Raw genomic sequence first — 144,179 nt, 5'->3', positions numbered from 1 at the left:
GAAAACCAAAGGCATATGAGGTGTGGGGCTAAAATAGATTTAAAACTAAAATACATAAAAATAGGACACAAATTATTTATACCAAAGAAATACCACAAAAGGAAAACAAAATAGAAATTTAGTTGAAATATGACGTCTTAGAAGTTTGGAGATTTATGAATGTGAGGAATGAAGGTCATAAGTAGGCAACAACATTGGAAGAAGAGTTTATCTATTGAATACCTGCTTTTGCCAGGAGGGAACCCAGTGGATCACAAGAGAGGCTCAAAAATTCCATCATGAGTTAGCTTGAATACATCTATATTTGACCTGATTGGCTAATTGCCTTGCCTTCATTTTAAGTGTATTGCTTAAGTATGTGCTGATTTAGTCTAAGAGATCATCAACCCCTTTTCATTATCAGCTTCTGTATATTAATGTCAGATAATGGCTGGTAATAGCCTTAGTACTCTTAGAAGTGTGTTTAATTTTGCAAAAATAATGGGGGCTTTCTTGTCCTTTCAGCCCCCGTTCTATGCTTCATTCCCTTTTGCCTAACATCACCAGCTCAGCTGGAGGCAGCCTCTCTGAGAGGATACTTCTTGCTAACACAGGACTACCAGGCCCTGGGTAGACACCTCACGTGTCCTTTTTTACCTGAGCTATCCATGAAGCAGCTGCCTGGCCTCCTAAGTGCCTGACTTCACCAGTTTAATTGGTTCCACTCAACGCACACACAGTCACCAAGACATTTTCCAAATTACTTATAATTAATGCTCTAGTCATTACAAATGAGCTGTCTCAGGCCAACTCCAATTCCCTATTCAATGGCCTGCATAGGCAGTACAGTCAGAGTGGGGTCACAGGTACCACAGTCACCTGAGAGGAAGGAGCTCTTTTTCTCAGTTTCCCAGAGTCGTGACTGTTGCTGCTAATAAAGTCATGCTGGTAAATGGTTTGGCATAAATGACAATTAATTAAGGTGCCTTTTGCAGTTTGGTATAGTTGAGGACTTAACAATATATCATGCACCTAGGGCCTTTAACACTGTTCCAAGAATATACAGTTTCACGGCAGCAGCTCATATACCATGTCTTGGAGTACTTGTGGCCTCTGGAAAGTTAACATAATCGCCCACTCACCCAAGTACGTAAAGGGTATCTGTTGCCAAGTATGTAAAGGGTATCTGTTGCCAAGCCTGGACCAGGTCCATGCAATGACTTTGTAGAATTTTCTTATCCCTGTGAAAGTTGAGGCTGCAGGGCCATCTCTGGTCTTGATTTAACTAACTTTGTAGAAGCTTTCAGTGCTACCTTTCCAGAGCTTCCTGCCTGGAGCTGCACTGGATGAGAAACAGAGTGCTTTCTTTCTTTAAGAGGCTTTGTGTCAATGTTAGAGGAGTTGGTTATTCCTTCCTCATGGCCACCCTGGTCTCATCTGGCCTATACGTTCATAGGTTGGTAGGCTTTAAGCCCTGTGAGTATTCATATACTTAGAACCTCAGAAAAATGGACTCACCAGGCAAGGAGGAATACGAAGTTTTCAGGGTTGCAACCTACTGCTCACAACCCAGTGTGAAAAACTGAGTCTGGCCCAGGGCACACTCAATGCTTAATACTGACAGCTGAGATGAGATGATGTTGTACCACCACTGATTGGATGAACTTACAAATAGTATAGAAACCATTATAGTCACCAAGTGATGTCTAAGCTGGGCTGTGAAAGATAGGAAGGAGCAGGGCATGTAGAAGTGAGGAGGACATTCCAGGCCCAGAGGACAACTTGGGCAAAAGCAAGGGAAGTAGGAAAGCAATAGAGATGTCCAAGGAATAGGTAGTGTTTAAGGTGGCTATAGTGCTGGTACATAAAAAGGAGAAATAGAAACTAGTTCTAGAAAAAAAAATCTATTGTGTGCTAGGCCCTATCTTGGTACTGTGAATGACATAAAGAGAAATTAGACAATATAATAATAAAAAGGATATGGCCCCTTCCTTCAAGGAGCTTAATGTCAAAATGAGCTTCCATATAGCATCGTGGCAGCAGCAACAGTTTGCTGAAGCAGTAGATTTGCATTCTGGGTGATGTTCTAGAAGAGATGCTAGGTGCATTTTAGCTGGGAGATCCTCATGGGATTCCTACTCATGGTAGTTGGTGCTGCCACAGTAGGAGAGCTGGTGGAAAGGAGTTCTAAGTTAGGATGATTAATTTTATGTGTAAACTTGACTGGGCCATGGGGTACCCAGACATTTGGCTAAACATAATTCTGGATATGTTACTGAAGGCATTTCTGAATGACATTCACATTTGAATTGGTAGACTGAGTAACACAGATTACCCTCCCTAATGTGGGTGGGTCTCATCCAATCAACTGAAGACTTGAATAGAATAAAAAGGCTGAGTAAGAGGAAACTCCTCCTGCCTGACTTCTTGACCTGGGACATTGATGTTTTCTGACCTTTGGACTTGGACATTGGCTTTTCTTAGGTCTTGAGCTTGCTTTCTTTTATACTGGAACTTACACTTTTGGCTCTTGTGGGTCTCAGGCCTCCAGACTCAGACTGGACCTAAACATGAGCTTTCCTGGGTCTTTAGATTTGCTGACTACAGATTTTGGGACTTCCCAGCCTTCATAGTTGCATAAGCCAATTTCTTATAATAAACGTGTATATTGTATTTTACTTATGTTGTTTATATCCTGTTCTCTTTATCTGAATGTATTAGTTCATTCTCACATTGCTATAAAGAAGTACCCAAAACTGGGTAATTTATAAATAAATGGGTTTTAATTGGCTCACAGTTCTACAGGCTATACAGAAAGCATGGGTGGGGAGGCATCAGGAAACTTACATTCATGGCAGAAAGTGAAGGGGAAGCATGCACCTTCTTCACTTGGTGGAATGGGAGAGCGAGTGAGCTAAGGGGGAAGTGCCACACACTTTTAAACCATCAGAACTCTTGAGAACTCACTATCACAAGAAGAGCAAGGTGGGAAATTCACCCCCATAATCTGGTCGCCTCCCACCAGGTTCCTCCCCAAAGATTGGGAATTAAGATTAAGCAGGATATTTGGGAGGGGAAACAGAGCCAAACCATATCACTGGAGAATCCTGACTTATCCATAAGACCAGTTGACATTCAGGAAGAATCCATTAGTCTCTACTTTTCAAATTCCATGATGCAGTGTATTCTCACCTTTGAAAAGCTCAGGTCATGCTTCTTTTTATCTTCTGCCTAGCCTGGCAGGCTGAGAGCTCCTGCTGTAGAAAGATGGATTGAAGCTTAAGAGGACATAAAGTTCCCCATTCCTGGCTTTCAACCACTTCAGATCACCCCTAAGCTTTTGGTGCATCCCTATCTCAGACTCCTTCTACGAGAACTCTGTGGCTTCAGTTTCAGGGCGCAGTGGGTCATCTGGAAAATGAGGTCTTATTTTGCGGTGTTGCAGGGAATTGCTATCAGATACACACAGTATAGACCAGTGCCATTAAAGAGAAGGAATTATTACCCTTCACCTATTCTCTTCTTGTGTCTTATCAAAAGGATTTGCCATTAGAAATTTTTCCTTAAAGATTTTCACTTTGCACCAACTGCGGTGAATGAAGCTAAAGGAAAAGGCAACTCTCCAGGCACAGGGGTATCGTGAGCTACCCACAGAGCTCTGGCTCTTTCTGGTGAGTCAAGCTGGATTTGTTTGTTCTAGTCTCATCTATGCATATACATAGAAATGCACAGGGAGGTGTGGAATCACACTGAAGGATATTTTTATACAGTGTCAAAAAGATGTGGTCTCTATGCAGTGCAATACAAAGATAAAAACTCTTTGTATTACAAATTATTTCATCTTAGCCCAAAGTGCTATCCTGTATCTATTCTAGCTCCTTCATCTACCTCCCAGTTCATGAAGTCAAAAGTAGAAGGGATGATCTTCCTCTTGGAACATGAAGAAATTTAGGGTAAGGTGGATTAAGTGATTTGCTGTCAGTTGTGGTGCAGAGTCTGGATTGGAAACTTGGTTCCTCTCTCCTTCTCTCCATCCCTTCTTCCCATCTTTCTGTCTTCCTTTCTTTCTTCCTTCATTAGATATTTGTAAGGAACCTAGAGGTAATCTCCTAGGTGCTGGTGATATAGAAAGGAGGAAGACAGAGCTTCTGCCTCTGAGACAGTCTCAGTGAAACAGGAAATACAGACATATAATCACATAAGTAGAACATAATACTGAGAAATAACAGTAGAGCTTTGAACGAGCCAATGCACGACATCCCATGTTAGGGGAGGCTAAATTCTCCTAGACTATTTGTAGAAGATTTTGCCCTGGAAGTAACACTTGAGTTAGGGATGGAAGGAAGTGTAGGAATTTTATAGGTGAAAGAAAAGGGACATTTCAGACAGAGGGAACAGAGTGTGCGAAAACACAGCCATGTGCAAGGACATCCTATGGTCAGGGAACTGCAAGACTGACAGTTTTACTGCAGCACAGTGGGCTGTCTTCTGACCAGCTGATGCTGACTTCCAATAGGAAACACTAACCCTCTAATCATGGCCCCGCCACAAGAAGAGAGTCCAGGAGACGTTATCGTAAACACTGCCTGACATAGATTAATCCTGCCTGCCTGTTGCCAGCTTTTGATGACTGTTCCTCTTTCTTCAACAATGAAGAAAGCCATGTCAGTCTAATGACTGTCATATTATCTCCCATTAACTTCATTATTGGACACTAACTGTTTCTAGTAATAATTCATTCACTGGTAATGACTTGGTGTCCAATGCCTGGATAATTACTGTCACAAATACGATCAGACAGGTGCTCTGGGTTGCTTTCTCCATCTGGGACTAGGGTGCAAATCAACTGAGGGCTCAGAGCTTGTGGGGTTTTCCTGGATGTGACAAAGGAAAATCACCTCCCGAGTGACAGGGATGGAGATTTCTCCTGAGGACTGAAAACTCAGAAAACGTTTTTCCCTGCCCTTGGGCTTGGGAAGAGCCACGTGGGTCTGAGTGCTACGTGCGTGTGTGTGCATGTGATGCATGTGTGGGCCACATGTGACGTGTGTGCTCAGTGGAAACATGAAACCCTTCTCACACTCTAAGGCCAGTAATTCATATCTGGCTAGAAGCTTCTGGTGAATTAAGTTTTATAATCCATGACATACAGAAACCTCCACTCCCACTCTAATTATCCACATTTATTGTGAGCAGAGATATGCTGCTTGTTTGGAAGGCCAAGAATGGGGTTTCTCAAATTGCCAGTGGTTGAGGGTAACGTTAGAAAGAGGAATTAAATCTGCCATAGAATTTAGGGGTGGGCTGAAGTGGAGTATTGCAGTGTAGAGGGAAGGGACCAGCTGGGGAAGGAGAGAAGATGGACAGGGGCCAATGAGGAGAACTCTCAGTGGGCCAGAGACCTCAGATCACCCTGCTGAGCTACCCCACTACCACTGTAGGGAAAGACAACTTCTATCAAAGCAAACTCTCCAAATCTATAGGCTAAGGAAGTTGGGATTGTTCAGAAACGAGTTCAACTTTATTTTTCCATGAAAAATTGCACCTTGCTTAGACCAGAGAGTGTTCTTGAAAATTGCAAAAAGTTACCAAGTTTTTTTTTTACCTGCATAGTAATTTTTTAAACTTTTGTATTTTTAATTTTTGTGAGGACATTGTAGATGTATATATTTACGGGGTACATGAGCTGCTTTAATATAGGCAAGCAATGCATGATAATCACATTATGGAGAATGGGTTATTCATTCCCTCAAGCATTTATCCTTTATGTTACAAACAATCCAGTTATACTCTTTTAGTTTTAATTTTAATTTAATTTAATTTTAGACAGGGCCTGGCTCTGTCACCCAGGCTGGGGTGCAGTGGCGTGATCTTGGCTCACTCCAACCTCTGCCTCCCAAGTTCAAGCTAACCTCCCACCTCAGCCTCTGGAGTAGCTGGGACTGCAGGTGCGCCAACACGGCTGTTTAATTTTTGTATTTTTTTGTAGAGATGGGGTTTCCCCATGTTGTCCAGGTTGGTCTCCAGCTACTGGGCTCAAGTGATCTGCCTGCCTTGGTCTCCCAAAGTGCTGGGATTACAGGCATGAACCACCATGCCTGGCCTCTTTTAATTATTTTAAAACATACAATTAAGTTATTGACTATAGTCACCCTGTTGTGCTATCAATTAGTAGGTCTTATTCATTCTTTCTATTTTTTTTTTATCCATAGTCATTTTTTTATTTTTTGAGATGGAGTTTCGCTCTTGTTGCGCAGGCTGGAGTGCAATGGCACGATCTTGGCTCACTGCAACCTCCGCCTCCCGTGTTCAAGTGATTCTCCTGCCTCAGCCTCCCGAGTAACTGGGATTACAGGTGCCCGCCACCACGCCTAGCTAATTTTTGTATTTTTAGTAGAGACGGGGTTTCACCTTGTTGGCCAGGCTGGTCTTGAACTCCTGAACTCAGGTGATCCACCTGCCTCAGCCTCCCAGAATGCTGGGATTTTACAGGTGTGAGCCACTCCCCCCAGCCTCTATAGTAATTTGTGACCTCAGATTCACAGAATTGAATTGATCACAGTCCTCAATGTATGATACAATATTAACATCAATCCATGCAATAATTCTCTTTTATTCTGTTATTTTTGCTGCTGTGTCCTCTCTTCATTCTCTATCCCTCCATCTATCTGCACCACCACTTGACTGTTTCATGTATATCCTGGATGACTGGATTGGTTTTCTATGGCTGCCTTAACGAGTTACCACAAGCATAGCAGCTTTAAACAATGAACATCTATTATCTCACAGTCTGTAGGACAGAAGCCCAGCGGACTTGACTGGGTTCTCTGCTAAGGGCCTCCCAAGGTTGAAATCAAGGTGTTGGCTAGCCTTGGCTGTTTTCTGGAGGTTGTGGGGAGAGTCTATTTTCCAGCTTATTCGAGTTGTTGGTTGCATACGATGCCTTGCTGGCTGTTTGTGAGAGTCATTCTCAGCATCTAGAAGCTAATGTATCTCTTGGCTTGTACCCCCTCTACCTTCAGAGCTTGCGGTGGTGTGCTAGATCCTTCTTGTGCTTAATCTCCCCAGCTTCTGCTTCTGCCTTCCTCTCTGCTTTTAAGGGGCCATTTACCAATCCCAACAATACAGGATAACCTTCTTATTTTAAGGTCAAATGGTTAGTGACCTTGATTACATCTACTATTAAGTCATATAAATTAACATAGTTACAGTTCTGGGGATTAGGGTGTGGAATCTTCATGGAGGCTATAATTTGGTGTAGCATAATGAATCAACTTTCATTTGACTATTTTATTTGCTTATTTACAAAAGTAGCCTTAAACTTTGTGTTGTTTGTACTAAAAAATTACAGAAACAGTTTTGTGCTCTCATTATTTTTTGCTTTCCCTTACTTATATATTTTAAAATTTATCCTGTTCATTATTTTTGACAAGTATGTAGCATCCTGTCATATATGTATATTTAATGGATCAAATACATATATTAAATATATTTCATTTAATTTATCCATTTTCCTATCTGTGAATACCTGCAAACAGAGCTGCAGTAAATATATGTGTCTATATATCCTTATGCACTTGTGTGTTGTTTCTCTGGGATATACATCTTAGAGGAGTGGGATTGCTATAGGTAGTAGGGTGAAGCATATCTAATTCCACTAAGCATTTCCAGATTTCCACCTTGAATGGTTGTACCGGTTTGATCTCCTAATAGCAGTGCACATATGTTTCATTTCCCCACATCCTCGTGAGTGCTTGGTATTAAAACTTGGCTCTGCCACTTTCCTGCTATGTGACCTTGGGTTAAGATCCTTAACATCACTTCCCCTCAGTTTTCTCAACTGTAAAATGGCACGATACTAGCATCTTCTTCATAACGTCCTGTTGAGGAGTAAATGAGTCAATGTATGTTTTACTCAGAACATAGTCTGGCCCATAGTAGGTGTTATTATTGCTATTCTGTTATTTTATTTTCAAATGTTTACCATGTACCATGGACAGAAGGTAGCATTTTTTTGTTTTAACGTATCCATTTTAATTGTTAGAGAGGTAGAGCATAACTTCATATACCTCTTAGCTATCCAGATTTTCCTTTATCTTCTTGTGACATGTTTGTTCCATCTTTAATGAACAATATTTTCTAGTGTTTCATGTCCTGTGCCCATCCCCACAAATATTAAAGCCAAATCCCCAAATATAACAGATGTTTAAATTTGTTTATGTGCTGTGAACTGTGCAGGATGATTTTGCCCATGAAAGAGAGTTACTGACAAATATTAGCTCTTGTTTCATGCTGGTGTGTCTAACAAGCACCCTCACTATGAAATCGTACCCAATCTAGCTCTCTTTTTGTTCACTCCTTATGGGTGATTAAACCCAATGCTTGGACAATATCACTATCATTAAGATTATAGATTTGGTTCTGGTCTGGTATGTCCCAATTTCCCTCAATCTGTGCTTCAGGGCTGCAAGTCTACACCCTCACCATCTATTGGTCCCAAAGGGGAAAGTATTACAGAGGTGAAAGTCTGACACCCCTGTAACTCCATCTGGGCCAAGATAAAAACAACTGAAGGCAGAGGTGAGCAATAGAAGTCATTTTTGTGTGGGGCAAGGATCATTATAGATGGGCTAGTCCATCTGCAGAATGACAAATGGAACTTTATTATGGGTAGAGGAAGCATAATTCATGACTTAAAGTAAATTTAATTTAGTAATGCATTTTATGGAGTTGGAAATCAGTGACTTCAAACACCAAAATAATAAAATAGTCTCTATTTAAACTCAACTGAATTGTTATTCTTCATTTCTTATTTTTTCACTTTGTTAATTATAAAGGCAGTTGAAATATTATTTTTGAAATGTTGCAAACGGGCTATCATCTCTGTGTGGTATTTGACATACCCAAGGGACAATGTAGTTTTACTGTCGTTCGGCATTCTTTTTTTGTACGGTTTTTAAAGTTAATGTTTCCTGCTTTGGAAATCTTTAATTAAAAATGACCACATGGCATTAGAGGCAAACTGCCTAGAGACGAAGCCCTGCAGGTGAGATTGGATGATGTTGGAGCAGATGGCAAGATGTTGTCTGCTGGGATGGGAAATCAGGTTTGTGGTTTGAAAAGGCCAGAGGAAAGAAAGAAAGCAAGAAAGAAAGATCTGCTGTGTTCAAGAGTAAAGAGAGCACTGCTAGACCAATTGGTGTTTAGAGCAGGAGTTTTAGCTGATTCTGAGTAATTGATAAAGAGGCTTTCTCCTCATTAGGTATGGGCAGTGCAACACTCTGCTTGGGGTTTGAATGGTTTCCATGGAACAGCTTCTGACTTGAAGGTGAAAAGCAGAATTGTTTTGAATCATGTTATTTTCTAAGCCTTTAAGAGGAGTTTTCCTCCCAGGCTTTAGTGTCTGGCAAAAAAAATCTGCATCTATAGATTATGTACACATTATCTATAAAAATAGATATAGATAATAACCAAACACCATGGAGTGATGAATTTTTCTTCCCCTCTCTCCCCAAATGTTACAATGAATTATGAAAAGGTTAATCTGCTTCACCTAAACAGAGGAGAAAGGCATCTGTAGCAGGCCCTGCTTCAGGCTTCCCCTGAAGATATCTAACTGTGAGCAGCTGGGTGGGTTGGTGAATTGTCTCAATGCTTAACACAGTTCCAATATCAGTGACAGTGGGTCTTATAATCCATGTGATGGCTTTCTAGTCACTGGGGCAACAACTTGAATTCAGGAGCCCTGTCCTGAACAGAAACACTGGATAATTTCTACTCTGGTCAGGCATGTGCCTGACTGCTGTGTCTTGGAGGGTTTCCATATATCATAATTTTGCTCAAATTTTCCAGAGACATTCTTCTGGCCAACCGTATCACAATATGGTAACAGGAAACTTCTACTTTTATTTTCCATAAATCCAGCCCTAGGTACAATAATTTCCTGAATAGAGTCACTCATGTGCCCCAGAAAGCTCCATCAAGGTAAAAGGAGCGTGGGTGGCAGGCTGCAAAGCAACAAAGGGAGTGTCCATAAATTACCATCAAGCATGATAATAACAACACTTACTGAGTGTTACACATATTTTTGAACATTGTGCTAAACCCTTCATATGCATTATCTCAGTGACTTCTCAGTGACCCTATGAAGTACATATTATGATCATTATTTCCACTTTGCAATGAGAAAATTGAAATATGGGGAGGAACACCGATGTGCTCAAGCTAGTAATTAAAAGGGTTGGGGTTGAACTGGATTTTGTGTGATTTCTGAGCCCAAGCTATTAACCACTGCTACAGTAACTGCTGCCCTAGCTGAGAGAGTTTAGGTTTTGATCACTTACTATGTGTAAAGTGCTGTAAGAGGTACAAGAAGCATAGCACATGTTTACAATGAGGGTTAAGAGAGTAGTGGTTCAGATCATGAGTACTTAGTGTTTGGAAAAAGGGAAGTATCTGTGGGCTGGAGTTGCCAGGGGAAGTCATTATGGAGTAGGTGGACCTAGAAAACTGGGAGAGGGTTTGGGCCTGACTCTAGGATAGAGAATGCTTTCCAGATAGTAAGGAAAGCTAAATAAAGTCCCTGGACCTTCCTGAAAACATAAAAAAGACGAGTCATGTAGTAGAAAATCTTCTGACCTATGGCTAGAGTGATGTAATGAAGTCCTATGACAATCCTTGCTTTCTCCAGAAGGACTGTTATTACTATCTGTTATTCCAGGAAACAGGGAAAGACCTGTCTCTGAAAGACTTCCCCAAAGACCTCATTCTAAAGCCTAGTGTAATGAAGCTAGTTGTATTCTAAGGTTCTTTTTGCTTTCTAACCCTTGAGAGGATTCCAAAATGGCAGCTACTTTGACAACTCATGAGGCATTGATGAAATTGTGTCTAGAAGGGAATAATCTGGCATAGGCATAACTGCTTAGCAAGGATCGAGGAGAATTTGGGGCACTGATAGGAACACAGGTCCCTTTCTAAATGAATAGGCAATATCATGGAAAGATGAGTTTTCCCTTTGATGGTAGGTTGTATCCTCTGGTCCATGACATGATCTCCTCCATCTTGAATTATTGGGTGACATAACTTGCACTCCAGCAGAACACATGATTATTATTCGGGAGTGAGTGACTTGAAATTGAAATGCTTGCGTGGTCGTGAACTCCAACAGTGTTAAAAATAAATCTTTTTATCTGCTCTACGTTCCTGGGCTGGTACTCTTTTCCACTGGAGCCCCCTTTAAAAGATGTGTGGACTGCACGTTGAAAAAGATCGAATGCGACTTTGCAAAAATAGAATGCCTGGTCTCTCCTCTTTTCCTCTCCACTCGACAATGCAAGATAAATTCACTCTACGGGAACCTTTTGTGGGTTGTACTGCTCAGGCAATTTGCAGTTTTCTGGGGGAAAGTCAGCTCACGCTACATTTATCACCCCCTGCTGCCGGCTACAATTCAACCCACTTCGAACCACTGAGCAGAGGTGCTGATGGGGGCTCTGGCATTCGAATTTCACATCATAATGGAAGTGCAGGGAAGCAAAAGACAAATGTATCAGGGCCACTCCAGGTGTCCACTAAAAAAGAGGTCAAAAGGTATGGCACTTGGTGATGGGGGCTAAATATGAGTATGTTTGCAATAATAAAAATATACAGTTGCCCCCCCCCCCCAACTTTTATATTTTTTGCCTCTGGTAAGCCTGGCTAAAGTAGTGAGTTTCCCATTGTGATATGAGGATCATCAACTCTTATCAAGACTGGTAGCCTCGACTTCACTTCGTAATCCATGCACAACTCAACATAGTCAAAACAAATTAATAATAAAAGGACACAACATGCCTTTCCTTTCTTCCTCTACCCAAGGGCATATTCTCTAAAGATACCAACAACACAACCACAAAATAAATGTAGTGGATAATTGAGTGAAATTAACATATTAGTCAATATAAGTTAGGTTATGCTGCTCAGATGAACAGCCCCTAAATCTCCCAAATCAAAAGCATATTCCCCATAGCAGTCAGTGGAGGACTCTGCTTCACAGGCCACTCAGGGACCCATGCTGATGGAGTGCTACTGCATCACTGCACCATCTGGAACACGTGGACTTCTGGATAGTTCTGGCAGGAGAGAATGCTGCAGGGTCTCCCACTGCACAATGCAATTCTTTGACTCAGAAGTGAAGCACATCCTTTCCATTCTCAGTGTGTTGGCCAGAACCAGTCACATGGTCCTAACTGCAAGGAGCCAAGGGAGCACAATCCATGTGTGCCTGGAGGCAGAGGAGGCTGGGTTAGAGGCGAGCCCTGGATGTTTCTACTTCTGTTGTATGAATTCTCTACTACAGGTTGGCTTCTCGAAGTAGATCTGAATGGAATAGTAGTGGCTTTTTGAATTTAAATAAGCCCAATATATTTATCATTTCTTTTTATTTCCAGGTTCAGTGATATTCACAAATGGTCACAGAGTCACAGGTTTTCAGTACTGAAATAACTAAAGCAATCTTTAATTGAAAGGATGAAAAAACTGAGACCTGGAGAGTTTGTGAGTTGTCCACAATCTCACCATTATCAGCAGAGACAGTTGATTCCCACGCCAGTGCTCTTTTCCCTAAATTGAGTTGTCTTTGTTATTTCCCTTGGATGGCATCAGAAGGTAATGTCTGACCAACAACAAAAGTGAAAGGCTATGAGAATCAATGACAAAGTAGACAGCATATGAATTATTTTCAGTGTTAACACCCAAGGTATTTATGCTGTGTTTAGAGCTGATATGGTTTTACATTATTCATCCATTTCTCTACCTGATATTATTCTTTTTGACTTGTTAATCATAACATTAATGACAGTTTTTTTTCCTTCTAATTCAACTCAAGGTTCGTATTTGGTTCCAGGGCCATATGTTTGTGTTGATCCATGGCACTGTTTCCTAATGTTTTTATGCCATGGCAAACACAGAATATGTTGATATTGGACAGTATATTAGAGTAAGACCACCGAGACTGCTCAGTCCCAGAGACAATAACTCACAAGTTCTGGCTGCCTTAGGTCCCAAGCCTGGCCAACTAAGGAATTGGAGATCAGTGCCTTGGCACACCAGCAACCTTATGATGCATAGGTGGGAAGCCCTGGCTTTCAGAGAAGAGCACTGAGCTGAGCTGGGCATACATTTCTCTTTCAAGCTGGTAGAATTTGGGGGAAGAATTATGTCTGTATTTACCTCTGCTGATTTGAATACTTGGAGAGATGTTGGTTGAAAAGATTATTAAAAGGAAAAAGTCACCTCACTTGGACCCCACTTGATCAGGGAAGCCTTCTTGGAAGAGTCAGATTTTTAGCAGTGTTTAGGGAGTAGGAATGAATACCCATACCAAGTTAGATAAGCTTGTAACCCTGGAGTGCTATTTAAAGACATTCTAGAGGCATAATGAAGCCATTTTAAATAAGGGATATTTTCAGCATAAAATGCTTAACAGATCAAATACCTCTAGGCTTCTGCAGGTTTCAGAGGAGGCAGAATGGAAAGCCACACTGATGAAACACCGCTAACAGGCAAATGTTCTCTTTTGCCACGAGGTGAGAAACTCACAGGGTTTAACTTAAGGGAAAACTCTTTGGTGGCTGGCTTGGGTAATGAGCATCTGCTGGGAAGACCTTGTGAGCATTATTTGTGCCCATGTCTGTGCAAAAAATGTCTGTTCCCTTTATGGTATGAGGTTTGAAAGGAAAATGGATTGCATCCCATTGGAAGAAAATAGTTTGATCACTGTCTGGCCCTAGCTTTTTGGTCCTTTATAATTCTTTTCTGTGTCACTGTTTGACATCTATCATTACAATCCTGCCAGACCATTTCCTCCCCTACTTTATACCACGTGGAGATCTCTTTGTGGAAAACAAGGATGCCAATGTTTTTTCCATTGTGTTCATGTACATGTGCATGTGTGTGTGTGTGTGTGCGTGTGTGTGTGCGCACATGCGCATGCTGACCATGGACATATTTGTCTATGGAACATGGACAGGAGGCAGAAATTTCATTCTAACATATTTACTGACTCTGCCCAGCAATCCAAATGCTGTGGAATAGACAGAAGTAGGTCAGGATGGGAATTGTCCTATCTCGGCATATTATAAGGTGGGTATGACAAGTAAGTGAGCTGTCAGTTCCGAGACAGAAGGATGAAAACCCAGAGATGGGTGGGGTGATCATATAGTTTATCATCCACATTGGAACACTTATAAGAATAAAAGGGGGTGCTATTAATAATTACTCTGGGACAACATGTGTAAATTGGGACTGTCCTAGGCAATCTGGGATGAATAGTGAGTCTGGGGATGGGCTAGGTGTCAAAATGCCAGGAGAGGAATAGCCACATACTAAAAATGGGTCTTTCCATTGGAATGAAGTCAGGAACATGGCCAAGGTTACATGCTGGAATAATATAATGAAAAATGCAAGAACAGAATGGAGCAGGTGTGAGAACTAAGGTCTTGTATGGTTGATAGAGACTGGTAAGCAAATAAGAGCTAACAAGAATCCTGCTTGGGGAGATGGGGCATGCGGACCTGGAGTAATCTAGGGCAGTAAGTTGTTTACTCCATTTGAAGGCCAGCAATGTCTCCCTTCCCCTTGGAAATCTCTTTATCTATCTAAAAGGCAAAGTTCTACCAGGCGTGGTGGCTCACACCTGTAATCACAGCACTTTGGAAGCCTAAGGTGGGAGGATCACTGAGCCCAGGAGTTCGAGACTAGCCTGGGCAACACGAAGAGACCATGTCTCTACAAAAAAATATAAAAATTACCTGGGTGTGGTGGTGCTCACCTGTTGTTCTAGCTACGTGGGAGGCTGAGGTGGGAGGATCGCTTGAGCCCAAAAGGTCGAGGCTGTAAGGAGCTGTGATCACACAACTGCACTCCAACCTGGGCAACAGAGCAAGACCCTGTCTCAAATAAAGTAAAATAAAATGAAATAAAATAAAAGGTGATCTTCCCCACACTTGACACCTTTCAGAAATAGGCAATTCATGTTAAACAGAAGTAGTCCAGTACTGCCATGTTTAAAGTTGAAGGGTTAAGGGTATAAAAACATTTCTGGTGCACAACTGTCAGTAATGGATAGGGGGATTCCATCTGAGGGATACCCCTATATATTTACTTCTGATTTGTATTCTACACACAAGACTGTAATAAAGGGAAAAGATAAAAGCCCAAGGATGTCTATATGTAAGATGTTTTTCTTTAAGATGATACATTAGGTGAGGGAAGGGCATTGCTAAGAATCCTAGGAGTGCTGAGCTTTTAGAGGAAAGCATCTGATACTCAGCAGACCTTCATCCATTCATTCATTCATTTACTTATTCACTCACTTTTATATTAAATGAGTACCTACTAATATGTAGGTGCTATATTTGGAACAAGAGCTATAGAAATAAATGAAGCATGGTCCCTAACTTGAAGAAGCATTCAGTCTAGCAGAAAAATCCTAAGAAATTACACTATAATACTAAAGTGCTGAATCAGGAAGAGATAATGTGTGAAGGAGTCAGGAAAGCGACCTTTTGAGCTCAGCTTAAAAGGTATGTGGAGTTTGACAGGTATATAAGGTTAAGAAAGAATTTTCAGGCAGAGGAAGCAGGATGAAGAAAGGAACTAAGACATTAAAAAGAGCATGGAGTGCTTGGAAAAGGAATAAATGTTTAGCTAGACTGAGGGGCCCAGTGCAGGGAGGAAAGGAGTGAGTGGCAAAAAATTCAACCTAGCCGGGCGCGGTGGCTCACGCCTGTAATCCCAGCACTTTGGGAGGCCGAGGCGGGCGGATCACGAGGTCAGGAGATCAAGACCATCCTCGCTAACACGGTGAAACCCTGTCTCTACTAAAAATAGAAAAAAATTAGCCGGGTGTGGTGGCGGGTGCCTGTAGTCCCAGCTACTCGGGAGGTTGAGGCCGGAGAATGGCGTGAACCCGGGAGGCGAGCTTGCAGTGAGCCGAGATCACGCCACTGTACTCCAGCCTGGGCGACAGAGCAAGACTCGTCTAAAAAACAAACAAACAAAAAAATTCAACCTGGGCCTCTGTTGGGCTGGTGGGTCCAGATGCTGAAGTGCAGTGATGGCAAAGGAGGAGAGACTCTAAAGAGCTGAAAAGAGAAAGGAAGGGTTTGGGGAATTACAATCCAACAAGAAAAGAGAAAACATATATGGGAAATGCACAGATACAGACACCAGCAGGAAGAGGAGCAAAATTCTCAAAAGAACCATTACAAGGGCTAATAGATACGTGCAGCCTGACTTCCCTTAACTGCTTTTCTGGGCCTTGGAGCAGTGGGATAAGCCTCATGGTTACTGGGCTGCCGGGACTCAGCACAGATGCCAGGGTAATGACACCACAAAGCCTTCCATAGAGGGACAAACCCAGCCCATGTCTTGCCTCTAGTAGGCGTCTATGGGTAGACAAAGCAGTGGGTTTTTTGGTTATTTCTTTAAACTGTACTCTTCAAAGCAAAGACAGGGACTCAGTGCATGGGGTGGGCAAATTCGGCTCTGCCGTCAGAGGCTTTGCTGGGAGCTCAGATTCTACCCCCCTGGCAAAGTCTGTGGCCAGGACTTGAGGAGGCAACGTAGGAAAACACTTTACTAAAATGCCAAGCTACCTGCTGGCACAGATAAGCCTGAAATAAGTCTGTTTTTATGTCAGAAAAATGTGAGCCCCTAGATCCTGAGCTGTGTATTCAATAAGAGGCACTCATTCCCACTGCGGTTCTGCTCACTAATTGTCCCTCCAGACTGGCTCCCAGGCCATCCAGTTGAAGAGGGGAACTTGGCTCCAAAGCCTAGCTCACCCCTGTCATTATGGCAATGAAATATACAAACCCAAATCATCAAACAAACACACAGACACAGGGGTGTATTTCTTATTTATTCATTTCGCAATCCTGCTTGTTTTGGGAAAGTGAGTGCTGCTGTCTTCGGCTCAGGAGCACATGACTCTGCCGAATCCCACAGGGAACACACCAATCAGCTCTTTCAAGCCCTACCCACGCCAGCAGCGGTTGAGTGCAAGCAAGGAGGTGAGGTGGGTTAGCACCAGAACCCTGCAGCCTTGTTTTTATCCTTACTTCTCCATTGAGACGTAAGAATGAGGTGGTCACAGGTATATGCCTCCTACCAGGAGCTTTGTGTCCAGTCTTTATTAGAGGGGTCAGAACAAATGTCCCATTCGTTTGTTCAATAAATATTTAAATCTTTGTAAATCTTAAATATTTAATTTAAATGTAAATCTTTAAGTTTGAAATATTTAAATTTTTGTAAATATTTATTGAACAATGACTGTGTTCCAGGGACTGTACCAGGTGCCCTGCATAGAGTGACAAAGAAGATGGCCAAGGTCCATCTAGGGGCTTCCATTCCACTGTGGGGTATAAACAATGAATGAATAAACAAAATAAGTAGGCTGGACATGGTGGCTCATGCCTGTAATCCCAGCACTTTGGGAGGCCAAGGCAAGCAGATCACTTGAGGCTAGGAATTTGAGGATGCAGTCAGTTAGTTGTACCACTGTGTTTTAGCCTAGGCAACAGAGTGAGACCCCCATCTCTAAAAAATTTTAAAAAATAATAATTACAGATGGATTTATAATACCTAACATCTCTATGTACTGCTTACTAGCCCAGTTCTAAGGCCTCACATATATTTCAGGCTTATCCATATGAAATTGTTGATAAATGACCATTTTGACTCCCCAAAATGGCAATTTCATAGGTACAACCTAATGTTTAGCTAGTAAGTCTCCACAACAATCCTAGAGATAGGTCCTATAATGAACACTTAATCAATGGAAAGTGGACAGATAAATATTAATAAATTGCCAAAATTCTCAGAGCATGTTTGTGACCGAATCTGGACTTAAATCCAGACAATTTGACCTCAGGATTCATGGTCTCATCTGTTAAGCTCTAGACATGAGATGAGTCAGAGAGAAACTAGAAAACCCATTTGAGAAGAGATAGTGAGGAAGGGCCTCTCAGAGGAAGATATTAGAGCTGAGACCTGAAGGATGAGAATGATTCAGCTGTGAAGTAACCTTGAAGAAATGTTGCTATCATTTGTGACACACCGTCAAACCTATAAGGACATTTGAATTTCTTTTGTCTTCTTTTCTTTTCTTTTCATTTCTTTTCTTTTTATCAAGATGGAGTCTCGGTCTGTCACCCAGGCTGGAGTGCAGTGGCAGGCACGATCTTGGCTCATTGCAACCTCCGCCTCCCGGGTTCAAGCAATTCTCCTGCCTCAGCCTCCCCAGGAGCTGGGATTATAGGTATGCGCCACCATTCCTGGCTAATTTTTGTATTTTTAGTGGAGATGGGGTTTCACCATGCTGGCCAGGCTGGTCTTGAACTCCTGACCTGATCTGCCAGCCTTGGCCTCCCAAAGTGCTGGGATTCCAGGCATGAGCCACCATGCCTGCCACCTGAATGTCTTATTTGAGGAGTGTAGAGCACATCTCCCATGGTGTATGCTTCCTACTGACCACCCTTAGGGTGGGCCTCTCCTGCAGGCCTCCATACCATTTCCTGGAAGGAGTGTGGCCTGGGAGCTGACCTGACTTATGATCTATCACTGCTGGTCTCTGTGGATGCAGCAGCTCTGAAGGTCCTTTCTCATCCACAACCTTCATGTCCTAGGCCCGAGTCAGAAAAACCCAGTAGCAACATAGACTTTTCAGTCCTTCTTCAGTTGGACGTATCTTCCATACAAAACAATTGTCTCCTCAAATGCTCACAGCCTTGTGAGCTTAAGTTTGAACTTATGATCACCACCCTATGGACTGAGCCATTCTCAATGCCTGATTATCTGTAACTAATGCAAGTGTCTCCACTGAGGTTTGTAAAGTGACTTTGACAGGGTATCTGGGGCAAAGAAGTCCTTAAGATCTTCATTTCTACTTTTCCACAGCTGGTCTACTATCTCTGTTGCTGTTATTCCAGGCCTGCCCAGGCTCTGAGATCCTGATCTTAAGCCACCCCAGACTGTCATATTGTGGGCTTAGCATTGAGTCATTGTCCCTGTTATTCTGGCTGGGGGTATGCTGCCCAGTACCCACACTTGGACTTCATTTTTCTCTTTCATCCACCATCTCCTTACCAATGGCACACCTGTTTTAGAAGCAGGCTCTTACCTTCATCTTATCCCCAAATTACAACTTATATTAGAAAAACTATACTTGTATTAGAAACTTATATTAGAAAACTGTTGCGGGAAGTCAGGGACCCTGAATGGAGGGACCGGCTGAAGCCATGGCAGAAGAACATAAATTGTGAATATTTCATGGACATTGATTAGTTCCCTAAATTAATACTTTTATAATTTCTTATGCCTGTCTTTACTGCAGTCTCTGAACATAAATTGTGAAGATTTCATGGACACTTATCACTTCCCCAATCAATACCCTTGTGATTACCTATGCCTGTCTTTACTTTAATCTCTTAATCCTGTCATCTCATAAGCTGAGGAGGATATATGTCACCTGAGGACCCTGTGTGATGATTGTGTTAACTGCACAAATTGTTTGTAGGGCATGTGCGTTTGAACAATATGAAATCTGGGCACCTTGAAAAAAGAACAGGATAATAGCAATGTTCAGGAAACAAGAGAGAGAACCTTAAACTCTGACTGCCAGTGAGCCAGGCAGAAGAGAGCCATATTTCTCTTCTTTCAAAAGCAAACGGGAGAAATATTGCTGAATTCTTTTTCTCAGCAAGGAATATCCCTGAGAGAGAATGCGCCCCTGAGGGTAGGCCTCTAAAATGCCCCCCTTTGGTGTGGCCATCTTCTATGGTCGAAACTGTAGGGATGAAATAAGCCCCAGTCTCCCATAGTGCTCCCAGGCTTATTAGGATGAGGAAATTCCCACCTAATAAATTTTGGTCAGACCGGTTGTCTGCTCTCAAACCCTGTCTCCTGATAAGATGTTATCAATGACAATGGTGCCCGAAACTTCATTAGCAATTTTAATTTCGCCCTGGTCCTGTGGTCCTGTGGTCCTGTGATCTCGCCCTGCCTCCATTTGCCTTGTGATATTCTGTTACCTTGTGAAGCATGTGATCTCTATGACCCACACCCTATTCGTACACTCCCTTCCCTTTTGAAAATCACTAATAAAAACTTGCTGGTTTCACAGCTTGGGGGGCATCACAGAACCTACCGACATGTGATATCTCCCCTGGACGCCCAGCTTTAAAATATCTCTCTTTTGTACTCTGTCCCTTTATTTCTCAACCCGGCCGACGCTTAGGGAAAATAGAAAAGAAACTATGTGACTATCGGGGGCAGGTTCCCTGATAGAAAACTATAATTCTATTTTGATCCCTGTCCAAGTTTTTATTCTGCCTTTAAATCTTACCAAGTTTTTCCCATTGATGGAAAATCTGCCCTTGGATGGCTGTCCTGTGGCTTGCAGCCTGGCTTTCTATTGAAGAACACTACATGGGACCACCAGGTATCACTTGCTAGATCCTCATTTCCAACTTTAACTTCCTCACTGGGATCTGGAGCTGCTTATTCACATCCTGTTTTCTCACCACCCATGCTCACTACTGAAAGGACCAGGATTGAAGAAGTAACTGAGTGCCTAAGTGTGGTCGGAAGTGGACCTCAAGCGAAGATGACTTGGGGTTGGTCATGGGCTAGGTAAGCCTACCTGTAAGTGTTAGGAGGGTGTCACAAACCTTGAGAGGCAAGTCTGATGATAACTCTGAGCACGGACTCTGGACTCACACAGACCTAGGTGTGAATCCTGGACAGCTCACTTAATCTCTCTGTCCTTCAAATTATCTTTCCAGAAAGTAAGCATAATTCTAATATGAATTTAGTGCTTACAGAGTGGTTGTGAAATTTGAAAGATGATGTAGTTAGAGGCTTTTACCTCTGGACAAGAAGGAGTAAGAGGGTCTGGATTTACCATCCTGTTTGATGCAAGAAAGGATAAACAGACAAAATATATAAAACAATAGTTTCAAGAGATTGGGCATCAAGCAACAAAGGGCTGTGATCCCTGAGAGAGAGGAAAAAAAATGAGGGGAGCCCACCTTACTCCACTGAGGGGTTTTTAGTCTGTGATGTAAGCAGAGGAAACTCAGGCAGAGCTTGGCAAATTTCATGACTTGAGGAGACAGAGGGGAGGGTGCGAGGAGTCCAATGTGGCTGGAGTTTGTGAGACCAGAGATCAAATACTATGAAGGAGAGCTACACAGAGAGAACCTCAGGATCTGCAAAGGGTCTGTCTCAAGTATTTGGCAGAGTACTCATCAACCACCTGAATGTTAGAAAAATAATCGAGGCCTGAGAAATAGTCATCTAGAAGGATTATAGAGAAGAGTTTTATTGGCTATGACAGTGCTACAAATACCACCTGTTCCACCACCAAGACTGGAGAAACCAATAATAAGTGAGGCACAGGGTGGCATACTCAGGAAGATCTGGCCCCAGTAGTGGAGAACACTTGGCCCTAGTCTGAACACTGCTCTAGTCCCACCTAACACATCTAAAAGCAAGACTCAAAAGGATCACACTGTTTCCAAGTAACTTAACTATGTCCAAGAACAAAGCTTAAGAATATTTCTGGGACTACAAAAATATCCAGCGCCCAATAAGGTAAAATTCATAATGTCTGGAATGCAATAATGATTATGAGAACACAAAGAAACAGAAAAATATGACGAAAATAATCGAAAATGATCAAGAAATGATGCAGATGTTGGAATTAGACAAAGACACTAAACAGTTATTATAACTGTATTTGCATGTTCAAAAAATTAAATAGAGCCATGGAAGATATACAAAACACCCAAACTGACTTCTAGAGAGAAAAAACAATCGAATAATGTCTGATATAAAAAATGCACTGGATAGGACTAATGGCAGAGTAGACAGACATTGCACAGGAAAAGATTAGTAAATTGTAAGATATAGCAATAGAAACTCCCCAAAATGAAATACACAGAGGAAGAAACAAGAATTAAAAAACAATGGGAACAGCCATGTGACAGCTTCAAGCAGCCTGGTATACATATGTGATTGAAGTTTCTGAAAAAAGGGTGGAGAGGAATCAGAAAAAAATATTTGAAGGTACAATGGACAAAATTTTTTTCTAAAGTTGAAAAAAACTATAAAGCCATAGTCTCCAGACAGAAAATCCTCAAGGATACAGTAGACTTGAATAACACTATCAACTAACTTGGCCTGATGACATTTATAGAACAACCTCACCCAATAACAGCAAAATGTGTACCTTTTTAAGTGCACATGGAACATTAAGTTTTTGTCAGGGATAGAAGCCTGCCTTTGAATGGCTGTCCTGTGGCTGGGAACCTTTTTATTGCGCATTGCCAGAGGGTTCCACGAGCAAGATAGACCAGATCCTGGGCCATAAAACAAGTCAATAAATTTAAAAGCATTCTAATACTAGAAAATGTGTTCTCTGGCTACAATGAAATTAAATTAGAAATCAATAACATACAGATATCTAGAAAATAACCAAGCATTTACAAACTAAAATACACTTCTGAATAATCCATCAGGTCAAGGAAAAAAAATCAAAAGTATTTTGAATTGAAAAAAAAAGTATAACATATTAGACTTTATGGGATTCTGCTATGGCAGTATTTAGGGGAAAAATTATAGCACTAAACGTATTTATTAATAAAAAATAATCTCAAATCAGTGATGTCACCTTTTATGTTAATAAACTAGGAAAGTAAGAGCCCCTAAACCTAAAGTAAAAAGAAAATAGTAACTATTAAAGCAAAAATCTACAAAATAGAAAACAGTCTGGCTAGAGGTTTGTCAATTTTATTTATCTCCAAGAACAAACAACACTGATCAGGAATCGAAGAGAGAAGAAACAAGCTACCAATATCAGGAATGAGAAGTGACATCACTACTGATCCACTGATATTAAAAAGACAAAGAGGAAATACTGTGAGCAATAATTTTCACATCTCAGAAGAAACTGACAAGTTTCTTGAAAGGCATACACTAGTGACGCTTACTCAAGAAGATATAAATAACCTGAATAGTCCTACAGCACATAAAGACCTTGAATTTGTAGTTAAAACATCTGCAAAGAAAACTTTAGGCTCAGATACCCTCCCTGGTGAATTCTCCCAAATATTTAAAAAAGAGTTGGCCGGGCACGGTGGTTCACTCCTGCAATCCCAGCACCCTGGGAGGCCAAGGGGGGCAGATCACGAGGTCAGGAGTCTGAGACCAGCCTGGCCAATATCGCGAAACCCCGTCTCTACTAAAAATACAAAAATTAGCTGGGCGTGGTAGCACATGCCTGTAGTCCCAGCTACTAAGGAGGCTGAGGCTGAAGAATCGCTTGAACCTGGGAGGCAGAGGTTGCAGTGAGCCGAGATTGCACCACCGCACTCCAGCCTGGGCAACAGAATGAGATTCCATCTAAAAGAAAAAAAAAGTTAATTCTATATAAACTGATCCAGAAAATTGAAGATGAAGAAATAATTTTCATCTCATCCTTTGAGGCTGGCATTATCAAAATCAGAAAAACCAGATGACATTAGAAATAAAACCTTAGACCATCTTGTGAACATAGATGCAAAAAATTTCAAAAAAATTTATCAAATCCAATCCAATCTTACATAAAAATCAAAATACATCTTGAGCCAGGGAGATTTATCATAAAAAAGCACATGTTTAATATTTAAAATGAATCTATTGAATTTATCATATTAGTAAAATAAAAAAGAAAAACTATATGATCATCTCAATAGAGACAGAAAAAGCATGTGACAAAATGTAACATCCATTCCTGAAAAAACTCTTAGCAAACTAGGACTAGAAAGGACATTTTTCAACCTGATAAAGGGTATCTACAAAAGTATCTACAACTAATATCATGCTTCATAGTGAAAGACTGAATTCTTTTCCCCTAATATCAAGAATAAGGGAAATATGTCTGCTTTCCCCTCTTCTATTCAACATTAGAAATTCTGATTAGTGCAACCAGGCAAGAAAAAGAAGTAAAAAAAAAAAAATTGGAAAGGAGGAAGTAAAATTATCTTTATTTGTAGAGTACATGACTGTCTATGTAGAATGGTCTTTTTCAACCTCTGCTGGACATTTTGGTCCTGATAATTCTTTGTTGTGGGGGGCTGTCCTGTGTATTGTAAGATGTTTAGCAGAATCTCTGGCCTCTGCCCACTAGATGCCCATAGCACTGCCCCTCCTCCCTCCAAGAAGTGACAACCAAAAATGTATCCAAACATTGTTTTATGTTTCCCCAGAGGGGTAAAAAACCACTCCCAGTTGATAACTTCTGATAACAGAAAATCTGATGGAATCTACAAAAAAGCTATAATACTAAAACTAATAAGTGAGTTTACCAAGATATGACACAACATCAATATACAGAAATCAATTGTATTTTTATATACTAGCAATGAACAAATGGCTATGGAAATTAAATAGCAGTACCATTTACAATAGCTTCAAAAGTATGACAAATGTAACAAAAGATGTTAAAAACTATACACTGAAAACTATAAGATATTGTTGAGAAACATTAAACAAGACTGAAATAGATATACCGTATCATGGGCTGGGAGAGTGAATATTTGTAAGATGTCAGCTGTCCCTAAATTAATTTATAAAATTAATGTAATCACAATCAAAATTGCAGCAGGCTTTCTTGTAGAAATTGACAAGCTAATTCTAAAATTCACTGGAAATGCAAAAAAAAAAAAAAAAATCTAGAATAGCCGAAACAACTTAAAAAAAGGAACAAAGCTGAGAGTAAACACTACCTGATTTCAAGACTAATAAAAGGTACAGGAGTCAAGACAGTGTGGTATTGATACAAAGACAGACAAAAGTATCAGTGGAAAATAGTAGAGCCCAGAGACCTGCAGATACACGGAAAACAGGTTTTTGACAAAGATGTAAAAGCAATTCAATGGAGAAAGGATGGTGTTTTCAACAAATGGTGCTAAACAATTGGATATTCTTATGCCAACAAAACAAAGCGAAAGAAAGTTCAATTTGCATAATTTTGCAAAATTAACTCACATTGATTATAGTTCCAAATGTAAAACACTTTTAGAAGAAAATATAGGATAAAATATTTGTGATCTTGGATTAGGTAAAAGTTTCTGAGATAATTTTATGCCAAAAGCATAATCTAAGGAAAGTATTGTTAAATTAAACTTCATGAAAATTAAAAACTTCTGCTTTTCAAAAGCTACTGTTGAGAGAATGAAAGGACAAATCAGACTTGGAGAAAATATTTTCAGAGCACATATTTAATAAAAGACTTGCATCTAGAATATGCATAGAACTCTTAAAACTCACCAATAAAAAGACATCAACAAAATTAAAACTTTGAGCTTTAAAGGATATCAACAAGAAAATGAAAAGATAACCCACAAAATGAAATAGAATTTTTTCAAATCACATATTTGATAAGAGACTTGTACCTAGAATATATAAAAAACATTTAACAACTCAATAATAAGACAAGTAAACCAATTTTAAAATGGGCAAAGAATCTGAATAGGCGTTTCTCCAAAGAAGGTATAAAAATGGCCAATAAACCCATGAAAAGGTGCTCAACATCATTAGCCATCAGAGAAATCCAAATCAAAACTACAATGTATTACCACATCACACTCACTAGGATGGCTATAATAAAAAGACAGACCATGACAAATATCTGAAGGAATATGGAGACATCAGAGCCCTTATACAGTGCCGGTGGGAATATGAAATGGTACAACTCTGGAAAATAACACATCCATGTCTTGAAAGATTAAGTCTAGAAGTACCATACGACCTAGCAATTCTACTCCTAGGTATACACTCAAAATAAATGAAAGCATATATCTATACAAACACTTATACACAAATGTTCGTAGCAGCATTATTCATAAAAGCCAAAAAATGGAAACAACACAAATGTCCATCAACTGATGAATGGATAAATAAAATGTGTGTGCTCTAGTCATACAATGAAATATTATTTGTCAATACAAATAAATGAAGCACTAATATACACTATAACACGAATGAACCTTGAAATCATTATGCTACATGAAGGAAGACAGCCACAAAAGATTACTTATTGTATGATTACATTTATATGAAATGTCCAGGATAGGCAGATCTCTAGAGACAGAAAGCAGATTAGTGGTTGTGTAGTGCTTGTTAGGTGATGGATGGGAAATGGGGAGTGACTGCTAATGTGTATAAGGAGATGAAATGTTCTAAAATTGATTATGGTGATGATTTAAAATCTTAATGTGCTAAAAGTACTGACTTGTATACTTTAAATGGGTAAATTTTGTGATATCTAAATTATCTCAATAAAACTCTTATTAAATACACACACACACATGCACATACATACACATACACATAAAAGAATTGGCCCTCTAAAAGAAGGCAGGACTTTTTGAAGTGATGGAAATCTTCTGTATCTTGACTGTGCTGGTAGTTACCGAAGTGAATACATTTGTCAAAACTCATTGAGATGTATGTAAATTAATTCTCAATAAAGTTGATTTTTAAAAGCCTCAGTAATAAGGCAAAAATAAATTAAAAATGGGTGAAAGATTTGAAACTCACCACAGATGGCAAATAAGCACATGAAATGATACGCAACATCATTAGTCATTAGAAAAGTGCAAATTAAAACCACAATGGTATACCACTACCTGTTAGAATAGCTAAAATTAAAATGACTAAGTGTGGGCAAAGATAGATCGGATTTGGAATGCTCATGCTCTGGTGGTGGTAATGCAACGTGGTATAACCACTCTGCAGAACGGTTGACAGTTTCTTAAACATTCAGCAGGCATCTAACACATGATCTAGACATTCCACTCTTAGGTATTGACCCAACAGAATTAAAAACACATGTTCGTATAAAGACTTGTATACAAATGTTCATAGCAGTTTTATTTGTGATAGTGCAAAGCTGAAAATAATCCAAATGCCTATCAACAGGTGAATAAATAAACAAATTGTGGTATATACTACTCAGCACTATAATGGAGTGACCTGCTGAGTACAAACTGTATGAATCCATTTATTTTAAGACATTCGAAAATGCAAATAAATCCACAGCAACAGAAAGCAGATCAATAGTTGTCTGGGGAGGAGTGTGAGGAGGTGCAGGAGGGAGAGTACAAGGAAATTTTGGAGGCTGATAAATATGTTCACTATATTGATCGTGGTGAAAATGCTATTGGTGTATAGATGTCAAACTTCATCAAATTGTGTATTTTTTTTTTTTTATTTTTTATTTTTTTTGAGACGGAGTCTCGCTCTGTCGCCCAGGCTGGAGTGCAGTGGCGCAATCTCGGCTCACTGCAAGCTCCGCCTCCCGGGTTCACGCCATTCTCCTGCCTCAGCCTCTCCTAGTAGCTGGGACTACAGGCGCCCGCCACCACACCCAGCTAATTTTTTTTTTTTGCATTTTTAGTAGAGACGGGGTTTCACCGTGGTCTCGATCTCCTGACCTCGTGATCCACCCGCCTCGGCCTCCCAAAGTGCTGGGATTACAAGCGTGAGCCACCGTGCCCGGCCCAAATTGTGTATTTTAAATATGTGTGGTTTATTGTATGTCAATTATACCTCCATAAAGCTGTAAAAGATAATCCATTTAAAGTGCCTGGCTTGCAGTAAGAGCCTGTTTTCTCTAATTGCTCCCTGGCTTCACACACTGAAATTATAGGAAGAAGTCTCCCACCCTGGCTTGGACAGGCCCCTGGGACACAGGACTGACTTGCCCTCAGTTCTGCCCAGTCCCTTCCCAAAAAACTTTTGTTAGGGAAAGGAAGACATCAATGGCTTCTTTATCCTCTCCAAGAAGAGCTGGCTTACTTAGTCTGTCATATTTCTTTACTCACACTAGGCCTTCTTGGGGTCTTGGCTTTCATAATTATTTCAGTATTATTTTGTTGTAAATTTCCATATAGCCAACCAACACAGATCAAACCATCTCAATCAAATCAACTGTACCAATATTTTTTTCAATATAAGTTTATGTAACAAACATGGTAAGTCTACAGGAAGATAAACAAAGATGAGTGAGAAAGTGGTGATGTCTACAAGGACACCACAGTGGAGCAGGATTTAGGGGCTAAAGTGGGAACACTAGTGACTGCATCCAGGGGGCAGAATGAGATTGGAATATGGGGAGTTGCAGATGCACCAACACGGGGGTTTACCAACACCAGAGCACCGTCTGCGTCTTCCTCTGTGAGCTTTGTGGGTTCATCCTAACATCCCAGATGCCCTCTTTTTCTTGCACTGCCTGCGAGACCACATATCACCTAGTGGAAGGCAGGAACGTCTCTCCCTGCTGATTGCCTGCTCTCTGCCTGCACCCAGAGGAATGGAAAGATTCTGAGCTATCAGATAATTGGGGGAGTCTGGCATTTTCTGTCTTTGCCTGTGCTGCTATCTGCCACCTCCCAGAGATCTGCTAGCTGAGCTTGTAGATCTGATTTATGGAGGGCTTCTAAAGACAACTTTCAGCTGTGTGTTTGTATGCAGCTCTCTGTATGGGCTACTCGACAGGCATTCAGATTTAGGGGGAGAAGCATATGCATGTCAGAAGAAAGCAGATGCTGTATAATCAAAAGTAATTTAGAAGGAAAGGAGATAGTGATAAAAGGACAGACCCCACACCCGGTGTCAGGAGGTTTTGTGCCACTGCTGTACTCTTTCCGAGGCTCCTCAGGGCTCTTTGTGTTCCAAGCAACTGCATCAAAAGTGATGGGAACCCTTCTGATGGCTTGGTGTACAGTTATAAAAGAAGCAGCCATAAGAAATGGGAGTTATGGGCCCCCAGATGCCTCAGAACCCAGCCAGTGCCATCAGAGTGTTCAGATTGTTAGAGAGTGAGGCAGACTAGGCCTTCAAAGAGAGGTTACCAAACCCATAGCCAATAAATGAATGCAGTGGGGTGAAATGTGAAGATCTCGGTCTTCGAAGTCTCTGAACTCTAAATGTCACTCGGGCTGAGATTCTACTCCATCCTTTTCTGATCTTGGGTGATCTTGGAAATGTTGTTTACTCACAGCCTCATTTTATCAGCTGTAAAATAGGGCAATGATAATAATTCGTGCCTTTTCAGGGTTGTTTTAAGGACTAAGTGGAATGCTATTTAAGTGCTAAACAGGGGAGTACACTAACACACACAAAGATAAATTTTTAGGTGATTTTATATATTTTAAATATTTTTTATTTTAAATAGGAGGTCTTGCTATGTTGCCCAGGCTGGTCTCAAACTCCTAGGCTTAAGCCATCCTGCCACTTCAGCATTTCAAAGTGCTGGGATTACCAGCATGAACCACTATGCCCAGCCTTGGAGGTTTTAAATATAAGAGGCATTGTATTTGGCTGAGAAAAGGAATCTTTAGCTGCCAAAGATGTTTCCTTGGACTACAGAAGCCTGAGGGTCAAGTCTGGGTGCTAAATGATTGAAACGAAGACCATGCCCACACTGAACGGGACATCCTTTCAGATTTAAACTGCAGCCCACTGTCAGCCCTGGGCTCCCATGGCCTACAGCCAGGACAACAGTGAGTGCTGCCTCTCTTTCCTTCTTGTTTTAGCGAACATGAAATGTTTGCTGGCTCAGAAAGAAGGGCTTGACTTTAAGCAAAATAAAAAAGCACAACTTCCAGGTATCGAAATGACTTGTGTTCACAAACTATCCTCAAAGGTGGTTATCTCACACAAAAAAAGAAAAGTGGAGATCTCTGGGTACAATGGTTTCTTTAGTCAGGGGTAGGGGAAATAAAAAATTGAATATCACTGCGATACCGTGTTGCCCTTGTTGGGAAGTAGAACATTTTCCTTCAGTGCCAAAGAAAATGTCTCTTTACAGGACCCTGATGGTCCTATCAGTAGGTCACGTATCTTTGTACATAAGGAAACAACAGTTATTTAATCGTTCTCTTACCATTTGAAGAATAATGGGAAGATTCAGTCCCCTAAAATCTCTACCTGAGTACAAAAGGGAAATTCCCTATGGTGTCTTGTAACTGGTATCTTCTCCAACTTCCTCTAGTGCTTCTAACTCCACATTTGCAGATAAGTTTCCCCTTGTTTCATAGTTACCGACTGGCTCTGTTCTTAGAGGCCATAGAATCTGCAGTGTGAGCCTCCCAGCCTCAGCCACTATCCCTTGTCCTCTTGTTTACTTAATTAATACGATGTGTTCATTTTCGCTGCTGCTGGTAGTGCTCTTATTAGGTACTGTCTGGACTCTTGCCCACTTTAGACATATTTTTTTTCCCCTTTCATTGAAAATCCAAAAACATAGAACCATGGAAATAGTAAGAAAAAGAAAAAAAAGGAGGAGGGGCTTGGTAGGCCCCTCTATGCAATACTACTCATATTTATCTTCACTTTCAGTTTCTGTTAATTGATGAATGAATGTTAAAGTATTTAGAGTAGTCTTGGCACATACTAAGCATTATATATACATGCCCACTACCATCATCATCATTTTTATAATATAAAAAATAGAACCACGACACATGCTTCACAATTTACAAAAGTGATTTCACAGACTCCGTGTTTCATGCTCTAGCACATTTCCAAAGGTTACCCACGTTTTCCTTATGGAATATAGAGATCTTACACTGGGACACTGTGAGGCAGAGACAGGTCCCGTAGCATAGATGAGACAGCCTGGGCTGGGAGGGGAGCGTAGAATTTCCCATCCTTTCTGGATGCATTGCTGATGAAAGCATCCTCAGGAATCACCCCAAGCACAGTGGCTGGCACATTGTAAGTATCTAAGGTACATTAACAGACTATCTCCTTGAGGTTCCCTCTGCACCAAAAAGCTACGCTTTTTGCAGTTGTCCTTGAAAGCAGCCCCCAGGCCTCATCAAGCAAACCTGCATAGGGGCCCAATAAAGTCCCTTCTCACAGTCACGCTGGGGTGTCTTATCTTTAGCTCCCACTCCTGGAGGAAGGGAGTGTACTTGCCCTCAAAACAGCAAAGGGACTGTGCTTTTCTTCTCCAATTTCTTATCCTGTGCCCAATCTGAGTGATTATTGTTTTGCTCCTTCATCTGCCTTTCTCTCCGCTGGATAAGCAGTTTGTGCTAATACTCTTCCTTTCCAAATCTTTTGTTCTACAGATAATGGTCATGATAATAACAATCTCTTTTGTACAGTGTTTCATAGTTTTCAAAGCACTTCCTCTGCCATTTTCTTATTTTTCCTTCAAAACAACCAGGATGGGTAGGCAGGGATGTGCCACTGTCATTCTCATTTTACAGGTAAGATTATGACACTCAGAGAGGCACACACATTTTTAAGGTCACACAGCTAGTAAGGGACAGAACCAAAACTGGAATTCAAGGCCTTCCCTTTAGGCCCTCAGAGTTTTCACTGGTGCATATGATTTCCTGTGGGTGAGTGGCAGGTGTGGAAGCTCAGAGACGGGAATGAGTGAGCTTTAGGATCATGAGCAACAGTAATGGCTGTCGTGGTGGTGGTGGTGTGAGAAACAGCTAAGGAGACGTAGGAAAAAGCCAGCGTTGTCAGGCTTAAAAATGGATAGAGTTAAGGATTCCGAAATGAGAATTTAAATAACCAAGAAATGTAGCCAACATCCAGTAAGAACTCCATTAGTTGAATTAACAAAGGAATGAATAGTATCAAAGAGAAATATATTCTTTAGCTCCTCTCTGAGGATAGGCATGTGTGCTTACAATCAATTTACTCACCTTAGGTAGAGGGAATTGGAACCTCCTAAGACAGTGGTTCTCAATTTTGATCCCCAGGGCACACTGGGAAATGCATGGGGAGATGCCATTGGTTGTCATAAATGGGGAGGGGTTCTGTGGCATCAGGGAATAAAGGCCAGAGACGCTTCTGTGCATCCTACAAGGCACAGGACAGCCACCACAACAATTATCCAGCCCAAAATATCAGTAATGCCAGCATTGAGAGACTAGCCCTCAAGGAATAAACATTCTACACTGCCCTATTTTCAGCATGGAGACACCCTTGGCATTACCCTTTTTTATGGGTCTATAAATATGACTATTGGATTATGGAGTTCTTAAGAGAAAAAGAAGGACTTCAAGAATTACATGAATGACATTTGATTCCAAAATCAAATAATGGTTCAGCTCAATATTTGTTGCCTCTTTAAAAAATTGACCATACCCTCCTGTGTGGAGCAAAAGAAAGTGCTGAAATGAGTGCCAAGTGATGCTTTACAGGACTGTGTTCCCAAGTGTTGGCAAAGTTAGATCTGAAATATTGATAACGAATCTATACAGATCTTGAGACTAGGGTTCTCCGTTCAGAGTTCAGCAGGAAAGGACTGATTGGGGAAAAAAAATTGTGAAAGGACAAGAAGTCCATGGAATGTCAGAGCTGGAAGAACACTTAGAGATTATGTAATACTGTCCTTTTACGCTTGGTAAACTGAGGCCCCAAAAAGTTTGCACTGATAATGGCATGATGAGACCCAAACCCAAGATTCCGTGTTGTTGAGGTAAAACAATGCCCCAAAATATACTTTAGTGTCATTCCACTTTGCACTGGGCCAACTCCGGTGGGGGTATTTCCTTGGGTTTACTATGGCATTGTTAATTCCAACATGGAGAAATCTGAGGAATGTTCTCTTGGAAGATATGGGTTCTTTGGTACAATATTGACCAAATGATAATTACACTCCTACTGAACATTTACACAACATCTGATCCTTTCTGAAATTTTTTTCCATGTGCTCTTTCTCACCTTCCAGCCCCTGTACTTGCTGTTTTATGGATGTGTGTGGGGTGTTCTTCTTTTCTTCTTTCCATTTTCCTAATCATTCTTTTTGTGGCAACTCATCCTCCACTTCTGTAAATCTTCCTCCAACTCTGCACACACACACACACACACGCACATCCCATATAGAATAAATCCGTCCATGCTGCATACAATTTCTATGCCTTGCACATACTTCTGCTGTACAATAAACTGTATCATGTTGGATTTTGTGGAAACCAATAAATAACACCCCCTTTCTTTCTCTATTGAATTCAGAATCAATTGAGAAATAAGACACAGTTGTCAAACAGATGGAAATAAAAATACTAAGTTTATTGGTAAAATTTATTACAGAACATGGCTTAGTTCTGCAGCCAAGTGTGGCTCCCTAATAATTTCCTCCAGAGTGAAACTCACCCATCCAGCCACCGGCAGAATTAGAAACGTGCTGTGGGGAGTGAGTGAGATGATGGAAAGAAAGAGGCCCCACAGTTTTTCCTTCCTGGAGATTGCTAACATTTTCCTTTCTCTAGGACTAAATATTTCGGAGTTGACATCAAAATACACAGTCTGTCTCCTCTCTTAGATTGTGGGCGACTTGGGGGCAGGGATAGCATATGGTCTATCTTTGTTTTCTCAACTCCTAGTTTAGTGTCTGGTACATAGCAGGTCTGTTAAATGGATGATGTTAAACATACTTCATACCTCGTTCTTCTGCCTCATTTCATTCCTTTCAAACAAAAATTTGATGCCTCCCCAGCCAAGCCCCACCCCACCCCACACATGTACCAACTAATTTCCCAAAGCCCCTGTGAGGTAGTTTGCTTCCCCTTTTGCTAAAGAGAAAAATGAAACTTGGAGCTGCTTAGTTACCTGCTCAGTTGTCAAAGTCAGCCAGCAAGCAATGGGTAAAGCCATGTTCAATATGCCACCTCCAGAGCCTTCACATAGGGTGCTGTGGGGCTTCTTGCTCACTAGCTTACAGCTCTCCTCTTTCTGCAACCTCGCCCAAATTCTTTTTTTTTAATTTTTTATTATTATACTTTAGGTTTTAGGGTACATGTGCACAATGTGCAGGTTTGTTACATATGTATCCATGTGCCATGTTGATTTGCTGCACCCATTAACTCATCATTTAGCATTGGGTATATCTCCTAATGCTGTCCCTCCCTGCTCCCCCCACCGCACAACAGTCCCTAGAGTGTGATGTTCCCCTTCCTGTGTTCATGAGTTCTCATTGTTCAATTCCCACCTATGAGTGAGAACATGCGGTGTTTGGTTTTTTGTCCTTGTGATAGTTTACTGAGAATGATGTTTTCCAGTTTCATCCATGTCCCTACAAAGGACATGAACTCTTCATTTTTTATGGCACGTAGTACTCCATGGTGTGTATGTGCCACATTTTCTTAATCCAGTCTATCGTTGTTGGGCATTTCGGCTGGTTCCAAGTCTTTGCTATTGTGAATAGTGCTGCAATAAACATACGTGTGCATGTGTCTTTATAGCAGCATGATTTATAGTCCTTTGGGTATATACCCAGTAATGGGATGGCTGGGTCAAATGGTATTTCTAGTTCTAGATCCCTGAGGAATCGCCACACTGACTTCCACAATGGTTGAACTAGTTTACAGTCCCACCAACAGTGTAAAAGTGTTCCTATTTCTCCACATCCTCTCCAGCACCTGTTGTTTCCTGACTTTTTAATGATGGCCATTCTAACTGGTGTGAGATGGTATCTCACTGTGGTTTTGATTTGCGTTTCTCTGATGGCCAGTGATGATGAGCATTTTTTCATGTGTGTTTTGGCTGCATAGATGTCTTCTTTTGTGAAGTGTCTGTTCATGTCCTTCGCCCACTTTTTGATGGGGTTGTTTGTTTTTTTTCTTGTAAATTTGTTTGAGTTCATTGTAGATTCTGGATATTAGCCCTTTGTCAGATGAGTAGGTTGCAAAAATTTTCTCCCATTCTGTAGGTTGCCTGTTCACTCTGATGGTAGTTTCTTTTGCTGTGCAGAAGCTCTTTAGTTTAATTAGATCCCATTTGTCAATTTTGGCTTTTGTTGCCATTGCTTTTGGTGTTTTAGACATGAAGTCCTTGCCCATGCCTATGTCCTGAATGGTATTGCCTAGGTTTTCTTGTAGGATTTTAATGGTTTTAGGTCTAACATTTAAGTCTTTAATCCATCTTGAATTAATTTTTGTATAAGGTGTAAGGAAGGGATCCAGTTTCAGCTTTCTACATATGGCTAGCCAGTTTTCCCAGCACCATTTATTAAATAGGGAATCCTTTCCCCATTGCTTGTTTTTGTCAGGTTTGTCAAAGATCAGATAGTTGCAGATACGTGGCATCATTTCTGAGGGCTCTGTTCTGTTCCATTGATCTATATCTCTGTTGTGGTACCAGTACCATGCTGTTTTGGTTACTGTAGCCTTGTAGTATAGTTTGAAGTCAGGTAGCATGATGCCTCCAGCTTTGTTCATTTGGCTTAGGATTGACTTGGCGATGCGGGTTCTTTTTTGGTTCCATATGAACTTTAAAGTAGTTTTTTCCAATTCTGTGAAGAAAGTCATTGGTAGCTTGATGGGGATGGCATTGAATCTATAAATTACCTTGGGCAGTATGGCCATTTTCACGATATTGATTCTTCCAACCCATGAGCATGGAATGTTCTTCCATTTGTTTGTATCCTCTTTTATTTCATTGAGTGGTGGTTTGTAGTTCTCCTTGAAGAGGTCCTTCACATCACTTGTAAGTTGGGTTCCTAGGTATTTTATTCTCTTTGAAGCAATTGTGAATGGGAGTTCACTGATTATTTGGCTCTCTGTTTGTCTGTGATTGGTGTACAAGAATGCTTGTGATTTTTGTACATTGATTTTGTATCCTGAGACTTTGCTGAAGTTGCTAATCAGCTTAAGGAGATTTTGGGCTGAGACAATGGGGTTTTCTAGATATGCAATCATGTCATCTGCAAACAGGGACAATTTGACTTCCTCTTTTCCTAATTGAATACCCTTTATTTTCTTCTCCTGCCTGATTGCTCTGGCCAGAACTTCCAGCACTGTGTTGAATAGGAGTGGTGAGAGAGGGCATCCCTGTCTTGTGCCAGTTTTCAAAGGGAATGCTTCCAGTTTTTGCCCATTCAGTATGATATTGGCTGTGGGCTTGTCATAGATAGCTCTTATTATTTTGAGATACGTCCCATCAATACCTAATTTATTGAGAGTTTTTAGCATGAAGGGTTGTTGAATTTTGTCAAAGGCCTTTTCTGCATCTATTGAGATAATCATGTGGTTTTTGTCTTTGGTTCTGTCTATATGCTGGATTACATTTATTGATTTGCATATGTTGAACCAGCCTTGCATCCCAGGGATGAAGCCCACTTGATCATGGTGGATAAGCTTTTTGATGTGCTGCTGGATTCGGTTTGCCAGTATTTTATTGAGGATTTTTGCATCAATGTTCATCAAGGATATTGGCCTGAAATTCTCTTTTTTGGTTATGTCTCTGCCAGGCTTTGGTATCAGGACGATGCTGGCTTCATAAAATGTGTTAGGGAGGATTCCCTCTTTTTCTATCGATTGGAATAGTTTCAGAAGGAATGGTACCAGTTCCTCCTTGTACCTCTGGTAGAATTCGGTTGTGAATCCATCAGGTCCTGGACTCTTTTTGGTGGGTAAACTATTGATTATTGCCACAATTTCAGAACCTGTTATTGGTCTATTCAGAGATTCAACTTCTTCCTGGTTGAGTCTTGGGAGGGTGTATTTGTCGAGGAATTTATCCATTTCTTCTAGATTTTCTAGTTTATTTGCATAGAGGTGTTTGTAGTATTCTCTGATGGTCGATTTTATTTCTGTGGGATCGGTGGTGATATCCCCTTTTTCATTTTTTATTGTATCTATTTGATTCTTCTCTCTTCTTTATTAGTCTTGCTAGCGGTCTATCAGTTTTGTTGATCTTTTCAAAAAACCAGCTCCTGGATTCATTAATTTTTTGAAGGGTTTTTTGTGTCTCTATTTCCTTCAGTTCTGCTCTGATTTTAGTTATTTCTAGACTTCTGCTAGCTTTTGAATGTGCTTGCTCTTGCTTTTCTAGTTCTTTTAATTGTGACGTTAGGGTGTCAATTGTGGATCTTTCCTGCTTTCTCTTGTGGGCATTTAGTGCTATAAATTTCCCTCTACACACTGCTTTGAACGTGTCCCAGAGATTCTGGTATGTTGTGTCTTTGTTCTCGTTGGTTTCAAAGAACATCTTTATTTCTGCCTTCATTTCATTATGTACCCAATAGTCATTCAGGAGCAGGTTGTTCAGTTTCCATGTAGTTGAGCAGTTTTGAGTGAGTTTCTTAATCCTGAGTTCTAGTTTGATTGCACTGTGGTCTGAGAGACAGTTTCTTATAATTTCTGTTCTTTTACATTTGCTGAGGAGAGCTTTACTTCCAACTATGTGGTCAATTTTGGAATAGGTGTGGTGTGGTGCTGAAAAAAATGTATATTCTGTTGATTTGGGGTGGAGAGTTCTGTAGATGTCTATTAGGTCCACTTTGTGTAGAGCTGAGTTCAATTCCTGGATATCCTTGTTAACTTTCTGTCTCGTTGATCTGTCTAATATTGACAGTGGGGTGTTAAAACCTCCCATTAGTATTGTGTGGGAGTTTAAGTCCCTTTGTAGGTCACTCAGGACTTGCTTTATGAATCTGGGTGCTCTTGTGTTGGGTGCATATATATTTAGGATAGTTAGCTCTTCTTGTTGAATTGATCCCTTTACCATTATGTAATGGCCTTCTTTGTCTCTTTTGATCTTTGTTGGTTTAAAGTCTATTTTATCAGAGACTACGATTGCAACCCCTGCCTTTTTTTGTTTTCCATTTGCTTGATAGATCTTCCTCCATCCCTTTATTTTGAGTCTATGTGTGTCTCTGCACGTGAGATGGGTTTCCTGAATACAGCACACTGATGGGTCCTGACTCCTTATCCAGTTTGCCAGTCTGTGTCTTTTAATTGGAGCATTTAGCCCATTTACATTTAACGTTAATATTGTTATGTGTGAATCTGATCCTGTCATTATGATGTTTGTTGGTTATTTTGCTCGTTAGTTGATGTAGTTTCTTCCTAGCCTCGATGGTCTTTACAATTTGGCATGTTTTTGCAGTGGCTGGTACTGGTTGTTCCTTTCCATGTTTAGTGCTTCCTTCAGGAGCTCTTTTAGGGCAGGCCTGGTGGTGACAAAATCACTCAGCGTTTGCTTGTCTGTAAAGTATTTTATTTCTCCTTCACTTATGAAGCTTAGTTTGGCTGGATATGAAATTCTGGGTTGAAAATTCTTTTCTTTAAGAATGTTGAATATCGGCCCCCACTCTCCTCTGGCTTGTAGAGTTTCTGCCGAGAGATCAGCTATTAGTCTGATGGGCTTCCCTTTGTGGGTAACCCGACCTTTCTCTCTGGCTGCCCTTAACATTTTTTCCTTCATTTCAACTTTGGTGAATCTGACAATTATGTGTCTTGGAGTTGCTCTTCTCGAGGAGTATCTTTGTGGCGTTCTCTGTATTTCCTGAATCTGAATGTTGGCCTGCCTTGCTAGATTGGGGAAGTTGTCCTGGATAATATCTTGCAGAGTGTTTTCCAACTTGGTTCCATTCTCCCCGTCATTTTCAGGTACACCAATCAGACGTAGGTTTGGTCTTTTCACATAGTCCCAAATTTCTTGGAGGCTTTGTTCATTTCTTTTTATTCTTTTTTCTCTAAACTTCCCTTCTTGCTTCATTTCATTCATTTCATCTTCCATCTGCGATACCCTTTCTTCCAGTTGATCGCATCTGCTACTGAGGCTTCTGCAATCTTCGCGTAGTTCTCGATACTTGGCTTTCAGCTCCATCAGCTCCTTTAAGCCCTTCTCTCCATTGGTTATTCTAGTTATGCATTCTTCTAATTTTTTTTCAAAGTTTTTAACTTCTTTGCTATTGTTTTGAATTTCCTCCCGTAGCTCAGAGTAGTTTGATTGTCTGAAGCCTTCTTCTATCAACTCGTCAAAGTCATCCTCTGTCCAGCTTTGTTCCGTTGCTGGTGAGGAGCTGCGTTCCTTTGGAGGAAGAGAGGTGCTCTGCTTTTTAGAGTTTCCAGTTTTTCTGCTCTGTTTTTTCCCCATCTTTGTGGTTTTATCTACTTTTGGTCTTTGATGATGGTGACGTAGAGATGGGTTTTTGGTGTGGATGTCCTTTCTGTTTGTTAGTTTTCCTTCTACCAGACAGGACCCTCAGCTGCAGGTCTGTTGGAGTTTACTAGAGGTCCACTCCAGACCCTGTTTGGCTGGGTGTCAGCAGCGGTGGCTGCAGAACAGCGGATTTTCGTGAGACCACAAATTCAGCTGTCTGATAGTTCCTCTGGAAGTTTTGTCTCAGAGGAGTACCCGGCCGAGTGAGGTGTCAGTCTTTCCCTACTGGGGGGTGCCTCCCAGTTAGGCTGCTTGGGGGTGAGGGACCCACTTTAGGAGGCAGTCTGCCTGTTCTCAGATCTCCAGCTGCGTGCTGGGAGAACCACTACTCTCTTCAAAGCTGTCAGTCAGACAGGGACATTTAAGTCTGCAGAGCTTCCTGCTGACTTTTTGTTTGTCTGTGCCCTGCCCCCAGAGGTGGAGCCTACAGAGGCAGGCAGGCAGGCCTCCTTGAGCTGTGGTGGGCTCCACCCAGTTGGAGCTTCCTGGCTGCTTTGTTTACCTAAGCAAGCCTGGGCAATGGTGGGCGCCCCTCCCCCAGCCTGGCTGCTGCCTTGCAGCTTGATCTCAGACTGCTGTGCTAGAAATCAGCGAGACTCCATGGGCATAGGACCCTCTGAGCCACAATCTCCTAGTGTGCCATTTTCCAGGCCCGTTGGAAAAGCACAGTATTAGGGTGGGACTGACCCGGTTTTCCAGGTGCCGTCTGTTACCCCTTTCTTTCACTAGGAAAGGGAACTCCCTGACTCCTGCGCTTCCCAAGTGAGGCAATGCCTCGCCCTGCTTCAGCTCGTGCACAGTGCTGCGCTTCACCGACTGTCCTGCACCCACTGTTTGGCACTCCCTAGTGAGATGAAACTGGTACCTCAAACAGAAATGCAGAAATCACCCGTCTTCTGTGTCGCTCAGGCTGGGAGCTGTAGACCGCAGCTGTTCCTATTCGGCCATCTTGGCTCCACCTCCTTCGCCCAAATTCTTAGCTAGTCCTGACCAAGGCAGGACTTTGGATAGACTTAATTCTTAATCTAGTGAGTTTGTACGCTTAAGACTTAACTATGTTCAGTCACCCAACTACCATTAGAATCGCTCCTGCCAAAACATCATGAGATATCTCTACTCAGGGAAACCACTGGACTCTGTGTAGTCCCCAAGCCATAGCTCGTCCTCCTGTCTGCTGAGGTCTCCCTTTCAAGGTTTTCAACCATCCAATGCTCACCTTCAAGTCAGGAGGCCTGTCCTGAGTTCAGCCCTGCTGGACAACTATGTCCCGAGTACATATTTCAGAGTAATGACTGCCTGTTTGGTGTCACCATTATTCTCTACAAATGTGTTCTGCCTAGCTGGTCAGGCTCGCAATACCCTCTCCTGGAAGACCCATGGGCTTGTCAAGACCTTAGACATTGTAGCGATCCAAGCTGTCACCCAGAGTTGGCCCCTGGTATAGTGCCCCCAACTTTTATCTACCTGTCCTGGTGGGCAGGGCCCAGGTGAGATTCCAGCCCATTCTTTTCTCTCTCTTCTGTCATCTCCTTGCAGCCAGGGACAGAGCATCATGCCTTAAAGCTAAGACTCATCATTTGTGAAGTAGGTGGGACAAGTAGATTTCATTAACTATCTCCATTTTTAAAAATGAAAGCACAGAGATCTAAGGAAGCTAAGAAGCCTGTCCAAGGTCATGCAGGTCTGATGCAGGATGAAAATCAGAGCTTAGAAAATGTAGATCATTGTGTCTCTGTATGCCAAATCTATCTCTTCACTATATAGCCAGACTGTCCCTCCTGGCATCTACAAGCCCAAGCCTCCCTATTCAATCAGAAGGACATACAATGAGGGGAAGGAAAGAATTTTTAAAAAGACAAAATTTTTTCAGAATTCAGCATAGCTCTAATCTGACATGACAAGGCCAAGTCCATCCTTTCACACTGACAATTACTTAAAGGGCATCGATGCCATGGCACCATTAAAGTAATAGCAAAGATGGATTGTACGACATTGTGGATCAATGTGCTAAGTGTTGTTCAACTTGTTCAATGAAATAAAGCATTGAGTCATTAACCTTACCAATGTCAATGTATTGTCACTATCAAATTCCACTAAATGAACATCCACGACCCTCGTTAAAAAGTGCACTTTGAAGCAACTAATATATTAATACCTTATTGGCCAATAATAAAAGGAGAGGCTTTCCAGGGCAGGGTAAAGAATCTGGACAGAAGCTAAGAATATTTGATGGAGAGCAGAAGAGTGACAAATGCAAATGTGGAGATGTGGACTGGATCTGTGATTGAGAAGGAGGTAGAGGGATGAAGAAAGGATCGCAGAGAGCTTTGTGAGCACTTGGTTCCTTGATAGGCAGGTCTGGTTAGAGTAGGCAGAAATTGATGGTGGACTGAAGAAGAAAACTGTAACTTTCCATTTTGTCTTCTTTCAGGATATCTTTCTGGTTTAGAAAGGGTTAAATCACTGGGTTTGATGTTAATCCAACTCAGAACCTCAACAAAACGAGAACGTACGTACAAAGAAAGCAGTGGGTAGGTGCAGGGTGCATTAGATGGCCTGCCTAAGAAACAGCTGCTGCCTCCTCTTGCCACCTTCCCTAGTGTCCTGGGGTGGTGAGAACCCACGAAGTGGAGAGCTTCTGGCCCATTGGTGTGGAGACAAAGGCAATGAATGGAATTTCAGGGACTTGAGTTCTGCTTCCAGTTCTGCTGCCATTGCAAGAAGTCAGGCAGGCAATTCCATTCTCTGAGTCTCAGTTTCATTGCTTGTAAAACAAGGGGCTTGGAGGGAAAGGTGGTTTTTAATCAGGTTTTTTTTTTTTTTTTTTTTTTTTCTGGGTCTTCAGCATCTGTGGAGGTGATAGGAGTCACTGAAGAAAAAGAAGGGCAAGGAGAAACAGGAATCTGATCTCTTCCCTACTCTTTCCAGAGCAGCTCTACTTGCATATATTGTGTATTAGGCTTCTGCATAACAGCTCATTGGAAAAATAAACCCCACTGCTACACAAGACAAAACAAACAAGCAAACAAACAAATTTGAAACAAAAACTCTGAAACTTGTAATCCCCCAAATTCAATAATATTTAACATCAAAATGTACTAGCTGAAAAGTGATAAATGCAGTCCATCATTTAGTCTTTGTATCTACCGACTGTCAATCAGACTGATTTTTCCCTTCTAACAAGGCTTCTGATTATCTTGGCACCATGTAGAAAGAACTTCATTGTGTCTCTACCATCAGAACATGCATTAATGCCTCATGGTCTGATGATAAGCTCCCCAGAGTAGGGTGAGAACATTTGAAAGGGAGCCAAGCCCAGTGGGTGAGGAAGGGAAGGGTTCTCCAGGGGAGGGGTAATGGTGGCTAAAGAGGCAGAGGTACCGATGCAGAATGGTGAGGGAGATTGGGCAGCTGGTACGGTGGCAATGCACAATTTACAGCCAAATAGGATTTTGATTGTCCAGTAATTTCTGAGAACTATTTGCCCAGCTACTCCAAGTTCTGTATTACTTATTGGCTGAATTGGGGGATTTGTTTTTTGTTTCCATATGCCTCATTTATCATAAACTTCTGCTGGGGGTGGCTGATTTTTACTCTTATTCATTTTCCAAACTGCGTGCAAATATTCCTCAAAACCCAAAGAAACTCTTTTAAAAGTTTACATTTTTCTTTCCTGAGCCCAGCTCTGCAGAGGGTCCCCTGAAAGGGCCCATGCTCTCAGTAGCACTCTGGAGCTCTCTCTTTGGTTACCTGTCTCCATTTGGGGATTTCCAAGTCAAATCTCACAAGAAATGCTTGCACAGAAATCACACAAGTGAATATCATAAAGCTAAAAATGAAACTGTAGTTATTTATATGCGTTATTTTAGAAAGCAAGTTGAGTATCTTTGAGTCGGGAATGATTATTTTAAAGAATGCTCTTTTACCTGATTGTGTGCTCTTTGAAGGCAGGAACCATTATCTTTATTTAATTAATTTATTTATATGATAAATATTATTGCTATTATGTATTTCTGCCAGTGTTTCCTAGACTTGTCTGAGGGTATGAATTGCTTGGGGTGCTTGGACAAAATACATATTCTTAAGCCTGTTTTCTAGAGTTTAAATTAGTAGATGTAGAATGGTTGCCCAATAATCTGTAATTTTACAAAATGTGTACTTCCATGATTCTTATGATCATACTGATCTATATAACTGATTGACCAGCTCCAGTTCCATGATAGTCCTCAGCAAACGTTTGCAAAGAGTAAGGATGTCCAAGGTGCAGGATTAATGACCCAGATGTAGCCTAATGAGGGAGAGAGGTACACATGGAAAACACCCAAGAAGTTCATCTGCGTTTTCTGAGAGCCCAATACTGGGTTAGGGGCTGAGCATATTTCATAGACTCGCATCACCCCACCCCCATCTGCTTCCCCAAACTAGACACATAAAGCCTGGGTCTGCTATAAGCAGATGGTCAATGGATTCAACAGACAGAAACTGAGAACCCCCAAAATACTGCTCCTCTGAGAAACAGGCTGTAGATCCCAAGTAGGTAACGAGACTGCTATCCATTGTAGGATGTTGCCAGCTTCTGCTTCCCCGCTGCATCCTGCTTCCTTTCTGCTTCTCTATACAAGTGGAGTCACTTTCTTGTCCTCCTTTCACATATAGCAGACTTCACCCTCATAAGAATCTCTGCTTCATGAAAGAGTAAGATGGTCTGAAGTTGTGCTGTGCTTGCCTTTTAGGAACACGTTTTAGTAATGGCTTACCTCCCTTCACTCTCCTGTTTGTGTGCCTGTCTCAGCTTGTTGATAAATTACCTGGCTCGGGGTCTGCTGCACACATGCCCCCTTGACCTTGTGCTGGCTTCCTGGATCCATGAGATTTTGCATAGTTTAATGAGATCTGTCTGAGCACTGTGCAGTGGGCTAGGGGTTCGGGATATAACCGTGAACAATATACATCCTTCTTGGCTTAGCATCTGGGGAGGAATAAAAGACCAAAGAGCCAGCATAGGATAAATGACAAAAAGCACTAGTTTAGGATTCAGCACAGAATGCTATGGGAGCTCACAGAATGGGCCTTAACTTAACTCTGGGTGCATCAGAGAAGGCCTCCTGGAGGAGGTGCTACTTGATCTGCTTCTTAAGGGGTCCGCCAGTCAAAGAAGGGAGCTGGATTGCTGTCTAGGAGGAGGAAACAACATCTAAAGAAGCAAATATTTAAGAAACTGTACTCCCTAAACTGATACCTGGCACCTTTGGTCTTGGGCTTTATTGCATTTTGGGGAAAGAGTTCTGGGGTTCAGGAGTCAGCAAACTGTATTTTAATTATTTTTCTCTTTTTAATTCATTGTGTGGTCCTGGAAAAGTCATTTCTTTTCTCAGCGCCCCAGGGTTATCTTCTGTAGGGAGCTTGGAGAAAATATCTTTAAAGCATTTTCTAGTTATTCTACTCTGAATCTTCCTGAAATACATGCATTGTCATTTAGCATGATGAATTTTTCCACTCTCTGAGTTATGTGTGTGTGTGTGTGTGTATATGTATGGGTGCACATGTGCCTTCATGCATGTATGTGTTGGTAAGGCCTATCTATGTGTGGCTGCCTTTGTTGTGGAATTAAGACTATATGTCTAGGGGAAGATACATCTGTTTTTTTAACAAGACAATACAGTGCATCACACACACGCGCGCACACACACACACACACACAATCCTCTGCAGAATCCACGGCCCACAAGGAGTAGGGGGAGTGAAGAGTGGGTGAAGGAGAGCAGAGCATGGGGCTGTCACAGCCCATGGCTTAAAAATGGCTTGAGTTGCAATTAAAAAAGACAGAGGCCAAAGGTTACTCCCTGGCATTTCACTCAGGGTAGATAATTTTAGAGGGTGATGTGTCTCATCTTGTAGAGATATTCTGAGAGACTTGCAACAGCTTACGTCTAGCTAGCCTGAAATGAAAATCAAAAAGGCCGACACATACAAAGACACTAGAGAGAAGTAGTGTGTTGACAGACATTGAGTGGAAGCAAACTCAACTTGATTGGCATTGCTCTTGCATCCTTACTTCTTGATTAATAGTAGAGATTAGATAATTTTTAAGTTATTAATTATTTTCAGAGAGTATATATTATATTAGGTAGTCTTAGGCAGTTTAGTCACTGGGAAGGTTAAATGCTCTCTTTACTTGATAATTACCTAATCGCCATTACTCTTTTACATTAATTCTGCCCCAGAATTCATTATGATTGGGCTGGGTTATTAAAGCTTGCATGGAAAGAAATAAAGCATCTTGTTGTTTGCATTGATTTAGTAACAAATGAAATACCTTGCTAATACCAAGCTTATCCAGAAAAATCTGGAATAGTTTCTCCTGCCAGTTTGTTAAATTTGCTCCTGGATTCACCTTTGCGTGTCCACTAGCAAGAAGTGCAAATGGAAATGCAGATGAGTCCCTACCTAGGGAAGTCTGAGGCCAAGAGGAAATAACCTGCAAGAGAGGAAGGTGAAACCAATTAAAGAAGGGCTTGCCTCTCTCCAGAATGTCAGAGGCTTTTCTGGAGAAGCTGCTGTTTTCCCTCAAACCGTCTTCATGGTCCACTGCTAACAGGTCTCCCAAGTGAATACATCTGTTATCTTTGTCCTTTTGGCAAAACTGCTGAATCAATGTCAGTGCAGCCAAGTGAGGGCAGAAACCCCTCAGATGGCCTTGGTCAAGACAAGAATTCATGGGAGCTGCAAACGGGGACAAATAAAAATCACAGTCACAAAGGTAAGCTTGGCTTTTGCAAAAGCTCCCCTTGCCTGAAATGACGATGAATGCTAACCCCTTATGTGGGCAATGGAGTAGGAAAATAGGGAATCTCACAGGCAGCTTTGGGCTATATAAATTGGAATAAGCATTCTGGAGGGCAATTTGGCAAAATATGTTCATGACCTTAAGAAGGTGCACATCGTTTGACTTAATATTTTTATGTTTGGAAATGCACAAATATGTGTGTCTAAAATATTAAAATATTAGTAACAAACTTGCACACTGAATTATAGAGAGTTAATTACATTAATTGTGGTTTATCTACATGATATGATACTTCCACTCTTTAAAAATCGAATTATGCTTTATTTTTATTTATTGATATTGAAAAGTGTTTCTCATCTATTTGCAAATTTTCTTTTAAAAACGGGCTTCAGAAAAGTAACTTTCATTTTAAAAGTCTCATAATATGCACTACAAAAGTATGCAAAGAAAGACATAAGCTATGATATTAACATTGATTATCACTGGATGGTAGATACTGAATAATTGTAATTTCTTTGTTGTTTTTGTGATGTGAAGATTCTGGGCCACATGATTTTTCAGGTTTCCCCACATCTAAAGTTTTAGGATGCTATGGTTTAAATCTACATGGAGAGCTGCTGCTCAGAGGGTTGAAATTCAGCTTCTCTAAGCATGAAGAAGATGTGGCAAAATTGAATTCTCCCAAGAAAGAAATAGCTACAGTGAGTCTTTGAACTCAGACAAGAATTCCTTTTGCTCGTAGAAGAATCAAGATCTTAAATGGAACCGCTTTGATTCCCTGAACCAACCCTTACTTTGGTTTCAACTAAGAGATTATATTTAAATAGAAATCAAACTTGAATATTTTTAGTTCTATTGAATATTAAATCTACATAGTCTCTGAATTGAATCATAATTTTCTTTGTCATTATAGCAGACACTATCAGGTGACTACTCCCAAATCCGTATCTTCTGGTCATGGCTGTGTGAGGAGATGATGCTGAAAGTGCTTTAGTCATCTTGGACCATGGACCAAAAAACCTTAGGGCAAATGCCAATATTCTGGAAATTAAAAAAGAAATGAATGTGAAAGCTTAAGTCTCTGAGCAGCCATATTAACAAATTCTAGAAATGCCTGGCTATAGCCTTGTTATTTGGGATAACAAACACCTTTTATTAGCTGACTTTTCTATAACTTAAAGCTTGAAGGATCTGAACTAGCCTCTACCTTTCTTAATTACTTCTTATTTAGATAGGAAATAGTTAGTGGTCAAAATATTTTAAAATGTCACGTGATAAAGTGCTAAAAATGTACTAGGTATCAAAACATACTTTAGAGCTATAGTATTTAAACAGTGTGGTACTGATGGATAGGTAAATACAAAATCCAGGTATGGATCCATGTATATATAGGAATTTAGTGACAGAGTGACCTCATGGCAAGATGATTAAAAATGCATCCTCTAAAATTATACTGTCTAGTTTTAAATCCTGGCCCTAGCTGATTATTAGCTGTACAATCATAAAATAGTCATTTAAATTTTCTAAGTTTTAGTTTCCTCATCTCTAAAACATGAATAATAATATCTATCATAGAGGCTGGTTGTGGGGATAAAGTAAATTATGTGAGGATTTTAGCAAATCAAAAACGTGCTGAATTTTTTGGTACTTAGTACATCATAGAAGGTATATTGGCACCATGTAGGAGTCACTTCAAAATTCTCTTTAACTATCTCTTATTATGGACTCAGGCTCTCTCATAGGTAGCCACTAGTCACATGTGGCTATGTGTGTTTAAATTTAAATTAATTAAAATTAACCAAAAATAAAAAATTCAGTTTCTTAGTTTTGCTAGCTGCATTTTGATAGCTTAACAGGTATATGTGGCTAGCAACTACCACACAGGACAGCTCAGATCTAGACCATTTCTGTTTTCATAGAAAGTGTTCACAGTGTTGTTCGAGAGCTTTCTGCAGCAGCCATTTCAATGAGTTGTAAATTTTGGCTGGCTTCATGCAGATACAATCAGACAGCACTTGCCTCTGGCCCCCATTACTCACCCTTTCTGCAGGACATTGTGTGGAATGCAGGTGAGAATATATTCTGCACTCATACATGCCCAACCTGGAATTGTAGGGAGTTAGTGTCTGTATGGCCACTCTTGAGCAATGAGGGATGGGAGTCAAGGGGTAAATGCTTTGCCCCTATTATTCCAGTGTATTTAGTAATATTCCCAGAATATTTAGTAAGGCTTCTCAGAAGATCCAGAGTAATTCTGCAAAAGTTGCCCATAGGAGTGGTTGACTTGAAAGCATATTTATGTATTGACTTTCTCCCCTCCCAGGTGTCACTTACCACTTAAGAATGCCTGTTTCTTGGGCTCACATTTCCAAATACGTTCAAGCTTTTATCCCAGGTTCTGCTTTCAGAGAATGCAGGCTATAACAGAAAGTATATAATAAAATGTTAGCTCATATCTTTACTGCCAATTAGTAGGAAAAATGACAGAACAATTGGTAAGTGGTATTTAAGTATCAGCAGACCATTCTGCTTTTCATTTTCATAGATGAAAAAACTACATTTATATCAAGCTCACAGATATTCTCTGTGGATTAAAGAAAAAAATGACAATGTTACAAAAGTACTAGAAGAAAATATCAGAATACTCTTTATAATCTTGGACTATGAAAAGCCTTCTAAACAGAGATTCAGAATAAATAAAACATATATAGGACTAATTAAATTAAATTTTAATAATTTGTATAGGGCAAAATATAACACAAACAAATGGAAACCTAAGAAAAGAATTTAGGTATTGCTTCAATGTAAAGATAGCTTCTAAAAATTTACCAATCAATTTTTAAAATACCATATAAGCAACCTAGCACTCTGACTGGCACATCGTGGATGTTTTAGAAATGCTTGTTGGATGAATAAACAACCCCACAGAATAATGGGCAAAGCATTTAAAAATTCACTGAAGCAAATGGGGTATAAAGATATTATCTTCAATTTCACTAGGGATCAGAGGAATAGCTATTAAACAAGATACAATTTTCTCTCTACCCCCCGAGATTGGTAGAAATATAAAGGATTGATGATTTCTGGTTAACAAAGGTGTAGGGGGAAACAGCGCTGCTATACACTGTTGGTGGGTGTAAAAACTGATAGGACTTAATGCTGGATAATTTTACAATATTCATCAAAATTTAAGATGTACACATCCTTTGACCCATACACTCTACTTCAAGGAACCCATCTGTCTTAGTCTGTTTGGGCTGCCATAATAAAATACTTTAAACTGGGTCATTTATAAACAATAGAAATGTATTGCTTACAATTCTGGATGCTGAGAAATCCAAGATCCAGGTACCAACAGATATGGCGTCTGGTGAGGGTTTGCTCTCTGCTTCGTAAATGGTGCCTTGTTGCTGTGTCCTCACATGCAGGAAGGGATGAACACTCTTGTTGCTGTGTCCTCACATGGTAGAAGGGACAAACTCTGTGTCCTCCAATGGCGAAAGGGGGGGAAGGGACTAGGGGACTCCCTTCAGCCTCTCTTATAAGGACACTAATCCCATTCATGAGGGCAGACTCCTCATGACTTAATCACTTTCCATAAGACCCCACTTCTCAATACCCTAACATTGGACATTTGTTCCAAAATATCAATTTGGGGGAACACTATCTTCCAGACTATAGCAGTATCCTTAAAAAAATTGCAAAGGTAAGTGTACAATAATATGTATAAGAATTCTTATTACAGTACTGGTTAGCATATCAGAAAATTGAAGAAGACTGAATGTTCAAGTTTTAGGGAATGATAAATTATAGCATAATAAAACTATAGAATATTATGTAGCTATTAAGTAGGTTCAGTAGGATGCCCATTGTTATGGGTTGAATTGGATCCCTCTAAAAATATAATGTTAAAGTCTTAATCCCCAGTACTGCAGAATGTGGTCTTATTTGGAAATAGGATCTTCACAGAGGCAATTAAATGAAAATGAGGTCATTAGTGTGGGCCCTAATCCAATGCAAGGACTGTTTCTACAAAAAGGGGAAATTGGCTGGGCATGGTGGCTCACGCCTGTAATCCTAGCACTTTGGGAGGCTGAGGTGGGTGGATCACAATGTCAGGAGTTCACAACCAACCTGGCCAAGATGGTGAAACCCCGTCTCTACTAAAAATACAAAAATTAGCCCAGTGTGGTGGCAGGTACCTGTAATCCCAGCTACTCGGGAGGCTGAGGCAGAGGATTGCTTGAACCCAGGAGGCAGAGTTTGCAGTGAGCCAAGATCAGGCCTCTATACTCCAGCTTGGGTGACAGGGCAAGATTCCATCTCAAAAAAAAAAAAAAAAGGAAAATTTAAACAAAGAGATGGGCATAGAAGGAAGATTATGGGAAGATGCACAGAGAGAAGCTGGTCATGTAACTGGAGTGATGTGTCTACAAGCCAGGGAACAAAAGAAGTTAGAAGAGGCAAGGAAGCAGTCATCCCTAGAGCTGTCAGAGAGAGCATGGCCCTGCTGCCATCTTGATTTCTGACTCCTAGCCTTCATTACTGTGAGAGAATAAATTCGTGTTGTTTAAGCCACCCAGATTTTGGCACTTCGTTATGGTGATCCTAGCACACTAATACACCCATGATCTATTATGAAGCAAAATATCAAGTTGTAGACCAATAACTATAATGCAAATTTATTTTGTTAAAATGCTGCCATTTTAACAATATGTGTAGCTAGAAAACTACGCTGTGCTTATTTGTAGCTAGAAAAGCTCCTGGAAGGATATCTAAAGACTGTTTATCAAGACTGCCCCTGAGGAGGGGACTTGTTGGGTCATTATGGGAATGGCTTTGCTTTTTGCTTCACAAATTATCTATTTATTTTTTTTCCCCGGTGAGCACATACTACTTTATAAATATATTCTCCTTCTGGAAATCCAAGTTCTTATACAACCAGTGGCCTTTTTCTTAAGAGGGAGAAGAGAAACAAGAGGTAGAGGAAGAGGAGAAGGAATTCTACCCAGAGGATCCACTATGAGGGTTCCAGTGTCTGCCAAGCTGGGCCTCTGAATCTTTTCAGAGAAAGTGTCAGTTCCTAGTCAGCAAAATAAGCAATTGACGTAACTCTCAATGCCTTTGAACTACAAAGAAGAAATCAGATTTTGGCATGGGAAGAGGGGACACCCTCTTTTCCAGTGAAGATGGAGGCCCCTCCCTTAGCTTCTGGCTGGTGGATTTTCTCCTCTGTGCCTCTGCACTAAGCCCTGATGTCAGGATGCAGGTCCAGGGTCCATCTGAGCACTATTCGAATGTGTCCGTAGGCTTATTCCTGAATATCTAGGAATCACCAGCAGGGCTTGGTGCTATTCATGGTGGCCAGTACGTCACATGAAATCTCATCTCATCCCACCTCCTTCTTTTTCTCAGCCCTGAGTTGCCTCTAGGGAACAGGCTAGGGTGAGGCAGGCCGTAGGAGGAGAGGGCGTAAGGCAAGAGTGGATATGGCAGTTTCTGATGACAGATGGGAGAAGTGCACAATCAGTGGGCCCAGAGAAGCAAATGTGTAAAACCAACGAGGTTTTTTGCAGCCTCAAAGCAAGCCTATTTTGGCTCCCTTCTCTTCTTCCTTCCATTTTCTCACCCTGTGTTTCAGAGCACTTAGTACCTTCTTATTTTCTTTCCTCTTCCTACCAAACCTAGCCAAGATTTGATCTCGCCGAGATAGTGAGATCGCTGTAACATTTCTCCTCTGTAGCCACAAAGACAGGAATTAAATAAATCCCTCAGGTGAGTTTCAGTTGGCTGTAAGTGTCTCCTCAGTAGCCCCTGATACAATATGCCCTCCCTTGATGAGGATGAAGAACAAAGTAGGAGGTGTTTTATTTTAAAACTCATATTATCCTTCCCACAACCTCCTAAGTATACTATATTTGATTTCTCATTTTTAAAATGGTGAGACTGGGGTGAAATAAATGAAGTAATGTGTGTAGGTGACACAATTGGCATGACAGATTTGAGGCTTGAAATCACCAGTCCGGCTGTAGATCTCCATGCTTAGCTACCTGTGACACTGCTTCTCAGGGCTGTGGTCACATGTATTCAGAGCACAACCTCCCCAAATCACACATGAGCCTCACTGGTGTTTTTAGAGCCAAGACATGTGATATGAATCAGAAATCGGGACCAGATGAAATCAAGTGATTCCCCGATCAGCGGGCAGGAGGACCCATTGCAAAGGTCTCACTAGACTGGTGAATATGCCACTGCAAGACTGTAGAGAAACAACTTGCTCAAGGGTAGGTGGAATCCCAACAGCAGTCAGAATTGAGTTCAGTCTTAAGGGACTAGGAGAAACCTCTTTCTCCTTTAGCCCAGTTCCATGCTGAATGTGTCATCCGGGGAACTGTTACTTTGCCTTACATAGGTTCCCACTTATCCTCAAATGTGCACTTTATAGGCTGGACAGGACTAAGCCTGTGACCTGCACCTCCGTTTCCAGGGTCTCTTGCCCTTGATGATTTCAGCCCATGAACTCTGGTTATTTTACTGTTGCAATACATTTAATGCTTCCTGAAAGCTGGTGGATCGAAAAATCCACATACACAGTGAATTTTTGCAAGTGAAATATTTTTACAATTTTCAACCCAGTGGCAAAGGGATCAAATAGCACGGTTGCAGAGTAAAGCTGAACAAGGCTATAGGGCTTCGAAAGCTATTTGCCTGCATTAAAATATTCCATTGTCCTGTGTCCTCTCCCCTACTGTGTTCGCTTCTTAAATAAGAGACTTTGACTCTCCAGGCAGCCTGAATGAGGTTTATGGATGAGATTGATATTTAAGACTCTGGCAAAGCATGACCTTCGGCTCCCCAATAAGCAGCAAGGACAAATTGCAGTGCTTGGGACTTGAGACTTTAATTCCCGCCAGTTGTTTCTCTCCAGCCCATTATGCATGAGAAATGCAACTGGCTCAACTTCTGGTGCCCTGGTAATCCTGGGGTGCCTGTGAATCACAGACCCATAGAATGTTAGTGCTAGAGAGGGCCTTAGAGATCATCAGGTAAGTCCAACCTCCTCATTTTACAGATGAGGAACCTCTCGTTAGGTGTATGTGCCTTGCAGGCTTGGCTGCTTTGCTCCGGCTTTCTCTCTCCAGGTAGATCCAGAACAGGAAGGCTATGGAGTTGATACGGTTTGGCTGTGTCTCCACCCAAATCCCCTCCTGAATTGTAATCCCCATGTGTCCAGGGAGAGACCCTGTGGGAGGTGATTGGATTATGGGGGTGGTTTCCCCCATGCTGTTCTCATGATAATGAGTGAGTTCTCATAAAAGCTGATGGCTTTATAAGCATCTGGCATTTCCGCTGCTTGCACTTCTGTGTCCTGCTGCCATGTGAAGAAGTTTCTGGCTTCCCTTTCGCCTTCTGCCATGATTGTAAGTTTCCTGAGGCCTCCCCAGCCATGTGGAACTGTGAGTCAATTAAACCTCTTTGTTTTATAAATTACCCAGTCTTGGGTGGTATCTTTATAGCAGTGTGAGAATGGACTAATATAGGAGTTGTTAGCATGCCTGCTAATGTGGACAACATGGAAGTAGGGGAATGTCAGTAAGCACAGGCAGAAATTGCAGACTTGGGTTTCAATGATGTTAGATATGGACAAATTGTTTGCTACTATATAAATGAAGATGAGGATGCTGCTTTTGAGCTTTGTCCTTGAGAAGGTTCTTCATGAGTGCGGGAAAGGGAAATCTTTTTGTCCGCCCTCATTTTTCTTATGTGGCAGAGGAATCTTGAATTTTCCCCATATTTCCCCTACCCAGTGATGAATTACTCTCTCTCCAGTTTTTTTGACTTCCTCCTGCCAACTTGGAGCAAGACATCGACATCTAATAGTTATTGAATCCTTATCATGTGTTGGGCACCATTCTGAGGGCTTCACATGTATTAGTTCATTGAATGCTTACAAAACTCCCATGACATAGGTGTGAATATACATTCTATTTTATAGATGAGGAAACTGAAGCAAGAAAAGGCTAATTAGCTTAGGTCACACAGCTAAGTCACTGAAGTCCCAAGGAGGAGAAGAATACTTTAGCAAGAAGACCGTCCAGGTTAGGGCTAAATGTCTCTAGAAAGCATGTGCTGGTGGTAAATTGAGATAAGTTTAACTGGAGAGGTCTCACTGAAGCAGAATACCCCTGTCCTACTCACATACACCAGTTGAGATACTTTGCATACTAGAAATGACATGGACTTTAGGGTCAGAGATAGCTTCTAATTATTGCTAGCTGCATGGCCTTGCAAAAGATAACTGTCTCAGAGCTTCCATTTCCACATCTGTGAAACAGACATATCAATGGTGATGATGATTATGAGGGTGATGAGAATGTGTACTTTGAAGAGTTGTTGTTAAGATGTTGTCATGTAGAGCCTGACATGAGTGAGGGTTTAATAAATGGTCATCTCCACTAGGAGGCCACTTTCTTTTTTTCTTGCTTCTTGTTTTCAGGTGGATGAATTTCCGTTGATGTAACCCTCCCAGCTTCTCTCTTCTCCGCTCACTCAGTAACTGAAGCACAAAAAAAGTAGCTTGCTGGTATGTTAGTCATGCAGTTAGTTAGTGGGGAGCTAGAATATAAACCCAGACAGTCTGGCTTCAGAGCCCACACACTTTGATGCCTCACCATGCTAACTCCCCAGAAGACAAAGTACACGTGATATCAAATATCTTCTTTCTTATTGGCAGCAAGAAGCTCAAACCTCAGGCTCTTTGGAAAAGGCAGCCTGGAGAAATGGACTCAGAGCTGATGACTCAAACCACACTTTCTTCAAACTTGTTTTATATGCCCATCGTCTTCTCCATTCTGGAAGTGGGTGGCTTAGGATATAGACAGTGTCCATTCATCCCCAATTTGTCCAGAAGGATCTTCCTTTACACACGTCTTCTGTGTGTGACTATTAGGAGCTCCCCCTTTCACTCTCAAAATGCCTGAGTTTGGAGATAAATTGCATAGTTGTTCTATGCATAGGCATGGGAAATGGTTGGGCAAGGGAGGGGCGCAGGTCATGGGCAAGGTTACTGGCACAGTCTTCAAGACAGAAAAAAAAATCTGGGGCCAAATTCATTTTTTTGAGGACTGAGCTAGTTGGCGCCACAAGAAACTAAGACCACATGACTTCTTGTAATCCAGGCTTCTTGAGCTTTGTCTTGGCTGTGCTATCTTTGTTCTGGCTCTTGAATGAGTCTTGCTAATGTATTCTAAGGGCCATCAGAGCCCCAAATGACAGCTTAACAGCAGGCAGTTACCCCATGCTTCCTTCAACATGGTCAGGAGCAGCCCACAGGCAACCTGTTGCTGATGACAGGGATAGGAAACCTGAAGCAAGGAATGACCTATTTTGCCTGGGTCCTGGAGTTAAATTTACTGGCATAATTGCCAGATGTAATTTCTCTGCACCTCTTTCTGTTAAGTGCTCTTTAAGAGCAAAGCACTTAGTAAATTATAAGGAGGTACCAGCACGAAAGTGCTTACAAATAAGAATTATGGAAAATCAGAAGCCAAACGCTCACAGCAGCAATTTTTTTTTTCTTTAATCAGAAAAGGAATCAGAAACATACAGGAGGGGTTAAGTCTCTCAAGCAAGCGATAACATAAGCTGTTCATATATTTTAAGATCTAATCTATCATTTAAAAATTATTTTATTACAGGGAAGTTTTATAAAAAATAGAGTCATGTTCCAATATTCCACTGCGTGCCCCAAGGGAAGCCAGATAAAGGGCAATAAAAGAACTAATAGGAATTAACTTTATGGTATTAATCTACCAGGCTGAGAGAGCAAGAGGCACAAATTGGTAGATGGGGAAATTCAACTACCAATCAGCCCATGCCACATATATTTGGTAGCTGTTTCTACGGGTTTTCATTTCAGGAAAGTGAGTTAGTCACACAGAAGATGGCATGTGACCTCAGCCACAATGAAGGCAGAAAGAAACAAAACCCAGGCTTTCTGGAATCTTGGGCAATCCCACAGGAAGATGTTGAGTTTCTTAGGAACAGAGCCTGGAGGAGGAGTCAGTTATCTATCAAAGGGACTGTGAGTTTGCTGGCTCCACATCAGTCACCTCCTGGGGGCAGGACATCAAGCACAATTGGCACATATTTTTCCATGTCTCACCATCACAGCTGGAATTTGTAGCACTGGGTTCATAAGAGGCTATGTTGGGAAAACCAGCAGACCAGGCATTTTTGAAAACCACAGCTTACATATATAAACATGCCCATCACAGTGTATAGAATACGAGAGCACAACAAACGTCAGCCCCTGTTTTCCTCTCCCTGTCCCACTGTGTCTCTAGAATAGCAAGATGATAGAAGATGCGACTTCCATCATCAGATGGAGACAAGACTTTCTTGGGCTCTCTGGGAACTCAGTCCATCTTCCTAACTCCATAGAGGTTTACAATTAATGCACATGGCTTGGGAAACTCACCTCTTTTGAGAATAAAATGTTTTCAAGCTCCTTTCTGTTTCTAGCACCATCCACATGTGTCTCTAAGGCCCTTGTGACTAAGGCCATGGCCACCAGCAAGCTGTAGGCTGATTCAAGATGGAACGGACCTGAAAGCCTTTTGGTTCTCAGAAGACAAGAGCTCCCTTCTTAAAAAAAAAAAAAAAAAAGGAAAAAGAAAAGAAAAGAAAAAAAGAGGAGAAAAGACTTTCTACCTTGGATAGCGCTTATGCTGGTAAATCCAACAGACAGCCCTAAGGAAGAAATGAGTCACAGAGAATAAACTCCATCTTCATACCTAACAGGATTTCCTTATCGCAAATGGGAGATTCATAAATGCAAGACTTAAAAGCCAAGAAATCTCTTTTTCTTGCCAACCGGGGATTCCTTTCCCACATTCATTCCCAAAGTCTCAGCTGGTGCTGATTGTGTCCAGCAGCCTAAATCACAAGAAGTCTCTTAACAATATACAGGCTGCAGTTTGGACAGGGCCGCTATCTTTAGAGGAAAGTGTGCTGCCTCCCCCAGCTACAAGTCAGCTGTCCCTTCCTCATCTCCGTCAACCTCCAGCCCCAGGGAGAAATGCATTAGCAAAAGCCAGAGCAGGCAGGGTTGATTTGAAAGAGAATGCTCTTTGCCTAATATTTCTTCTCTCCACATCATCAAAATTGGTCAGTTTCATAATGCTCTATGTCCTTTACACATTGTCAGGTAAGATACATTGCAAATGTATGTGGCTTAACAAATATATGGTAAATAAGCATTTTTCTTCTTCTTTCTATCGATGAAAGATTCTACAGAAAGTTGAAGGAGGACAGAAAGCCACTTTGTAAAAATGATAGATACGGTCTAAAACTCCATAGCTTAAACCTCTAACTTGCTGAGTTTTAATGGGGTTGTCATCACCGGACTGTTAGCTTAACTTATGAAAATCAAGAAAATGCCTTTTTGTTGCTTCATAAATCCCGATGAACAATAGTCCAACAACAGAAAACAAGCTCTGATTTTGGAATGATTGCTCTCTGTGTATCGCCTGTAATGAAGTATGAAGGAAATCAAAGACTTATTGCTTACAGATATTAGCACAGACCCAGATGGCTCAATTTTTTTTTTTACCATAATAGATAATTCTTGAATTATGTGCCTAACAAAGACAAATTCTAGAACTAACGGAAGACATTTATTATATTAACAAGTGTGTTTTCAATTCCTTCAAAACAGAATGTAATTTAATCTTGGCTTCAGAGACAGATTGGAAATGTTAAATGTCTGCTTTTCAGAAGTGATTTCTGCGGGGAGAAAAGTATTCAGCATCAGCTTGAGCTGTGTAACTGGGGGAAAGGATGTTTATCTTAACAGCACAGAAAGGGAGAAGTTGTGGAATTTTTTTTCCATTTTCTTTTTCATTTTTTAAATATAGAGCAGATTGTATATATCCTAGTCCTTCCCCAGGGCAACTTCTGCCTTGCTGAATGTAACATATTCCACTGTGAGAAAGAATAATTATCTGATAGTGAGGAGACCCTTCTTAGTGTTCTATGCATATAAATGAAAACCTGAAACCTGTCCAGTGGTGTCCATTGTCTTATTTGTTACTCCAGGGACTTGGTTGGGTATGGCTAGGGTCTAGACTGGAGATTTGTGATTTTCTGGGGCTATCCAAAGTCCCCAGTTAATAATCAACCTGCAGAGGATGGTCAAAGCTGTAGAGGACTAGCATACAATGCCACGTGAGAAGAAGAACAGAAGGATCTGAGGCTGTGTGACTTGGAGAAGAAAGATAACCTTAGGGAAGGGAGAAAGGGTAGAAGAACGTCATTGTAGGAGTTAGCAGTGAGTCTCACATAGAGAGGGGCAAGTGGCTCCAGGGGGCATACTGGGACCAAAGTCTATTTTCATAAGGGAGAATATTTTTATTCCATTTGAATAATGTCCTAATTCACCTTGCAGAGAGGAGGGTATCCAGGGTGCTGGATTCCATAAGAAGTTCAGGACTCGTGCCTGGGTATAGAATGAGGAGGATGGAGTCAAATGAGATTTGAAAGACAGGCAGTGTGTAGTGGGATCGACAGCAGGCAGTGGGACCCAGCAGGTGACTTCAGAAGGGAATCAGGAGACGCCGCATGCGAAGATTCTCATCTGATGGATACATTTGCAGGGCATGTTACAGAACACCTGTAGCCTCACCTATAGGTAGGAAGGAAGCAGTCAGCATGCCTCCCCAGTTTGGGTGAGGGACTTGCTCATAGTGAGAGCTGTCAAAGAAGAGAACTGATGGTCTTGTAAAGAAGTAATTTCTCCGTATCTGCTCCTGTTCACATGGAAGCCAGTTGACTGTTTGCTGGGGATACTGTGTAGGGGATGCCAGGCTTGGGTGGGACACTTTTGGGGATGACCTCTGAGGTCCTGCCAGTTCTAACTGGCATAAAAATATCTTCCTCATCACCATGATTCATTCATTCAGCACTTATTTATTAAGCCTCTACTATGTCCCAGCCAAAGTGCTAGTCACTGGGGACATGAGGGTGAACACACAGACATAAACCCGGCTCTCATGGCACCTACTGCCTCCTGCTGGTTGTTATGAAGAAGTGCAGGTGCTATGGACTCACAGGTATTTGGATATATTGTCTGATAGGATGAAGATGGACTTCCTGCAAGAGGAAATGTTGAGGGACAAAGAGAGAGAAAAGGATACCTTTATGCAAGGAGAACAGAGTGAATGAAAACACGGAGGAAACAAAGGGCAAGTCCAAACTGTGGAATTACCCTTTAGCTTTAATGTCCGAACAAAACAAAATGTGGTAGTCAGGGAGGAACTTATGGACTTATTTTCACAGCTTAATTGGTTATATTAAATTAAAAGTTGAGGTAGGGGAGGGCAGAGAAATAATACATGCCTTTTGATCCAGATTAAAGTGATCTGGTAGGGATTAAAAAATGGGGATTATCTCTTACAGGCAGGGTCTGGTTGAATAAAGCAGTGGAGTTTTGGGGGATAGGTTAGAGGGGAATAGCATGAGCTTTCTGGGGCGTGGTAGGGGGTATTTAGAGATATCAAGGCAAAAAGAATGCACACAGAGAGGCGAGAAACCTTCTTTCATGCCCTCAGCTGGTAAGAAGATAAACTTTCTTCACTTGAAGTGTTGTCCAGACCATAACTCAGTCCTGAGTGTCTCTCAGGCACAAAAACCCTTAGTTTGGCCAACCTGCCCTCATGCTTTTGTGCAGGGAGAGCCTGTGGTACAAGTTAATTTGGGATTTTAGAAGGGGAAAAAAAAAAACCTCCATTCATGTTTGCTTTCTTCCTATACTGTATAGCTTGCAAAGTATTTCACATATATCTGAAGAGGGTTTGGTCATCTTTGTTCAGTAGAGAGGAGTTGAGATTCAGAAATGGGAAATGACTTACCTAAGGTTGCAGCTCCACTTGGAAGCAGTGCCACTACACTCCTGATCGGATGGTTCTTATTTTGGCATGTGGTTTCCACTACTGGGGCCTGAGAAATAATGTTGTTGTTGTTGTTTTCCTAAGAAACACCTGCCCCCTCTAAAATGGAAATATGAAGGGTTAATGAAGGCACAGACCCCAGGAGGCTGATATCCAGTACAGCTGCATGTCCTTGGAGAAGCACAAGGACTTTCCTGAGTGAAAGAAAAGAGAGGGCCTACCTGTAACAATACCTCAGAATGGTTGATAAGCCTTTGCTCTTCTATTCTGGGTCTTTTTTTTTTTATTGCATTGCTGTGGAGTTGAAACTGGCTGAATCAGCACTGAATCATTTAGCAGGAAATGATGAAAACTGTCACTTTCCTCTGTCTGCATAGTAAGACACAGCAGAGAGAGCCCAAGATGACGAAGGGGCCGTCTGACAACGCCTCAGGCCTCAGATTGGATTGTGAATGGGAACAGCCCATAGTCTAATCAGTAGTCATTCCCCCAGATGGGTCACAGAGTGTGAATGTGAGGTTGTCCCTGCAGCAAGGACACCTAGTTGACAGAACCACAGAAACAGTGAGGTGAGGAGGCGAAAAGACAATCTGCAGGTCCACTGGGAAATCTTGCACCAGAAATTGAACATCTTGAATAATAGGGTAACCTGGACCCCATTTGGTGCTTATGGTAGCTGTGGGAAAGAGTGCCAGCCAAAGGGCTTATTGACAGGGAAGAGCTTTTCTTGGCTTCCCATAAATAACATGTAACCCTGCTGGAATGCCTTTTGCTATCTGCTCATTCAGCAGGAAGATGTGAGATGTTTTCACCATCCACTCGTTTTAAAGTGCTCTCAGAATTTTTCATAAAATAACATGGCTTTGTAATGTTTGGCATGTTACTTTACCCTTTGAGCCTCAGTTTCCTCTTTTATAAAATAGAGATGTTAAAACCTATAGCCATAGCATTATGGGGCTGAATAATGACATAATGAATGTGATGATACTTTGTAAAGTGCACATCATTATATTATTCAGAATCCAGAGTCCTTGGGGGCACTTCAGAGCCCTTATTCTAGCACTTATCATAAGCAAGCAAACACACAACTCTCCATCTCACCCCTCCTCATCCCCAGCTTAATGGCTTTAATGCAACTATGGACATGACCACTGACCTGTGTGCTCCAGTTGAGAAGTGGTATTAATGGGAATGAGACAGGCTCCCAAATCCTGAATTGCTTCTGCTTTCTATTAAGCCAAGAGACTCTGTAGCTATGACTATGCATTATTCAGTATTCAAAAGAAAAGTATGCAACATTCCTAACCATCCACATATTTCTGATGGTCCAGATTTTTGGTAAGATCTATACCACAATTTAGAAACAATGTTTCTGGAGTGAGGGAGAAAAGAACAATGGAAAGAGTGTTTGTTTGTTTGTTTGTTTTTGTAATTGGACAAGGAGAGGTACAGTCCAGGTAGCTCCTAAGAAGAGATGGTGTGGTGTTAGGAAACATGGCAGGGCTGCCGGAAATACTGGGTGCTCAGTGGGCAATTATGTGATTGGAAGATTTAGCTGGAGTGAAGTTATGTTTACTCACAATAATCATTCCAGGAAAGTTCTGCCCACCTACTTTTTCTGTCTCATTCATTATTTAACAAATATTTATCCAACTTCTATTATGTAAGAAATGTCTTTGAAAGATCTAGATGAACTCAGGATGTTGACTTCAGTTAGGGTGGTGGCAGTGGAAATAGAATAGAGACGTATATTTGCTACTAATAAATAAGTTGGCATGGCTTGCCAATAGATGGAATATAGTTTGTAAGAAGAAAAATTAATCCAAAGAGGGTTTCTGTATTTTTGGCTTAGAAAATGGATAAATGGAGGTAATCTTTGCTTAGATGTAGGGGTTGGGGGAGGGACGGGGGAGCAATAGATTTGGGTGGAAAAAGCAGAATCAAGAACTCTGCCCTGGGCATATTACATTTGAGATGTCTTTAAGCCATTCAAATGATACAGGTATATGCTTGGGTATACGAGTTTGGAGCTCAGTTGGGAGCGCAGTCAAGGCCTTGGAACACAAATATGGCAATGATCGGCATTTTGATATTTAAATCCAAGGGACTAGATAGGATCACTTAGGGAATTGATGTTGATAGAAAAGAGGACCCAAGGCTGTGATTGCAATATTTAGAAAGAGTAACCAGAAAAGGGGTTGGGAAGGAATGACTAGTGAGGTGGGTGGAAAGCCAGTGGAGTGCGGTGTCATGGAAAGGGAAGTTATTCTAAATAAGTCCTAAGGTCCCTTGCAGTGCAAGCTGTCTGTGATTCTTTTTTGTTTCCCTCTTTTATGTCTCTTATTTTTCCTACAGTTTATTTAAAAAGCAAACACAAATCTTTGACAAAAAATTACATGAAAATCTTGTTCAAGAGAAAAAGCAAAATTTCACCTTTACATCAGTGTATTATTGTTTTTTAGCAAATCTTTTTAAAAATTTTATTGTTTTATTTTATTTTTCCATAAGTTATTGGGGTACAGGTGGTATTTCTACTTACTTACATGAGTAAATTCTTTAGTGGTAATTTGTGATATTTTGGTGCACCCATCACCCAAGCAGCATACACTGTACCATATTTGCAGTCTTTTACCCCTCTACCCCCTCCCACTTTTTCCCCCAAGTCCCCAGAGTCCATTGTATCATTCTTATGCCTTTGTATCCTCATAGCTTAGCTCCCACAGATCAGTGAGAACATGTGATGTTTCGTTTTCCATTCCTGAGTTACTTCACTTAGAATAATAGTCTCTAATCTCATCCAGGTCATTGCAATGGTGTTAATTCATTCCTTTTTATGGCTGAGTAGTATCCCATCATATATATGTGATATATATATATGATATATATCAGTTTATATATATATATATATATATCTCTCACAGTTTCTTTACCCATTCATTGATTGATGGGCATTTCGGTTGGTTCCACAATTTTGCAGTTGTGAACTGTGCTGCTATAAACATGCATGTGCAAGTATCATTTTCGAATAATGACTTCTTTTCCTCTTGATAGATACCCATTAGTGGGATTGCTGGATCAAATGGTAGTTCTTCTTTTAGTTCTTTAAGCGCTCTCCAGACTGTTTTCCATAGTGGTTGTACTAGTTTACATTCCCACCAGAAGTGTAGAAGTGTTCCCTGATCACCACATCCCCACCAACATCTACTGTTTTTTTATTTTTTTATTATGGCCATTCTTGCAGGAGTGGGGTGGGTATTGCATTATGGTTTTGATTTGCATTTCCCTCATCATTAGTGATGTTGGGTATTTTTTCATGTTTGTGGGCCATTTGTATATCTTCTTTGGGAATTGTCTATTCATGTCCTTAGCCCACTTTTTGATGGGATTTTTTTTTTCTTATTGATTTGTTTGAGTTTGTTGTAGATTTTGGATATTAGTCCTTTCTCAGATGTAGAGATTGTGAAGATTTTCTCCCACTCTGTGGGTTGTCTGTTTACTCTGCTGACTGTTCCTTTTGCCATGCAAAAGCTCTTTAGTTTAATTAGGTTCCAGCTATTTATCTTTGTTTTTATTGCATTTGCTTTTGGGTTCTTGGTCGTGAAATCCTTGCCAAAGCCAATGTCTAAAAGGGTTTTTCCAATGTTATCTTATAGAATTTTTATAGTTTCAAGTCTTAGGTTTAAGTCCTTAATCCATCTCGAGTTGACTTTTGTATAAGATGAGAGATGAAGATCCAGTGTCATTCTCCTACATGGGGTAGCCAATTATCCCATTACCATTTGTTGAAAATGGTGTCCTTTCTCCACTTTATGTTTTTGTTTGCTTTGTTGAAGATCAGTTGGCTTTAAGTATTTGGGTTTATTTCTGGGCTCTCTATTCCATTCCATTGGTCTATGTGACTATTTTTTTTTTTTTTTTTTGAGACGGAGTCTCGCTCTATCGCCCAGGCTGGAGTGCAGTGGCGCAATCTCGGCTCACTGCAAGCTCCGCCTCCCGGGTTCACGCCATTCTCCTGCCTCAGCCTCTCCGAGTAGCTGGGACTACAGGCGCCCGCCACCACGCCCGGCTAATTTTTTGTATTTTTAGTAGAGACGGGGTTTCACCGTGGTCTCGATCTCCCGACCTCGTGATCCGCCCGCCTCGGCCTCCCAAAGTGCTGGGATTACAAGCGTGAGCCACCGCGCCCGGCCTCTATGTGACTATTTTAATACCAGTACCACACTGTTTTGGTGGCTATGGCCTTATAGTATAGTTTGAAACCAGGTAGTGTGATGCCTCCAGATTTGTTCTTTTAGCTTAGTCTTGCTTTGGCCATGCAGGCTCTTTTTTGGTTCCATATGAATTTTAGAATTGTTTTTTCTAACTCTGTGAAGAATGATAGTGCTATTTTGATGGGGATTGGACTGAATTAGTAGATTGCTTTTGGCAGTATGGTCATTTTCACAATATTGATTCTACTCATCCATGAGCATGGGATGTGTTTCCATTAGTTTGTGTCATTTATAATTTCTTTCAGCAGTGTTTTGTAGTTTTCCTTGTAGAGGTCTCTCAACTCCTTTGTTAGGTATATTACTAAATCCTTTTTTTTTTTTTGCAGCTATTGTAAAAGGGGTTGAGTTCTTGATTTGATTCTCTGCTTGATCACTGTTGGTGTATAGAAGAGCTACTGATTTGTGTACATTAATCTTTTATCTGGAAACTTTGCTGAATTCTTTTATCAGTTCTAGGAGTTTTCTGGGCGAGTCCTTTGGGTTTTCATGGTAAACAATCAGCAAACAGGACAGTTTGACTTCCTTTTTATCAGTTTGGGTGCCCTTTATTTATTTCTCTTTTCTGATTGCTCTGACTAGGAGTTCCAGTACTACATTGAAGAGGAGTGGTGAGAGTGAGCATCCTTGTCTTGTTCCCATTCTCAGAGGGAATGCTTTCAACTTTTCCCCATTCAGTATTATGTTGGCTGTGGGTTTGTCATAGATGGCTTTTATTACATTAGGCTATGTCCTTTGTATGCCAGTTTTGCTGAGGGTTTAATCATAAAGTGATGCTGGATTTTGTTGAATGGTTTTTCTGCATCTATTGAGATGATCATGTGATTTTTAAAAAAATTCTGTTTATGTGGTGTATCACTTGTATTGACTTGTGTATGTTAAACCATCCCTGCATCCCTGGTATGAAACCCACTTGATCATGGTGGATTATCTTTTTGATACGTTGTTGGATTCAGTTAGCTAATATTTTGTTAAGGATTTTAGCATCTGTGTTCATCAAGAATATTGGTCTGTAGTTTTCTTTTTTGGTTGTGTCCTTTCCTGGTTTTGGTATTAGGGTGATGCTGGCTTCATAAAATTAATTAGAGAGGATTCCTTATCTTTCTATCTTGAGGAATAGTGTCAAAATGATTGGTACCAATTCTTCCTTGAATGGTAGAATTCTATTGTGAATCCATCTGGTCCTGGACTTTTTTTGTTGGCACTTTTAAAATTACCATTTCAATCTTGCTGCTTATTATTGTTCTGTTCAGGGTGTCTAATTCTTCCTGATTTAAGCTAGGAGGGTTGTATTTTTACAGGAATTTATTCATCTCTTCCAGGTTTTCTAGCTTATGTGTGCAAAGGTGTTCATAGTAGCCTTGAATGATCTTTTGTATTTCAGTGGTGTCAGTTGTAACATCTCATGTTTCTTTTCCTAGTGAGGTTATTTGGATTTTCTCTCTTCTTTTCTTGGTTAATTTTGCTATGGGTCTATCAATTTTATTTATCTTTTCAAAGAACCAGCTTTTTGTTTCATTTCTCTTTTGTATTTTTTTTGTTTCCATTTCATTTAGTTCTGCTTTGATTTTGGTTATTTCCTTTCTTCTGCTGGGTTTGGGTTTGGTTTGTTCTTGTTTCTCTAGTTCCTTGAGGTATGACTATAGATTGACTGTGCTCTTTCAGACTTTTTGATGTAGGCATTTAGGGCTATGAACTTTCATCTTAGCACCACCTTTGCTGCATCCCAGAGGTTTTGATAGGTTGTGTCATTATTGTCATTTACTTCAAAGAATTTTTAAATTTCCATCTTGATTTCATTTTTGACCCATTGCTCATTCAGGAGCAGGTTATTTAATTTCCACATATTTGCATGGTTTTCAAAGTTCCTTTTGGAGTTGATTTCCAGCTTTATTCCACTGTGGTCTGAGAGAGTTCTTGATACAATTTCAATTTTCTTAAATTTATTGAGGCTCATTTTATGGCCTATCATATGGTCTGTCTTGGAGAAAGTTCCATGTGCTGTTGAATACAATATGTATTCTGCATTTGTTGGATGAAATGTTCTGAATATAACTGTTAAGTCCATTCGTTCCAAGGTATAGTTTAAATCCATTGTTTCTTAGTTGACTTTCTGCCTTGATCACCTTTCTAGCACTGTCAGTGGAGTATTGAAGTCTCCCACTGTTATTGTGTTGCTGTCTATCTCATTTCTTAGGTCTATTAGTAATTGTTTTATAAATTTGGGAGCTCCAGTGTTAGGTGCACATATGTTTAGGACTGTGATATTTTCCTGTTGGACAAGGCCTTTTACCATTATATAATATCCCTCTTTGTCTCTTTTAACTGCTCTTGTTTTAAAGTTTGTTTTGTCTGATATAAGAATAGCTACCCCTGCTTACTTTTGGTGTCCATTTGCATGAAATGCCTTTTTCCACCCCTTTACTTTAAGTTTATGTGAGTCCTTATGTGTTAGGTGAGTCTGCTGAAGGCAAAAGATAGTTGGTTGATGAGTTCTTATCCATTCTGCAGTTCTGTATCTTTTAAGTGGAGCATTTGGGCCATTTACATTCAATGTTAGTATTGAAATGTGAGGTACTGTTGCATTCATCATGCTCTTTGTTGCCTGCATACTTAGTTTTTTGTTTTTGCTTTTTAACTTGTATTTTTGTTTTATAGGTCTTGTGTGATTTATGCTTTAAAGAGGTTCTGTTTTGATGTGTTTCTAGGATTTGTTTCAAGATTTAGAGCTCCTTTTAGCAGTTCTTGTAGTGGTGGCTTGGTAATGGTGAATTCTCTCAGCATTTGTTTGTCTGAAAGCGACTGTATCTTTCCTTCACATATGATGCTTAGTTTCACTGGATACAAAATTCTTGGCTGCTAATTGTTTTGTTTGAGGAGGCTGAAGACAGGGCCCCAACCCCTTCCAGCTTGTAGGGTTTCTGCTGAGAAATCTATTGTTAATCTGATAGGTTTTCCTTTATAGTTTACCTGGTGCTTCTGTCTCACAGCTCTTAAGATTATTTCCTTTGTCTTAACTTTAGATAACTTGACGATAATGTGCCTAGGCCAAGATCTTTTTGTGATGAATTTCCCAGGTGTTCTTTGTGCTTCTTGTATTTGCATGTCTGGGTCTCTAGCAAGGCTGGGGAAGTTTTCCTTGATTATTCCTCCAAATATGTTTTCCAAGCTTTTAGAATTTTTTCTTCCTCAGGAACACTGATTATTCTTATGTCATTTAACATAATCCCAGATTTCTTGGAGACTTTGTTAATATTTTCTGATTCTTTTTTTTGTCTTTGTTGGATTGGGTTAATTTGAAGACCTTGTCTTCGAGCTCTGAATTTCAGTCTTCTACTTGTTCAATTCTATTGCTGAGACTTTCCAGAGCGTTTTGCATTTCTAAAAGTGTATCTAAAGTTTCCTGAATTTTTAATTTTTTTTCTTTAGGCTATCTATTTCCTTGACTATTTCTCCCTTCACTTCTTATATCATTTTTTGGATTTCCTTGCATTGGATTTCACCTTTCTCTGGTCCCTCCCTGATGAGCTTAATAACTAACCTCTTGAATTATTTTTCAGGTAAATCAGGTACTTCTTATTGGTTTGGAGCCGTTGCTGGTGAACTAGTGTAATTTTGGGGGGGGTGCCTTGTTTTGTCATATTGTCAGGGTTGGTTTTCTGATTCCTTCTCATTTGGGTAGGCTCTGTCAGAGGGAAGGTCTAGGGCTGAAGGCTGTTGTTCAGATTCTTTTGTCCCACAGTGTAGCAGGACAATCCACAGACAAAACACCTCAGACCTGGAGTTAAAGAAGGGGCCGGGTGCGGTGGCTCACGCTTGTAATCCCAGCACTTTGGGAGGCCGAGGCAGGCGGATCACGAGGTCAGGAGATCGAGACCACGGTGAAACCCCGTCTCTACTAAAAATACAAAAAAAAATTAGCCGGGCGTGGTGGCGGGCGCCTGTAGTCCCAGCTACTCGGAGAGGCTGAGGCAGGAGAATGGCGTGAACCCGGGAGGCGGAGCTTGCAGTGAGTCGAGACTGCGCCACTGCACTCCAGCCTGGGTGACAGAGTGAAAAAAAAAAAAAAAAAAAGGATGGGTTTAGTCCTGGAGTTCAGCAAGATAGGACTCAAAATGACTCCCCAAATGACAATTCCTGTCCTTTTAATGACTGGGGTCTGCATGCACCAGTAATTAGAATGGAACAGAACAGGACAGGGATTTTCACAATGCTTTTCCACACAATGTCTGTAATCTATAGATAACATAACCGATTAGGTCAGGGGTCGATCTTTAACTACCACGTCCGGGGCGTGGCACCGGGCTGTCTGCCTGTGGACTTCATTTTTGCCTTTTAGTTTTTACTTCTTCTTTCTTTGGAGGCAGAAATTGGGCATAACACAATATGAGGGGTGGTCTCCTCCCTTAACAGAGTGTTCCCTTGATTTAGTACTCTCCCCCTTTTCCTGTGGATGTGGCTTCCTGTGAGCTGAACTGAAGTGATTGTTGTCTCCCTTCTGGGTCTAGCCACCCAGCGAGTCTACCCAGTTCCAGGCTGGTACCAGGGGTTGTCTGCACAGAGTCCTGTGATGTGAACCATCTATGGGTCTCTCAGCCTTGGATACCAGCACCTGTTCTGGTGGAGGTGGCAGAGGGTGCATTGGACTCTGTGCAAAAAATAATGCTCCATTTTTGTGCTGGTCGGCCTCCTGACAGGAGGTGTCACTTTCCAGAAAGCATTAGCTGTAGCAGTGTGGAGAGGGACTGGCAATGGGTGGGGCCCTAGAACTCCCAAGATTATATGCCCTTTGTCTTCCACTACCTGGGTGAGTAGGGAAGGACCATCAGGTGGGGGCGAGGCTAGGTGTGTCTATGTTCAGACTCTCCTTGGGCTGGTTTTGCCGCAGCTGCTGTGGCGGATGGGGGTAAGATTCCCAGGTCACTGGAGTTGTGTACCTAGGAGGATTATGGCTGTCCTGCTGAGTCATGCAGGTTGTCAGGGAAGGGCAGTCAGGGAAGTGGCAGTCACAGGCCTCACCCAGCTCCCACACAAACCAAAGGGCTGATCTTACCTCCCACCGTGCTCCGCCGCAACAGCCCCAAGTCTGTTTCCAGGCAGAGGGCCAGAGGGGCTTGAAAACTTGCCAATGCTTTCCGCCTCCCAGAGTATATTTGAGGTGTCTCCGGGGTCCTGCAGTAATAGTATGCTTCCTTCAGAGGGTCTGTGGGTCCTCTCAGGATTGCTAGTTTGTTCTTGCTGTCGATCCGGAGCTCAAATTCACAGTGCAAGCCTCTGCATGCTGCTCTGTTCCAAGCTGCAATTCTGTCCTCCCTCCCGTCTGCCATGATCCTGAAATCCCCCTCTCTGTGATTCTTGCTGCCCTTTGCATTACTTCTTTCCTTCTCGATTGCACAGGCTGATAGTCTAGGAACTTGGACTTCTGACTGTCTCTGGAAAGGGGCCCCAGGCTGTCCAGAGTAACAAATTATCTGCTTATCACAGTTGACACTGCTACCATCTACTTTATTATTTCCGGCTATTATTTTCCCTGACTTTTGGGAAGCTGACTGCAGCCTTTTATCTGGATGCTCGCACTCCATCGCCGCCCCCCCACCTCCTCTGTCTACTTGCCTCCCACCTTTCTGCGTGGGCTGCCCTGCCTTCTCCACACAGCGAGTCTTTATCCACTTCATCTGGTTTATCTGCTGAGAGTTCTCAAGGTTCAGTTGTTTCTCCATTGTTATTTGCAATTTATCTGATTCTAAACCTGACATTATATCTCACTGTGATATACAGTTGTCTGGCTATTGTTTATCCAATGCAAGTATATTATTTTGCGTCCACTTTTTTTCTTGCTTTTCCAAGTTGGGAACCATGCCTGTAACATCACAAAATCAGATGTCTGCAAATTATCCCCGTAACTGCAGAGATAAGACAGGACTCATTACCATTCATGTTACCCTCACCTGGGGAGAACTCAGGTCAAATTTCTTTACCCTTGGATAACACTTTTCTAATTTTAAACTTGTCCTTTCTCTCTCTTTCTCTCTCTCTCTCTCTTTTTTTTTGTATCTTTGAATTCAAGACATTTCATTCACCTCCCACAGCTTGCTTCTCTGATTGGAAGACCATTTCTACTGGTGGTAGGCATAGTGTAAATATGTCATTTTTGAGGTTTGTTCAGCAAGGACTATACAGACTGAAGATGAAATGCCAGCTAAAGTCCCTGTGTGTGAAGAACATCGTGTTCAGCCTTTTACTCTCAAGGCAAATTATTTGCTTAAGTAAGGGTTTCTTCCTTGATTACAGCCCTTATTATTGAGATCTTGTCTGAATTTCCCAGGTGTGTTTTGAATTTCACAATCTCACTCTGTACTCCACAGAGCTAGTCTCAGAAAATAGATTTGCATATGCCCCCAGCTCTGATGGAGACAGAGTCCTTCCCTAGACAAATAGCCCTGGGAATAAAGGGCTAAACAGAAACACAGTATCTGGGCATGCTAATTATTATTATTATTATTGACTGAGGACATTGGCTGGCTGTTAATAGACACATCTATTAGGTGTCATACTGTTTGTCTTGGGACATTGCTTCTCTTGATTTGTAAGATTTTAGAGGAGAATGAAAAAACTAGGTGAAAATACAATAAGTAATATTTGGTTTTGGCATTTAAGGAAAACACATTAAGCACCTATGATGTGCCAATCAATGTGCCAGGCACAGGAACACAAGGGTGAGTAAGAAAGTAGTCAGCCTTTAAGCATCTTCATGTATAGTGGGAGAGAGAGACATGCAGACAAGCAGTTATAACATGTTGATACATTCTCTGACAGAGACCTCTGCAAAATGCCATGGCAGTCCAGAAGATGAAGTTAGAAATTTCCCAGGGGTACCAGGGACAGTGTGTCAAAAAGTGAGCCTTGCAAATGACTGGGAGTGTTTCAGATAGGGAAGGTGAGGACTGCATTCAGGCATAAGCAGCTCTAAGTGTGGAGGAATGGCCAGCTGGGTTGTGGAACCGGACGGAAGGCGAGAGTGAGGGCAGAGGAGAGAGGGCAAAGGCCTGGCTGGAAAGGGAAATTAGAGGCTGGCAGTATCAGAGCTCCCCCTATGTGAATATCAGATATCAGGTTCAGAGTGCCTCCCAAAAAGACAAGGGAAGGGGGAGATGGTGGACCTTCCAAAGGGACATCAGCAGAAGATTCTGACTTTCTCTTCTTTTGAAATTACAGCCCATTCCAAGCTCAGATGTCTGTCCTCATGCTGCCTTTCCTACTCAGTGGCTACAGGTCTGGGGACTAACCAATGGGCTTATTCTTGACCTTGCTTCATGGCATCTGTTTCTGTTTAGACAACCCCACCTTCTTTTGTTCATTTTATTTTTTTTTAAGCTCTACTGATCTAACCATGGCCTCTTTTATATCCTGTTTCAGTTAAGGCCCTGCTTTCATCTTCTCCACTGGCATTTCAGGCCTTTGCCCAGCTAAGCAGTGACCATATATGCCAGCGCTAGGTACCATGCTGGAAAGAGAGAATCAGATAGGATGGGCAAAGGCCTGTCTTAATAAGGGCTGTTGAGATCTACTTATAAGAGAAAAACAGATGTGGTTTCTACAACCTCATCAAGAGACATGTTATTCAGGATGGGATTAGGTGGGGGAAGGTGAGGAGATAATAGTAACTACTTCTGAAAGGAGAGGTATGTGACATTGCCATGACAAACTGTAGAGGAGAGGTGGAGATGCTAAGGTATGTGAGCTTTTAACAATTGCTACATATGAATAATATTGGGAGATTATGTGAAATTATTGGGAGTAGTGTGAAAGAGAAGCATAAAATTGGAAAATAATAGGTTTGGTGAATTATGGCACTTAGTATTTTTCCCTGTCATTACCTTCCCTCCTTCCACCCCCTCAGTCATATCAAAAGTATCAAAAGCAGGTACGCAGAATGCAAGAAGGTGGGAAGAATGACAATCTTACTTTCTCGATCCCTGGATCCCAAAGCATGTTAAAAATGTTAAACCAGCAGTTTGCTCACAGAGACAGAAGCCAACTGTGGGGTGAAATTGCATCAGTAGGGACATAAGGGTAGACTTGAGAAAAATCGGGTTGCAAGGCACTAAAATAACAGAGGGAGGGCATTAGAGTTCCCTCTGTGGAAATCTGTTAGAAGAGGAGAGAAAACCATCTGTCTGGAACAGTGTAAATATAGTCATGCTTATGCCCAGGGGATGGACTTATTTTTTCCTTTTAAACAATTTTAACTAAAAGTTTTATGTGAAAACACTATCAAAGTACAAGAGAGTACTTAGTATTCTCTTTTAGTTTGTTATTATTTTATTATTTAACATTGTACAATTAGCATTTTCCACATTTCTACATGGTCCTCACAGTTATTTTAATGGCTGCATAATATCCCAGTATATTGTAGAATTGTTAATTTAATAATATATCTGGTATTAGCTCTGTATATCCATTGCTGGCCCAATATTTGAGTATTTTATGGGCTTCTTTAATTCCTCTGCACTGTTCAAATTAGTCTGCCTTTCCTTTCCCAAATATTCCTAAACTTCTCCCTACAACCACCAGCAGAATGCCCATTCGACTTCATCTCTACTGGCCTATAGGGAGGAAACACAGGTGGTGGTAAAGGCTTTGTTGTCAGGTCAGAATCAGGTTTCCCATTTTTATTATTTACTAGTTTGGGGATCCTGTGACACTGGGCACATTATTTCATCTTGTGAGCTCAATTTATTCATCTGGAGAATGTCTATAATTATATGTATCTTGAAGGATTGTGTAAGTATTAACAACGACATTTATAAAGTGCTTGCTACACAGTAGATGCCTGGACGGTCTGATTACTGGGGACTCCACGACAAAGAAAGTTGTCTTCTTACATCCAATTAAAAGCACATCGAGGGCAGGAATCTTATTTTATTTGCCCCTGAATCGCCCAGTGGTGCAGAGGGCTTTATACGATTCATGCTTGTTAGTTGATTATGTAGATCTTTGCTGAATATCTGACTTCAAGGACAATGTTGTCAACTTGTACATGATTAGTGTGGGGTGGGGGGGTGTTAGGGGCAGATGGAGTGGAGGAGGTAGGGCTGTTGAGCACCTGCTTTCTGAGTTTCTGAACTCTTGCGCCTCCTGCCGGCAGCCAACAGGTTCTAAAATAGCGACAGCTCATGGCCCAGTATGGGTCTGCAGCTCCACCTGTAGGGAAGGCAATCACAGAGTGGGCGCAACTGGCAGCTCTATGCAACAACTACCTGTTATCAGAGGCTGCCTGAGGTCCCAGCATAAATATTCAGTGTGTCTTTCACACCACGACAATTTTAGAGACCAGGTGCACCAAAGATGCACAAGCAGATGAGAAAGGGAGAGGGGAGGAGGGAACCAACCCACAAACAAACCCGATTTCTCTGCTCCTCACAAAACATTTGCTTTTTACAAGCACGCAGATAAATCCCCAGCAGCGTAGGGAGTGCCGAGAGGGAAGCTGGCATTTGAAAGGCTTGCAGTATCAGCTAATTGGTCTCAAACCTAAATCATAAAAAGACCTGTAATTACGCTGTTCAGAATTAACACAGAAGACTGTTGGGTAGTTGGTGGTGGAGAGAGGGAGGGGCGACGATGGGAGGAAGAGTCCGTTTTTTAAGTGAATTTATACTATTATAAGACCTGTCGCGGGTGAGTAATAAAAATGGCGATGCTAAGTTAAGCCTTGTGTTATCCTGTTTGCTCAGATGCTGCTTATGCCAGCTGTAGCCAGCAGAAAACACTTTTCAATTTATTTTTATGACTCTTCTCTAAAAGCATTCCATTAAAGGAATATTACTCTGTATGAAGTTTTGAGGCACCAGTGGCAGTTTATTTGCTTGTTGTGCTGGAAAGGAATAAACAGTTATCTGTGGTACCCATTATTTCAGTTTTGTCTTCCTCGCACTCCAGTTAAAGGTCAAATGTGGATTCTGCCATCTACCCTTCTATTGAGTGCCCCTCCTCCATTGGGTTTGGCTGAATCTGGGTCACATTTCAGCCCAGTCTGGTGATCAGAACCACTGAGTCTCAAGTTTGCGACTTGCTTGGGTAATTTCCGCCATCCTATTGGCGAGATGAGGCTCCTGCACGCTGCTTGTTTGCAGGGGCCGAGCAGAGCCAGGCAGGGAGACATCTCCTGACGTGGAGCCTGTTCTATCTCTCTAGCTTGTCAAACTCGATTATTTGGTTCCTTTGGCAACGTATTCTACAGAAGCTGTGATGTGCAAATAGGAGAACGATCTCTTTCTCTCTCACATATAAAATGGGTCTAGAGGGACAACATGGCACAGTGGTTGAGAGTGCAGTTTTTTGAGTCATATTGCTAAGGCTTGAAATTTAATCCTGTCGACATAACATCTGCTATCTTAGGCAAGTTACCTAAGCTCTCTGCATCTTCAGTTTCCTAACCTACAAAATAGGGATATAAACAGATCCCACTTCACAGGGTTTTTGTGATAATTAAATGAGATCGTAGATGTAAACTGCTTAAAACCATGGATGTCACATAGTAGGTGCTATTTGTGTAAGTATTAGTCATGATGTTTTTAATATTACTGCTGAGATCTCATGGAATGTAAGAGGATACTGATGTGTGTGTGTGTTTTTTTTTGGCTCTGATTTTACCACTAGCTTGCCATATCACCTTAAAATCATCACTTATCTTTTCTGAGAAAATAATTCAGCCCCTGTTCTCATTCATGGAGGGATATGAAGACCAGCAAAATGCAAAAGTCATGATACATGTTTGGCCTTATGATTATTTATGATGTCTTTATAACCCAGATGAATACAGTGTTAACTCATGGTGTCAGCATGGTCATTAATGTCTAAGCATATTTTTGAGATCTATTATTGGGACATGAATTTACTCATGTTGTGGGTTGTTATTTAAGTGATAGAATCTTAGAGTTGGAAGAGATCTTAGGAGCCATGGACTTTTTATTTTTAGCCAGGCATTCCTCCTATAACAGCTGCAATTTGTGGCAGACTACAACCTGTGCTATCATGGGTCCTATGGTAGATTCACTCTTGCAAGCTCATCTCTCCTCGTTCTAGACAACAGAATGCTCTCCTTAAACTTAACTGAAATTTTCTTTCCCTTAGCTTTCATATAGCTGTGTTGGTTCTGCTCCATAAACCTTCCCAGAACAAGCGTAATTCCTTTCCTCATGACAGCTCCTCACGTATTTGCAGACAGCAGTTCTTCTAAGGTCTTTTCTGTTCCTGGCCAAGTTCCTCCAAACATTCCTTATATGCCACAATGTCCAGACCCTTTGTCCTCATAAATGGATTGTACCCACATTGGCAATATCTTTCATATAATGGTATTCTTGAAGCTGAGTACAGAATTCTGGTCGTTGCTGGGCCTTCTTAGATTGTGATGTTCTTCTATCAGTGTGATCAAAGATGGCTCTCACCTCTTTGATTGCTACCAACCGTGGTCAAATCACTCATGCTTTGAGACCAAATCCCCTTCTATTCAATGGGAGCAATAAAACTTACATGGTGAAGCCATCAAAGGATTTGGGTGAGTTTCAAATGTGAATGATATATGAAGGGATTTGTTATAGCACAAAAATGAGAGTTTGGGTTCAATTGTACTGATACTGAGCTTATGTAGTCTGCTACAAACCTGGTTATTTTTCCTCTATAAATATTGCAACTAGCCCACTTATTTTGCCACACTTACAACTGTAAAGTTACATTTGTTAGCTTTTCTTGACGTTCCAGTTTGTAGAGAATCTTGATTTTGCCAACCTTTACTGGCCATCACTTTCTGCTTTGTGTGATCCACAAATTTAAGAAGCATGGATTCTGTGGTTTTACCTAAATGATAAATACAAATGTTGAACATTTTCCTTCACTAGAACTCTTCAGTTAGCTTCTCCCTATTTACAACATATACAGCTAAAAGTAACAACGACTTCTTCCTTTTCTCGCTCCTCATCCCAAACATGTTTCTCTCACAAAAGCAGTTTCTATTTTGTTTTAAAGGTATTTAGGTAAATACCTTAGCATTTTCTGTAGATTATAAGCTCCTTAAGGACTGGGAATGTGTTGAATTATTGTTGTGGCTCCCAAAGACAATGACCCTGTCTTGCGCGTATCAGGCAACCACTTGAAGGCAAGAATATAGGGCTATGGGCAGAGTTTTTTACATCCCTCAAAGAGGACTCTCCACTAATTATGCCATCATCAAGCACTTATTTGTGTAGTTTGTTTGATTAATGTAAAGATTGTTATAATGATTATCTTCTGTTAAGTCCAAAATTATAATGGGGTTGAGATGTTACTTGGACTTGCAAGCTAACCTTCCTGTGCCAGGTACGTGTGTACACACACACACACACACACACACACTAACAGAAACACCAGACCTCTGCATTAGAGAACAGACCATTTACTCCTAGAACATCTTAGTGCTGGTTCCCTGTGCCCAAGTCAAGCACAGAATGGTGTGCCAAGGGCCTGATACTTTCTGTGCAAGCAGTGGGGTCACACCACAGAGGAGAAGCCCCAAATTCATGAGGCTTGAAACTTCTACAGTATGTCTGGCACATCTGCACTGATCTAATTCCAGAGAGATAGAAAGAAAGAGAAAGAGAGAGAGATCCTCTCTGGGGTGGAGAGAAGGAACTCTACTTACCACTCTTAGAATATAAGAAAATAGCGAAATAGCTCTGGAGGAAATGAGTCTTTTAAATATCTCTGGATGTATTCACTGTGTCTAATTGAATGTTTACCACTGTTTACCATTGAATCCTCTCTTTAACCTGGGTTTGCAAGAAAGCCTAGACCATGCAGAAAGGTGAACACATTCATGGAGAGCTATTTCTCAATATCTTCTGCAAAGAAGCCACCTTAAGTAGCCATACACAGACTCTAAGATATTATCCGTGCTGAAAATATTTTATGTTCCTATTTGAGGATGGCTTGCAGACCCAGTGTTATATTGTTTTTACTTGAGTGTGTATATATATATTTTTTGCTTTAAGGGAATCACCAGTAGTAATTTTTTAAGTCCCCAGAATAATAGTTTGACCTAGTGGGGTAAGTAAAGTAGCAGACAAGTTAGGTAATATAAAAGTATCAGTAAAGAATAAAGTCACAACAATGTATCAAAAATTAAGATTTACTACCAACTAAGACAACTTCTCTTTTGGGTCTTGCAAACTGGCTGCAAAAGTTACAAAAAAGTAAAACAGCAGCATTGCTGGAAAAAATGCTGCAGCTCTACAGTGATACCTTTTAAGTTTTAGTAGTACTTTGGTTGTACAATTTCTGCTTGCCTTTTTTAAAAAAATAAAATAAGTCATATTGCCACTGTATAGTACTATCTTACATTTCCAAAGTCGTACCCAACACTGTTTGTTAGGCGCTATGAAAGATGCAAAATAAATAGTATTACTGGATCTGCAGGAATATTTCAGTCTAATTGGGAATATTACAGTCTAGTTGTGAGGATAAAAATAAATCCATGCACCAAATAGAAATACGTAAAATAGTATAGGATATATAGGTTTGGAGAGGTTCAGTGTAAATAAATTTTCAAGGCCGGGCGCGGTGGCTCACGCTTGTAATCCCAGCACTTTGGGAGGCCGAGGCGGGCGGATCACGAGGTCAGGAGATCGAGACCACGGTGAAACCCCGTCTCTACTAAAAATACAAAAAATTAGCCGGGCGTGGTGGCGGGCGCCTGTAGTCCCAGCTACTCGGAGAGGCTGAGGCAGGAGAATGGCGTGAACCCGGGAGGCGGAGCTTTCAGTGAGCCGAGATCGCGCCACTGCACTCCAGCCTGGGCGACAGAGCGAGACTCCGTCTCAAAAAAAAAAAAATAAAAAAAATAAATTTTCAGAGCTGGTGTATATTTAACATGAACTAGCACAAGATTGGGGAGCTGGACAGTAGCGACATGCAGAAGAGACAGCGTTGGGCACCTTTTCTGTTTGCCAAAAGAGTGGAGGAGGGCTTCCTTTTACCATGGGCATTAATTTTTCCAGAGTACCCAAATAAAACAGAATTCCTAATTTTCTCTAGAAACTGTCCACACTTCAGAACAGGCTATTATAGGGGCAGATAAGGCATAGGGAATTTGGTGTGAGATTAAAATAAGCAGGGGTGGGATGATGAGAAGTTCACAGGAGCAGAGTGAACTGTGAGACACAGCAAACAGAAAGGAAAATATAATCAGACAATTGTGAGGATGACTTTTGTAGCAAGTATGTGAGACTTCCTTGTTCAGATCCAAATGAAAGACTCACTTAAAGTGACTGTTGGAGCAAATTGCTTCTCCTCAGACCTTTCAATTTCTTTGTGCACTGATTAGTGTTTTGTTTTTTATTTTTTGCCTGCATCGTAGTCTATGTATTTTCTGCTTTACGCTTTTACTTGATTTTTTCCCCTAAGCCCTGGCTCCCTTCCTTCGATTACCAACTTCAGATACAAGCTTACACAATTGGAAGAGGAGGCTGGAGATTCATCTCCCCTGGACTGTAAAGATGACAAATCTCTCTCAACTCTTTGATTAGAAAATACAATTAACTATATGGCCGGGTGTGGTGGCTCATGCCTGTAATCCCAGCACTTTGGGAGGCTGAGGTGGGTGGATCATCTGAGGTCAGGAGTTCAAGACCAGCCTGGCCAACATGGTGAAACCCCATCTCCACTAAAAATACAAAAGTTAGCTGGGTGTGGTGGCGGGTGCCTGTAATCCCAGCTACTCGGGAGGCTAAGGCAGGACAATCGCTTGAACTCGGCAGGCGGAGGTTGCAGTGAGCCAAGATCATGCTGTTGCACTCCAGCCTGGGCAACAAGAGCGAAATTCTGTCAAAAAAAGAAAAGAAAAGAAAAGAAAAGAAAAGAAAAGACAATTAAGTGGACTGGAGTGTGCTCTCTCCAAAGAAAATTGGCTGAATTGAGATGTGAGTATCCTAGAAGCTGAACCAATAAAAATCAATCATTCCCATCCCTGCGGAAATGGCACTAGGGGAAAAGTTTGCTTTGCTATCTCTGTGCTGTGGACAAAATATGTGTGATTCTTACCCAATCAATAGAAATCTCTAAAATGAAAGATTGAAGCTGTCAAGAGTTGTAACATCTCTGAGATGAGAAATGTTTGTGAGAATTATCTCCACTAAATGTCAACTCCTCTCCCTCAGCCCCCATCTAAGTGTTTGCGTAGCCTTGGAGTTGTGTTGTCTGTTTGATCAAGCTAAGAAGTCTTGAGAAATCTTCAAGTCTGTATGAGACACTTAGCAGAAAACAACTAGCTGGATGAGTCACAAGCTCGCCAGGCAGGAAGGAGGCTGTGGAGTCATGGTGTCCATTTCTTGTTTTTATTTTGACCTAGAAGATTTGATGCTACTCTGTGCCTGAGTACTTCCAGAAAACAATAGAAAACAATATTGCATGCTCCCTGAGGTACCCAGTGCCAGAGTCAAAGGACTCTCACTGTGAAGAAAGTTGTCCGTATATTTAGTCTTGCTATTCAATTTCCTAATCCCAGTTACACAGTGCCCTTTACTCTGAGGTCATGCTGGGACCAGAGCTGGTTGTGTGCCATATGGAAGGTGACATTTCTTAGGGGATAAATTAATGAATCTGCTACTAAATTCTTAAAATCATTTTGTTAGTCCCAGCCTCTGTTTTAATAAAGTGGGTCATTGCATGAAAATCTGCAACCACATACCTATAGCTTGTTTTCCTAATGCTGGTCTTTTTAAAATGATTAGTTGGATTATCCTTTGAGTGAAAAAAGGTGGGTCGCTCCCACTTCCTCACAACACTCAGAGAACCTGTATTCAACTTCTAATTTTATGCTTGGCCAACTACTCTTTCTTTTTGTGTTAAAATATACGTAACATAGAATTTATCATTTTAACCATTTTTAAGCATACAGTTCATTGGTCCTAAGTACATTTACATTATTGTGCAATCATTACCACTCCAGGACTTTTTCATCATCCCAAATTGAAATGCTGTACTCAGTAAATGATAATGTCCCAATTGCCCCTTTACTCTAGGTCCTGGCAGCCACCATAGTATTTTCTGTCTCAATGGATGTGATTACTCTAGGTACCTAATATAAGTGTACTCATGCAATATTTGTCCTTTTTTAAATGTTAAGTTCCAGGGTACATGTGCAGGATGTGTAGGTTTGTTACATAGAAAGGTGTTCCATAGTTGTTTGCTGCACTTATCAACCCATCACCTAGGTATTAAGCCCAGCATGCATTAGCTATTTTTCCTGATGCTCTCCCTCCTCCTGCACCCCTACTCCCAAAAGGTCCCAGTGTTTTTTGGTTGTTCCCCTCCCTGTGTCCATGCTTTCTCATATTTCAACTCCCACTTGTAAGTGAGAACATGTGGTGTTTGGTTTTCTGTTCCTGTGTTAGTTTGCTGAGGATAATGGCTTCCAGCTCCATCCATGTCCCTGCAAAGGACATGATCTTGTTCCTTTTTAGGGCTGCATAGTATTCCATATTGTATATGTACCACATTTTCTTTATTCAGTCTATCATTGATGGGCATTTGGGTTGATTCCATGTCTTTTCTATTGTGAATAGTGCTGCAGTGAACATATATGCGCATGTATCTTTATAATAGAATGATTTATATTACTTCGGTATATCCCCAGCAATAAGATTGCTGGGTCAAATGGTCAAGTGCCACACTGTCTCCCACAATGGTTGAAATAATTTATATTCCCACCAATAGTGTAGAAGTGTTCCTATTTCTTCACAGCCTCGCCCGCATCTGTTGTTTCTTGAATATTTGTTCTTTTATGTCTGGCTTATTTAACATAATTTTTCTAAGGTTCATCCATGTTGTAGCATGCATCAGAATTTCATTCCTTTTCAATGTTGAATAATACTCCGTTGTATGTATCTACTACATTTTGTTTATCCACTCATCTGTTGATGGACATTTGGGTTGTTTCTACATTTTGGCTTTTGGGAATAATGCTGCTATGAGCGATGGTATGTAAGTATCTCTTAGAGTCCCTGCTTTCAATTGTTTTGGGTATATATCCAGAACTGGGATTGCTGTATCATATGGCAATTCTGTTTAATGTTTTGAAGAACTGCCATACTGTTTGTCACAGTGGCTATAGCAGGGTTTCAATTTTTCTACACTCTCTCCAACACTTGTTGTCTTCTCTCTCTCTCTGTGTGTGTGTGTGTGTGTGTGTGTGTGTGTGTATTATATAATAGTCATCCTAAAGGCCAACTACTCTTTAATTTGTGGGAATTCACAAAATCCTTTCACATGGCCTTCTGCTCCATCATTTTTGACACTTACCTTCTTAGATAAATAACTTTTTTTGGTTTAGGTCCATGAAAAATTCTCCCTATTTTTCCTATTTTTTACTCTGGTAACCTCACCTTGGTGTCCTGTTAGGGAGCAATACTTGGTCAGATCTTTGTTAGCTGTGTGGCTTCCAGGATCCAAGGTCACTGTGGTGACACCTCCAGTTGAGTTTCTTTTTACCTCATTTTCCAAATTGTCTTCCATGTTTGTTTTGCGATGTTCCATCTCAACATGTTTAAAACTGAGTTCGTTATTCTGGCACCATAACATACGACCTATGTGATTTTGGCAAACAATTTAACCTAAGCTTAGTTTCCTTGATTGAAAAGGGAATAAAAAATATTGCCTAGGGCACAAAATTTTTGTGCTAAAGCAGATAGGGTTTATAGAATGATTGACACAGTGATTGGCACATAGTGATTTTTCAATAATTGGTGGCTATTATTGTTAATTTTTCTTCTAACTGGATGCGTGTCTTTATTTTTCCATTTTTTATTAGCCATACCAGTCTTCTGTATGTAGGCTATACACATCATAGTAAGCCTGCTTTTCATACCACTCTCCTATCTACTTCAAAAATTTCAATGATCACTCCAAATAATCAACATTTGTTGCATTATAATAACCCTTTAATGAATTGTTACCTTAGCAAAAGTTTGCTGAGTTCCTGAGGCATTGACTCCAGCCTCCTCCTTCCTTAGTTTATCCTGAGCTTCACTAATAGATTCATTTTCCTAAAATAGTGTTTTCAACTGATCATTCGTATTTTCACAACACTTTATTGAGTTCTAACCTTTATTACCTGGAGGTCATGCACACATTCTATCTCTCCAACCACAGTTGAGGATTCTTTGTGAAATCCCTGGAACTAGGAAGGACTCATGATTCTCTAGTTATCCCCACGGCATAGACTTATGGAACTCTCTGAATCCTTTTTCTTTCCTTTGAGGTGGCCAATCATTCTCTTGGCCTTGTTGAATCATCTTCTTAAGTGAGAAAGTGAGAGTCCTTTCTTTTTTTTTTTTTTTCTTTCTTTTTGGCCCTTCCATTGCTATATGAAGGACTCCAGGGCTTAAAGTTTAATTCACTGTTCATCGAGTCTCTAGTGAACTTTTGACGTCCATTTCACCTATGATTGCCATGTGGATCACAGGCTCCTGGATCACAGGAGAGAGTCTCTTGGCCATGAAAAAGAAGAGGAAATGACTTATATCCCCCCATCCTCTCCTACCTCCTGACTGCATTCTGTTTCTAGGTAGGTCTTAAAACAGCAGTGCCTTGTCCTCTGTTTTTTTACAAAAATTCTGATTTAATAACATAGTAGCAGGGGGAAATGGTGTAGTATCCTGGTTAACAGCATTGTCTCTGGGATCAAACAGAGCTGGTTCCAATTCTGGTTTTACTACTTACTAAGTGACACTGGGCAAGTTACTTAAGCTTTGTATTCCTCAGATTCTCTGTCAGTAAAATAAGAGCAGAATACCTGTCTCTTAGAGTTGTTGTCAGAACATAAGAAATAAAAATAAATCACTCGTTGATTTTGGGGAATAAAAGGTGCTCAAATAAATGACAGTTTTGTTGTTGGCATTATTATTATTTGAAAGATTTTTTTATTAAGACATTAATGTTATTAAAAGATTCCTAGGTCTTTGATAATGGTATGGTTGGGAAGGACAAGAATAGCCAAGGAATGTAAATGACATGAAACCTGTGATGCCTGAAGTTGTTCTTTCTTTCTAGCATCCCCTCTTTGTGCTTGCATCAAGCCTATGTCTGAACCGACTCTAGGGAGGGAGCCTTCCAACACCAATTCTAATAGACAATGTTGCTATTCCTTCCACCGTATGCATCTCATGAGGATATTTGGCCCCTCTTATTCCAGTACCTTTACATCTATGCCTAGTTTATTCTAAGTCCAAAGCTGGAACACAGCATACACTCTTGCATGCCATTACTAATAACTCATACATTAGATGGGTTGATTGAAATTTGCTTACTTTAACCTTTGGAAAAAATGAAAAGCTTATTGATTAGAAATAAAGCCACTTGATTGAATGTTTAAAGACTTTGTAATTGCTCAAGGCAACATCCTAGGCTCTGGGGTATTAACAAACATTCTACTCCACTTGGAATATCATCCTATGTAACATTAGCCAACACTCACTTTCCCCTTATTCAGTTACTGCTAATACCTCATTGCTTGTTGCGGCTCTTTGATACTTGATTGGATGATTTTGTGCCATTGTCTGTTTGTTGTTAAATTAATTTTTCCTCTAGGTTTCCAAACAATTATAACTTCGGTGAAGGTAGTACAAGTCTCATTCTCCATTTTCCCTGAAGGACCCATACAGTGCTAGGCAGTTGGATTTCATTCATTTGAAATATATTTAGTACCTATTATGTGCTGTACCCTATGCTAGAAACTGAGTATATGATGGAGATAATATAGAGAAGCTTACATTTTATTAGGCAGATTAAATCAGTTTTACATTTATAATTGAGAGTGAGGGCTACTGGTAGTGGTGATAGTAGGGGGATTAGAACACCCTCATAGTAGGTCTGGGGTAGGAAGCTTTAAGACCAAACCCACCTGTGGGTATCTTGAAACTTGACTTTTGCAAACCTTGAGCCCACAATTTGATCCTTTTTATAAGTGGGTTGGATATTCTCTAGTCTTATCGTATTTGAAAAGCTTTTCTCTCCCAACTTCATCATATTTCATAACTCATAAAATATATGTGAAAATCAATGACATTAGATCACTGTGTCTTAAGTCTTAAGAGTTTTCCTGTCTTCCTAATGATGTAGTGAATCAGAAAATAATTAAAAATCATTTAGAGTGCAACCTCCTTTTCCCTCCCCCTGCCCCAATTCCCCTCTCTGCCTGCAAGAAACAGTATGATTTATGTCTTTCCCTCCACCCTGATTGCTCTTGATAGCACAGGGACATGTTCACTGATGGGAGTTACGCCAGCACCAGCAGTACTCTCAGCCTTGCTCAGATTCTCCCATGGGACAGTGAGTGGACACACAATTACTATCACTATGGGGAAACATCCACCTTTGAGATCACTGCTCGTTTTTTCTAACAGCAGCAACAACCACAAAAAACCACAGCTGACATTTACAGGATGCTTGCCCATCCATTTTCTCATTTGATGTTCACAAATGCCTTGGGGCACAGATATTACTTTTATTCTGATTAATATCAGCAAAGTATGACTCAGATAAAGCCGGGGACTTTTCCAAGGTCACTCTTCTTATGAGAGGGTAGAAACAGGATTATAGCCCTAAAGGTATTTCCTTTACCTTCTACTCTGCCTTGTCCACAGAGAGGAGGGTGTCAGAAGAAATAAAGGTCAGAGAAAGTTAAGGGAGGTGGGATAGATTTTGGTAAAATTTTATAGATCTAATCCCATGAGGAGGGATTTACCATATTATCCAATGCCTCATTCTACATAAGCCCAAGTGAGAATATGGGTTAAAATATCCTCATCCAAGTCAAATTGACTTCAGCAATAAGAACTTTATTGGCTAACATATATCTAAAGGCAAGACTGGTTTCAGAGACTCTGCTGGCATCACTTGGCCCATATTAGATCACATGCCTATTCCTCAATGACCAGTGGAAAGGGCCTGGTTGTTGGGGGGTCAAGTAATCTTTGGACTGCTCAGATTCATACTTGGAGCCAGGAGTGGGGTCAGCTTCCCTGGGAGCACTAGGCCTGCATGTTTGGGTAGAAGGTGGATCTCTACAGTAAATGTCCACTAGAATGCTCGACAGAGAAGATAATATAATTACTGAATTTGGTCACCGGGGGCAGAGCTGTTCATCAGTATAGATCCTGATTCTCAAACTTGGCCTTACAATGGCACCAACTAAGGAGATTTTTTAAATACCATGGCTGAGACCCCTCCCATCCCTAGAGATTCTAATTTGATAGGTCCAGGGGGGAGCCTGGCATTGGGGTTTTCAAAATTCCCTTGCTAGGTGATTCTAATGTGAGATCAATTTTGAGAACCATTCTTCTAGATACTTTCTACTCCCAAGTGTGGTCCACGGACTAGCAGCACTGCCCTCACTTGGGAGCCTGTAAGAGATGCAGAACCTCAGGCTCTACCTGGGACCTACTGAGTCATAATCTGCAGACTAACATCTGCGCAGGTGATTCACATGGCACTAAAGTTCGCGAAGCACCAGTGTTATAGATGATAATGCTCAAGGCCTTGATCATGCCCCATGTCATTACCCTGGTTTTCAGGGTAAAGTTTGCAATTTGTTAATTAGTAATCTTGGTGGGTAGTCCTCACAGATCTGCTCTACTTCCTAGTTTTCCTCAGAGGGAAACCTTGCAAATCAATGATTATTAATGATATGTATGATTCAGGATCACTTGAGGATTTTATTCTAAATTTATATGCCTGATTCCCACTGTAAAACAAGTGAAATAGACTCTCTGGGGGTGAGTTTGGATCATGTATATCCTAGGCAAAAACTATCTTCGGGTTCAGATACAGTCCAGAGTATGATAAAACATTGTGTTTCCCCAAGATGAAAACCAGAGAGAAAATAAGCCAGTTGGGGATTTAATGATAATGTGAAAAAGAATGTCTTAACTCAACTCATTTCTAGACGCTTGCTTTTCAGTCTGCTTGTGGACTTGGCCACTGAAGACCCCAGCAAAGGGGAGAGATCAGAGGCCTCAGGCTCTTAGGCTGACCAGAACAGGGGTGGTGGGGATGATGGATGGGGAGCTGATGCCATAGATAGTTGCAGCATCAGCCCATCCTGCTGCTTCCCAGAGTAATAAATCCTGGAGGGAACACCAATACATTCCTGATAGCAGAGAGAAGTTGCTCTTTAATGTGGGCCTGATAATGTCACTGAGCTCAGTCTTCTTAAATTTAAATGATTAGCAATGACCAGGCTTGCTCCTGCTTGATGCATCGCTTAACCTGGTAATCGGGAAATCTATTCCACTTGCCTACTTAGATTGATGATGTCACGTTACACTGGGGCTTGCTTTCTCCCTGTAATGGGGGAAGAGCATGTTAGGATGCATTGGCCTTGAGCATTCTGGACTCAGTCTTCCTCATGAATTTGATTAATATCACAGGCTCCCTGAGCACATCTCAGAATTGCTGAATCTGGCATCTCTAGGCGACTATGTTTAGAGAGCATTGAGATGTTACTAATGGAGTCTGCCATTGGATGATTCTATTCATTTCCTGACTTCTAGACTTAGTGAGAGTATCCTTTTCTAATAATATAAAAATGTATGTTTTTTGGTTGGGCCCTATCGAGTAAGGAAAAAACTAAATCTACCAAAGTAGGGCTGGCCCCCTGTATCTACCTGTTGTGCTAGGTGAGAGTCCCAACTGGTGGGCATGAATATCTTTAGGGATGCTGGAGTATTGTTTGGTGAAGCTCAAAGCTGATCGTTACCATAAGGTCCTCCATTCCCTGTGCAGGTCTCTATCCTACCAGGGAGGACAAACAGCACTCCTCCTTCGTCTATCCCGTTGAGAAGTTCCACTGCTCTATGCCCTTCTTTCTGGTGATTCCAAGGGACGGCAAATAACTGAAAATAGCCTATCTTCATGAAAGGGACTTTTTGTTAGGAAATACCAATGGGAGCCACTGGCAGACCCAAGGACAAGGCTGGAAAAGCGGGAAAGAGGGACAGGAAGATAAAGTGACAAATGAAAAGGAATAGAGAGAAGTGCCTGAAAAAGGAAGAGGCAGAGGACCAGAAGCAATGATCTCCAAAGTTAAGGTGATGCCCAGATTGTGATGGTGAACCAGGGAGGGAAAATGGAAATCAGAATGAAATCCCACTTAACAAACAGAATTAGCAAATATTTCTTGCTTACGTGCTATGTATCAGTACTGTGCTAGGTGCTCGTGATACAGAGCTGAGTAAACCTTGGACCTGCCTTCAAGGACTCCTATTAAGGAGGAGCAGCCATGCCACAGAGTTACAAAGCAGGGTGACAAATGCAACTGCACAAGTGAAGTACAGGATACCGGGACAAGATTTCTTCAGGGAGATGATATCTGAGTGGAATTCTGGTACAAGACCAGTTTCCCAAGCTGATCTGTGGGTAGGAAATGAGAGACAATGGAGCATCTACCTAAAGTAATGATTCTGCAGATAAATGCTACTCCATTAAATCTGTTTCTCCTTCAGAATCACCAGAGAAGTGAGTGGATAGATACATTTTTCAATTCCAAACTGGTGTTTCACTCCAGTTCGGGCTAGATATCTCATTATGTTATTTGTATAGCGCTGAAAACTCATTCACACCTTACTGTTTATTTATTTACTTTTTTGTTTAAGGGATCAATATCTGGTTCATACAGAGTTCTCCGACACTTGAGTTAACCATACCCAGAGATCCCAGCTTGGAGTTTCTTATATATCCTGATTTCGGAAATCCGCACGTGCTTGTGGATAATAATTCTAAAGTCTGAGTTAATTTGGAGCCAGATTAGCCAGAGACACAATCTAAGACTTTTATCTCTGCCCCCAAACAGGCTATTTCTTGGGCACTAGCCCACCCACTCATCTGTTTGCTTTTAGAAAGTCATTTGTGTACAAACTGTGGAGATTACCAACTGCAGATGCCACTACCTCCCCTTGTTGCATCTCTTCTTGGGGTAGGGAGGAAGGCCCCACTCTAGAAGAGAAACTGCTCAGCTCCTCAGGCAAGACAAAGTATCAATTCTGAGTTTTGGCACTGCAAAATTCTCTAAGCAAGGGCAACCCCACGGAGGTCTCAGCACTGTAGATCGAGGTGAACAGTGTGCCACGTAATAATGGAAACCACTGAAAAATACATGGAGGAGAGAAGCATATATTCCCAGACTGGAGGAAGATTGAAGGGCTAGAACCCAGGAAAAATATCATTTTAGAGGAGAAGCATTTTCTTGGCTCCATGAATAAATCATTGACCAGACAAGCCTCTTCTCTTTTCCTTCCTTTATTTTGAAGCCAGTAAATTGCCCCTGATTTGGAAAGGAAGTTAGAAGCACCCTCAGTGCTGCCTGCCTCATGCTGCAGAAAAATGAGGCAGCCATTTTGACTTTTCATGAAGATGTTTATTAGGCTCTTGCATTCTTCTGATCTAATGCTTCTTTGTTTGTGGCAGCTCATTTTTTTCCCCCATGTAAAGCATTGAACAAGTCTGCAATAGCCATTCTTACTTTGAACACTCAATTTTTTTTTTGGTAGGCTGACCCAGTCTTAACCAAGAAGATGGGTGTCACATAGATTTTTTGTCTCATGTTCTAGAAACTAACCACAGATTAGCCCATTTTAGGACAGCCTATGTGTGTGAATGAATAGTAAGGTCCACATTAGTAACCCAGTGAACCAGAGAGCTGTCATGTTCTACCACTGACACTAAGACCAGCTCAGCAGGGTCAGCCCGAAAGAACCAACATTCTTTTTCACCCCCTCCTTTAGGTAACGCCACTGTTTTTCATCAGAAATGAAACACTGTCTTTGGGGGATTATGCAAATTGAAATATTGTTTTAGTCAACAAATGTTTATGATACTTTTTTTATTCTGTGTTATAAATGTGTTTCTATCCCCTTTTGTCTTTATCTATCTGGCTTATTTATGGGAATTACTGCTTACATATTTTCTGAGCCATTGAAATACAGCTGATCACATTCACTAACATATTCCTATATTTTTCTTCATTGAAGATACTTAACTGCAGCCACATATTTCTGTCAATTTTGAGCTTCCGGGGAAAATAATTATTTTTTTATTCAAAATGCTAAGAAAGCTTTCTTCTGCCCATTTCTGGTGTTTCCTTTCATTCCTTTGCCATGAGGTAAGTTGTCCAGGTGACTTATTGCTCCAGAGACCAGCCAGTGTCGTCATTGCCTTTGAAGCCCCTGGGACATTTGAGATATAACTCCATAGCCAGTGCTGGCATAAATAGCATTTCATTATTATATTAGTCTAGTACAGACTATATAGCCCCATGGTCAATCCTACATGGCAATGTTCACAAACCTACCACAAAGTAACTAGAACTAATAGAATGTATAATTTCCATTTCCTTTTTTTAAAAATTGTTCATATACTTGAATCTACGTAGGCTGAGTCACTTCCAAAGTCCAGTGCACTGGGTCCATGCTGATTAAACTTTGGGGGTCATCCTGATTTGTGGCCCACAAGGGAAGAACAAAAATTTAATTGTTCCTGGGTGTTGTTTATAATGCCAAGAAGACCTTTATAATTGATTTTGATGAAAGTCCATTTGACAGCCAAGAATGAGTGTGCTGGTCCATCTGAATCAATGATTTAGGATTTGAATGGGTTTGTTCTCTGTCACTCAGGAACCCACTGAGATGGAAAACTGGGTATGGTTGTTCAGGTTCATATACTGCAACTCCAAGAGGGGGTATTGATACCGCCTTTTTTTACAAAGGGTGCCCCCCAGAGGTGTGCAATGCACAGCACACATGGTCATTCATGAGAACCCTACTTGGAGAATACTTTCCGTTCAGAAATAAATGCACATGCTATATAACTCATTTAGCCTTCTAAATGGTACTTTCCTCTCTGACTTCTAGTACTTACCACATGCTAATGTTCTAGTCAGATGCCCCAAATTAACAGGCTATATCTACCCTCACACAAAAGTTCTGCTTGGTCCACAAAATGTTAAAAACAAAACAGAACAAAAACCGTAGTTTCCATTCCTTTAAAATGAGGAGATTTTATATTAAATTCCAACTTCCAGCTTCACTTGATCAATCGGTTCTGGCAACATATCACCCTTCCAGTGAGGCAACTGTTCATTCAAGCTTGGGATCTGCTGTTCCTTAAGAAAAGGCTACAACCTTGTCCCAACATGCCCTATTATCTCAGTCCTACCCTGGTTCACTAATTTGTGTTATTTGCCTGTCTCCTGTAGGCGTGTCAATATGTGACCCCTGTGTCATTTACCTCAAAAAGATGTTCCCACCATTTTGGCCTTGGAAAAATTTATTCTTATGACTGGGGAGCATTTGCAACATTTCTTTAAGCAGCTCTCTCTGTCCTCAGGATTCCAGAATTTTTATTTGCCTCCACACAACCATGATGGGAGTAACTGACCTAGATCTACTGTGAACCAAATGTCAAAAAGTACCTCCTCTCCCCTGAGAAGCCTGGTGGACTCCAGCCTGTGTCAACTGTGACATCTCAGCGCTGCTGTTGGTCTGTAAACCAGCCTTCCCTGTAGCTGTTCTCTACCCTCTAAAGCCTTTATTATTGTCAGGTTCTATTCTGGGTGGAGTGGAGTTTTAGTCTCCACAGTGAAACTGAGCGGGGCCCCCATACTGGGAGAGTGGTGTTCTGAGGATAAAAACCAACAATGTAGTGCCTTCTGCTTTAATGAGTTTATCTTTGTTTCTCCTCTTCAGAAAATGAAATGCCCTTGCCCCAAATTTCTCTCAGTGTTGGCTTTGCAGGGCTCCTCTTCTCGTGTTCTGGGCTCATTAAATTAAGTTTCTGTTGATAACCTTTGGCCAGACCCATCTTCAGGAAGACTCTAATGCATGTTAATAAGCCAGACTTTAAAGGCAGCAAAGATCTCTAGGCCCATGGTCCCTTTCATGCCTCAGCGGCTTCTATGGCAAAAGGATGACACGACTTTTATCAAGGCTTTGGCTACATTCATATCTCATGACATAGATTTTTTTTAAAAGCAGAATTTCAAAGAGTCCTCTTTATCACCGTATCTTTAGTCTTTCTTAACGGTTCATATGGATATTTCCTTAGAAGTTGTATAATCAAAGTCATAAAGTCATTTGTACATTTATATGATTTTTTTTTATCTTCAGGGGCTCAGAGTTGGGAGAATTGTGTCTTTAAAAGCAATTGCTGATAAAAAGACCAACTTCAAATCAGCCCTGACCTTTTGTTCAACAGCTCCTCCTGTTACAGAACACATTCAAATAGCTATTTAGATATTGGAGGGGAGAAAAATCCATTGATTTTCATAGTTAGGGGGGTTGGTTGTTTCTGCAGAAAGCATTGGTGCCGAGAGGGGGTTTGGGCCCTGCTTTTCTCAGCCACACTCTAATTGAGGCTCTGAGCCCTTACGCCTGTGGGGTGGCACAGGCTGCTGACGGGCCCTTTTTGGTTTTTCGTGGCTCCAGCTGAGGGGTTTGCTTGGAACAAAGTGCCCACAGGTATATGAATATGTCTGGGAGCAGGAAGAGGACAATTTCAAGAGCTCATTAGACTCGGCGTTGCTGGGAAATAGGAGAATGCATTTCATGGGATTTCCCATGCTGTCTTAGGATCCAGGAGCTCTGGCTCCCAGGCTGTCACCTGGAAACCTCCCAAACCATGTGCCCTTCTTCTGCTATTTAGAAAGTATAATTCAGCGAACTGTTTATTGGGTTCCTGCCGTGTACCTGGCACCATGATCTGCACTCTTACATACATTATCTCATTTCATGCTTTACACTCAGTGAGGCAACTGTCCTTATCCATATCTTATGTAATGAGGAAACAGATTCAGAATGGTTAAGAAACATACCCACAGTCGGTCAGCTTGGGAGTGGAAGACGTGAGACTTGTAACCAGGTCTTTGCTGGGTCCAGTCTTTTCTCTATCAGAGTGTGTCTTGCCCATTTCTAAAATAAGCAGGTATCCTCTCAACACCCATGGCCTGCAGCCGTGGGCCAGAGGAGCATGTGCTTTGGATTCATGGAATTTCTTACGAACAGCCGGCTACTCTCTATTCCATCCCTTGTCAGAAAATCCTTATTGACATATCTACTAGCCAGCAACCTAAAAAATGTTTATAAAGTGCATAGAACAGTGCCTGGCTAATAGTAGACATGCAATAAAGCACTATTATTACCAGCAGCTTTCTCGATTTATTAAGGCGCTGTCATAAAATGCTCACAGTTCCTTTAGCAACTTTGAACAAGTACTAGATACTAATTGGCTTATGATTTATTTTCCTCTTTAACTAGTTAATAATCATTGGTTAGATAAACCATTTTTCCACTTATCATATTACAGGCTAAGCTCTTTACATATTATTTTATTTAATGCTCTCACAACTTCTGAGGGAAGCATAATTTCCTCAATTTAACAGAGTGGAAAACTCAGAAAGGAGTTTTCCTTTGCTTACTCAAAGTAAGCGGGAGTGCTGAGATTCGAAACCAGGCCTGTTAATGCTAAGCACCTTGCTCCCTCTACCCTTCCTCTCAGTGATCAACAGCTTTGCCAGGAACAGGCTCTGCTCAGATTCCAGCATCTGCCCTGGGGCTCAGAGATTTTTGTTTACCTTAAGCCCCGGACGTGGGTAGTAGAGTAGTGATTTTCCAATTTTGCTGCACATTAGAATCACCTGGATAGAGGAAACTTTAAAAAATCCTAATACGGGCCGGGCGCGGTGGCTCACGCTTGTAATCCCAGCACTTTGGGAGGCCGAGGCGGGCGGATCACGAGGTCAGGAGATCGAGACCACGATGAAACCCTGTCTCTACTAAAAATACAAAAAATTAGCCGGGCGTGGTGGCAGGCGCCTGTAGTCCCAGCTACTCGGAGAGGCTGAGGCAGGAGAATGGCGTGAACCCGGGAGGCGGAGCATGCAGTGAGCCGAGATCGCGCCACTGCACTCCAGCCTGGGCGACAGAGTGAGACTCCGTCTCAAAAAAAAAAAAAAAAAAAAATCCTAATACTCAGATCATACCCCACACAGATGAAATCTCTGGGGATGAGAGCCAGAAATGTGTATTTTTAAAAGATCCCCAATTGATTCCAATCAACGGCAACTTTAGCAAACTGCTGTCCTAGGCTCTCGGGGACCCCTGACTTCTAGAATCCCAGGTCATTTTGGATAGTTGTGGACCAGTGCATATATCTTCAAAACAGCTGGCTGCTGGGGACAGAAAGAGCTGTGCTGATTCTAAGAGGCATCCCTCCAATTGGAGTGCAGGCCCATGAATTCATCGTAAGTTCCCAAGCACTTACTCTCTGTTAAAGCTTTAACACTCTGCTGAAGGTGGCTCTGACTCCATCAGGCAAAGCCCAGAGGTGTAAGCAACAGCTGTGTGCCAAACAAAACTGCCCTGGAGTTTGCATGGCAGATCATGTCTTTACCACTATGAGCACCATATATATGAAGAGGCATGTGCTTTCACACATTATTCACAGCCATCTGCCCTGCTCCATACACAAGCTCCAAATTCTCCTTTCTTTTACCGACTGTCACCATATGGCCTTTGCTGATGATTTATACATCATACTCTCCATTAACCAATGGGAAAGATACTCATGGTAATTTCCTTCCATCAACTCTCATTCCTCATAGGCTCCCAAATAATTTCACAAAGTGTGGTCTTTTGGTTAAGTTGTTAATGAAGCGAGCTCTAATTAACATTAGGGGTGTCCTTCGTACACAGTCTAAGAGAATGGATCTTAAAAAGCTCCATCATCATTAAATTAGTAAATTATTATCGCAGCAGCCTATGTGTGTTCTAACTTTTGATTTAAAAATTATCGTAGTGGGTTGATATGTTGTGTTTATCTTCCGCTAATTGAACGCTACCTTGCATTTAATCACAGTAAATTGGCCTTCCCTGTAAATAGATGTAAGGAATTTTAACACTTGTTAAATCTCAGCAGCTCTGGGAGTGATGGGAAATAATGGGGAGGAGAGAAGGGGGCTGTGGAGGAGGACTGGGACCTACCTGGCACCATTAGCCTCCACTGTGCAGGGTTCGCTTCAGAGGGTTAAGTTGCAGCTCTCTTCAGGTGTCAGAGATGCAGCCAAATGGCCAAGTTTTTGGTTCTGGGTTGGGTGCACCCAGGAAATCTAGAAAAAGGTAGTAATGGCCTCAACCACACACAGATAAATCCCTCTTTGAAATAGAGCAATAAATAAAAGGGCTCAGGGAGATGCCAAGCTTCAGGGTTGCTCTTGTCAGTGTCTCCACAGAAGCTGCCAGCTTGGAGGGCCTGCTGTCAATTAGGCAGTGACAGGAAATGAACAGGTAAGAGCCAGGCTGATGGCCACCACATTGTGCCAGGGGGAGATGGTTGATTATCTCTGTGATGGAAAATGGGATCAGAATGGAGTTTTCCAATGGGAGAGGAGTTCAGAATGAAAATGTTAGTCTTTACCATGCCAAAACAGATTTGATTTTTATCTTTAATATAGTCCCTGGTTGCCTTGGCTGACTTCCACCCTTCTCCATTGGCTCACATTTGCTTCCTTGGTGGCCATTTCTAGCAGAGCCTATCCATTCCCTAGCCATTGCTCCTGAATGTCTCCTCTGCTGCAAGCTTTGCTCCAATCAGCTGCTATTTGCCCTGATCCTGTATAACTCTCATACACTTTAAACATCTTAAAGAAATGGTCACCTTTCCCTTGGACTCCAGAAATAAGCTAATAATAGTAATAATAGTAACAGCCATGTCTATTCAATGCTTATATGTGCCAGGCATGTGCTATAAGCTTTATACATCTTTTCTCATTTAGTGCTTTCTGCAAACCTCTGAGTTAGGAATTATTAGCACTGTAATTTGACCAAGGTCAAAAAGAGGGCAAGTGCAGTACTATGAACTCAGGTTGTCTGATGTAAAATAACCTGCATTTAAGGACTATTTTATCTGCCACATTCAACTGTAAGATGCAATTCTTTCCTCCTCACAACCTACCCTTTTATCTTATATTTCTTTTACCTTATTGTTATCACCATCATCAAACATTTGCTAAGGGCTTTCTAAATAAAAGGCACAAGACTCTGCACTAAGAAGATGCAAAAATATATAATATAATCATGGAACTAGAGAGGCTAGTGACCAAGTGGGGAGGAGGGTGGGAAGTATTATGTTTAAATTTTTTTTTTAATTTAAAAAGTCATACATTTTGACTTTTTAAATGTCACAATTCTACTCCCAAAAATATATCTGAAAGAAATAATGAGAATTTCAGCCTGAATTTTATGTACAAAATCTTTATCAAATATTTATAATAGTGAAAAACTAGGAACAATCCAAATACCCTTCAATGGGAGAAAGGTTTCTCAAACTTTTATAGAAAATGAGCTGCAAGAGATACTTGTTTAAAAAACAGTCCAGAGTGAATACTACCTAGTATACCCTCATTTTGAAGAATCAAAATCCACATGGGACTCGTTGAAGACTTAAATAATCCAGAATAAAAAGAAATATGTTTACTTGGTTTAACCTGTTAATGTATCTTTTATTAGCATCCCAAAAAATTAGAGTTGGAAAATACTGAGTTACATAGAGACTTGAATATTTGTATGTTGGAATATTATGCAGCCATTAACAACCAAGTTTTCAAGAAATATTCAAAGATGTGGGATTGTGTTCATCATACTCTGCTAAGTGACAAAAATAGGATAGAAAGTAGTTATACACAGGTGGCTGGGTGCAGTGGCTCATGCCTGTAATCCTAGCATTTTGGGAGGCCGAGGTGGATGGACCACCTGAAGTCAGGAGTTCGAGACCAGCTTGGCCAACATGGTGAAATCCCCTCTCTACTAAAAATACAAAAATTAGCAGGGCATGGTGGCATATGCCTATAATCCCAGCTACTCAGGAGGCTGAGGCAGGGGAATCACTTGAACACGGGAGGTGGAGGTTGCAGTGAGCTGAGATCACACCACTGCACTCCAGCCTGGGCAACAGAGTGAGACTCGATCACACACACACACACACACACACACACACACACACACACACACACAACCAAAAAAACAAAAAACAAAACAAAAACAAAAAAAACCACAGTTTTAAAGTTTTAATTTCAGTTTTATAGTGAAAAAAAGTGGATGGGGGAAAAAAATTTAGGGATTAACCAAAATGCTAACTGGTTATTTCCACATGGGTAGATTTATGGGTAACTCAAATTTTACTTCCTTTCTGTATTTTCCAAATTTTCTCCATTGAAAACGTTTTATAAAGAGAAAAATGTTGCTTTCAAAAACATACATAGAGCTATTAAAAAAAAATACATGGCCATATATGCTAAGTGGTCTAGGTTCAGATTATAGAAATTAAAGGAGTTCAGAGGAAGAGGAGAGCTAAGGCCACCTGATCTGTATTTTGGCCAAGTCTCTCACATTTCTGCATGAAGTCTCCCTCTGAGCTAAGCCAAACTGTGCTACTTCTCATTTTCTCTATATTCTCTTCCCATTCCTACTTCTGTGCCATTGCTCAAACTCTTCCCTTGGCCTGGCCTTCACTTCTCCACATCTGCAGTCCTATCCACACTGTCAGGCTTTGCAGAAAATGCCAATTCGGATAACACCTCCAGTTGCCTCACGCCCCCTCCCTTCTCTAACACTTTTGTTTCTTTTATATTCTACCTCTTATTATGGTTGCTGATGTACAATGTCTTATCTCCTTACTCAACGTTAAAGCTCCTCGAGGGCAGGAACCACACGTTGTCCCTTGCAGTAGACTGAAGACACACAGCCTTTCAACACCTGTCTCAATAATTCATGTGCAGAAAGTTTTAACTGAAGTGAGCTTTGAGGGAAGAATAGGACTCAAGTGGAGATAGAGTGTTCCAGGAAGGGGGAGCAGCATGAGCAGGATCTTGATGTAGAACCTGTGTGTCATGTTTGGGGAGAGATGAGTATGCATGCTGGCATGGCTGGAGGTGCGGGTCCTGGAGGAGTTTGGAAATCAGCTTGGAGACGAGGAATTGGAGACAGATTTTTCATGAAGGTTCCTGAACAGGCTACGGATGCTGACCCTTCTTTTGTAGGAAATGTTTTCCTACTTTACCTTATGCAAGAACCACTAGCAGTGCTTTCCAGAAGTGGAGAGCCCCAGAGCCCACACTCAGAAATTTGATTTAGTCAAGGAATCTGGGCAGCTGAGAAGCTGCACTGTTGATAATAGTCACAGGAAAATCTTTGGCGGAGGTCTGAGTGCCAGGCCTGGAGAGGCACGGTTCCACTGGCAATGGGAGAAGCAGAGGGATGCCACAGTAAAGGCAGCATCATCGTCCTTGTCCTGGGGCATAGCAGAGTGGGGAGAGGGAGGGGGACAGCAGGCAGGATGAGGCCCCTGCAGCCACACAAACACACAGGAGTGAGGAGTACATTTCAAAGGTCAAAGCTGCAGTGAGCTGTGATTGTGCTACTGTACTCCAGCCTGGGCACCAGAGCAAGACCCTGTTTCAAAAAAACAGACAAACAAAAACCAAACAATTTCACAAAATGTCCTTGGATTTCTCAGGCTCTGTTTCTCCCTAAGCCCCTCAGGTGCTGGAGCACTGAGACTCTCAATCAGGCAATGTGTAGACAGGAGGTAGGGACTGCTCCTAGACGCCTCCCCTTCCTTGAACAGGCACAGCTGTCCTCCACGGACAACTTGATCACATGGAGTTTGGTTTTTTCCTCAGTCTTTGCTTTGGGATATTGGGCTTCCTTGGTGATGCTTGTGGAGAATTTTCCTGCTTCAGTTGAAAGAAAAATTCAGATGACCCTCTGGGGTAAATATTCCCATTTCACTTACTGCAGAATTCTTACCATCTGTTTTTCCAAGACAGTTGGGGAAGATATTATGGGCTTATTTGTGCATTTAGGACATACACAGAAAGGACAGAGACCCAGAATTGCAGGACTTCTCTGCGCCTCTTCCAGGAGGCGAGTGTGGCATAAAGAGGAAAGGGAAGCCTGCTTAGAAACAGGCCCAACAACAGAAGCCTCCAGGTAAAGGTACGGAGGAAGGGGACTAGAAGGAAATAGTTGCTCCTGAGGGGAGCAACTCAGAGAAGCTGGTTGTATCTGTTAGAAAGAGAGACAAATCTAAATGACAAAAATTTCAAAAGCATCTAAGGCGTCCTTGCCCCATTGATGGAGTTTCTTGCTACTATTATTTAATATTTATCTGCATTAAGTTTTTACTTACCTTTTGTAATCCTCATAATGATGCCCTGAGTTAGGTAATACTACTACCCTGTGCAGACACTGTGCAGACAACGAGACTGTGGCTCAGCGTGGCTAGGCCTTTGCTGAGTGCATACAGCTAAGATTCCCTGAGTGAAAATCTGGGATGGGGGTGGTGAATAGAAAAGAAGGGGAAGGATTAAAAAAACTCTTTAATTAGGATTCAGTGATCTGTGGAGATACTAATTTTTATTTGGAACTGCAATGTGGTATGTCACTAGAAAGGACCAGTCAGGGCTGTTCATCTGCAAACTGGAATGGGAGTAGACACAAAGGTGGGGGAGTGAAAGACAATTAGAGAAGAGTGAAAGATTCTGAAAAATGTTGAGGTACAATAAGCTTTTATTAAATAAAGGCTCTTTGCCTTAAACTCATCCCCTAGAGTAAAGGAAATGCCTGGGTTTTCACCCCATTGTAATATTGTAATAAAAGCAGTTTTTGCATCCTGCTGTATTGAGCCTGCTTTATACTGAACCAGCCTCTACGAGCTGAGAGAAGATAACCTCATAACTGCAAAGGTGTGTCTTAGGATGGTAAAATCCCTCAGCCCTTTTGGAGTAAAGTTTATTTTCAGCACCATCCCCATTCTCAGAGGCCCTTGGCTTCTGCTCCCCACTGTGTATTTAGGAGATGAGGAGGGAAGGAACGCTCTCTTCTTGTGGGTTAACCTGAGATCCCAGTAGAGCTTCCTAACCTGCCCTCTCAGGTCCATGTTTTGCTACTTGAACTCCTGCCTTTCAATCACATAGTGCTCCTCTCTCTCATTCATTTATTGAAAAGTGAGTGGTGTAAGCCCCAAGCACAGTGGAAGCCATGACATAGGGATAAATGAAAAATAGCCTCTGCCTCCTGAAGAACTTCAACCAAATGAGGAAAACAGGCATGTTAAACAGTTGCAATGCAGTGCAATAAATGCCATGATATTACGAGATTCCATGGGGACTCAGAGGAGAGAGTAATTAGCCATGCGCAGGGGAGCTATGACTCAGAGGAGGACCTCACAAGCTGGATCTTGAATGAAAGGAGATAGGATTGCCAAGAGGAGAGGGGAGAAGTGCCCTTTCTGGAGAAGAAATGGCATATACTGAAGGAATGAGGTTTAAAGGAGAAGGACGTGTTCAAGAGCATATTTTTGCTCATGCAGAATGCTCACTTTGTTATCTGGACATACTCATTACTTAATACCCAGCAGTTGTTTTTATTGTTGTTGTTGTTTGGGGCAGACTTGGCACCAGTTTACCAAAGGCCTTGTAAGATTGGCTGTGTGTGTGTGTGCGTATAGACAAGTGAGGGTCATTGAATAGTTTTTCTGTGTTTCATAATTGTGTTTGGTGGGTTTCATAACTGCATTTGCTTATTTAGATACTCAGGCTGCAAAGCCAAGAATGGGTTTTTGAGAGCAAGATTGGCACAGAAAAGCCAGTTGGAGAGGCTTCACCAATCCTTCAGAAAGCAGTGCTGAGGGCTAAGAGGCAGAAAGGATGGAGAGAAGTGGACAAATTCGAAGAAACTTTAAGAAATTAAGCTAACAAGACTCAGTGGCTGATTGGATGGGAGGTGAAGGAGAGGAGAAGTCAAGATCACTCTCAGACACTACAGAAGTTAGGGCTCCCATGACTGAAGTTATGAAAAACAAACTGTCCTATCCATGGATAAAATACTTGCCTGAGTAAGCAAGGGAAAAAGAATATGAGCCAGGCCCCTCTCTCTTGTGTGCACGGCCTCTGCTGGCTGGAACACTGTGTTTATACTTAAGAGCTCTTTGACACTCTCTAAACCATGGGTTTCAGCAAGACCACCCAGGGGAGAGCTCAGAAAGCAATGGGATGCTGTGTTAACAGGATGCAGAAGTCTCCAGGCAAGAGAGTGTTTATAGTTTAGCTTTGCCCTGGGCTTGATCGAAGATACTGCCTACATTTGACCTTGTTCCAGCTCCATTCTGACATCATCTCCTGGTCATTATTGACCTTTCCGCTCAGATCAGGCATGAGGAGGAGGTGGAGGGAGTGGGGGTGCCTCATCTGCAGGGGAAACAGAAAGTAAGAGTGATTTGTAGATCAAGAGACAGCCTGACTAGGGCCACCTAAATTGAATTCCCAAATGGAAACTGGGAGTCCGCTTGAGAATGCAGATTAATTAACTGTGATGTTCAGATTGCTCCCCATCTGAGTGAACATGATGGACTGCTCTGAGAGCATAGCTTGGCAGGGCTGTGGTGCAGGAGCTAAAGAGTCATCTTTCACGAGGAAGCACGGGGTCATGGACTCAAACCAGGTGCACAGGCACCTGCCTTCGCGACCTGGCAAAGAGAAGGTACACAGAAAAGGCGGGGGGTGCAAGTATTTCACTCTTGGAGTCTATGAAAGAGATAGAAACTGGAAGTAGAGAGTGGGAAGCCCTCAGGGGTTTTTATGCCTGTGATGTAACAGAGCTTGGAGTTTAAAGAGAACTTAGACAACATTTAGTCTGATTCCTCCACTGTGCAGAGGTCGCAAGTTGTTAACTGGCAGAGCCAGAACGCAAATCCAGTCTTTCTGACTCCAGAGGCTTTAGAATCTAAGTCCTGTACCTCCTGCCCAGACTCAGGAAGTGGAGAGCTGAGCAACAATCTGGTTGATTTCATCAGGATCATTGTCCGACCCAAATAACAGCCTTCCAATCCCTCAAAGACAATTATTTTTCTTTAATAGCTGACTCTTACTCCTCTGCCCTCTGAACCTAGTTTCCCTGCTGGAAATCGTTTAGATTATATTCATAATAAGAGGACCAAGTAAAAACATGGGAAAAGAGAGTATTTTCTCTTAGTTGTTCTGTTTTTCTTTCTCCCAGCCAGGTGGTATTTTCCTGTCAAATATCGGGGCCTCAAATAAATCAGGAGCTCTCCCCATCTTCCTAACTCTCTGTTAGGCGACACTCTGTATATGGGCCTTTTCGTTTTCACATCGTTCATATCAAAGTTTACCTGCTCAAGGGTTTCTCTCCTCTGAGATCATTGTTAATGTGAAAAAGATACCTAATATCTGCCAAAATGTTTATAATGACCAATGATAACTTGATAACTTTCATACATTTTTTAAAAGATATTTTTATTTAAAAATCAATATATGATCTTGATTTAAAAACAGAAATAGTACAAAAGAGAATACAGTAAAATGTTAAATGCACACCCCAAACTCCAAGTCACAATTTCTAGGCCAGAAATTATGTATCTTTCCCAAACTAGTTTATGTATACACAGGCATATAAATGTATATTTTAAACACATTTAGAACCACGCCATAGATACTCTCCTGCTATTTGACTTTTCCATCTAATGATGTGTCCAGATTCGTTTCCACATCAGAATATATAGGTCTATCTCTCCTTTTTAACAGCTTCCTTGTCATTTCGTTGTGTGGATGTACTATAATTTAGGATGATAGGCATTTAGGCTGTTTCCCGTTTTTTTCCACTCTTACAAATGATTTTTAACATTCTGATGGTAAAGTACATTTTCTGTAAATGCTTTTGCATTGAAGCTCCTTAAACTTCTCAGGGGGAAAACTAACTCCTGTTATTGAAGCTGGTGGTGCTGGTGGTATTGGTGGGCTCAGGGGCTGGTGTGTCCTGCCCTTTCTGGTGCACCTCTGAGAAAATTTTCAGGGAACTGCTAAGGGTCCTGGAAATTTGGTTTGAAAGCTGTTGATGTAATTGTGTATTTACTTTGGCAATGGCATTTATTTATATTTAAAAAGAAGGTTTCTAAAGAATGAACTGCACATAGAAGAATTTGGGGCACTACACTAAACTATTGTTGGAGATGACTTTGAGCGATGGAGTCTTTCCTTATGCTTCTTGAATTAAATTGTCCACTAAACAGTTTGGACCCTGGTAGGTAACTCTGCACTTCCCATTTCAAAACCACACCAGAGACAGTTCACCAATGGGAGGCGAAATACAAGAGCTCTAAGCTGGGAATAATGACTGCAGGGCTCCTGTCTCTTTCTCTTTGTGAATTACACATCATCTTCAAGTCTTTGTTTCAAGATGAGTAAAATGGCCAGAAATCTCTTGCTCCTCTACCAGTTATCATAGAAAATATAGGTAAACTTCTTGGTATTCTAGTCCATGACATGCAGATATAAAATATGATTCTCATTGTCTTTCTTGATCCTTTAGATAATAGGAATTTAGGAGATAAAGTTAATTTGGAGATGAAAAGAAAGATACTGAATTAGACTTCGTATATATCAAGTTCTTAAGAGGATTTTTACATGTAGTTCTTGGATTCAGGAGTGAGATCATAGTTGGAGCAATAGAAGCAGGAGTCACTGTGGAGTCAGTACGTAAATGAATACATGATTGCCTACCCGAATGAATAGATGAGAGAGAGGGGCAAAGGGCACCAAACTCTTGGTCAAAATAATCAGTATTTTTCTTGCGCTTAGGAAAACGTATCTTTTTTTATGTACATTTGATTCATTTCTTTTTGAAGCCTGAACTATCCCCTGCAGAATGGCTTAATTTCTCTAATAGTCCAGAGGATTGGGGGATTTTGTCTTGTTTTCTGAGGCTCAGAATCCTAGCATTGCAGTTGTGCTAACTGAATCATAGGGCCTGAGTCTTCCTCCGATTAATTTTCCAAGTAACTCAGTTTCTCTAGTGTTGGGGTCTGCCTTGCCGTTGCATGTTTCTCTACACTTAAGTTTCCCCAAGCGTGATCCTAAAGTCATCCACATCAGAATCGTCGAAGAACTTATTAAAGTTCTGTACTATACTTAATGATTAAAAAACTCTGTAGATGATGACTGAGACTCTCCATTTTTAATTAGGACTCAATGTAATTCTTATACACACTAAACAACTATTGTCCCACACAAATAAGGGCTGAAATTCTTATTCCTGTCTCAGACCCAAGACCTTTTAATCGTCCCGTAGCTGACTTCGTGTCTACCTGTCTGCTTGTTTCAATCTCCGTGTGGAGACTGATGCTGTCTGTTGCCATAGTTTCCAGATAAAGAGTGCCGTCTGCTGGACTGGACTTCTTACTGAGACGTGTAGCTGGATGTGTCTTTCTCCCAGGGGCTGACTCCACCTCCATTAGGTGGTTTTCCTAAGTTCTGACCCTGTTCAATTGGTTCATTTCCCATCCTGCCAATTAGGGTCTTTTAAAAAGCACAACACTGCAGTCAACATGTGTAAGCAATTATTATGTACCATTGTCTCATTTAATCATTACAACCCCTAACAGATATTATGATTTTGTTACATTTGCACATATGCTCAAAAGAGTTAGAGTATGACTGACTGTTAATTTCCTTCAAGCATGTAACATTGTGATCTTTCTTGCCATGTCCTTCCAGATGGTCACACCTGAGTCCTGTCCATCCCTTCAGATCCACAAATCCAGCTTAAGGTTGTTTCCTGGGCAGCTCAATAAAAATGCTACTGGGAATTCTTCTTAGATAGATAACCAGAGCTGGTCCAGGCAAGAAGTTGGCATCTGTGAAATTTGAAATTGATTATGGACTAATAAGGAATCCTAAGTCAGAATGTCCAGGAAATCTAAGTACGAAGAACAGCAGACAGGCTATTGGCAATAGGGAAGGGTCCTGAGTTGTAGGGCTCTGAGCCTTGCACCAGAACTCAGGAACTCAGTCCTGTTGATGAAATGGCTGCCAAAATAGTGCAGCTTCCCAGTTCCAGAGTTAGTCACATGGATAAGAGCTCACATCGAGGGATATAGTTATCGGAACAGCAGTGCACAATGATGGAGCTTTAGAAATAAGTCAAAGACAGTGTGATCAGACTTTAGGCTCCAGGACAGATCCAAGCTGGCCCCAAGGACAACTGAATGGGGAGTTGCAGAATAAGGGGCTGGAGCTCCTTAAGTCTCTACTAAGTTCAGTGTCTGTGGGGTGGGGAGAGAGTGTGGTTAGTAGCCACAGTTATAGAAAGCATCAATAAGGCTGCGAAGACTGGGACCCAGGAAGCCTAGGTCAGATGCTTTGCAGTTACAACAAAGCAGCGTTCTTTGTGTTTTGGAAAAATCCACAACAATTTCTTGACTTGCTGGGATTTAAAACCAAAATCAATTTGTATTAGATTAGCTGTATGTCATTGTAGGCCAGGCTTTCAGGCTCCACCAGTTTTAGGTAAATTGAATTGGCAATTCAGTATCCTATTCAGGTCTGAGGGTCATGCGGCTGACTCCAAGAAAAACATCAACAACAACAGAGAAACACAAACAAAAAACATACAGATCAGACAGGCAGGAAATGGAGCCAAAGGGCCACGACTTCACAGGTGCAGACCAATAGCACAAGGAGTCCCTCAGAGGCCATCTTGTCTAACTGTCTGCTTCCAGAAAGGACAGGCTCAGAGAAGTCTAGACAGCTGGAAATTTAAACTGTGTTAACAGTTTGCAGAGGAAGAGGGCTGTCCTTGATGCTGATTCAGAAATTTCCTGATATAATACTATTGCTAACCATTGCCAAGCACTTTCGACATGTGTAGTATTGTACTGTGCTCTATTACACGTATCACTTCATTTAAGCATCGCCATGTTTGAAGCAGGTACATTATTGTCACTACCATGCATGAGGAAAGCAAGGATTAGAGAGGATGAGCGTATCACCCAAGGTTACCCAGCTGGTAAGTGGTAGAGCAGAATCTGAGAATAGCTCTTTTGAGGCCAACCGTTTTTCCACGTCACACCGAAATTCAAAGATGGAAGCCTGAACCCCTCTGCATTCCTTGTAGAGACACTTTCCCTAAATCTATCTTTTGTCTTTTATGGCTCTCATCCTGTCTTTCCAGAAACTTATTTTTTTATCGTTTTTCTGTCCAGAAAATATTTTATTTGGTTTAAGATTATTTTAACTACGACAAGTAAATATTTCCTAAACAAAATCTCTCTCTATCCCATTCCTAATCCCAGGGAAAACCAACTCAATAGTTGGAGGCCTTTGAGCAGAAATTCCTTTATGATACATAAGACATTCAGTATGAAATTCACTTTCTTTTTCCTCTCTCCTCTACCATCCCAAGTGCATGGGGAGGCAGGAATTCAGCACTAGTAAATCCAGAGCCGCCTTCTCCCCACTGTCACTGCCTGTGAGCACATCAGCCCATCCACAGGGACCTGTCTGCCACTATTGTCAATTATTATTTCTCAGGCACCCACTGGGTGCCCGGCACATCAGAGAAGAAACGAATCGACTCTGCTTTCAACAATCACCCTGCAAACAGCCAAATAATTTTGATGTTCTTCAAACATATTATAATTAAAAAATTACATGCTGGGAGAAAAATTACAAGCATTTAATCAGAAGAAAGGGTCAAGCTGATGCAATTAGGGAGGGAAATGTGCTGGCTTTTATCAACGGAGCCAGTTTCATCACTATCCTGGTGAAAGCAATCGGATTTGAGGCTAAGTTGTTTCCATCAAGTTACCTTTGAATTGAGAAAATATAACTCATCTTATTTGTGCAAAATTGTCTTTAACCTCAGTGCTCCTCTCCGAGGTCACTCTCTTGCAATCCATTTACATGGCCACAGCTTGCTTCCCACTGTGGATTTCAGACCAATGGCGACCTAATATGTAAATGCATTTAAAAAGCAGTTAGCCCCAGTGACAAACTTACCAATACAGTGTAAGAGAAAGCCCTCAGATGGTAACCACTGAGATATCTGCCAGAAAGAAAATCTGTTTGTAAGCTGGAGTGCTTTTCAGAGAGTCGAATCATTCAGTGAATCAGAAAATTGCCTAGGTCTGGGAGCCATGAATGAGAGACCATGGAAATCCAAGAATCAAACAAAAGAAGCAAATGTGATTTTTTTTTTTTCATTGTCCCCTCTAACAGATCTCAAGGCTGGCTATACAGCAACTGGATGGGTATGACTCACATGCTTAAAGAGATCTTGTGCTTTCATCTCTCTGGCTCAAACTGACTACCTATTCAATGAGTCACTGGGATGGGGAGAAACTTAGCTTGCTGCCGTCTTTGGTGGAGGAAGCCCTGCTCCTCTGCCCAGAAGCAGGGAGACTTTGAGAGAGAGAGAGTGTGTGTGTGTGTGTGTGTGTGTGTGTGTGATTACATTTTTACTCCTTCTCCTCAGGGGTAAAGAGGTGACTTAGGGTCCTCTCTCAGTTCTAGTATAGGTAGCATGATGGGGAGAAAAACAGTCCTGGAATGGGAGGTAAGGGAGTTGAGTTCCGATCATCAAGAATTGTTTCCCTCCCTGGAATTTGGCAATATTTTATATATAATAGTAATACTCTGATAATAACAATCCCAATTTTTTTTAATTTTATAATGCTTCATGACTTCAAAACTTTAAACTATTTTATGTGAGGCTTATAACCATGTGAGATGGTTAGGCATATATTTTTACATATATTTGTTCTAACCTGAAAGGTAGTTATTTGTCGCTATAAGTTATTTGTCACTATAAGTAATAAGTGACTTGCCCAAAGTCACACTAGCAGATAGGAAGGGCTCAAACACAAATGAGATTTCCAGTGCTCTTTTCAAAATCCTGATGTATTGCTAAAGGGAAATTATACCTGCCCTACATTACCCTTGTGGGCCTCAAAAGAAATAATGCTTTTGAAAGTACTTTGAAGAATGTAAACTCACTGTATAGTTTTAAGTTTCTACAGTCCCCAATGGGTATATGAATGTTCCATTTCCTATGTAGCTGAGTTCAAAACCAGTGACATAAATTCCTGGTTCCACCAGGCATTCTGTTCTCTTTTCTGAAAGCAAATGCTAAGGACAAGGCCTCATCCAAAGATGAATTCAGAGAGAGAGAGAGAGAGAGAGAGAGAGAGAAATACAATAAAAATAACAAATAGATATTGGACAAAGACATAAAGTAAACATGGCAAGAAAGCAAATTGCTGCTGCCCTTCTCTGAACAGACAGAAAATGCTGAGCAATGACCAAAGAGGAGACGCTGGAAGGATGGAGACCAATGCCAGAGATGGGGATGGGATCTCAGAGCATGCTCCAAATTCACATAGCTTATATTGACTATGACAGTTTGAGAGATGATGAGCCAGAACTGTTGACAGCTGAAGACAGGAAATGGAAGCAGAAGGCCACCTCTCCCAGGATTACGTTATACAGCACAGAAAGGCCTGGCCCAGGGATGAGCATCAGAGGAGCATAGAGGGAGTCTATGAGCATAACTGTTTGGACATATGTGTGCATACACATGTATCAGCTGCACACCTTACCATTCATTTATCCATCCAGCTGTTTGTATATCTCCATTCACTTATCATTATCTGCTGTGAGCTGGGCACTGGGCTAGGTATTGGGGTTGCAAAGATGAAAGACAAGAGTCCCTGTTCTCCAGAAACTCATGGTCTAGTAAAGAAGAAAAAGAAGTAAACAAATGTTCACATCATATATTGTGCTACAAACCAAGTAAGGGCAGCTGCTATAGGTGCTCAGATGAAGTCAGAATGGAGTGAGGGTAGGGAAGGGGAGAGAGAAGGGGCTAGAGACAAGAACATCTCCTGTGAGGAGCATGAGTTCCATAGTAGCTATACCACAGCATTTAGGGGCTTGCTTTTAGAATTTCTATGAGACATTACACAAAAGTTCAAATCAGGAGCTTTATCCATCTCAGCCTGTGCTTTTCAGTACAAACTTCTCCTTCCACTTTGCCCCTGCCACACAGAACTCTGCTTTACCAATTAAAGGATTATTACAGTTTTCTCCAAGTGCTCTTCTTTGCCACTACCCACTAGTTCCAACATCTTCTGAGACTCAGGATTTCAGGGTGTCTGATCTGCCCACTCTGAGCCAGCCTACCCATCACATCATTACCATCATCTGATCATCCCACTCATGATACCTGTTTCAGTGCTGAGGGAGAGAAGAGAATGTTTTCTGTTTGGCTATGGACCACTGTTTTTTACTTCTGGTCAAAGCCACTCTAAATTTGCAGCTACATTTTCTACCAAAAGAGAAAAGGGCAGCTGGTTTTAGCTCTAGTATCTCTCTGCTTGCACTGCCTCTGCTCTCTAGCATGTGTTCTTTGCATCTCTTATCAAGAATGTCTCTTTTCCTTCCTTTGTCTCTTACCTCTGATCTAGAATATCTTTTATGGACTCTTCCTCTGCATTTTGGATTTCCTATCATAGATTCTGTTAACTCTCCTGTTATGCTATTAGAGATTCATCCTGAATTCTTTTACACTTTGTCTGAAACTTGACTTTCTTCTCCTATATCCTCAGTTTGATCAGTGAAGATTGTTAAATATTCCCAATTCTGCCCTTATCTGGCTCAGTTGAAGGAACTCCCTTCTCTGGACTAGTTTAGCATTCTTTATAATACTCTCCTACAGTATACACACATTCATCATATATTGATCTTCAGCACACATTTAAACAATTAATACTCAATATTTATAGTGTAAGAAAATTTTACCTTCTTGTTGAAGTGGGTTGATTATCAGTTTGCCTAAAAGCAATTTGGCTAAAGCAAATTATCTTGATAATCAATATTGTAGTTTGCCTAAAATTCAACTCTTATAAAAACCCTCTTTACATCATTTTAAAAGATCTTATTTTATAAAAAACATTTCTGCCACATTTAGTAGTTTTTTAGGTAATTTTAAGCAATTGTCCAAAAAGTATTACTAACTTAATTTTGTATTTTTAATAAGTGTGGATTGAATTTCCACCATTTTATGAATGGTAGGATTGTTTGGAATTCTTGTGAATAGTTTTTATGTTTATTTTATTTTTGGATACCAGGATTTTACCCAGATTTCCTAAAGACTTTGTTTTTCAAAATTTTTTCTTCAATAAATATATACAAAGTCTGCATAAAACTGATTTTTCATAACTTTTTGTTACTGATAAAAAGCTTGCAAAATGACCTATCTTTCCCCATTTCTCTATCATATGGGGAGAAGAACATAATTTTCTCCAGATGCTCATCCTCATCCTAGTTCTTGTTACCCGGTGTTCTCTTCGATATGCATTATTTTGGGGCCTAGAGTAATTTCATAAAGAGGAACAGGCTGCAGGTCATGTCTATTGGCCAGTTTGTGGGATTTTGATCAGATGGACTTGGACTAAAAGTATAAATCACTTAGGGCCTGGAAAAGCCATGAGATCTGTTGAATCTGTGTTGAGATTTTAAAAAATTAAATTAAACATCCAAATTCCTTTCTCAGAGAGATTTTTTAGATGGATTTGTAAAGCAAGTGTACAAATTCTCATGGCTAAATTGTTTCACAAGAACATTTTAATGGGGTCATTTGTGTCCTACTTGTCACAAATCAGAGGAAACTTGACATTTGTTTTACTTAAAGCTCTCTTACTTGTGTTGGTCTTTCAAGTGATTCTCAATTTCCCATAAAGCATTTTCCAGATTTACCAGGTACCCTGTGACGATACACAGATGAGTCAACTTTCTACAGTTCCTGTTTTACAGCAACACATAAGAATTAAATAATACACAAAAAACAAATGACAGTGGAAGTGGGAAATGAGAGTGAGAAATAATAATAATGGATACATACATTACATAAATGAATAAAATAATATAGCAGCCTTTAATGGATTAATAGAAATAGTATGCCATAAAATCAAGATGTACTATTAGCTCATTTCTCTGCACTGGGCTTTATTTATTTATTTTTTCTAATAAGGGTAATAATTACATGAAGAGAAACAAAATTAATAACTATTTTAAAAAATGAAAGGGTCTAAAGAACACTATAAAGGACAGAAGAAAGGCATAAAAGAACAAATTTTTTAAAAAGATGGTAATTTGAAAGCCCAAGATACAATGATAGAAGTATGTCAATAAGTAAGAATAACACATATAAATAATTTAAATGCTCCGTTAAAGAGACATTTTTCAGAAAGAGAAAAAAATCCAGTTATTTGCTGTTTGCAAGAGACAATACCTAAAACACATGAGACAAAATAATTGAAAGTAAAAGAGAAATAAAGATATTAGACAGAATGCTTACCAAAGAAAGGTGGCAGTAATAATTTTCTAATTAATATTATTTTAAATTGACAAACCATAATTTTGTACATTTACAGGGTATAAGGTGATGTTCTGATATATGTATACAATGTGGAATGATTAAATCAAGCTAATTAACAGCCATCACCTCACTTGTTTATCATTTTTTGTAGTGGGACATTCAAATTGACTCTCTAAGTTATTTTAAATATATGATACATTATTGTTGACTAAAGTCACCCTACTGTGCAATATATCTCAACACTTAATAATATTTAAAAAGCTTTATTGAGATGTAGTTGATACACAATAAACTGCACACATTTCAAGTGTGTAATTTGGTGAGCTTTGACATACATATACACAAGTAAAATCATGACCATTATCAAAATAGTGAACATACCGTTACCTTCAAAATTTCCTTGAATGTCACTATAATATCTCCCTTCAACCCCTCATTGTCCAGCAAACATCAATCTATTTTTGTCACTATAGATTTGTCTGTATTTTTCTAGAATTTTCTAGAAAATGTAAGAATGTTGTATATAGTCTCTTTTTTTCTGTCTTCTTTCACTGAGCATAATTATTTTTAAGATTGATCCACTATTATTAGAATTATTCATTCATTGCTGCATAATATTCCACTGTAGGATATAGCACAATTTCTTTAGCCATTCACCTGTGAATGAGCATGTGGGTTGTTTCCAGTTTGGGGCTATTACAAATAAAGCTGCTAAGAATATTTATGTATAAACTTTGTAAGGATATATACTTTCAATTTTAGGGGCCAAATGCCTAGAAATGGAATGGCTAAAACATAGGTAGGTAAATGTTTAACTTTTTAATAAAATGCAAGACTGTATTTCAAAATACTTATACCATTTTACATTTCAGGTAGCAGTGTATGAAAAGTTCCTTCATTTTCTTGTCATCACTTGGTATGGTCAGTTAATTTTAGTCATTCTAATATGTGTATAGTGGTGTCTTATTGTGTCCCTAAGAACAAATGATCTTGAACATCTTTTCATGTGTGTGTGTATGTGTGTGTGTGTGTGTGTGTGTGTGTGTGTGTGTGTGTTTGCCATCTATATATATATTCTTTGGTAAAGTGTCCGTTCAAATCTTTTGCTCTTTATTTAGTTATTTGTTTTATTGTAGAGTTTTGAGAGTTCTTATTGTAAAACAGTTTTGATAATTACCAATACCAAAAGAAGATTCCCATTTCGTGGAGGATAGCAAAGATCATCATTATGCCAACTACCAGAAACGGATGTCCCTATACTTATGTCCATGGCATCATGGGCTACTGCTAATGTCTACTATGCATGGGTGACTTATTTGTCTGAGTTTGGTGAGACAGAATACACTCACATGCAACGAGTTATGTAAAGGGGTTTATTACTTAAAGATAAACAGCAAGGGACAAAAGAAGTCTTGTCCATTGTGAACTGGTCCCCAAAGGCTCAAGAAAGCTGCCCAAAGTGGATGAGGTCTTGACTGTGGGTGGGACCCCCAAAAGGCAGCACACCCCTGATTATATACTTCAGGAACCATGTGACTTATTAAGTGAAGCTTTGAAGGACATCCTACTTCTAGAGGAAGAAGGAACAAAGCCCAGGCTGTCCCAGAGAGTTCCTCCCTAAGTTAAGACATTACATATCCAAAAATTATGAATAGGAACAAAACCTAGGCTGCTTCAGGCAGTTCTCCCCTCTCTAAGGATACTACATTCCCAAAACATTCAACAGTTATTCTTGAGAACCACAAGAAAGAAGGAAGGGAAAACTAGGTCAGTCCAAGGCCACCCAAACAACTGTCTTGAGTTTTTATATTCTGCATACAAGTCCTTCATGTTTTGCAAATATTTTTTCCTAGTCTGTGACTTGTCTTTTCATTCTCTTAGTGGCATTTTTAGGGCAGATTTTTAAACCTTTAATAAAGACAAATTTATCTGTCTTTTTTTCTTTTGAGGATCATACTTTTGGTGTCACATATAATAAATCTTTGCATAATTCAAAATTTTTCTCTATGTTTTCTTCTAGAAGTCAATTATCTTTTAAAGAGGTTTCTTAAAGGAAGAAAATCTTACATATTTATCCATTTACTTATAGTCAATTTTAATATAGTCAATTATCTTTTAAAGAAGTTTCTTAAAGAAAATTTTACATATTTATCCATTTACTTATCCATTCCATTGTGTAGATTAATATTTTGGTCAGATATCATTTTATTTTTGTCTGACTAATATCCTGTAGCATTTCTTATGAGTTTGCTGGTAATGAATTCTGTCCATGTTGTTATGTCTGTGAAAATCTCTATTTCACCTTCATTTTTGAAAGATTTTTTTTCTAGACATAGAATCATGGACTGGTGGTTTGTTTGTTTTTTAATTTTTGTATGTTAAAGATGTTGCTCCACTCTTTTGCTTGCCTTGTGAATGATAAGACATTTGCTGTAATCTTTCTTTCCTTCCCTGTATATAATTTTTTCCCCTGTGGATACTTTTAAGATTGTTCTCTTTAACATTGGTTTTAAAAAACTTTAATTATAATGGTGCTTTGGTGTAATTTTCTTCATGTATTTTGTGCTTGGGGTTTGCTGAGCTTCTTAGATCTGTGGGTTCATAGTTTTTTTTTCAGATTTGGAACTTTTTTGCTATTATTTCTTCAAAGAATATTTGAAAAGTATGTTCTCTCATCTCTCTTCTTCCTTAGAAACTCCAATTACATATATTAGGCATATAATGGTCAAATTAGTTATTTGATGCTTTCTTTGTTTGTTGTTTCCTTTTCTCTTTGTATTTTGTTTTGGATAGTTTCTGTTGCTGTGTTTTAAAATTTCACTATTATTTTCTGCAATTCTAGTCTGTCATTAATTACATGCAGTGTATTCTTTATTTCACACATGGTAGTTTTCATTTATAGAAGTTCAATGTGTATCTTTTTCATCTTCCATGACTCTACTTAACTTTTTGTTAGGTATAGTTTATTTATTTATTTTTTGTATAACTTTATGAGGTAGTTGCACAATTTTGTTATATGCAAAGATACATAGTGGCAAAGTCAGAGCTTCCAGGGTACCATCACCTGAATAATGTACATTCTATCCATTAACTTAACTTTGGGAAAATATAAAATGGTTATAGTAATTGTTTTAATGACTTTTCTGCTAATTCTAACACTTGTGTGCTATTCTCAGTTTGTTTTTATTGACCAATTCGTATCCTCATTTTGAATTGCATTTTCCTACTTCTTGTCATGCCTTGAATTTTGTTATTTTAAAAAATAATTTCAACTTTTTTTTTAAGTTTCAAGGGGTACCTGTTCAGGTTACTTACAGCATGCACCATGAGTATATTGTACGATGCTGAGGTTTGGAATTCAAATGATCCCATCATCCAGGTAGTGAGCATAGTACCCAATAAGTAGTTTTTGAGCTCTTGTCCACTCTCTCCCTTCTGCCTCTATCAGTTCCCCATGCCTATTGTTCCCATCTTTATGTATACGTTTGCCCAATTCTTAGCTCCCACTTATAAGTGAGAACATGTGGTATTCGGTTTTCCGTTCCTGTGTTAATTTGCTTAGGATAATGGCCTCCAGCTTCATCCATGTTACTGCAAAGGAAATTATTTCATTCTTTTTTATGGCTGTGTAGAATTCTATGGCATATATGAACTTCTTTTCTTTATCTAATCCCATGGTGGATTCTTTGTCTAATCTACCATGGGATTAGATAAAGAAAAGAAGTGGGCACCTAGCTTGATTCCATGTCTTTGCTATTGTGAATAGCGCCACAATGTACATATGAGTGCATGTGTCTTTTTGGTAGAACAATTTATTTTCCTATATTTATATACCAAGTAATGTGATTGCTGGGTTGAATGGTAGCTCTTAAAAGTTCTTTGAGAAATCTCCAAACTGCTTTCCACAGTGGTTGAACGAATCTACATTCCCACAACAGTGTAAAATCATTTCCTTTTCTCCACAGCCTCACCAGTATCTGTTGTATTTTAACATTTTAAACATGTTGAGTTAATTTTTGCATATGGTTCAAAGTAGGCACCTTCATTCTTCTGGATATGATTCAACAGGTATCTCAGTACTATTTATTGAATAGGGAATCCTTTCCTCATTGCTCATTTCTGTTGACTTTGTCGAAAATCAGATGACTATAGAAGTGTGGCTTTATTTCTAGGATCTCTATTCTGTTCCATGGATCTATGTGTCTATGTGTCTATGTTTTTGTACTAGTACCATGCTGTTTTGGTTACCATAGCCTTATAGTATTAGTTGAAGTCAGGTAATGAGATGCCTCTAGCTTTGTACTTTTTGCTTGGAATTGTTTTGGCTCTTCTGGCTTTTTTTTTTACTCCATATACATTTTATATTTTTCCCTAATTCTGTGAAAAATGACATTGGTACTTTGGTAGAAATAACAATGAATCTATAGATTGCTTTGGGCAGTATGGCCATTTTAATGATATTAATTCTTCTAAACTATGAGCATGGAATTTTTTTTCATTTGTTTGTATCATCTATGATTTTTTTTTTAGTCGTGTTTTATAGTTCTCCTTATAGAGATCTTTCACCTTCTTGGTTAGATGCATTCCTAGATACTTCATTTTTTCTGCAGCTACTGTAAATGGGATTGTGTTATTGGTTTGGCCCTCAGTTTGAATGTTACTGGTGTATAGAAATGCTACTGATTTCTGTATATTGATTTTATGTCCTGAAAATTTACTGAAGTCATTTATCAGTTCTAGGAGCTTTTTGGTAGAGTCTTTAGGGATTTTTGGTATAGAATCATGTCATCACCAAAGAGAGATAATTTGCCTCCTTTTTCCCATTTGGATGCCTTTTATTTCTTTCTCTTGCTTGATAGCTGTAGCAAGGACTTCCAGTACTCTGTTGAATAGGAGTGGTGAGAGTGGGCATCCTTGTCTTGTTCTTGTTCTTAAGGAAAATGTTTTCAGCTTTTGCCAGCTCAGTATGATGTTGGCTGTGGGTTTGTCATAAATGAGCCTTATTATGTCGAGGTATGTTCCTTCAATGCTTAGTTTTTTTGAAGATTTCTATCATAAAGGGACGTTGGATTTTATCAAAAGCTTTCTCCGTGTCTATTGAAATGATCATACACGTTTGTTTTACATGCTGCTTATGTGGTGAATCACACTTATTGATTTGCCTATGTTGAACCAACCTTGTGTCCTAGAAATGAAGCCTACTTGATTGTGGTGAATTAACTTTTTGATGTACTGCTGGATTCATTTTGCTAGTATTTTGCTAAGGATTTTTGTGTCTATATTTATCAGGGATATTGGCCTGTAGTGGTACAATTCAGCTGTGAATCCATCTGTGGCTTGTTTGATAGGTTATTATTATTATTATTATCATTACTGATTCAATTTTAGAACTCAATATTGGTGTGTTTAGGATTTTGATTTCTTCCTGCGTCAATCTTGGGATATTGTGTGTTTCCAGGAGTTTATCCATTTCCTCTAGATTTTCTAGTATGTGTGCCTAGAGGTGTTAATCATAGTCTCTGAGGATCATTTATATTTCTGTGGGGTTGGTTGTAATGCCACCTTTGCCATTTCTGATTCTGCTTATTTGCATATTCTCTTTTTTTTGTTTTTAATATAGCTAGCAGTCTACTGAATTTGTTTATCTTTTCAAATAACCAACTTCTGGTTTCAGCAATTCTTCATATGGCATTTTGGGTCTGAATTTTTTTCAGTTCTGCTTCAATTTAAATTATTTCTTTTCTTCTGCTAACTTTGAGGTTAGTTTGGTATTGTTTTTCTAGCTTCTCGAGCTTCTTGTCATCTCTAGGTGTGACATTAGACCATTAATTTGAAATCTTTCTGACTTTCTGATATAGGCATTCAACGTTATGAACTTTCCTCTTAACACTGCTTCTGCTGCATCTCAGAGATTTTGGTACATTGTATATGTTGTATATCTGTTTTTAATATTTCAAGTAATTTTTTTGTTTCTGCCTTAATTTAATTTATTTAATTTCCATCTAATTGTGTTGTTTTGAGAGATCTTCTTGATATTTATTTCTATTTGTATTCCACTGTGGTTTGAGAGTATAGTTGGTATGATTTCAATTTTTTTGAACTTATTGAAACTTGCTTTATGGCCACACATGTGCTCTATCTTAGACTATGTTCTGTGTGCAGATAAGAATGTATATTCTTTGGTTGATGGGTGGAGTATCCTGTAGATATCTATTAGGTCCAATTGCGCATGTGTTGAATTTAAGTCCAAAATGTCTTTGTTAATTTTCTATGTTAATAATTTGTCTAATGCTGTCAGTAGGGCATTAAAATCCCCCACTATTATTGTGTAACTGTTTAAGTCGTTTGTACGCCTAGAAGTACTTGTTTTATTATTAATCTGGGTATTCTAATGTTGGATGTGTTTATATTTAGAATAATTAAGGCTTCTTGTTGAACTGAACTTATCATTATGTAATGTTCCCCTTTGTCCTTTTTTTACTGTTGTTAGTTTAAAGTCTGTTTTATCTAATATAAGAATAATTACCTCACTCTTTTTAATTTTCTATTTGTTGATAGATCTTTCTCCAACAAATCAAAGGCTTTACTTTGAGCCTATGGGTGTCATTGTGAGTGAGATGGGTCTCTTCAAGAAAGATAGATGGGTCTTGTCTTTTTTTTTTTTTTTTCCTAGCCAAGTTGCCATTTTATTCCTTTTAAGTGGGGCATTTAGACAATTTACATTTAAGGTCAATATTGAGATGTGAGGGTTTGATCATATTGTGAACTTGTTAGCTGGTTTCTTTGTAGTTTCTAGTGTGTGGTTGCAGCATAGGGTCTGTGGGCCATGTACTTTAATGTGTTTTTGTGGTATCAGGCATTGTGTTTTTATTTCCATGTTTGGAACTCCATTAAGGATCTCTTGTAAGTCTTGTCTAGTGGTAATGAATTCCCTTAGCACTTGATTACCTAGAAAATATTTTTCCTTAGCTTATGAAGCTTAGTTTGGTGGGAAATGAAATTCATGGTTGGAATTTCTTTTCTTTGAGAATGCTGAAAATAGGCCCCCAATCTCTCCTGGCTTGTAAGGTTTCTGCTGAGAAGTCAACTGTTAGCCTGATGGGGTTCCTTTTGTAGGTGATCTGACCTTTTTCTCTAGCTGCCTTTAAGATTTCTTCTTTAACATTGACGTTGGACAGTCTGGTGACTATATGCTTTTGGGGTGTTCATTTTGTATAGTATCTCCAGGACACCTGTATAATCCAGGTATTCTCTGGATTTCTTGTATCTGGATGTCTACCTCTCTATCAAGATTAGAGAACTTTTCTTGAATTATTCCCTCAAATATATTTTCTAGTTTGCTTACTTTTTCTCCTCTCAGGAATGCCAATAATTCATTGGTTTAGTCATTTTCCATAATCCCTTATGTCTCAAAGATAATCCCATATTTCTCAAAGACTTTGTGTGCTTTTTAAATTTCTTTAAAAAAAAATTCTTGTCTGACTTGGTTAGTTTAAAAGGCTGGTTTTCAAGCTTTGAAATTATTTCTTCTGCTTGGTATAGTCTATTGATACAGCTGTCAATTGTGTTTTGAAATTGCTTAAGTAAGTTTTTCAATTCCAGAAGCTCTGATTTATTTTTTTAAAGATGTTTATCTCTTCCTTCATTTCCTGGATTGCTTTAGAAGTTTCTTTTTTTGTGTTGATTTTCAGCCTTGTCCTGGATCTCATTGAGCTTCCTTGCAATCCACGCTTTGAATTCTTTATCTGTCATTTCCGAGTTTCCATTTTGTTAGGGACTATTGCTGGAGAACTAGTGTGATCTTTTGGTGGTGTTACTACATTCAGATTTTTCATAGTGCCAGAATCTTTGTGCTGGTTTCTTCTCATTTGGAGATGCTGGCATTTCTAACTTTTATAACAATTTTTATGTGGATAAGATTTTTTCTTTTTCATTTTTTTCCCTGTAATATTATTATTATTTTAAAATTTCCCTTTTCCTTCTCCCCAGCAGGGGGTGTGGCTTTAGAGAATGCTGGGTAGGGTCTTTTGGTTTTGCTTTTATAGCTGTATGCACTTCTGTCAGCAGGTTTTACATTGGGCTAACCTACAAGCCAGTAGATGGTGCTTATAGGTAAGAGCCAGCTGTGGTGGATATGGCTGGGTATATACTTGATTCACGTTTACTGGGAGAAACTCTCTGCTGCCTCAGGCAATGAGCTGATCTGTGAAGTGCACAGTGGTCTGAGTTCCCTGCTCAGCTCTGGAGGGGGGAGAGGGGTACAGGGGAGGCAAAATGCAAGGGGAGAGACCAGATATGTTCTCCAATGGCAGGGACAAGCACCAGTGCTGAGAGAGAATATAATGAACAGCCACCGAACACTCAGACGTGTGTCTAGATGTGGAGCTGGGAAACTTCCTTGTCCCTAAGTACTCTGCATGGGGAGAGGGTGTGGCCTAAACTGCTAATTCAGGAGACTGGGTGCTTCAGAGACCTAGAGATTTGCCAGGGCATAAAGTGTGGAAGGCCCTGCTGTACCAAGGTTTCTGCACAGGATGGGTGAGGTGTTTCAGGCTGCTAATCCAAATGAGCTGGAGTGGAAAGAGCCCCCCTGCACCAGGATCTCTGTATAGGAAGGGTGGGGCAGCTCAGGTTGCTGATCCAGGCGAGTAGGTGCCCCAAATGCCTGGAGATCTGCCTGAGTGTGGAGCAGATAGGGCCTTGTCGCACCAAGATCTCAGGGCAGCGGTCCAAGATCTTGGAGCCAAAGAGGCCTCCCAGCTCCACATGTAGGCACACCTCTGGGTGCTCGGTGACTGCTGAAGGTATTCTCCCTCAGCACCCTGCAGGAACACATGCAGACAGGTTCCAGGTCACCAAGCTGGCCCTGGCTGCAAGTCTTGTTTCCCAGGAGAAACTGGGCCCAGGTTTGTGACATGGAGTGCGGGGGCACAATTCCAGTACCTACTGCTGAGGTGCTTTCTGTAGCTATGTCTATGGAGGCTCCTACTCTGCTCCAAAGCACATGTTCCCAATCTCTGGCTTGAGATGAAAATGTCTATATGGCCTCACTGCTGGGTTACCAAATGATGACTTTGCGTGTGCCCAGATTAAAACTGCTCCTGCTCCCAGTCTGGGAAAATGTCTGCAGCTTTTCCTAGTGTCTTTTCCTCTGAGGATCTCCAAGCCTGTCCCCAAGTTAGCTCTAGGTCTCGGGAGAAACAAAGTGTTCTCCCTGGCTTGGGTGGCTTGGATCCCCAGTTGAAAGGCGAGTCATGGAGGGTAGCTCTCTGCCTCTGCCGTGATCTGGGGCTGCACTCACTCTTATCAGCTGAATGTCTTCACGGGGGCTTTTTGCTGGTGTTCTCTTCCCCAGGATCTGGGGTGTCCCATTTCCATTTTGAAATAAAGCTCACGGAGTCAATTTTCACGCACTATCTTGCTTTTTCCAAGTGGCTGAGGCATGTTAAAAGCCTCTAATGCCATCTTGGAAAAAAAATGAAACAAAACAATTTTTTCTTTTTTTTTTTTTCTGATGTCAGGTGCTACACATTTACTTTGTTGGTTCTTAGATATGTTGTACTCTTTTAAATTGTCTTGAGCTTTGTTCTTGAATACAGCTAAGTTACTTTGAAACAGTACGGCTCTCTTGGGTTTTGCTTCTGATCTTTGTTAGAAGGGACCAGAGTGGTATGTGGAGCAGCACTAAGGATTCTCCACCGCTGAGGAAAGATTCCTCGGAATAGTTTACCCAAAGACCCATGAATCATAAAACCTTCCAGTTTGGCTGGTGGGAAAGGAACTATTCTTTGACCTATGTGAGCACTGGTTACTGTTCCTTCTAATCCTTTCTGAGTGGCTCTTTCTTCAGCCTCAGGTGTTTTTCTCACAGGCATGCACTTAGTCTTCAGCTGAATACTCGAGCGGCACCCTCTGAGATTGCCAGAGTTCTTTTCTGTAGTTCCCTTCTTTTCAGTATTCTCTCCTGTGCAGCCTAGCCACCCGGTTCTCCGCTGACGTTGAGCTCTGTTTTCAGCTGACTTTGAGCTCTGTTTACTCAGGGAGTCTGCCAAACTTTACCTGAGTTCTTCCTCCATGCATCACATCCTGGAACCTCTATCAAGACCTAAGCTAGACCAATTGCTCACTGCATTTGTTTCCCATCCCTCAGAATTATTCTTCATGATCTGCTATCTAGTGACTTGAAAATTATTTGCTTTTTTGTTTACTTGTTTGTTTTTAGGAAGGAAGGTAAATCCAGTCATTGCTACCCCATCTGGGTGGGAAGCAGAAGTCCTGGTGTTAACAATATTAGTAAAAGACAAAATAGGCTGGAATAAAAATATTATTAAGAATAACTAAGGGCATTGCATAAAAACTAAAGAAGCTATTTAACAAGAAATATGAAATCCAGAATCTCAAGGAGTTTCTCTCATAGAATCCAAGTTCTTTAACTGCAATACAATAAATTTTAAAATCATGAACAAAAAGATAGCCTTATAGAACCTCACAAAATATTGATACATGATAGGGTAATTTGGGGACATAAAGAACAGACTCATGTTTGAGGATAAAAGGGTTAATACTAAGAATATATAAAGAACTTGTACAGATTGATCATAAATCCCAATAGAAAAATAGGCACAAGATTTAGCAAACATTTTGTAAAATAAGAAACATGAATGTTTAATAAACATAAAAGACACTCTTTTTCCCAGTAAGCAGGGAAATTCTAGAGCAACAGTAATTTGGCGAAATCTCTAGCATATTTGACAGTTAGAACACATAATTTTTTAAAACCTCCCTCCTCTATACAACAAAATTATTTTCAGTAACAATTACGAAATGAAGCTATATGCGATTCTGAAGGCACCACATGGTTCAAAATAGATCTAGATGTTGCGTCACTGCCTCTGGTTTTGTTTTGTTTCATAATTATCTTTGTTGAACTTCACTGAGTCAATGTCATTATGTCACGTCCCCACTTCAAATCTCTTTACAAAATTAATAATAATTATGAGCCAATACATCCATGATTTCAAGTTCCTCCATGTTCCTACTAGAACGAGAAAAAAAATCGCAACTATTTATTCTACAGTTTTATATATACCTAATAGTTTGAATTTGGATCATTTGATAAAAATCAGATATAATGTTTAATGTACATCATTGTCTAATAACTAATTAATAAATTTTAATAAAACCATTTTTTTCTTAATTCATACTTTAGTTTTAAAACAAGATGAATAAATTTCAATTTTAAAGATATCGTTCAGATTCATCATGGCATTTTATGCATGAACTAAAATTGGCACTTATCAAACAAAAATATTAGACCTCCCAGTTTATACTCTGACTCACTGTTTTAAATATCAAACACAAATAAATACTTCAAATGGTCACATAGAATGACAAATCTGAAATGACTCAAATTCTCTTTCTTTGCTTTTTCAGTCATACTGCCATCCTTGTTTATTTCAAATCTACTGTTTAAACACAGGAAGACGTGGTGCCACAGGGATTGCAGATAAGGTTTGAGCAGAAGCCCAAACATTCAGGCCATTATAAACTTACTCTCGAAACGAAGGCAGAAGCCAGGTGCGGTGGCTCATGCCTGTAATCCCAGCACTTTGGGAGGCCAAGGCAGGTGGATATCTTAAGGTCAGGAGTTTGAGACCAGCCTGGCCAACATGGTGAAACCCCATCTCTACTAAAAATATAAAAATCAGCCAGGCATGGTAGTGGGCAGCTGTGATTCCAGCTACTCGGGAGGCTGAAGCAGGAGAATCACTTGAACCCGAGAGGTATAGGTTGCAATGGCAGAGATCACCCTATTGCACTCCAGCCTGGGTCATGGAGTGAGAGCCCACCTCAAAAAGAAAGAAAGAAAGAAATGAAATGAAGGCAGGTAGCTGAATCCATGTGTATTCAGGGTTGACTACATAACTGGGAGTATGCCAATTCAACTTTCATGTAAAATATAATGTTTGTTGAAAGACAAGGAACAAATGTGCTCATTTAAAGCTTACACATCTATTACTAATTTTTAATAATAACCGTCACAGGGTAGATTTTTTTTCTCCTGGAGAGTAGGATGGATATCGATAGTTCATTGGAAATGATCCAAAGCTGATGACTTAAAGTCTGTGGATACCAGAAGTTAGATAAATGGCTTGTCTGAGAAGAGCCGTTCCACAGCCAAAAGGAACAAGCATAGCCGGGCCATCGGGACAGCAGTGCCAGCGAGCAACAACAGCCACGGCTCTGATGAGCCAGTGACTGCAGCAGCTCTGGCAGAGAAAGCTGTAAAGTAATTAGTGCATCTGAAAATCCATTTAGGCATCTAGTTATATGACATCTCCAGATGGGGAGAGCAGCATTCTGATTCTGAAGGACACATATTTTAAGTGGATTAAGAAAGGAAATTATTTTAAATGTAGGAAGGTATAATTAACCCGAGGACCCTGGCTGCCATAAGATATTGTTGAGGGGAAGGACTAACGGAAACTCAGAGCCCATTAGGCTTATGGCTGAATACATGGGGCAGCCCCATCTCCCTGGGAGTATTGTTCTGTGAGTGAATTTTAATTTGTGGGACAACAAAGCTTTGTGGGGACTATGCCCCAGGCAGGCTTGTGCTCTTTCGGATGAGGACTTCACAGAAGCACCGCCTATATGTGGATGCACCTGTATATGTATGCTTAACAAATGGCTATTTCTGTGCTTTAGATATTTGGAAATCACCTTTGGCTTTTCATGTAGGACTGGAGACAGATGCCAGAGCAAGGTTTGCGGAAGTACCAGTTATAGACTACTGCTGGGGTTCCAAACACCAGCTGTGGAAAAAAACACAGTAAAGGGAAACTCTTCCCTGAAGAGATTAGGGACCATCGAGTACAAGGAAGGTTTGTGACAGGAAATAGAAGAGAAAGCCAGGAGAGTTGGGAATCAGAAAGACACACATATAAGCCCATGTAGGAGAGCTCAAAGGTTGGAGCACAGTGAGAGATTCTATAAGGAAGAGGAAGGAAATGGACGCCACACAAAAGCTGGGAGCTATTGGACACCTCAGTCCAGAAGAATGAACACAAATGATTTCAGTGAAGTTCTCTTAAGATGAGCATCTCTGGGCCGAGACGCAGTTGACCAAGGCAAAGAGGATTGTGGAGAAGACAGCAGCCAGTGAGGAGGAGGGGAAACAGGTAGACAAGCTGGCCCAGGTGCCAGTGGTTGGATAGCATCTTCGTCTATTGACTATCATTATGAACCTTCCTTTACCACTTCTATGCTTGTGCTTATCATTGCCTGGCCTTTCATTTTCATCTCTCTATTTATCTGACAAAGTGAGCAGAAATCTTTATCCATTTTGTTTACTATGTCCCCAACGCCCAGCAAAATGGTGCTTGGCATTTATTGAGTGAATTAATGAACAAACATTGCACTGACATAGCTCAGTTGGGGTGGAGGCTGACCTACTCATGGATCAAGGGTCAGAGCTGACAATTGACAAAATCATTGTCAATCTAATTCAATGTATTTGTGGTACGGATTTGGCCCATTTCCTTATAAACTAAGGTGGGAATTGGATAGAGACAGGTCTGGGGACTAGGCCAACACACATATGTTGCTCATTCTCCTTTCTGGAGATATTTCTCCAGGGTTAAAATGTGGCTTAATCCCAAGAAATACTTCTTTTTCCTTTAGGTCTCCTGACGTGTAGATGCCCTGGGAGAATAGATTCTGTGAAGAGACAAATCATTAGATGGAGACACCAATGAGAAAGTCCCAAACCAAATACCTTACCCATTTGCTGATCTGTATTTCATTGCATTAATAGGTACTCTGTTTTTGCAAAAAATTGCTGAAGGAATGGAAATCTCTCTCTCTAGTAGAGTTCTTTCTTATGTCTTTCTTACCCTCAAGTAACACTGGACATGGCTACAGCCTGTAATACTCTGTTTTGAGGTCACCTCATTCTCGTTTTGAGACAAACAACTAGACCAGGTCACTCCAGATAAAACAAGAAAGATTGTTCTTTTTTCACAAATTGCTAGAGGCATGCTTAATAGAAATCTAAGAAAACCTAAAGAAAGGCTCAGAGTTGTTCAAATATTGCAGGGCACTTGTGGGTACTTTGTTGTTTTGTTTTATTCTTCATATTCATAGAAAGAATCTCAAATTAGGCAGTAAGAAAACAAAATTATAAGCCATAGAGAATTGAAGAAGTGGTAGAAAGACCATATTATGGGCATGAAACATAGTAGGATCTGGCAATCTTTGTAACTGCCCTCCAGGGAGGAGTAATATGGCTTTGGCTTTATCCCTTTTACTTTGAAGCATAGTCCCTTCATCCCCTTGACTGGGCAGGGTATCCTGAATGATGCAGTACAGATATTAGTGCAAACAAATCCAAGTCAATAGCTGTGTGACCTTGGGTAAGTCACATAGCCTCTCAACTTTAGTTTCTTTTCCTTTTTTTTTTTTTTTTAAATCATTTGATTATTTAAAATTTTACGCCAATTGGTCTGTAAGGTCATCTCTGTCCCCAGTAAAGAAAATCTTGTCCTATGTATAAGTCTTATTTTCTTGGAAGGAACCTGCATGGTAATTTAGAGGCGGTGAGATACAGAGGAAAAAAAGACAAGCTTTGGAGTCATAAAAGCTGGGTTCGAATTTCAACTCTAACTTTTATTAGCTCGGTTATCTTTATGCCTAAAATGAAGATGGTGATATCACTTAAGTCACATGATTGTTGTAAGAACTAACTGAGATCAAATACACTATCACAAATGAAAGTACCTAGCCCAGGCCTTGACATAATGAAGGAGTTTACTAAATAGACAAGAGCCAAGTTGTCAAGGCACTGGGGAGCTGGGCAGGGTGACCACACTGCAACTGTTGCTCCCAAGTCAGGGCTAACTAATGCTGGCCCAGCCCTGGGCACCCACGTGGCATGCCCTGACAGAGCAGGTGCACTCCAGAGACCCCCTCGAAGACCTCTGGGTGGGGACGGTCTAGAGTTAACAAGGGATCCCTCCAGAGTGTTGAACTTCAGGTCCCATCTTTAAATAACTCTTCAGCATGTAAGAAAGTGTTCTGGGAGCAAGGAGGGGAGTTGGTGGGGGAAGGAAGGTAGAGGTGGAGAAGAGGGAGACAGGAAAAGCATTTTTTAGATCATGTTTGAATAAACAAGAACAGAATTCAAAAAAGTAAATTTCTATCAAAAACCACTCGAGAAACATGATGTGAATTGGCCATGTCTTGTTTTGTTTCTTGTTCAATCGAAAAGTTGATCAGATCACTGCTTCTGTCTGATCAAAAACAAGATGTACACCTGAGAAAAATGAACAGCCTGCTGATGAGTGAAATGGTTTAAAATGGGGGTTTGATTTCGATTACTTTGCCTTGCTGTGCTTCAGGGGGAGCTTATGCCTTCTCTTTACAATGGCCATGGCTCCCCTCGGCTACCCAGGCATCATTAATATTTGAGGTCAGAGTCTGGCCTGTAGAATTCTAGCCCAATTTTACATTAGCATTTTTAAGACTTCCAGGCAAATGAATACTCATGTGCATGCAGGGGTTAGATATGCACATGAGTGCTCCAGAAATGAAGGTAAAGTAACGTGGAAGGATTGATGTTTGTAACTTCAAAGTCAAGGGGATTCAAAGCTAAGCCCCAGAGAGCTGTGGTGAGTCACCAAGGCTGCACAGGATTAAGATACGCAAGATAGCCCCTCACCCAGGAATAAAAAACAGCACTTTCAGCCCAGGCAACCTGGGAAAAATTTGTTCTGGAGCAAGATCATCCCAGATGCTTCTCCAAGCCTCCCAACAAGTAAGAGATGTGCCCACTCAAGCGAGACTTTCTCTGGAAGTAGCAGGTAGCTGGACGCAGGGAGTTGCTAATGGAGACTATTTTGTGGCCTCATAATTCAGGATATTGGCAAGAGTGGACACCGATTTTTTTTCCTTCTCTTTCAGAAAAGCTTTCCCCTTTGAACAAAGCCTGTATTAATCAGAACTTCAAATCACACATGGCAATCAATTGAGGCTGTTTAGGGCATTTACAGTAATTGATCTGCTACAATTTCTTCACAAGTGGATTGCACTATACATACACATGTACTTTTCAAAAAATTCAAAAGCCATTAGGATGTTCTCAACTTCCATTTGATAGTCTGAGGGCCATTGACTAGATGTGATCCTAGAAGTGAGCTGTGCCAGCAGCAGGGGGCATTTTGATTAGACAGAAAAAAAGAAGTTCCTCTGAAAGAGAGTTGTGAATTCTGGAAATGAGGGTTGAGGAAGGCTGAGCACACTTTATCATCATAATTACGAAAGTTGCCACAACATACCAGATAATTCACAAGCAGTTATTATATCATCTAATGCTCATGAAACCAAATAAAGATTTCAAAATTCTTCACCCTGAGATTGGGCAACTGAGGCTAAGCAGGTAAGTGCTTTGCCCAAAGTGGCATTTAAATAAGTGCCAGAATTGTGATGTGAACTCAGGTTTTAGAACAAAACCACTGTGCTCCCATCCCCACCTGCTGTTCTCCATGCTACGTTGCCTCTCATTTAACTAGTTGGATGTCTGTTTCCCAGAAGATTTTAGGGTAGGCCTGCCTTGAGGCTGCGAACACAGAAGAAAAACATCTTTGATCCTATCTAGCTGTGAATTTGTTTTTCTGGGTTTCTTCAGTTTTTGTTTGTTTTTTGAGACAGAGTCTCGCTCTGTCACCCAAGCTGGAGTGCAGTGGCACAATCTCGGCTCACTGCAACCTCCACCCCCCGGGTTCAAGGGATTCTCCTGGCTTAGCCTCCCAAGTAGCTGGGACTACAGGCACGTGCCAACACACCTGGCTAATTTTTGTATTTTTGGTAGAGACAGGGTTTCACCATGTTGGCCAGGCTGGTCTCGAACGCCTGACCACAAGTGATTCACCCACGTTGGTCTCCCAATGTGCTGGGATTATGGGCGTGAGCCACTGTGCCCAGCTAGCTGTGAATTTGTAAGTCTTCCCTTCTTGAGTGTGGAGTAGGTGTCTTTGTGGAAGAAATAGTCCAAACAAAAGCTGATAGGTGCTCCTTCCAAACAAAGGGCTGAAAGATGGAGAGTTTGGGAGTGGGGAGCACAGGTAAAGCGATGACACATCTAAGTAGTTGAGTGGCCTGGAGCAGTGAGAAGCAGCATCAAGGAAGCCAGTGCTCCCTGTTAGCTCAGATCCAGGGAACACAGGTAGAACCAGGCTGCAAAGGCAGCCATATGCAGTATGGGGAATACAAGTGGCCCAATCATATAACCTCATCAGTTATTCTAGTACTGAGCAAGAAACCGCTTTGGCAAACATTCTTAGGGAATTCCCCAGCTGAGAGTTCTTCTTGTCCTCACCCAGAACCAGCTGAAACCACTGGGCCTTTGTTCTAAAGCCCAATACCACATTCCTGGTTCTAATCTTAACTTTTCTTTTAACAACTCATTTTCAAGTTCTTTTAACAACTCATTTTCTTGAGGGTCCTTAAGTATATGTAATCATTCTATGTTACAACTTACGATATGGATGGCAGATTCATAGGCACTTGATGTCAGAACCTAAGGTTTAACCACTACATCATATGGCCTCCTGTGTAGTGATGAGCTGACTGTCGTTAGACAAACTCCTTACAGACTTTAAGTCAAATTTCTCTTCCTTCCTCTTCCTCTGTCCTCAAAAGACAACCAACTTAAAAAGACACATGAAACTAAAAATAGATCATAGACTCAAATATTTAACTTAAAGCTGTAAAACTTCTGGAGCAAATGTAGGAGAAAATGTTTGTGACCTTGGGTTAAACAAAGATTCCTTAGATATGACATCAAAAGCATGATCGATAAAAGAAAACATTGACAAATTGGACGTTCAAAAAATTGAAAACCTCTGTTCTTCAAGGGACACTGTTAAAAGAATGAAAAGATAAGTCACAGAATAGGAGAAAATATTTGTAGAACACAAAAGATATGTATCCAGAATATATAAACACTCTCTAAACTCAATAATAAGAAAACAAACTACCCAATTTTAAAAATGACCATTTTTTTTTTTAAAAAAAGGATATTAGAGAATGACATTAAGAAAATGCAAGTTAAAACTATGGTTGAAATATCACTATACAACTCCCAAAATAATTAAAAGTTAAAAAGGAATTAAAAAAAAACCAACAATTCCAAGTGCTAACGAGGATGTACAGCAACTGGAACTCTCAGGCATTGCTGGTGGGAATCCCCATTGGTACAGCTATTGGGGAAAACAGATTTGAACTTATAAAGTGTTCAAGTCACTAATCATCAGGGAAATGCAAATCGGAACCGCAGTGAGATATCATCTCATCCCAGTTAAAAAGCAAAACATGAGGATGCAGAGAAAAGGGAACTCTCATACACTGTTGGTAGGAATAAATTAGTGTGGTAAGTAGGGAGAACAGTAGGAAGGTTCCTCAGAAAACTAAAAATGGAACTACCATATGATCCAGGAATCTCACTACTGGGTATTTATTTAAAGCAAAGGAAATCATGTCAAAGAGATATCTGTACCTCCCCCTTGCCCCACCACTCAGGTTTACTGTAGCATTATTCACAATAGCCAAGACACGGAATAAAACTAGGTGTCTAACAACAGATGAATGGATAATGAAAATGTGGTATATATACATAATGGAATGCTATCTGACCATAAAAAGAATGAAATTCTGTCATTCGTAGCAACATGGATGAGCATGGAGGACATTAGGTTAAGTAAAATAAGCCAGAAACAGTTAAAAACACTGCATATTCTCACTCAGAAGCAGAAACTAGAAAAGTTAATCTCATAGAAGTGAAGAGTAGAATAGAGTTTACTAGAGGCTGGGAAGGGTAGGAGGAAAAGGAGGGTAGAGATTTGTTAGAGAATACAGAATTACAGCTAGGTAGGAGGCATGAGTTTTAGTGTTCTACAGCACTGAAGGATGACTCTAGTTAACACTAATATATATTTTCAAATAGCTAGAAGAGAGGATATTGAATGCTCCCAACACAAAGAGATTATAAATGTTGAGATGAGGGACATGCTAATGATCTGATCACTATACATTGTATGTATTGAAATATCACTATGTCCTCCATAAATACATACAATTATTATGTGTCAATTAAAAATAAACCCTGCAATCCCACTATTGGGTATTTACATAGAAAAATGAAATCTTAGGTTCACACAAAAACTTGTATGCAAATTTTTAAAGCAGCTTTATTCATAATTACCCCAAACTTGAAACAACATAAATATCATTCACTGGCGAATTAAAAAAAAAACTGTGGTTTAGCAATAAAAAGGAACACGCTACTGATACACGCAACAACATGGATTAATCTAAAATGCATCATGCTAAGAGAAAGCCAAAATTGAAAAGCTAAATACGGTGTAATGCTATTTTTTTTTGACATTCTGGAAAAGGCAAAACTACAGAAAACTGATCAGTGGTGGATAGGACTGAGGCGAGGGGGTGGGGGTGGATGATGAAGGAGCATGGGGGGATTTTTGGTTGTTAAGGAAATTTTCTATATCTTGATTGTGGTGGTGGGTATACATGGATGTATACATTTGTCAAATTATAGAATGGTACACAAAAAGTGAATTATACCCCAATAACAGGAGGAGGAGGAGAAGGAGGAGAGGCAGTGACAGCCACTGAAGTAGCAGCATGAGATCAAGTAGAGCTCTCTTGAGCAGAAGGAGACCGTTATTGCAGGTTAGATCTGTTAGCAATCTGGGCGGTGGCTGAGCCAGTATTTCCACCAAGTATGAGACAGACGCCTCAAACCTCACCATGATTTTCTTTTGTCTCACCCCCAAAGTGTTAATACACATAAGTTGTCGATAAAGGGAACTTTTGAGAAAATGCAGACGGGAGCAACAAATAATTCAAGGCATTAGTGCTGCACTACCTGCATTAATGTCTGGTCGTGGAGGGGAGAGCTACAGGTTCCCTGACATTTGCTTTTATAGATAAAACTGGGGTTTCTAGGACCTACATTGGCAAGAGGGAGAAATAAATGTCCATGAACCTGGTCTGATAGATTCTCTATAAGTTAAAGCAATGGCCTCTAAATTATCCATCCTCTATGCCAGGCAAATGCCATTTCCTTTTATTTTATAGCTTTTGACTTTTCTGTTTAAAGGACACTTGGTATTCTTTCCTCCCCAGTTGCGATGTGAGTTGGGTGGAGGGCTGAGGGAAACAAGAAAGAAGATAATTCTCAGTATTGCTGATGGGTGAGATGAACAAGATGCGGGAAGCATCTTTGCATCTGCTGGGAAAGGTACAGGCTCAAGGAAACAGGGATGCGATGGGTGGCAAACAAAAAGCTTCCAACTGGGCCATTTGGCATCCTTGGGAAGAAAAACTATATATTTATTATTTATTTGTTTGTTTGTTTGTTTGTTTTTGAGATGATGTCTCACTCTCTTTGCCCCGGTTGGAGTGCAAGTGGTGTAATTAGAGCTCCCTGCAGCCTCAACTTCCTGGGCTCAGGGAAATCACATTTTTAAAGAGGCAGTATATGAGTGGCAAAAAGCTGGATCTCTAGAGTCAGGAAGATGTGACTTCAAGTCCTGGCTGCTTATGTGCTGTATGACTGCTCCAAGCCCTGGTTTCTTCATTAATTGTTGTGGATGCAATAGTATCTACATTACAGAGCTGTTGCATGGGTAGAACCTGTAAGTATACATATCTTAGCACAGTACCTGGCACGTGGCTATGCTTAACAGATATCTGAAGTATTTTTTATTGCCAATCTGATCTTGACTGTGTAGATCCAGGAACATTAAACAAAAGTCTGAACAATTACCCAGGCAGTCCAAATCAGGTATGCAGTCAACCTGATTGACTAACACCATAGCTTCCATTTGTTTTCTTTTTCCCTGTCACTAACATGGTTAGGGCTTAACCCACCTGCATACACATTTAGCAAACACAACCTGGCAGTTAGTCTGAATTGCCTAAGTATAAACTATCTTCCAGTTTGATGTTTCTGAGCTTAGACAATGAAATAAAATGTGCAAAACTCATCTAGTTCCTTAAGCTAGACTGTCCCAAGAAACTTGTTCAAACGCAAAAGTGGCTAGCTTCTCTACATCTGCTAGGGGGTCAGGGTGGCAAGTAATACCATGAAGTGCCTACTGAGATTCTCTTAGAAGCTGCAGGGAGCAGGGGTTTAGATATGAGTTTAGGAAATTAGACCATAGAGCCCCAGGCCCCAAACTCTGTGCCAGGGTGCCCTGGGGTGCCACAGTAAACTCACAGAGGTGTCTCAGGATATTTTTAAGTTTCTAAGGAAATACAGTGATATCGGACATCTATCAGACACGGTGCAAAATGATAGCTAGAAGTAGTCCACAATTCTAACATGAGATCACTCAGCATTTCTTTCAGTGAGATCCTGGTTTTGCAAAGCTAGATTGTTGGTTGTTGTGATAAAAAGACAAGCACTGTGCAAAAATCAAGGTGAAACAGGAAATGGGAGAGATAGTGTTTATCTAATTCCACAGTTTGAGACATCGTGCAGTGCCCAATAGCACATCTATCCCATTAGCAAGTAATTGTTGTTATTCAAGAAGGAAACTAAATGCTATTTCTGTTTCAATTTATGTGTATTATTATTATTTTTAAATGGCTACAGTGTTGTTAAGACATAAATACCCACGGAGTTTTTTGGACCTCACTACTTAATAAATAGAACTGTTAGGTATTTCTTTTGGCCTGTGGGACTGTGAAAAGACTTTCCTAAAACATTAAGGGTGCCATGAATGAAAAAGGTTTGAGAACCTCTGCTAGAAAGAACCCTGAAGATGCTTTCGCATCGTACACATTGTAGTACACACTGGCTGATAGCTGTCCCCAACCCAAGGCCTGGAAACAACTAAGTATGAGTGAGCTAGACGACCGCAGAAGGTTAAAAATGCAAAAGGCCCTTAAAATCATCCTGGTTAGCACTCTCAGGCTAGCAACCGGAGTCCTTGAGATGCCTTGCCCAATCCTATTTTTTCTTTGTCTGGGTTGCAAGAGGAGGGAGAAGGGAAAGGCCAATGTGTGTGGAGGGGGCAGTAGTGGAGAGGTACAATCCCTGAGGAAGCAAACAGGGCTGACTCAATAAGAGAAGGTGACATCGATTCACGAAAATGACACACCTGCTGTGTCTTCCCCCGTCAGTAGAGTGGGTGGGCAGTGGATCAAGAGTAACCTGAGGGGGCTTTAAGGATGCCTTAACACAGACAATCCTGAATTCTTCCTAAGAGAAAGAAAGGCGGAAGCAGGATTCTGACACGTGAGGACTATGCTGCTGTGTTCCGGTGTCTGGCTCCAAGAGGCTCTTGCCTTGTTTGTTTGTTCCTCAAGGGTAGGCTGGGACATTCATATCACAAGAAATCACCTCTATCTAAATTAAATCTCCCCTGTTTCAAAGAGGCAGGGCTGGGATCTGCAAGGGGAGTGGTTTGGGTTTTGTATTCTTGCGTGCCTAGCATTAAGTCAGCATCTGCATCAGTAGTACATGGCCGAACAGGAGTGTCTGTGGCTGTTTGAAAAGGGGAGGTGGGTTGGGGTGGAGGGTGGCGGGGGCTTGTGGCAAGAAAGGCAAAGGATTCAGAGCCCTGGGGCAGGTTGTCAAGGTCAGGTGTGGAGGTGCTGCAGTTTACCTAAATGTTAGGAGATGGGCTACCTGTCAGATAGTGCAAACTCAATTATATCTGTAGGGATTCTAGAGGTCAGCAGAGCTCAGCCTGGTTATCTATTTGCAAGATACAAAGCAATATCCAGATAAATTTCTAATGAAAGAGAGCTATGTAGAACTCTGTTCAGACACCTAGAGACTGGTATATGGAAGAGACGTATTTACAAAGTTCAGAGCTTAAAAGAGGCAGCCTGGTGTGGCAGAAATAGTTTTGGTTTAGGAGTTAGGCATTGAGGGGCGTTAGTCCTGCTCAGCTGCTAATTAGCTGTGTGACCTCTGTTAACTCATTTTGCTTTTTCAGACATCAGCTCCCCATCTGCCCACACACAGGGCTGCTGAGAGGCCAGGGTAGCATAATAAATGTGACCATTTATCAAATGCTTTCTAAGTGCCATGTGCAGTTTCAAGCACTGCATGTACTTTATCTCATTTAACCCTCACAGGCCCTATCTGAGGTAGAGATTAACATAATGTATAATCAAAAGTAGAGATGAGGGGGCTGAGGTCATGTTGGTGGAACTCATGTGCTCATCTCTCTGAGCACCACGGCATAGTTGGAAGGCTTAAGTGTTCCTAAGATTCTGATGTAGTCGATCTGGGGTGGGGCCCATACATTTGCAATTTAATAAGTGCCTGGGTCATTCTGATGTGAGTGATTCGTGAAGTCCAGTTTAAAAAATACAATTGTCCCTACGTATATGTGAGGTATTGATTCCAGTGTATCCAGATATGCACATACTCAAGTCCCACAATCTGCTCAGCAGAACCCATGTACACAAAAAGTCAGCTCTCCATATGTGTGAGTTTTGCATCCTGAGATACTTTATTTTTGATCCACCTTTGGTTGAGAAAAATATCCCTATATACACGGACCTATGTAATTCACACTCATGTTGTTCAAGTGTCAACTGTATTTCCCTAAGCCATATTGCCCCACTTCCACTCTAGAAACCATAACGTGAATTACCCATGTGAGGAAGGTGTTGACAAGAGGACACCTTGTAGTTCAGAGGCCACCAAATGTAGGTTGAGAGAGGAACATCAGAGAATGTGTGTCCTTCTGGGGTCCCAGATCCTGGCCATTGTCTCAGACTGTCACCCTTGGAAGCCTATAACATGTGCAGTGAGGCTACCAGGGCAGCTTGGTGGTTGAGTGGTTCTTCTGCTCAAGAAGGTAAGTAAGGCCCGTGGTTCCTACCCACTCTGTCCATCATTAATTACCTCATCTCATATGCGCAATTAGTTTAGGATTTTTGCCTGTAGTATCTTCTTTGATCCTTTCACAACCACTTCATAAAATGTATAAGATTTCCCTATTTTATAGACAAGGAAATTGAAGTTCTGAGAGGATAAATGCCTCACCTCAGAGGTCTGGTCTCACAGCTGGTAAGTGGTGGGGTGTGGACTGGAACTCCAGTCTCCTTGCGTTGTCAAGTGCTCTTTTCAGTACCCCATGGCTGTTTACCAATGACTCAGCCCCACCATAGGCACAATGGGGCAACAGAAGGAATGGGAAGCAGCATCCTTGCCCTTGAGTAGTTTATAATTTAGTTGGATGATAGGAGTAATGCAACCAGAGGATAATAGGGTGGTCTGGCTGACCCAAAGAGAGCGAAGAACAAGTGCAGCCATTAAGGACCTTTCATAATCGGGCATATGTCTGTGTTTGTGATTCAGAAACAACACTGACTGCACCACATTCAAAGGTGATGTTTCCTTAGGCTGGATAGGATTTAGGTCTCCTCTGCTTATAATCCTTCCATGGTCACCCCTGCTCATAGGATGAAGCCCGGAGCCCACCTCCCTATCCAGCCTCATCTCGTGCCATACTGCCCTTCTCTGTGTTCTTACAGTTTCCCTTGTCTGGGGTACTTGTTCCTTGCCATGCACCTGTCCCTTACCTGTCCCTTTCCTCCATCACCTCTTTTTTCCAAAAGCACCTCCATCACCTCACCTTTCCAAAGAGAGGTGATGGGGGAAAGGGACAGGTGCATGGCAAAGAACAAGTACCTCTATCGATCATTCAGGTCTCAGTTTAAATCCCCTTTTCTCAGAGAACCCTTCTTTCCCATTCCCTCACACTGAGATAGGTCCCCAACCTGTTGTATGCCCACATAGCATCCTGGACATTTTCTGTAAAGCACTCATCACAAATCTAATTGAAATTTAATATTTGTCTCCTCTACTTCAAGTTCCACGGGTCAAATATTGTGCCTATTTCATTAACAACTATATCCCTAGTACCCAGTGACTGGCACATAATACAGATTCAAATGTCTGTTGCACCAATGAATGAACTAATAAATGCGGGGACAGGTGGGTGGTTGAAACATCGAATGAAGTAGTAGAAACTAAAAGATCTGTGTTTCAGGGATGCAAGCCAGTATACAATGCTCATTTCAGTTCAGTGAATTTTTACTGGCAGTGTGCTAGGCAAAGAACAAAAAGATGAATAAGACCTGGTTCCTTGTAATCAGGCTTATAAAAGGGAGAGATGCAAACAAAAGACAGTAGCATATGTGTTTTCTTTTTGAAAAAATCAGTCTACTTAGTTTTCCCAAAGGTGAGAGCCCAAAGCCAAATGCCCATGGTTAAGAATTCTTTCCAATGGCCTGCATTGGACACCTTCAGGATATAAGTGGAAAAAGGAGAGGTCTTCAGAGAGGATATTTGGAAGGAGGCAAGGCCTCCAGAGCCAGAGGCAAGTCCCACGATAGCTGGTACCTAATAATTTTGGTATTGCAGCATTTGTACCATTTGGGAACTTGTTGGAAATACAAATTTTCGGGCCCTAACCCGGATTTGCCACGTGAGAAACTCTGGGGTGGAGGGACCCAGCCAGTGATGCTGGAGCTGCCTCGTATAAACCCATGAAAACAGATGATGTGCATTCCTTTCCAATTCCATGGTCAGTGAGGTCATATTGGTAGTTTGAGCCTGGCTGTTGTGAGAATATTTGCACCACAGAAATTGGCGAATGCAAATTAGATCTTTTCTTCCTAAGAAAGTCAATTGTTAAAAATTTACCAGTATTTCATTTGCCCAGAAATCCATGTTTTAATAAGCCCTCCAGGGGATTCTGCTATCTTCTAGTTTTTCCTTCCTAATGCTAAGGGCATCCAAAATTTAGGTTTGTGTGGATTTCATGAGCCTGAGCTTGGATGCCTCCAGAAATTGTGTGTTCCTGGTTATGACATGAGTATTAGCGAGGGAACAACTGTTCCTCCTCCACAGATCTCATCTCCTGCTCCTCTTTCTTTCACCCCATGAAAAGGAGGATACTGAGGGTGAGAAGTGACGGTAGAATGGCTGTTTTTGTCCCCATGTCCAACATTGTTGAAAAGAGGCCTGATTTGCAAACAAAGATTATATGGCTGTGAATCTCAGCAGGCTAAAAACAGCCCCATTCTGTCTAGATAGCAAATTGGGGCCTTTTTAAAAAAACAAAATTCAGAAACACTCTGGATGACAGTGATTTACTGAAATAACCAAATCCTGAATTCTGCCTATATCAGCACAGTGCTCATCACACACCTGCATATGGTCCCTCAGAACAGACTGACGTGCATTAAGCAAGGAAAGATGAATCAGAAGTAGACAAAAGTTGCTGTGAGCAGTTACATCTCCCACTACTGCAGAGGGGTGAGGGTGGGAGATAGAAAGACTTCTATCTTTTAAAACAAAAACGGCTTCATCTGTTTAATCAAATGTATTATTCATTGAACCAGGTATATTGGCTAATGAACCAGATAGTTCCCCTAATGAGTCAAGCCGATCACCTGCTGAAAACATTTTCAATACTAATTCATTCCTCAGCTGTGTTCTATCTTCTAAAGGCAAGGGGTTTAACCTGGGTCTTGGCTCCAGCCCCAACCAACGCTTACTCATTTTGTGGCTAGTCTTGATCAGAAATAAAGTACGTACTTACATTATGGAGGAGCGAAAACTAGAAATTTGATTGACCACCTATAAAGAACGTCTTATACACTTGCTGCCATTGTTACTTCCAGGGGTTGCAATCCAGACCCCAAGAGAGGGTTCTTGGATCTCAAGCATGAAAGACTTTGGGACAAGTCCACAGAATAGGCAGAGCAGCTCCAAGGGCTGCTGGTTGGCTATTTCTATGGTTTTATTTTATCATATGCTAAATAAGGGGTGGATTATTTATGAGTTTTCTGGGAAAGGGGTGGGGAATTCCTGGAACTGAGGGTTTTTCCCCATTAGGATCATATAGGGTAACTTCTGGCTATTGCCATGGTATTTGTAAACTGTCATGGCTCTGGTGGGGGTGTCTTTTAGCATGCTAATGTATTATAATTAGCCTATAATGAGCAGTGAGGACAACCAGAGGTCACTTTTGCTCCCATCTTGGTTTTGGTGGATTTTGGCCGTCATCTTTACTGCAGCCTGTTTTATCAGCGGGATCTTTGTGACTTGTATCTTGTGTCCACCTTCCATCTCATCCTGTGACTAAAATTGCCTCACCTCTTGGGAATACAGCTAAGCAGTTCTCAGCCTCATTTTACCCAGCCCCTATTCAAGATGAAGTCACCTTGTTCAAATGCCTCTGACACCATCTGTAATAATTTGTTGCCAGGAAATAGAAATGCACGTTCATTTCATTGATTTTGTATTACAATACCTGACACTTAGTTGATCCTTGATAAGGTTTGTATATATGGACAGAGAAGATGGATGTATTAGTCCATTTTCACACTGCTGATAAAGACATACCCAGACTGGGAAGAAAAAGAGGTTTAATTAGACTTACAGTTGCACGTGGCTGGGGAGGCCTCAGAATCAAGGCACTTCTTACATGGCAGCAGCAAGAGAAAATGAGGAAGATGCAAAAGTGGAGACACCCAGTAAAACCACCAGATCTTGTGAGACTTATTCACCACCACAAGAACCGTACTGGGGAAACTACCCCCATGAATCAAATGATCTCCAACCAGTTCCCTCCCATAACACATGGGAATTATAGGAGTGTAATTGAAGATGAGATTTGGATGGGGACCCAGCCAAACCATATTATTCCACCAGTGGCCCCTCCAAATCTCATGTCCTTACATTTCAAAACCAATCATGCCTTTCCAACAGTCCCCCAAAGTCTTAACTCATTTCAGCATTAACCCAAAAGTCCACAGTCCAAAGACTTTTCTGAGACAAGGCAAGTCACTTCTGCCTATGAGCCTGTAAAATCAAAAGCAAGCTAATTACTTCCTAGATACAATGGGGGTACAGGTATTGGGTAAATACCATCATTCCAAATGGAAGAAATTGGCCAAAACAAGGGGGTTTCAGGGCCCATGCAAGTCCTTGCAGAATCCAGCAAGGCAGTCAAATTATAAAGCTCCAAAATGATCTCCTTTGACTCCAGGTCTCACATCCAGGTCATGCTGATGCAAGAGGCGGGTTCCCATGGTCTTGGGCAGCTCCACCCCTATGGCTTTGCAGGGTGCAGCCTCCCTCCCAGCTGCTTTCACAGGCTGGCATTGAGGGTCTGTGGCTTATCCATGCAAATGGTGCAAGCTATCGGTCTACCATCCTGGGGTCTGGAGGATGGTGGCCCTCTTCTCACAGCTCCACTAGGTCATGCCCTAGTAGGGACTCTGTGTGTGAGGGCTCTGACTCTACATTTCCCTTCTGCACTGCCCTAGCAGAGGTTCTCCATGAGTGCCCCACCCCTGCAGCAAACTTCTGCCTGGGCATCCAGGCATATCCATATATCTTCTGAAATCTAGGTGGAGGTTCTGCAATTCTTGACTTCTGCATGCTCAAAGGCTCAACACCACGTGGAAGCTGCTAAGGCTTGGGGCTTCCACCATCTGACGTCACAGCCTGAGCTCTACATTGGCCTCTTTTAGCCATGGTTGCAGTGGCTGGGATGCAGGGCACCAAGTCCTTAGGCTGCACACAGCACCCTGGGCCTGGCCCACAAAACTATTTTCTCCTAGGTTTCTGGGCCTGTAACTGGAGAGACTGCTGTGAAGACCTCTGACATGCCCTGGAAACATTTTCCCCATTGTCTTGAGGATTAACATCTGGCTCCTTGTTACTTATGCAAATTTCTGCAGCCTTCTTGAATTTCTCCTCAGAAAATGAGTTTTTATTTTCTATCACACTTTCAGGTTGCAAATTTTCTGAACTTTTATGCTCTGCTTCCCTTATAAAACTGAATGCCTTTAACAGCACACAAGTCACCTCTTGAATGCTTTGCTGCTTAGAAATTTCTTCCACCAGATACCCTAAATCATCTCTCAAGTTCAAAGTTCCACAGATCTCTAGGGCAGGGGCAAAATGCTGCCAGTCTCTTTGTTAAAACATAACAAGAGTCAACTTTGCTCCAGTTCCCAACAAGTTCCTTATCTCCATCTGAGACCATCTCAGCCTGGACCTTATTGTCCATATAGCTATCAGGCTTTTGGTCAAAGCCATTCAACAAGTCTCTAGGAAGCTCCAAACTTTCCCACTTTTTCCTGTCTTCTTCTGAGCCCTCAAAACTGTTCCAACCTCTGTCTGTTACCCAGTTCCAAATTCACTTCCACATTTTCAGGTATTTTTTCAGCAACACCCCACTCTACTGGTACCAATCTGTATTAGTTCATTTTCATGCTGCTGATAAAGACATACCTGAGACTGGGAAGAAAAATAGGTTTAATTGGACATACAGTTCCACATGGCTGGGGAGGCCTCAGAATCATGGCAGGAAGTGAAAGGCACTTCTTACATGGTGGTGGCAAGAGAAAATGAGGAAGATGCAAAAGTGGAAATCCCTGATAAAACCATCAGATCTTGTGAGACTTATTCACTACCACAAGAACAGTATGTGGGAAACCACCCCCATGATTCAAATTATCTCCCACCAGGTCCCTCCTACAACACATGGGAATTATGGGCGTAAAATTCAAGATGAGATTTGGGTGGGGGCACAGCCAAACCATATCAATGGGTAAATAAATGAATGATTGAATGAATAAACAAATGTTTTTAAAAATGTGGTCTTACAGATTTTACTTTTATTTGCAGGTCTGATTTAGTTTTTCTGCTAAGGCAAATTCTACCTTGCCTCCCTTAAGGAACTGCAGAAATTTTCGGCTGACTTTCTTAATTCTGTGGAACCATCAGGGTTATTGCTATAACTAATATCTATAACTATGGTTGATGTATCAGGTTGAGAATTTGAAATACACAGGCCATGAGTTTTCCATTTTGTTTGCCTTAGAGGGGACAAAGATGAAAGCTCATCAGGGTTTTTACTTTCCTGCTGCCAATCCTGAGTTGGGAAAGGTGCTCTTACCCATTATTCCAGCCATCCAGGCCACATTGCTCCCAGTTATATAAAGAGATCCATAGTGTATGAACTCCCCACACCACTCTGGACAGATTGGATTTTCATACCCTCAAGACTCATAGGAAACTGGGGGGACAGGGGCCATACTGAGCCCATGCTCTATGACGGATATTATACATATTAGCTCATTTAATCCTCTCAACAAGGATTGTAAAATAATTATCTCATTTTACAGAGAAACAAATGGGTTTGGGGAGAGTTAAGTATTATAACTTGTTCAAGATGACATAGTTCAATAATAATAGAACTGACATTTGAACAGACTTCACATTCTTTTTACTTTTCCAAATTGCTTTTTGGTCCTTGAGAATTCTAATTATAGAAAAACACAAAAAAACTAATATACACCTGTGTAAAAATGTGAGAAAGCCAAACTTTAATACAGGTTCAGCTGTGTTAAGCAGCAAAAGTCAGGTTGGCAATGAGCAAGGAATGTTACTGCTGCCTAAGTAACTTAGTGGGTTATTGGGGATTTGCCGACAAATGATACCACTTCCTAGACTCACGGGCACTTGCTGAGATGCCTAGAGTCCTCCCTGCTGTTGGGCTTTCCTCCTTGCCTTATACCAACTGTGAACAATTTTCCTAGTTACATGATATGACCACTAATCCTGTTATAACTATTACTACTGCTAAAAACTCGCAGCTAACATTTATTGAGTACTTACTATGCTATGAAATCTGAATCAACTTCTTTTTGATTAGTGTTTTCATTGTGTATTGGTTACCATCCTTTGCTTTTAACTATTTAGATCTTTATATTTGATGTGGGGTTTTTGAAGATAGCATGTATTTGGTCTTTCCTTTTTATTAAATCTGACAATCTTTGCTTTTCAGTTGTGATGTTTAGACCTTTCATGTTCAGTGTAAATATTGGTACGGTCACATTTAAATGTGAAGTCTTGCTAGTTGTTTTCTATTTTCCAATCTGTTATTTGTTACTTGTTTCTTTCTTTTTCTGCCAAATTTTGAATTGAGTACTTTATTGTAATTCCATCTTATTTTCATTCTTGGCTTTTTAGTTATACCTGTTTCTGAATTTTTGTTGGTGGTTGCTTTATGGTTTACAATGTACCTCAAATTTATCACAGTCTGTCTTAATATAATATACCACTTCATGTAAGCTTAAGAACCTTTCCAGTGTTATCTTCCATTATTTTCTCTTCAATCCTCTGTCCTATTGTTTTCATACACTTTATTTCTGCACGTTATAACCCACTAACTATACTACTTTTGCTTTAGACAACCAATTTCCTTTTAAAGTGAATGAAACAAGAAAAATAAAGACTTTTATGATTATCTTTATTTTCACCATTTCTAGCTGTTTTTGTTTCTTTATGTAGGTCTAAATTTTCTGTTTGATATCATGATCTATCTGTGGAAGGACTTATATTTCTTGTAGTGCAGTTCTACTTTCAATGCATTCTCTCTGCTTTTGTTGGCCTCAAAAAACCTATTTTGCATGTGTTTTCAAAAGATATTTTTGTCGGGTAGAATTCTTCACTGATTATTTTGTCTACTTATCCAATTAACTACTGAGAGTGACGGTAAAATTCTTAGCTAAAATTGTGGATTTGTCCATTTTTACTGTATTCTGTCAATTTTCTGCTTCATATATTTGTATGATTTGCTCCTAGATTGCTATGTCTTGTGGTAAGTTGACCCCTTAATCTCTAGGAAATATTTTTCTCTGTCTCTGATAATTATCATCGACTAGAAACCTACTTTGATATTAATATAGCCACATCGGCTCTCATACGCTTTGTATTTGCAGGGTGTATTAGTTATCTATTGCTGTATAACAATATTACCACACACTTAGTGACTTAAAGCAAACTGATTTTTCACAGTTTCTGTGGATCAAGAGTCTGGTCATAGCTTAAATTAGTCCTCTGCAAGGTTACAATCATGATTATTGACCAGGTGTTTTGCTGGCGGTTGACTGTAGGACAGAGTCCCTCAGTCCAACAGGACGTAAGTAACTGAACTTTGCCAATAACCACTTAAGCTTGGATGTGGATCCTTCCTGTCAAACCTGGAGATGAGAACCCAGCCATGGCCAATAATAATTGCAGTCTTGCCGACAACTCATCTAAGCCATGACCAGACTCCTGACCCACAGAAACTGAATATTCAATGTGCTTTAAGCCACTAAGTGTGTGGTAGTATTGTTATGCAGCCATAGATAACTAATGCACCATGCAAACACTAAGCATGAAAGCTGATGTGGCTATATTAACATTATACAAAGTAGGTTTCGTGTTAAAGAGAATGACTAGAGACAGAGAGAAGCATTTTCTAAAGAGAGGAGAAGGTATAAGCTGAAGTAAATAATGTTTACTCCATGTGTTAGTCACTCTCAATTCCTAGCTGATTGCTGGCAGGAGGTTACCCTCAGCTCTTTGCCATATGGGCCTCCCCAGCATGCCTGCTTGCTTCGTCAAAGCCAGAAAGAGAGTCTCCTAGCAAGGTAAGTGTTCCATGATTACAATGCATAATACTGTAAGTGACATCTCAACTTTGCCATATTCTATTAATTAGAAGCAAGTCATTGGTCTTGTCCACACTCAAGGGGCAGGGATTACACAATGGTATGAACATGGGGCGTCAGGAATTGTGGAGGCCACTTTCGAATATGCCCATCCCATATGGTACACATTTCTCTGCACTTCGACTTTCAACCTGTGTCTTTATGTTTAAAGTGTGCTACTCATAAACAGCGTACGACTCACTCTTCCTTTGTTATCAAGTCTGGAAATATCTACCTTTTAATTGGAGCATTGGTTCATTTGAATTTAACTTAAATATTGATATGTTTGTATTTGTCTATCATCTTGCATGTTTTAAAAATTTTGTTCTATCGGCTTTTTGTTACCCAACTCCCCATTTCCTACCATTGTTTTGGTGAATAATAGCAGTTTTTAGTTTTCTACTTTATCTCCTCCGTTACCTTTTTGTATTTTTTTGTGCGTTATTTGTGTGTATGTACATATGTTTGGGTAAGAAGTTTTAATATGTCTTTTTATCTTATCAGACTCTGTCTTTTAAAAAAATTATACTACTTTTTAAACAATGTAAAAACCTTAGAACAATATACTTCCAATCGCCATTCTCCTGCCTTTTGTGTTTCTTTTATCATCTATTTCACTTTTGCATAGATTAAAACCCCTCAATACATTGTTATAATGTTTACTTTAAACAGTCAGCGGTCTGATTTATGGACATATTTACCATTCCTCGTGTTTTTCATTCCTGCAGAACTAGGTTTTTACCTGGTGTCATTTCCCTTCAGCGGGAAGAGCTTCTTTTGCGTTTCTTATCATGCACATCTGCTGAAGCCGGAGAATCTAACCTTTTGTCTGCTTGAACTTGTCTTTATTTTGCCTATATTTTTGAGAGATATTTTCTCTGGGTATGGAATTCTAGGTTGATAATTTTTGTTTTTTAAATGTTTTTCTTACAGCGCTCTAAAAGTGTCTTTCCATTGTCTTCTGGTCTGTATTATTTCTGATGAGAGGGCAACTGTCATTCTTATTTTTTTTCTCTGCATGTAATGTGGTTTTTTATTTCCTGTCTGTTTTCAGATACGTTTAAATGTAGTTTTGTTTGTATTTATTCAATATGCTGCTTATTATGGATTCTTGTTTTTTATTCATTTTGGAAATTTCTTAGCCTCTTCAAACATTTCCTCTGCCCTTTTTTTGTCTCTTTTTTCACTCTGGAGTTTTAATTACACAAATGATAGTTCATTTAATAATGTGCCATAAAGCTCAACCGGTCTGTTCTTTTTTTAAAACGTTTTC

This window comes from Hylobates moloch, unplaced genomic scaffold, assembly GCF_009828535.3.
Source record: "Hylobates moloch isolate HMO894 unplaced genomic scaffold, HMol_V3 SCAFFOLD_18, whole genome shotgun sequence".
NCBI classification, from domain to species: Eukaryota; Metazoa; Chordata; class Mammalia; order Primates; family Hylobatidae; genus Hylobates; species Hylobates moloch.
This window is presented reverse-complemented; position numbering follows the sequence as displayed.